Source organism: Pithys albifrons, chromosome 16 (genome assembly GCF_047495875.1).
Source record: "Pithys albifrons albifrons isolate INPA30051 chromosome 16, PitAlb_v1, whole genome shotgun sequence".
NCBI lineage: Eukaryota > Metazoa > Chordata > Aves > Passeriformes > Thamnophilidae > Pithys > Pithys albifrons.
This window is the reverse complement of record NC_092473.1, coordinates 5,545,968-5,676,604: the sequence shown is the minus strand read 5'-3', so window position 1 is coordinate 5,676,604 and position 130,637 is coordinate 5,545,968. Positions and strand designations below refer to the sequence as shown.

The following is a 130,637-nucleotide window of genomic DNA, read 5'->3' as shown; positions in this document are numbered from 1 at the left end:
TGGCTGAATTGGACTTCATGTGAAATAGATGCTTTGTCTCTGTGGTGGGTTGCCCTTGGCCAGCTGCCAGACACTCACCCAGACACTCTTACTCTCCTCCTCAACAGGATGGGGGATGAAAATAAGATGGAAGTGTTCTTCAGATGAGATAAAGACAGGGAGATTGCTTACCCACTACAATCACAGGTAAACCAGACTCAACTGGGGGGAAATTAATTGAATTTATTGATAATTTTAATATATTTAGATGGTGAGAAACAAAGAGAAAAACCCCTACCCCAGATGCCATATATTTGGTATTTCTGAGTATAATGGTGGACATGTGGTCCTCTTAGTAAAGATTGTTCTTGCTTCATCTGAATCTACTGCAAAACTGTCTCTCACAAAGATCTTTCTCCACAACAAGAGCCCATCTATGATGCTTCTGCCAAGAATAGAGCATGATGCATTGGGTTTGCCTGGGAGACTCACATCACCAGTCCAAAACATGCTGTTTGCTCCTGGGCAAACAAAGTCTTAGTCAAGAAAGGGCTGCAGCAATGCAGGAAGCCCCTGACCTTGAGAGGTCAGGGTTGTGAAATAATTAGCAAAATAGTGTTGTACAGATGAGAAACTGCCAATGGGGAAAGGAAGAAGAGAAGGAACAGTTGTGCACTCCCTTTTTTCACCACAACATTGAAACTCTTGAAGTAGAGATTTTTGTTGCTAATGGATGAGTTGGTGTTACTGGATGCTCTTAATGGTGACAGCACATCACCTGCTTCTCATCCAGATGTGTCAGGATCAGGTACAGAGCTCTTGCTCAGATTTTCCTCACTGCCAGGAGTGGAGGCTCAGCACTTTGTACACTGCACACATGCATCATCAAAGTAGTTGTGTGCTCCCCTGACAAGAGCCACATCTCCAGGCTAAGCAAAAAATATGGAAGGACAGCTGACAGGAACTGTGGCTGATCCCAGTTTTGCCTTTCAGATCATTGTTCTTTCACAGGTTTCTTGTGTGATGTTGGGCAAGTTATTCACTTCTCTGTGTTCTCTCCACGTAAAGAAAAATAATAAACTGGTTGTAATAATTTTAATAGAAGTGATAAAATGCTTCTTTATTGAAACTGAAATGCTTTGTGGAGAGACATTATTTTGGCAACATTTTCTCAGGAAAGTCACAGAGCGTTCGTATAGTTACATGCTGTTCCTTGAGGAGTGAAAATGCTCTATAGAAAAAGAAAAGAGAAAAGCATCAAAACAGTAATATCTATGGGAACAACAAATGGAGTCAAGGATAGCTCTTTTATATTTCTATATATATTTTTATATGGTAGGTAATATCTGTTAAATGATGCTTGTGAAATAACCCTCCCGATACAAACCTCAGCAACAGGTCTGTGAACATGTGTATGAATATAAGGAAAAAAGTCATGGATGCCAAGAAGTGGACAAGTTTCTCCCAGTTTTCAAGTGAACTGCCTATAATGTGTGAGACTGGGGAAGGGGAAAGGCTCCCAAGAGCTGTGCCACAGGGGCTGTCTGTGTGGGATTGCCTCCCTGCCCTTCCTGCTCCTTCCCTGCTCCGTGGGGAACCAGGTGAATGGTTGGAATGGGATGGATTTTCTTTCATACATGGAAAAATTTGATAAGATATGTTAAAGATAGATTTGAGGATGCATATAAAATACATGCACATACCATATGTGGTTTCATATCAAATTAATATTTCTTTGTGCCAGAATATTACAAGATTATGTACTTTTTCTGAAATACTTGTTTTCTGAACTTCTACTAGTTGTTCTGGAGGGCACAGAGTTTAGACTCACCCACAGTTCCCCTGTTTGATGATGACATATAAAATGTTAATTTAGTAATTATGTATTGGTTTTGTTATGGAGATGGTAATCACTAGCCCTGAAATCCTTCACTCCTTGCTTTTCAGTCACTCTAACACTGCAATCAGAGACACAACCCTTAAGAAGGAAATCAATCTGTGGGACAAAGGGCTCATTTCTTTGGGGATGGGAGTCTTTTGTTTCTCTGAAGAGCAGAGGTAAAGAAGTGATGAAACCATGAGTGCATGCAAAAGGACTCACGCACAAGAAATCCTTCCTGTGATGCAGAATGGCTTAAGTGCTTAAATATTTAGAAAAGCTTGAATGTATTTAACCTACTGCCAAGTTGACACTTAAAGAATCTGACGTTGTTGAAGCTCTGAGGACTATTTTCAGGAGCGAGCTCTGGTTTGCCTGCTCCAAGTGGCACCCTGCATGCACCTGTTCTTCATCTTCCACCTTTATTGCAAATGAGATGAGGGGATGCAAAGGTCCTCTTGTCTCCTGTCACACCTGCTTTTGTCCCTGCTGTGGTCACCTGCCAACCCCACTGTGCTTCTTCAGCCTGTGGGGGAAGTGAGTGATTTTAAACTTTGGTTTACATGCGTATCATTGGCTTTCTTTTGCAATCTTAAATTACACTGTGTGCCCTAGGAGAGACAGTGTGGTACTTAGCAAAGGGCAAGATTGTATCAGTCCCCTTGAATCATTGTATATCATCTATGCTATCAGAGACAAACAACAGTGCAATAATCATTATGAATTATTTAATCAAGCTGATTGCTTTTTCTGTCATCACAAAAAAATAGCCTCTTGTTGCATGTAGAAGCTGTTCATAATTTGTGGTGGCTTCTCTCCTATTTTCGTTTACAGTCACTCATATGACAGCAAAACTGGATTCAAGATTTTTGTCCTTTTTCATTTTTTTTTTCTGTGTGTAGTTGGTAGCCCTAATTCTGACTGTGGATGTTGTAACTGTGGAGTTGAGTCTGGAAGGATCATTGTGTAAATTCTCACCTGGAGATTTCTGCATAGCTGTTGGTGGAGCCAGAGCCCTGCTGGGTAATGAGCCCTCCCTGGACCCATATGTAAGGCAGTATCCTGGGAAAGGTGCCCCAGTGTAAGCTCTGGGAGGTTTGGAGCTTGGCCCAGGACAGGACAGAGCACACAGTAGAGCAGAGAGCCCCTGCTAGGGCAGGATTTGCTCCTCCTTGCCAGGCCTTGTTCACCCACATGTGAGGTGCAATGGAGCACAGGGGAGGATTCTGTGGCTCTCAATTGACTTTAGGAGGGAGCCTCAGCCAACTTGCTCATGCTGTGCTCCTGACTTGCAGGTGGATGAAATTGGATGTGTTTTTCCCTTTGAAGGGTGATTATCTCTTTCTTGCTGTTTTGTGTTCTGGTCTAGCCCAGTTGACTGAAACCTCTGCTAAAGCATGACAAACTTAAAGTTGAATTGTGATAATTCACATTTTGATACAGGTTTTCTGCTGCTTGAAAACTAACATTGAATAAAGGTCTTCTCCTAATAAAGCTTGGAGAAAAATCTGAAACATTTTCCAGTTATAAAAAGTAGAGGCTTGTGTACACGATTCTTCCCCTCTTTACACAGCAGGTATTTGTTTGCAGTCAGAGGTATCCAGAACATGAAGGGTTTTGTAATACAAGAAATATCAGTGTCCGTGGATACCCTGCTATTTTCTGCCATAAATATTGTCTATCACAACTATAGTGCTGGTAGAGAAAATTCTTTCCCCAATTAAAATGCCAGTTTAGAATAGCTGAGCACAGCTCCTATTGACAGGGAACTTGCCTCTCCTGTTTGCTATCTGAATGCAACATATTTCTTAGAACACTGATTACACAAGAAGGATAAGAGTGACTCAAATATAAAACATCATTCTTTTCAGATAAGATCTGGGGATGAGTTGCTTTAACGTGCAAAGTAAATATTTGAGTGACACGTGGCACATAGAGCAGAAACCACTTCTATGCAATAGGTTCCACATGAAAAATTATCTCCAATATGACTAATTATACATAGGCTTTTTCTAGTAATTTGCTTATTGAAATGAGATGTAGCCGCATATCATGCAGGAATCTGAAAAATGACTGTACAGTCTGCAACTAATCTGGTCTGAGACTCCAGCCTGCTATAGCTGGATTGTGTGCTAAGCCACAGTAGGCACCATTCCTTAGTTTTATTAGTAAAAAAAGTCATGGTTCTTCCTTTCTCTTTTTCCTATTAATATAACAAATCTAAAAGCTCTGAACCTGATGTCAGGAAGACAGTTGTAGCATTCATGTAGTCTTACTCACTGATGATATTAAGTATAAAAAACCAGTTTAATTCAAAATTAGTCAAAGGAAAATGAGTGAATGTTTGCCTTGGTTTTCAAGGAATACTTTTTTTTTGAGATGTTAGAAAATGTCCACAAACCTAACTTGGTGTTTGATAATATTTTTATGATCACAATAATTGGACAATAATTTAAAAAATCAATGAGAACATTTTAAAACTGATGAATATTTCATATTTAAAGTATGTTGTTCATTTCTGCTGGTTTTGACAACCAAGGTTGTTAAAGGTTTTCAATGGGAGCATCTGTCCTGTTACATGAGATGTTCTCAACATTCACAACAAACTCTGCTTTTTTGCAAATATATCTGTGCTACCAGCAGAAATAGCTGTGCTTTCAGCCTGGCCCAGTTTGGCTTGGACAGGGCAGGCAGGGCTGCAGGGAGCCAGCTGGGAGCTGCAGGATCACTGCTGAGCTCCTCCTGCACGGCAGTGATGGACCCAGCGTGAAACACCACACCACAGAAATCCTGCTAGAGCAATGAAATTGCATCTAGTGGTTGTTATCACACCTTAACCACTGCTAGAGCCAGAACCATGAAGGATTAGACTCACAGACTGGAAAAAAATAGAGAGTTGTGAAATTTCATGCAGGGAGGACAAAGCCGCTCTGCTGACACAGGGGATTATACGCTTGGGCTGTGCTTGGCATGTCCGAGAGTTGTAAAATTTTCTGCTGGAATTAAAGGGCTTTCTGTCTTTTCGAGACAATGGGAATCAATAGGATTGCTATCTATGGGATACATATGACAACACTACCTTGTAGGTCATCATAATGATCTTGGAAGAAAGAGGAGTGGACCATTAGCCCTGAGGGTCATTTGGGAAGTTTGTTACCCACAGCCAAGGAATTAACTTCAGTGGTGAGGGCTGAGATGCTGGAAAGAGCTGATCACTAGAGGTGGCTTGCAAGTCAGAGATGTTTCTGGTGTAAGAAAGAGTGTATGGTCAGATACCTGAATTATTGTCTAATTACACACTTTTGAGCAGGCAGAATAAGTATTTCAGTTGTCCCTAGAAGTCTGCTTTAAGCATACAAGTGGATGATGTGAAAAGGAGGTTGAATGTGGTTTACACAGGCCAAAAGTATCTGTTCCTTTGCAAAGACTGTCCTGCCTTTGCCCAGGCTTTGCAGGGACTGGTTGCAGGTACCATATTTTGCAGCCCACAGGGAGCCCTGGCACACACAGGGCAGTCAGTGCACACCTGCCTGGTACCACAAGGGGAAAAGACATGAAGGCACAAATACAGACTCCCACTCTCTGATCCCTCTCATGAGTGAGGCTCCAGGTCCCTGAAGCCAGGAGGGGATTGAAAGCAAACAGAATGATCTGAAAATTATTTTTTTATCTTTCCAAGAGAATTAACTTTAATCTTGAATGCCTAAATCTTCCTTCAATTCCTTCACTTGAAAGAAGTGGTAGTTAGACCATCATATCCATAAGAAAAAAAGACAGAGAGAGCTCAGTACAGCTACTATCAGTTGAGGTGGGTTTATGGCTGAACTACTGACATAATCAAAGGCACAAATCCCAATCAGTTAACTGCTGGAAATGCTAAGCATTCTCAAAACTTCTATGCTGAGATTTTCTTGGAAGATTCAGCTGCTTGGTAAGTAGAGAATGACATTGTATAAGAGAATGTATTTTCCTTTCTTACTGTTCATCACATCTTTTTTTAGCCCTTTCCTTTGATTGAGCTTCCAGAGCACTTAACAAGAATCTGCCAGAAAAGAGGTTCCACTTAGGGAGAAGACCATTGCCTGTACTTCTGTGCTTGGCATGAAGGATAAAACAGCTTTTCTGTTTGACGGGAGAGTTGATGTAGATGGTCTTGGTCAAAGAGTAATTTATGCAATTACTTGCAAAGTATGACACTACAGTTGTATGAGATTTTGACCATAATATGTAGAAAGCAAAGTCCTAAGTTCGAAAGCTAAAATGCAGATTAGTGTTCCATTAATTAGTAGAACCAAAATTGTATTAAAATGGAAGAATCACACTGAAACTGTACAGATACCAAAACGCTTGGGGTGCAGGACATGGATTCCAAAAGAACAAACCCCTTATTGACTTTGGTCTGGCTTACAGGCTGCTGCCACCTGCAGTCTGCCATGCTCCACATCCCGGGGATTCAGGCATGGACAGAACACATCAGTCACATCTGTCACATCTGCTGCTTTTTGAAGCCTCAGGTTTAAATGCACTCATATTTGATATCCCAAAATAGCTCCTTCTAAGTAAAATTACAGAATTACTAACCCAAACAAAAGTAATAAAAACTCCACAGAAACAGAGAGCCATCTACTTAGATCTTGTACCATTCATTCCAAAAAATATACAAGGAGAACGAGTGCTGCCTATTAATGGTCACTCACAAGGTCTTTAATCCAGTATCTCATCTCTTATATGAAGATTACCATTTAAAAGCCATGAATCCTTTCCATCACTGAGTTCAAAGATCTGTGTGGGGACAGGATGAGGGAATTTTCTTCTTGGGGCCCGAACTCAGTCCTCTGTAATCCTGTTTTTTACCATTTAGGCACCTTTAAAGTTATTTTTAGACTTTGTTCCAGTGCCCTCTTGTATCTGAATGACCCTGTTGTTGAGCCTTGAGGTATCACAAGCTTACCAATTGAAATAATACCTTTCTACTTTATATGCAGTCTTTTTCTTGATGGAAACAAAAGACAGGACAGGTCATGGTAGAGGAAGTTTGTACCCTCCCTGAAACAATTCTCTGAAACTTGTCCAACAACGTTCAAATGTTTATCAGTCTGTGTCTGAAACTATGTCAAGAGGGACTTGTACAGAGTCAAAGGTGTGCAAAAGTAGTACAGGAGATCAGGGAGGGAATTATCCTGATATCAGCTGTAAGTTGTTAAGGTACTTACTGTACTCTAGAACTTGCTTAATGCTCTCCTGTCAGGCTGTGAAAACACATCCTCCCATTGGTGTATGACCCTTCTAAATTTGCAAGCCATTTTTGCTCAGTGGAGTAGTTTAAAGCCATTTTCTGCTATTTCAGGTTTCAGTCCTATATAACTGCTGAAATTCCACCCTTTTTATTGCAATCCTTATTCTGCAGGCCCTGTGAAAAAGCAAATATGTGCCCATAAGAGGTTCCTAGTTGTGATCACCATAGTCAAGTGAAAACCAGATTGATCCAGTCTCCTTTTTAAAATTATTTTTAGGCATAAAGAGACAAGTGTTCTGCCCCTGCATAGTGTGTACCCTTGTGGTGCTCGTCTAGCTGGGCTGTTGTGTCCTTCACTTGGATTGTAAAGTGTTCTGGCCTCGTGAGTGAGCAATGAAGCATCCCTTTATTTGGGGATAGTAAAATAATTGAAAACCAACCCCAAAGACCAGAAATTAGACACAGTGAAGAACTGGCCAGGCTGGTTAGTCCAATAGTGCAGGAACCATCCAGGCTCTCTGTGTGAGTCTGTGCATTTGTATAGGAAGAAAAACAGCATACAAAAGAATAACTTAAAGAAAGAGTTATCCTGCTCTAAACTCCTTGGATTTGTTTTTTTTTTTTTGGAAGATCCTTAAAATGTTGACTCCAGCAGATGGAGACAATGCCAGCAGAGCACAACGAAAGCTAATTGGTTTGACTGATTGTTGTTAGGAGGCACTATGGGAGAGATGATGACTTTGTGCCAGCACGGAGTGTCTTGAACATGCGCTGAGTATTTCAGTTGAGCAGTTTAGCTTAGTTTTGAAGTCCCCGAAGCCCTGTAATGCCATGTTTAAGTGGATTTGAGTATGTTAGTCTGAAAAAGAAGATTCAAATAACTCCTTCAGCATGAAACTCCAACATGAGTCAGCTGTATTTCACTAAGCACTGGTTTGAGGAGGATTTCATTGCTGTACATGAGATGCTCTGTTTGCTTCTCAGATATTTGGGCAGACAAGATGCCTGATGATTTTGTACTCAAGGATCAAGAGATACACTGGTGCTTCTAACCAAATGATTTCACTTTCAAAGCATAAGGAACTCATGCAAGTGACAGGTCAGAGAGCAGATTAATTTGAACACAGCATGCTTGTCTCAAGCAGCTTTGCTTGAAGGGGAAGTCTTCTCAAAAATAATAATTAAACAAGGGTAAGTTAGATTATGTGCATCTGAAAAAGTTTTGCACTGCTCTGATTCTCATTAACTCTTGCAAAATTACTGGTCAGAGGAATTTATTATAATTCATCTGTTTCTTGGTGCCTCTATCAATTAGGAATGTAACAAAGACTTTATGCAAGAAATTAAAAGATAGTAAAACCTTTCATGACTGAACCTGGTCTTTTTCCCTGACCCATTTGTCCCTGGCATGCAATTCATTTTGTTTCTCAGCAAATGGCCAAATCAGCCAGTAGCATTGCTGTGAAATACAGAGCTTTTCTGCAGAGCAAATGGAAGTATTTCTCTTGCTCTGCTGTTGGTTGAGTGCTGTTCTCAGTTGCTTATGGAAAAAGAGCCAATGGTTTCCTGGAGCAGTCAGACAGACCAGTGCACTGAGAAGCTCAGAAATACTATTTTTGTTTAACTTTCTTTCTTTTTTTTTTCCTGTCTGTCAGCTGTGACACTTTCCCATCTGCCCTTGCAATCTGTCTGTGGATTGTTGTAACAGCATTAATCAGCAGAATTGACAAAACCCAAATGACATGACTGACAGCAGAGAAAGACCCAGAGCTGCCTCATCGATGCTTTTGTATGGGCTGCCCAGTCACGTTCTGGCTGAGCCCATCGGGTCACTGCTCTGCTCTGAAATACCTCTGGGTGTTTCAACAGCTCTGTGAGGGAGGAGGCACCCGAGAGGTGCAGAACTGGAGAGTTCAGACTCTGATCCTCCCTCACTCTCTCCTACGGAGGGACTCTGCTGGAATGAGGTGTGTTCATGGCATGTCTGTCTCCTTGACATGCCGTTGCAGAGGAAATAATGAAATTGAAGCAACACATACTCAAACACACCAAGAACTGTGCAAAATGATATCCTGCCCAGCTGATCTGGAAGGATAGTTTACCCTGGCCAGCTGGCATCCTTTAAGAACAAAAGGCACTTTCTAAACAAAGTCAGGAAATGTTAATTTAAAACTCTTACACGTTGTCCTGACAAAGCCACTCATCAGGACCACGAAACAAAGGCTGGTGCAGGAGGAAAATGCAAGAATGAGTTTCAGCATTTCTGGGAACCCTGTGCCACCATCCTGTCCACCTTCTGAGCCAGCTTGGTGTGCCAGCCAGGAGCAGTACAGCCTTTCCAGCAAAAATCTGAAACCGGATTTAAAAGCATTTTTTGAGCAGTGTCATTATACTGTGATTTAGAGTCTGCAGCACCTAATCTGGTCCAGTCCTTGAAGTTAAGAAGGGGTTTAAGGCGTGGAACTGCAGCATCCTGGTCATTGAGGGATGGCTTGTGTCTGGAACAGACTACACTCGAAGACAAAGCTAAAAGGAAAAGGCAGTTTCTAATGATGATATAGGGTAGATAATGTGTTTAGCCTTAATTGTGTTTACGGTAAGTGGAGCTCTTGAGGGAAAACCAATATAAGCAATTTCTCAGTCAAGAATGGAGCCACCAGACAGACTGTTGTTTAAATAAAATTCGCAGCCTGCGAGTGAGTTTTAAATCTTTTAGAAGGTGGGAACATGGTATGTCATGGTTGCAGAGTAAATGTTTACCTGTTACGGTGATTGTGACTCCAAAAGACCCGACAACAGTGTCAGCATTGGCACAAAAGGAGATGTCCTGGCCTGGCAGCTTTCTGGTTACTTGGAAATCGCTGAGCTTTTGGCCCTGGGACAATTAATTTGCACTAACTGATAATATCTTCCTTTTCTGTGCTACCTTAAGAAATAGTCCATAGTAACTCAAATATTTCATATTCCAAACCCAGAAATTAAGAAATAGTCCATAGCTTGTCTGCAGACCACAGACTGGAGAATGCTGGTACATATAGCAAGATAAGAAGGCCAAAATTAATACCAAGATTGCTCCAATGCAAGAGCAATTTTGGGCTCTCTGAAAAAGAGCAGCCACGTAGTTAATTAGAAAGAGAAAAGGAGAGAGAGCGAAGCTGCCTTGTCAAAGGGACATTGCTCCTGTGCTCTCTGTCTTTTCACACCACAGAAAACACAGTTTTACTCTCTATGCCAAACAACTGGCTGCCTTCAGCACAGTATTTAAAGAGCAGAGAAATGTGCATAGCTTGAGAAGATGGAAAAAATTGCATCAGTCTGGCCCGGGATGTGAGGGGAGGGAGTCTTATTGTGTGATCAGCATGGCTGCTGCTCAGATAATGAGCTGTGAGCTGCGGGTTCAAACCCTTCTGCTGCTTAGTGCAACTCCCTCTGAGCTCTCTCTCATGACGGTGTGAAAAGCCGGCATACAGACTGCATCTATCTAAACTCTGCCAAGTTTAAATATCTTTATTTGCAAGTCTGCTTTGTCAAGGCATTTTCCTTTTTTATGAAAAGCACTCAAATAAATAGTTAAGATCTTGAAAATGTAATTAATGTCTGTTCTGAGGGTTTCTTGTTTGTTTGTGGTTTGTTTGGTTTTTTAAACAGTTATAGATTGTGAATATCTTCAAAAAAGAGTGAGATTGGAGACTGACCAGTTTCTTCAAACAAATAACTTGTCTAAGTCTTCACTGAACAATTTGGTACCTGGAGGCAGCAGAGTGGTAAGGCTGAAGGGCTGCTTTTGTCATTGCACAGCCAAAGTGAAAAATTGAAAGCAATTTCACTCTGACTCAGCCCAAACCAAAACATGGACTGAATTGAAAAATACAGATGGCACTAAATGGAACACTGTACTTGGCATAAAGCAGTTTTGTCATGATACAGAATTTAAGACATTCACAAACTAATAATAATAATTAAGCTGTCTAAGCCTGTTACTGAGGTGGTATTGCCAGAGGCTGTGGAATGATGGCATTGGTGGAATTGCAGCAGATTTAACATCAGAGTGGGGAATCACCTCATTGCTCACTGAATGAGTTCAGTGAGCACATCTTTCTGAGTCAGCCCGAAGATTTTATTTCTCTCTTGTCCATTGCAACATTATGTGTCTGGGCTAAGTATTGCACCACATATATAGATTTATATCATTAATAACAGTATCCTTCATACAGCAAATTCTAGTTGGTCAGTCTGGTATTTGAGGCTGTAGGTGGAGGATTAATGGAAAAACAAAAGTCTACAGTCCTGGAAAGGAGAAAATTTTAAAAGGAAACAAAGAGCAGTACTTCATTACTGTTGTCACCTAGATAAATCTCTGATACCTACAGAAACCCTAAAGAACAGGAGCTCTCTGCTTTCTTTGGTGCTTAGGAAGTGTGGTGTTGATTCCCCTGGTGAGAACACTCCTATTTGCTTCAGCAGAAACTGGAGTCACTCATGGGATCCTCTTAATCTGTAATTGAACCAAACAGAGAGTCATTCTGCAAAAAATCAGAGCTGGTAAGTGCTTTTACTTCATATGTATTTTGTTTTCCACAGGCTTGAGAATGAGAAACACATCTCAAAGCTGTTTGTTATTAATGCATACAAAACTGAGAATATATTGAGGTTATTGTTCTTGAACATTATTGTGCAGGAGTGCCTTTCTATAGACTTACTGTGCAATCTTTTCCAGAGTCAAAAGGTAATAAGAAATCAGCAGAAAGGAACTCAACACACAAAGTGGCTGCAAATGGAGAGAGATGGATGAGGTGGAAACTGGCCTGATGAACTGCTAGGAAGTGTTCAACTGATTTCCTTTTAAAAAAATAATGATTTCCTTTTAAAAACACAATTAGATTCAAACAACGTATCAGCAAATTTCTTATACTTTCCCACCAATTATTTTTTTGAGGAAATGTGGCTGAGGGAAGGAGAGTAAGTATAGAAAATTCCCTGATGAGAACACCCATATCTTGGCATTTTCCTTGTGAACTGCCATGATGTTGGCACAAAACAATTTTCAATATTCCCTGAAAAAATCAATGAAGATGTGACATTTCTGCACTGCAGTTCTCAGCTTCCTGAAGCTCATCATAAGTAGCAACCACAACTTCTTTTAGTCTTCCATCTTTGTATAAAGATCTTTCTTATAATTCCATTCTTTCTCTGTTTCATTCATGGGTGTTGTACAAATACAAAATCCCTCTATCCTTACATTTATCATACAAACAGGATTAATTTTTTAAAAGTTGCATTAATGCCTCCAAATTTTCTGAAAATAACAAGGAATTGTTGGACTGCATCAAATTCTTTGGTTTTGTGTTTGTTTGTTTTTGTTTGTTTGTTTGTTTTCAAAAATATAAAGCCAGGAATTAACTCACCTTGAATAACTTATGGAAACAAACACCTGGAATTGTCAGTTACAAAAGTAAAATAAATACTGTGATGGCTGCTCCTGCATGCCCAGTTCCCACTGCCAAAGGATTCCAGACTGTCCCTGCAGAGGGAATATTCACGAGCCTTTTCTCTGGGCTATGAGAAATAGCCCTTAGTTAAAAGGAAGGAAAGGCTAAAACTAAAAGAAGCAGATGTTGTGAGCACTTCTGTTTTGATCATCCTTTTACTCCTGCCCACTCCCCACCATGAGGGGAGGAGAAGCGAGACACTGGGGGCTCGAGCTGCCTGTGTGAGTGAAACCTGAGCTGAGGAAGAAGCAATTCTCTGCAACAATTCTCTCCCCAAACAGACAGAGGCAGGAAGTAGTGAAAATGGATGGCAAAAGGCTGGGAGCAAGGTAGCTGAGTATTTCCTGTTTGCTTTGTCTGTTTGAAACAAAAGGGCTGGAGAACATTTCCTCTTGATGATGAGACCAGGGTCATTGCTGGGAAATGTGGTGTGTCTAAGATCATCACAAGGACCTTTCTGGCTAATCAGAACCCAGAATAAGTGTAACCAGCCCACTCTGCTGCAAAATAATCTAGTAGATCATTGGTGCTGCTTCTGCACAAACAAAGTCACAGTAATATGGTGAAATTCGGTAAGAATTGGCCTTTGCAGGCACCAGTTCAAGTAACTGATTGATTTCCTGCAGGAGCCACAGCACCCTCACAGTTGTTACAGATCCTTCCCCCAGAAGGACTATGGGGAGCCTCGATGCACATTCATCTAATGGACATGGCATTGCCTGAAAATTTTAAATCTTATATACTTGTTAATGCAACATTTCCTCCCTTTATCCTTCAAATTTGTGCAGAGATATTGACCTGACCTTGGCTCCCTCCACACACACATTTTTTAGCGTTTTTTCTGATATTTCAGCTTCTGATGAAGATTCAAAACCCGATGAACACTTTTTACTTATTTTTCTAATTGTCAAGGTCTTTGTCAGTGTTTGGTCTTGTACACAGACTTGCAGAAAGCATACTGAGTTCTTTGCATCAAGGATTGTTTATGTTTTTCTGCACCTTATGTGAATGTTTCTGTCAATATAATAAAATGGAGAATGAGCACATCTGCACCTGCACAGTCAACACGTGTGCACTCAACTAAATACTGACTTACAGCCTTCAATGGTTTGCTGTATTGGGAACCCCTATGTTTGGAAGGATTTCCTCCAAGGTGGTTGCAGCAGCAGTTTCAGTGGAGAAGTAAACAGTTGCACAAGAAAAGGGCTGCTTATTTCTCCCTGCATTTTCCATCCCTGTACACTAACACCTCCTTTTCTTATCAGGTATCTGATCTGTAAAAGTACTCTCTGAGAATTGTGCAATCATGTTTACTTTTATAAGCTCATCCTATTCACCTCTTTGCAAGATGCCATCAGTTGTCACTCTCCTGGACTTAACCCAAAGGACTGTACAATAGTCATCATTGTACAGCACTCTGAAATAAAGCACAGCCACATTTTTTCCTGGTCTCTATTCAGTTGTGCAGTAGAGAAATATGAAGTGCCATAGAAAGAACCTGTGAACATTGTGGAAAGTATAAACAAGTTTCTTTCATAAGGACAAGCTGCACTTAAAAAACCAACAGCATCATTCTTTACTGGGTGGGTATAATAAGCCAGATCAATGCTATTGCTGTGTAAGGACAGGTTTGTATCTTTGTATACATCATTCCCCTCTGCCTGCAAACCAGCATTCTCACTAAATCTCTTTCAAACAAATTTTGATTTCTGCTGTTTAGACATGAGTATTCATGATGCATCATCATCTAAGCATCAAATGCAGAGTATAAAACCCTTGGCCCAGAGGAAAACTGTGCTACTGAGCCCTCACAGTTAAATATCTATCCATAGGGCTGTAAGAGAAATTCCAGGGTAGAGAGCACTATTACCTGTTAACATTTCCATCCTCACGCATTGTTTTTGCTCTAGGTGCTGAATGCATTATGTGTCTTGCTTGGGTCTCCTTGGGAAACAACAGACATTTTATTATTGGCTTCAGTTAGAGCAAAATAATTTCCTAGAAACTATTCTCTGCAATGAAAGATGTCCTAAAACTCAACAATTCACCCAAGATCTGATGGAAGTGGGGTTTAGTCCATTCTCTTTGGATTGATTTGAATGTACATCTGGAATGTCTGTCTCTTGTGGATCTATGTGGTCTTCAGTCTTGATACAATTGCTTTTGCTGAGAATAGTCCAAATTTCATGAATGCAGTTGTGAAGGAATTACAGTATCATCTACTGATGTGGGGAATCTTCTAAATGAGTAGAGTCCAGTACTCAAGACCCTGCTCAGACAACTTGCACATTTGGGCCAACAAAGACCAGTTGAGAGACACCAAAGTATTGTCTTCCCTGGGAATTGCTTTATCTGGATGTTCCCACATTCAGCTACCAAATAAGGGGAAAAGCAGCAATCCTCCTCTGGCTATTGTTTTGCAGAGAGGAATGAGATAAATACTCAGTTCCTGAAGGGAGGGAGGTTAGGAACCCCAGTCAGAGGAGGAGCATTTGGCTGAAAGTACCTAAGTTCTTTTCAAAAGATTACTTCAGACACTGTTTTCTGACTTTCTGACTTTCTGTCACTTTTATTTCTTGTATTCCATCAGCCCACACATGTGCTTCTAAAACAAATGGTGTAACCCACTGCCTGGCCCAATCCAACCCCAGGCCTCCTTTCACATGCACCCACTGCATGTTTAGTGCCAGGTGTGTAAGCAGATATCTCTTAGAAGTTCTTCTGCTTGTGAGGAACTTATATCTGTCCACTGCCGTCCAAGAAAGAATTTTCCTTATTTCAACTTTGCAAAAGTTTCCATTTAATTTAATTCTAAGTAAAAAACTCCACCAACATGAAGTACATAAAGAAAAGGCTTTATAAAAGCCAATTTATCTCAAGGCAATCCTGCCCCTTTGATGGCTTCAGTATGTTTCTAAAGGAGCAGGGCAGAGAGTTCTGCCTTCCTTATTCATTTCCTAGCAAGTGTAGCTATTGACTGTTTGGTGTGAGAAGCCTCTACAAGTTTCCAGCACTGCCTGATTTCACTTTCTGAGACTCTTCAGACTAGTATCTAAAAAAAGAATTGATTAGGAGGATGAATGCCATGTCTGATCATTAAATATTTAAACCTGGTAAGCTTTCAAGAGTGGCAGGATTGCCAGCCTGTGAAAACACCCTTGTTTTGCCATATCTAACTTGCCATTGTCAGTTTTCACAAGATTTGAAGTAATGTGTACATAAGATTTAATATCCAGTGTTTTTTAAGAGAAAAAGAGAACAGAGAGAGTGCCTTTAATTGTGTCTTGCAGATTGAAACAAGTAATCATACTCAAGAAATGGAGCTGGGAGGATGCATTTCTCTCTCCCTGGTGTAGGAGTGAATATGCTAATGGCTCATTGCCCAAAATGAAACAAACACAAATATTCTAACACGTATATCACACTGATCACAAACACAGGAAACAGCATCCTGTTACATGGACTGTGACTGCAGCTTCTGCTCCAAACTTCTGGATACAGGAATGCACAGAATCCTCTAGATGCTAGGACATTGGAGCCTTGGATTTATCTCTCTCCATCATATGCTTTTCCATCTCTGCTTTCATGCACTTAGCAGTTCTAGCACCATGGGAAATTTTAATTAATCCTTTTTTCATGAAAAAAATTTCCACTTGTTGATTTTTTTTCTTGCTCTACAGGATGTTTCATTTACAAGTGTTATGGAAGAATCTAGCTGTCCAGTCAATTCACACTGCTGGTATGAGCCAGTCTTTTACCAAAAGGGATGAAAAGTTATTTGTACCAGTTTAATCACAGTTATAACAAACAATCAACTGACAATGAACAAAGGTCTTTGCAAGATGTGAAGTTTAAGCACAGATGTGATCTCTGTGTGTAGTTTGGGACCTAAACAGAATAGACAAACTGGGAGCAGAATGCTGCCTAACCTGAGAATGGACTGATAATGATAGAATAAGAAACATCTTACCATAAACTCTCCATGAAAATTGCCAGGCTTTGTGTTTAGCTCCTGACAGCTGCAGCTGTCATACATTCAGGGGATGCCACATGCTCAGTGTTGGTGGTTTTTCTCCAGGCAGTTGCCATCTATCGAGTCAGGCCATAACAACAACCCAGCCCACATGTGTGTGAAGATTGTTTTGCAGGTTCTTTTTCACAATAAAGATTTTTCTATGTGTTCATTTGGACAGAGCATCATTTCTGCTTTCTTTCTTCCCTGCCCCCCCCCCCACACCCCCCATAATTAGCTATCAGCATGTCACCATTATGAATTATGTGATCCTTATCATCATTATTCATCACTGTGAATTACGAACATTATCATCCAGTGTGTGGTAAAACAAATGTATTTAAATGACTACAGATAACACAACGTGATATATATACATTTTTGTCAAAGAGTGGCTTAGCAGTCTGACTAGTTAACCTGTTGCCATCTTTTGATCATGACATCTGTTAGAACTAGTAAAATACAACTCAGTTTGGTCTTTGTTCCAGTTTAAAGTTGGAAAGGTCTATAAAGGTCATAGTAACATGTTCACTGAGCAGCTGTTTTTATATTTTATATTCAAAAAACTAGTTTCCTAATCCAGTGCTATGTACGAGTGAGGCATGATTTGTTAGTGTCTGTGGTGACATGCTGCAGTTTGTGTACTGGGAAGGATCACCACTCTGCAGTGCCTGTGATTGCTTTATGCATTGCACTAATAGATTAACCCCTTAGTAACACACTGTACTTAGAAAGGAAACTTCAGCTGTGACCTGCACCTTGTCTTCAAACGTTAATGCCCTTTGCCTATCAGTTCCTGGCCTGACTCTCCAGCAGGCATAATGCAAAACTTGGCACCTGTGGAGCTCACCTGTGGATCCCAGTAAAGGACAGAAATGAAGCTTCTTGACATCTGCTGGCAAGTTCGCAGCAAACAAGCCTGATTGGGAATGAAATGATGAGTCTGCCAGGGATCAACTGGAAGTAAAGGTGAAGCTTTCAGGGAGGGCAGGGGCTGAGGTGGTGCCAGGATGAGTGTCCATGAAGCATCTGGGCAAGCAGAGTGGCCAGTGAGGCTACTGGTGATAATGATAAGAGCAAATACAAACAACAGGAGTAAGGGATAGAAGATTGCAGCTGAAGAGGAAGCAGTTTTATTCCTGACAGGTAGTCAGTAGTCACAAACTAAAAAGCAAGTGACAGAGAAATAGTTCTTCTTCAAGGCCTTTTTTCCCACTAGAATGGGTTTGGGTTGTTTATAAGGAAGCCCATTACATGTGAGGCAAAAACACCAAGAAGACAAGACATATGGTCTTGAAACATCCCACTTTCCCTGGAGCTCACCTTGCTGAAAAGCTCAGCTTTTCTGTGTTTCTACTTGAGCACAGTCTATATATGTTATTTTTCCTGAAGCAAAAATAATTTATCCTCTTGACTGTGAAAACAAGTGATCTGAAAAACTGAGAGCTGAGTATTAGATGATTGCATCAGGACCAACAGAGAGACAACCTGACTGACCTTAAAGCCTTTGGTAGCTGTAACTTCTGTCTGATTTAATGCACTAAAAGATTCCTCTGCTCATGATAAACATAAATCTTTCTTTAGACCGAATGGAACCTGAAAACATGCTAACCAAGAGGAAAAATAATCTGCAGTGACTAGATGGAGTATGCCTCCTGCCAAGCTGTTCTCTGATGACTTCTGCACTGGTATGAAGTCCCTTGCTTCCTAATAAAGAACCTGGAACTGGTTTAGTGTAAGAAGAGGAAGAAGGAAAATAAGATATGCCTGCTCAAGGGAAGCTCAGGTAAGCTCTCACTGTTTCAGTAGCCAGATGAAATAGTCAACAGGCCAAACCCGGAGTTAAGCAATACCTGCTTGGTAGGATTTTGCTACACCTTCCAGGAGTACAAAATGGGAGGTGATAACAACCTGGAGCTGACCTACTTCTTGCCCATGACAGGGTGTCCCAGGTTTGGCTGTGAGGCTCAGGAACTAGTAACTCACCCTGCACTGAGTGCTCTGAATTTGATAACTAAGTTTGGGAGCTAAATCGTCCCCCAAAAGAAAGGTGGAAAGATTTTGACTAAGTTGTTGTTGACAATGTTGTGCTACTTTTAGCACACTGTGTTGTTGATGACTACATGGCAATTTAGGGCTTTGTTTTTATTATTTTAAATCTCTGTAAAGTATTTGCAAGGTTATTTGTACCTTTAGTTAGCATTAACTGAATTCTAAGCCCTAACCACAGAGGAAAATTCTTTCTTTTATGACCATTTTTCCCCCCTATATCTTGCTGGTAAGATTTATCTGAGAACAGCAGAGATGTCCTCAGTTCCTACGCTCTGCAAACTGAACAGATCTCATCTGAAGCATGATTCAAAATTACAGATGATTAAGATAGTGAGAGCACACAACAACTTGTCAAATGCCTGATATAAAAAACCTGATCTTGTAAAACAGAGTGAGTGTATCCTATTATATAGTAAACAGCTTTAAGTGAAAGGCAGATCACAGTCTTTTGGCACACTGGTATTGCATTGCTCTATTTCCAGTCGGCATTGCCACTGGAGATGAGAACATAAAGTGCAATACTCTGGACTGAAGCATGCTTAATATGTCACATATTCAGGAGTTAAGAGTATTTTTTTCTCCTATTATTGTCTGCTATAGTGTGATTGCTCTAATCTTTAAGAGCCTGCTTTTAATTTCCAGGCATTCCAGTTCATTCATGTCCAGCCTACACTCTTTGTGTTTGTGCCAACCATATTTTTTAGAATAAGTAGTTCCAAGAAACAGTCCAGAATCCAGAACTGAATAGCTCTTGTGGAGCTATCCTAGACTAAATCATGCCTTTATAATACAGGTGGGTAGTATTTGCCCTATGTCTACTACTAGCACCCACTAATTATCTAAGAGCTGTTCAAGCCACCTCATCCTTGCTGCTGCACAGGGACGAATATCACCCACCATTACTAATGAATCACATTAACTGATACATTTTCCCCCTACACACTCCTTTCCTTCACTCAAATTGTATAAGTAATTGCACTTTGAATACTTTAAATGAATGAAAAGTGGTATAATGATGCTATGCTATCAAGAAATCCTGTTTTTTCCCGTGTCAGGACTGCTGAGGGGAGTGCTCAGTCCCTGCAACAGCCCAGAGCTGTGTCTGAGTAAGCAGGAGAGTCAGGAGAGCCCTGCAGCTCTGGACCACCTGCTGCCCTCTTCCTAACTGTGAGGTGTCCCTTGCTGGCCCAACCCAACAGCACTCTCCTTTGGGGAGGTTGCCAGCCCTGCCTGCATCCTGGGAAGGAGCTGCACTGCTGCCTGCCACTGCAGACCAGGGACAGAGAGAACAAGGTAGGCACGTGGGCTGGAAATGATTAACTGATACTTAGTAACTGTACTGAGACGAAAAAAGGAGAGGGAGGCAACTTGGAGTTTAGGGGGAAGCTGGAGCTTCTCCTGTCTCTGGCAGCTGCTGAAAAGAGCAGCAGGCGAAATCCCATTATCTAACTGTGGTGTCTCAGGGAACTCATGCACACTCACATGGAGGGTCTGTCAAATCCACCATCTAATATTGAAAACCACTCTCATGACTATGGGCATCCATTGCCATGTATCTCCCATGGGCTGTGCTTTTCTGCTTGGGAAGAAGAGAGAGAGGGGAAAAGAAGAGGGATGACTCAGGAGTACTGAACCTTTGAGGAACGCACAGCTGTAATCCCAGGCTGTGTGGCCGGCAGACTGCTCTGAACAGTGCTTTGTTATGGAGTGCTTACCCTTCATCCTCCTCCACCTCGAAAAAAGCAGTTTTGTCACACAAAGCAAAAGAGAAAAGATTTCCAGGAATAAATGTTTAATTTTAGTTCTAATTAATATTTTAAGCAAGAGAAGTCGTCAGTCCTGTAACTGTATCTTACAAACAGGTAAGATCTTGTGTGGACTAGAGGTAAGATACTTTGGAAGACAATGATGTGGTTGACATAGGCAGCTGGTTGGTGCATGTTCTGAGACCTCTTCTGGGTGTCCTGTCTCAGATGAAACACACTGTGTTATGGGAATTCTGTTTATTTTTCCTGCAAAACCTGCAAAAATCTGTGTGTGGCAGTTTTACCACAAATTGTACACTGCTGTTTCTTTTGTGATTATGCTTGTCTAAAAGACTGTATACTTCTGTCTGCTATAAACCTTACCTCTGTAACGGTATATGGACATGCTTTGTCTGGTATCAGAAGTGGAAAAGTACCAGGAGGAAACCAGGAAGTATTCAGTTCCTAAGCTGTCTTTGTAAGACCATCCTCTGAAATACTGTGGTTTATTATCAGCTAGGAAAATTGTGCTCAGATGAAAGCACTGCTAAAACTCTGGTGGCTGAATCCTGGATGAAGATACCACTCTCCACTCTGAGATCTTTCAGTGATTCTTGTGCTCCCAGTAAAACCTGCAACCATTTACTTAGAGCTTGCCCTCATTGCTGTCCCGGACTGCATCAGTGGTGCTGCTGCAGCTGCCACTTCAGGCCCTGTGTGACAACTCTGGTTCATGCAGGAGATGCCAAACACATCCAAAGGATGCTACTACAGAGCACATGTGTGGGCTTTCTCAGCTGTGCTTACCACAGCTCCGTTCATCATCCTCATCGCAAAATTCGGAAAAATTTACCAGGATTCTTCTTCTATAACTGAAGAGCAATCTGTTTTACTGATCTCTCTAGCCACGTCATCCCTTCTTTAACACCATTTCCACATCCCTATTGTGATTTTACTTTTGGATAGAGCCTGCCTCGGGGCCGAGCGTGGTGGTCTCAGTGATTGTGACAGGCGGAGTGGAACTGGAAACCAGACAGCGCAGCTCTCGGGCTCGCCAAACGCACCTGCGGGCGCCAAGTCGCGGCGCTGTCGGCCGGGCCAGGTGTCCCCGAGCAGCCGGGGCTGGCGGGGCGGGGCGGAGCGGGGCGGCCGCCCGGCCCACCCGCGTTATGGCCGGGGCGGGGAGCGGCAGGGCCGGGCCAGAGCCAGCACAGCCCGGCCCTGCCCTGCGCGGGGCCACCGCCAGCCCGGACGGACCAGGTGAGCGGGGTCGGGGGCGAGCGGCGCTTCCCCGGGGGGCGAGCGGGGAAGGGAAGGTGCGCTGGCTCCGCACCGGGGGCTGGATCCTGCCGGGAGTGCCCGGCGCTGCTTTCCGCTCCTTTATTTTGGATTTATTTCGCTTTAGACATTAGGGCTAGTATGCTTTGGGTTTGGGTGTTTGTTTTTGGTGGTTTGTTTGTTTTTTTTGTTTTGTTTTTAATACGTTTACTTTTTTGTTGCACTTTGGAACTGCAGATGTGACATTGTTACTCTCGGAATCGCTTATTTTGTAAACACGAGAAAGACAAAGCACTCTAAATAAGAAGCTTTCTCCCAACGAGGAAGGAAAAGGTCTCAGAGCACTGGTTGCTGTAGAGGGACCCTGCGGAACTCGCAGAGCCTTGTTAAAGGGTGTTGCTGTGGCGCGAACTGTTTGCTCTTACAGTCAGCGCCTGTGTTCAGTAAAACTGGGGAGAGTAACCCTCATTTCGTGTTCTCCCTGCATGTCCGATGTGTATGCATGCCACTTCTTGCCCTTGCAGAGAAGCCTCTGATGCTGATTTTTTGGATCTGTTCCTCTGGATTTTGCTTTTAAGGAGTGTATTTGAAATTCTTTTATGACACTGTTTTTGCTGGAACTGCCGAGTTACTTCTAAGAAATGTTTGAAAACGTTTCGTGGTGCTGGATTTGATCTCTTAGAGTCTGAGAAAACTTTAAGGCTGCTTTGATGTGATCCTCCTGATCATCCTTTTTTGGTGAGGTTGAGAGAGTTTTTTGATTGCTGTTCGTAACCTTTACCTTCTGGCTATTATATTATCTTCGGCAAACATAATTGCTTTCCTTCGCTTGATTATTAATAATGGAAGATAGCAAGGCCTGTTAATGCAGCTGCAGAGGGCTTGGACTTTCATAAATACACCTTGGTATCTCCATTAAATCTAAGAAGGTTTAACTAACATGTAAGGAAGTTTAAAAAAGAAAAAGCATACATGAAGACTGTGTGTTTGCAGAAAAAAACGTGTATGCCAAAGAAATTGTAGGAAAGATAAGCTTGTTCTCAGGCAATGGGTATAGTTTGGCATGCTGGATGAGGGTATAAAAGGAGAGAAAACACACTTCTTAAAGCAGTCCTTTGCAGGGGCAGAGCTGAGACTGGAGCTCATCCCATGGTCCTATGTATGTCATACCGATGTGAGACAGAACCAAGTGTTGGTTGTGGTGCTTCCCTGTCCCTCCTGTGTCCTGGGTACCTGCTTCTGTCTACAACTACCCTTTCCACTGCCCTGAGCTTCTGTCAGTGTGGTTTGCCCATGGTTGTAAATATTTTGATCAGCATCATCCTCTCCTTTACTTACATAGTTATAAACACAGAAATATTGACATGCATGTAATGTGAAAGTCTCCAGATAAGGCCAGGTAATGCTGGGTTCTGTCTCCTATGGCTGTTGCTTCCTGGATAGTGCTGTGCTTTGGGTGAATTCAGGCTTTATATATACTCGAAGGATGAGACACACCATCAACATGAATGTATTTACTGCAGGTAGAGCTGCCTTACAACAACTGCCAGACCGTGTTAGAGCACTACACAAAATGTAGTCTTGGGATGAAACGTGTGTGTTCTCTCTAGGGGATAGAAACCATCAGACAGTGGCCAAGGTTGTCCTTGGTTGCCTGGCAGTGGCAGAAGTAAAGAAATTATTCTATTTCACCCCAGGCAGGATGTGGGGTGCAGAAGCAGTTGGGGCCTGCTGTTGTGGCTAGGATTCTTCAGGGTGAAAGCTGTTACTGGTTGCACCTTTTTTTTTTATTTTTGTCTCAAGTTTCTATCAGGAACAATTTTTGGATTGCTGAGCATGGAGTAGACTCGGCAAGGATTGATCGTAATTGCCTGAAACTTGAAAAGAAACTGTTGAGGATAATCATTAGCAAAATTTAATGATATTGTAACTGTTCATGTTTATGTCGATATTCTGGATGTTGGTGGTTAATGTACCCCTTCTCTGGGAAGTTTCAGGCAAGAAGTAAGGAGAGGAATTGAGCATGTAAAGTGCAAACCCCATCAACTCCTCATAAGAGGATCGAGTCGGTGCAAGGGAGGATCCCATTCATCCCTTTCCTGGGGCTGGGAACTTCCTTTTCCTGGGGGATAATGGATAGTGGGATGGGAACAGCACTGCACAGCAGAGGTGTGGCAGCCTTTGAAGAGGAAAGAAAGGATTTAAAGCTTGTTCTCCTGTCTGCACAACAGTTTTAAAAACTGAAATCCTGCTTTTTTGGCAACAGGTTGATGTGAAGAACCAAACAAAAAGAAACAGCTGAAACACTAGACAAAGGAGGTGATTTGCATGACGTGTCACTCGGCAGTATAGTTCAGATAAAATAAAACATAAAGTGTTCTACTGACTAACTGCTTTGCCTTTTCTCTCAGGGCAGGGTAGAGGCAGTTGTTCTGCTTCCTTCTCTCACTCTAATACTGTCTTTTCCTCACGTCCGAGGCAGTCCCCTGATCAGATCAGTAACCTCCCTTCCTCCTCCTCCGTTCGCTGATCGCTCGTTTCCGCTCCCCGCCCCCTGTCCGGGTGGTCTCGGGGGCTTGCAGGGGGTCACTCAGCCTGGGGGAAGCAGCCCCTGCCTTGCACTGCTCTCGGTTCTGCAATTGTGTTCCTCTGAGCAGACCTCAGCCGGCCGAGTAGCGCTTTCAGGATTTGCCTTTGAGCCTCTTCTCCTTTTTCATGACGCGTGTGGCTGTAACCTGCGTGATGATAACCCATGTTACCAGGAAAGCACTGGAGGAGGCAGCGAGGGGTGTCAGTACAGACAGGGAGGTTGGGCTGCTGGAGCATCGCTTCTCGCAGTCTCCCCTTCCTGAGAATCAACAGCTGCCTCTCGAATTTTGTAAACAAGCAGAAGCGAGATCATTTTTGCGGGAAGATTTTAGCTAGTTGCTAAGAAAAAAAAAAAGACAGGAGCAGAAGGTGCAGATTCGGGATCGTTCTGTCATGAGGTTGCACCTCGGAGCACCATCCCCGCCTTGGTGGCAGCCGGGAGAGGAACTGAACTGACGCTTCCTTTGTCTCTTCATTGTGCAGAATGACACTCAGTTTTAGTTTCTGCCAGTTCCGGGGCATGTGAAGTACACTAAAGTGGTGCTTCTATTGTTTGCTGGCCCTGAGGAAAGCTGTGAAATACCATGGGAGTCAAGTCTCATCTACTCAGGGTTGGCTGTAGGGCCTGAGGGTAAATGGGGCGAGGGCGCAGCCCCGGGAGCCTGACCTGCCGCTTATGGACACGGCTTCAACAGCCTGCAAAGCCCCTCCCACTCCAGCTAAAGCAGCTTCATCTGCGTCGTTCCTCCGAGGCTCCAATCCTACTGATTGATTTCGGAGGTTTGCTGGGGTTTTTTCGCCGTTGGTTTGCACAGCAGCTTTTTTTCATTGGGTCGATTTCAAATATAGATATATAACAAAGTAACCTAGGAAATGCTTTTTAAATAATGATTATCTTGGGGGTAATGACACTTGCATTAAGAGGTTCTTGCATTATTGATGCAATTTGGAAACTGAAGAGTAGTCTAGAGGAAATGAACAGTAAAATTCTGACCCATCATTTGTGGTGTGGGTGTTCCACTTCCCTGGAATTCTGTATTTCTGCAGGGAGGAGCTGGAGATAGGCTGAAGGTCTCAACAGATGTTTAAACACTAGGATGTTTCAAGGGCAGCAATTATGTATTTGGCCTTTGGGTCCTTGCAGGTTGTTTGGGCAATAATCATTTGGTGGCCTGTGCACCCACATCCAGCACTAGCAGTCTGGGAAGGAAAACCTGGGGGTGAGCTGCAGCCTCCCTTTGAGAGGTTATCAGATAGTGGAGGGATGGAGGCACAGAGAAAACAAAACAACCTGCGTTTAAATCCCTGGGGTGGTTTCAGCTGCAGGGAAGGGCTCTATTACAGTTTTCTGGAAAAAGCAAGTAAGGCTGTGCATGCTGCGTTCCATGGCTGTGTTCCTTACCCCGATGGCTCTGTGCCTGATCTGATCACAGACTCCTTTGTGTGGGACGAAGGAAAATGGAGAACCTTGACCTGATAGTTTCTCTTGAATATTAAACCATGTTGGTCCTTTGCCATGCCTCATGAGCAGCATATGACTTGGGAAGTGGCGGGGCATTAAGAGCTAAGGCTGATCCCAAGAAGGAAAGCAAAGTACATGTTGGTGCTACTCAGAGGAGTAGGAGCCTCTAGCAATGAGTCTCTGTCCTACTCAGCTGTGTGTAGCAAGCTCCATGTCACATCAGTGGTGGTGTATTTGTCCCATGGTGGAGGACAGACTGCCAGATGGTGTGGAGTCACAGCTGCCTGCTGCAATTGCAGACTTTAATGGCTAACAGTAAAAACAAAATAAAAGATTTCTGAGAATTGGAGTGTGAACCTCTGCTTCCAAAAGGCTGTTTATATAGTTGACTGTTGGGATAAGGAGGCTTGTAGCCAATTCAGCACCTGATGTTCACCTTGCCTTCCCATTGCTGGTTTTGGCCAGAGTGGGAGGGATGGTGTATTCTGTCACGGCATCTCTACCATGGGGAGTCATGCTGTGTTCCTTCAAGCACAACTGTGCATCTTAAAACATTTCCAGGAGCACTGCTTTTCCCAAGCTTTCAAATGCTTTGCCACTTGCCATTTAAGAAACTATCCAGAAAACTGTGTCCAGGAAATAAACATTTGATCTTGCCTGTCCTGTTGGGGAGGAATGTTTTTTGTATGTCAGTACTTGTTTAATGTTTGCTTTGTTTACATTGCACAGCCAGTCACGCTGATCGAGGCCCTCTGGCGATATGGACTATATTGTTTTATGAGCTCCTGCCTTGTCAGTGACTGGTGGCTTTCCCATCATGATATGATTTCAGAAGGCTGGTCAAAGACATTTCCTTGTTTTCAGTTACATAGGTTACTTGATTAAAATAAATCACAGTCATAACTGCAACTTCTTGACAATTACCTGAAAGGGTAAATGAAACTATCAAAAAGAAATATAAAAGAATTTCCTGTTTACAAATTTTATACCTGTTACTGGGATGCAAATACATCATTTAGATCTTCTCACCCAGCTCAGCAAGGCAATGCCTATCTGTTCAGTGGCATGTTGAGACCAGGAGCTCTGCTGACAGCAGCCAGGAAAGGCAAAATTTGCTCATCTGTAGAGGTTGTGGCTTTATTTCTTCCAATATTTGGAGAAAATCTAGCAGTGGGTATGATAAAATGTGGTGAGAGTCTTTTCATGGAGGCTCTTTGTGATGGAGACTGGTAGGAGGACTTCTTAAAATGATTTCAAGCTATTTCAAGTGGTGGGGTTTTCATTTTACTGGTAGAGGAGAGGCAAAATAGAGTGAATAATTGTATTGATGCTCTGCTTTATGGAAAATGTTTGAAAAGTGATCTTACATAGGTCTCAGTTTCTGAATATACTTGTTCTTTTTCCTATGCAAAAGGGCAGCTTTTCTCTGTCTCAGGAACAGTTTCCTAAAAGTTATTCTCGCCAATGTTTAGAATGCAAGTTCCAGAGTAGGAGTATCTTTATATATTTGTGCAGCTCCACTTTCTTCTGATATGTTATTTTTTACAATGTATTTTTTCTCCTCCCTGATACCAGATTTAGACTGAAAAGGTCTCTCCCTGGGGACGTGTGATGCACTGCAGTGTCTTTTATGCACAATAGTAGAGTCTTCAGGACAGAAACTCACTGCTGGACCCAGGCTAGGCTGAATCTGGCAGGGCAGCTGCCCAGGCACTGCCGGCAGCATCCCATGGTCATGGTGTCATCGTACTGCTGCCTGCACAGTCAGTTTTTCACGTGTTCACCTTTCTCACTCTTCCATCCCCCAGGTTTTCCAGGTAGACAAACCACATCTGAAAATCCTCCCAGAGGAATAAAATAAGAAAAAAGGTAGTGCTGAGCTATCTTGGCATTTATCACAGCCCGTGAGGGAAAAACTAGTTTTGCTGGACACTCACTAGACTGGTAGAGTTGGCGTCTGGGATCCTAATCAGATTTGTTCTTAAACATTTTTGTGTAGCTGCCTTGCCTCTTCCCTGGTGCAGATCCTGAGGAGGAGTGTGCTCTCTGGTACCCCACTGATGTGGCACTGTTTAGGCTGGGATCTCCTGGCCACCCAGACCAGGGTGAACCCACCAGATGTGCATGCCTCTGGTTTCCCAGTGCTGTGGCATGACTTGTTCTAGACTTAGGGCTGAGGCAGGCAGACATGCAGGCTTACTTAAGGATTCTTAGCTGTGTAACACCAGGTTTCACACAAAACACTGGCCTAGATAAAAGTAACAAAGGCATTGTTGCACATTTCCCTGCCTTTGTTTTCTTAGTCATCTCAAATTTGTCTTGGTAGTGGGTCTGATCCAGCTTCATAAGGTCATGTAACTATTAGCATGTGGCCAAGGAGGTAAATTGAATCAAAATGACCTTTCATGAAAACCCTCACTGCCATTTCTGTGTGTGATGTTTGCTCTGCTTGTGTGTCCCGTTCCCTCTGTGTTTGCAGTTAAGTAGATACAGCTCTTCGGGGTAGTGACTGCTCTAATACAATGCTTAGTACAATTTTCTATTAAACATGTGCTTCTATATTGATTTTTATTTTTATACCTGAAAAACATACATCCCTCAAGACTTGTCTGCTGTTTTTCAACTGTAACAGTTGATTTCTACCTTCCTTGAAAACTTGAGTCGCCTGTTCCCTTGCTTTGGTCTGTGTTGATTTTTGAGCATTAGCACAGCAGACGTAAATAGCAGCAACAGCGTCTGTGATTCTGGACAGCTCTGTCCTGTTCTGTGCCCTCCCAGCACATCACTGGAGCTGTGGCTCTCGAAATCACAACGCTCTAAATAGTTTTGTTGACGTGGAAGTAGGCACGAAATGAAGCCTCGCACACGTGCCTGTGCTGGCGCTGCGGTTTTGCAGGCATTAAAACACAATATGACTCCTTTTGCCATTTGACTGGCTGCGAACGCAGAGTGGATGTGCTGAGCAAGAAAGACTAGTTTGTGCACACATGATAATCAGGGAGAGCAATTAAACTCCCTGTAGGTCCATTTTCTCATTAGCTGACTATGAGTGATGTGTTGTCTGCAGTAGATTTGCTGGACTGTTGGTATTGTAAGTGTTTTAGAGGCTAAAAAGAATTTTTCTCCTAGAAGTCTAAAGTATATAATCAGTGATATTTTCCACACTTTCATCTGAGAGGATGTGATGGAGGATTTGTATAACATGTGGTGTCCAAAGGTTTTGGAGTGTTTATCAAAGTGGCTCCTGTCCCTGAAACCACTGTGCAGGCTGTGGGGTGTGCTCTGGCTGTATCACAGGTTTGGTTACATGTATGGGGATTACCTGTTCATCAGTGCAGGAGACCACACAGATCTCTCTAAAACAGCAGCTCACAGTGGGGATAGTTGTGCTGCCAGGATTGAACTGAGGAGAGGTCTGCAAGGTAAAGTGGCAGCACTTTCTGTTTTGTCAAGCAGTTTGGTTATGTATTCTCTGTTCTACAAGTAGTTCAGTTAGGCAAGAAAAAGCAAATCTATGCAATGTGTATATTTATATAGTTCTTATCCTATAGACTTTGGTTAAACAAATTAAGGCAATTTCAGCTTGAGAGCCAAAAACTAACCATTAGCTTTAGTATTGATGGAGCACTTGCCTTCTGGTGGAGACTGAATATGGCTTTGCTTGCAAGCAGCATTCATGAACGCTGAGTGTGGATTCAAATCCTTTGCCTGGGTCTCCTTTTCACCAAAAGCAGAATGAACTGCTTGCAGGGAGATGTTCTAGTTTTGGGGCAGGCACAGTGCCAGCGGGTGTGCCACCTCTTGCCTGTTGCTGGATTTGATCAGGGAAGCCAGGCTGGCTGTCCTCAGCCTGCTGAACCCCTGCAGCTCCCTCTGGGTTTGTATCCAGAGGTGTGAACATGGCTGGTCCTCACCCTGCTGCTGCAAAGGAGGTTTTCTTTGCTTTTTAATGGAATTCAAGAGCATTTCTTTGTTGCTTAGCAGAAAATGAGAATTTTCTTTGCTTCTGTGTCAGATACAGAGCATGTTCTGTTTCTTAAATTATTTCAGTAAATTGTATATCTTTTGGTCACTAATTGATACTGATGCGTGTTCCTAATGATGTCTCAATCACAAACCTTTTGTGTGATATCTAATTGAAATATACTCAAGTAATTAGAGTGGGATGTTTAAAAATATGCATAGGAAATGTCAGGCAGTGTGACTGTGCACTGAGATAGCCAGAAAATAAATCTGACCTGATAAAAAAGTGTCTGTGATAAGTGGGTGCCTCACAGTACTGGCGTGAGGATCTGATTCTGACCCTGCCATCTTCATCTTGCTGTAATACTGGCAGATGAAATATTTTCAGAGGATAATTTTTTCTTTGCAAATACATGTATGCCTCATAAATTTCCATGGTTATAGATCTCTCAGTAATGTGAAATGTTTTCCCCTATTGAAAATGTTGATTAGGGGAGGAAACACAGTGAACTAATTGTTCTGAGTAACACTTGAGCCACATAAATATTTCAGAGGATTTCTGTAGCCTTAAAAGGCTCGAAGTGGCACATGAACAAACTTACCCATAATTGTGCCTGAAGTTTTGTGATGTGAGAGGAGGCTGAAAAAGGGAGAACTTTTCAAAAGTGCCTGGGGATTTACATATGTATAACTTCTTTGTAGTAGTATGACACTGTATAAGCCCATTTGCCTTGTAGATGAGACTTAAGATGCTTAGACACAAGACACATGTGAGATTTCTCATGTTTTGGTATAAATATTTTCTGCCAATATGAAATAAATCCTGGGATAAATTCACAGGGGATGTGGCAGCATGAAAGTTATGGCAGAGGGGGAGCTTCAGTCTTGAAAAACTCTGAAGAAGGAGCTGAGTGGCAGAGCTCGAGAACCAGTGCTGAAAAGGACAGAAAGTTCCCTGTTCAACCATAGATTGTACTTCATCTGGGAAATACATCACCTTACTGTGTGACTGGGCATGTTTGGCAAGAATAGGATGAGATGTATGAAGTGTTGCCTCAGCTGTCCAAGAACAGAGTTCCCAGCCTTGGCTAGTGGAAGGGTGACAAAGGCAGCTGGAGCCTGGAGTGGTCAGTACAATGGTTCTGTGCTGGGGACCATAAAACATTGAATAGATAATATCTGGTTTCTGGCTCAAGCCAGCTAGCTTGTTGACAAGCTAAATTTTTAGAGATATTTGATACTAGTAGAGTTCATTGTCTAAGAAGGAGTAAGGGCAGCGATTCAGGTGACAAATCGGGGAGTGATTTAGGAATACTAAGATGCATTTTTAAAAGGCATGAGGTTTTTTGTTTGTACTTGGAAATTTAGAGGGGAGGAGGAAAGAACACCAGAGGCAACTTGTAACTCCTCTTGCTCTCTACTTCATTTATGTTACTTGTATTAGAAAATTTAAGGTTTGATTTATGAATAAGCCTGCACCATTTCTTGTGTTCTCCTCTGAGCTAATGTTTTTTCCCATCTTTTTCTTTTGCTTGTTATGCCCTTCCCTTTCCTTTTCTTACCTTACTTGTTATACTTTTACTGATTTGCGTTTTGATTCTCACTGTCCTTTCATAAATTTTTTTGCAAAAACAGCTACTCCATGCTGCCCACTAAAAGGAGTGGGGGTTTTTCATAGGCAGTTAAACTGTGGAACTCCTTGTCACAGGGTACTGAGTGGGCTAAAAGATTATGTGAGCTCAGGGAGATCCTGCAAAAACTCATAGGCGGTTAATAAATACTACTATGTGACTTTTAGGTTGTCAGTTCTTTAAACCAGGATGCTGGAAATATGTTGAGGGTAAGCACCACTGTGTATTCACCTTGTACTTAACTCTGACCTAGGCAGCTCCAACTGGTTAGCACTGTTGGACTGAGCAAAGTTATCCTGATGTTCCTCTAATTCACTGCAAGAGTCCTCTGTGATGCCCCTTCATGCTTCCCTGTCCCTTTAATCCAGCCCATCTGGTACATGTGAAGACTGTCATATCCGGGGAAACCAACACTTGCTACTGGAGGTGATGTGTTGTGTACTTGGTTCCAGGGAAGGGGCACTTGGATTGGAGCAGGGCTTTGGGATTTGGCACATGTGCCTGTGCTCTGGGTTCTGGCAGTGCAGGGGTTGCTGGCAGTGACTTTGCAAGCAGCTGAGCAGTGCTGTGACACGGTGCCACCGCTGGTACAGAAACAACCCGGTTTGTAAGCTGACAGTTCACACAGAAAGCAATTGGCAGACTGAAAGCAAGACAAGATGCTGGGTGTCACCCCCAGGCTGGTGCTGTCTCACTGACTGCAGCTGTGCCATGGGCTGGCTCGGGTCTGGGCTCTCAGCTGCACATGGAGGGATGTCACAGCTCATGCCACCATGGGTCTCTCACCTGGTCCCACCATGTTTGTCTGGTGAGAGGCTGTGGTGTCCTGCCCTGGCAGGGGCAGGTGTGCAGGTCTGGCTCCCAAACTTGCTTTGGTCGCAGTGTATCCTGTGGTTTGGTGTGAACAAGGAAATGAAGCTGTGCACACAGTCTGTAGACTCACCATGAGTTTACATTTCAGTAGAGGTTGCACCTCCACTATACAGCATGTCCTGGTGCTGGAGATGCCTCTGCTTCTCCCCAGGAGTGGGGCTCGGTGCCCAGAACAGGCTGATGCAGCTCTGGTGCACAGCATAGCTTGGACTCTTCTAGCCCTCAGCCTTGGTGATGCCATGGGCCCACTCTGCCCAGTGCTGCAGACTTTTCCCCCACTGACTTTTCCCCCTGCTGTGACACCACTTTTCCTTGCTGATTCTATGCCCTTCTTGTGCTGTTCTTGTGGCCTGGATAGCTTGGCCACGGTGGGTGCTTGTGAGAATCTCACTTTTCCTGCTCTCCCTTCCTTGTAGGCTTCTTGGTTTGTGCTGGAGATAACCAAAGCAATAACAGGCACTTGAATACTTGATGGCATTAGCCAATACTGTATATGCAGAGGAACTCAATCACTGGGCAACACTTGCACCTGATTATCATGCACTAATTATCACCATCGTCTTCATCCTTTCCTGGGAACAGCTTCCAGAGGAGGATGCTTGTCTGGAACCTCTCATTGCCTGCCCAGGCTTGCCATGACCTGGGGAGAGTTTTCTATCTCTTGTAATGTTCCTTGAAAAAAAAGAAAAAAGAGTTGGAAAAGTGAGATTTTGTAAGCAGACTGAAGTCTTGGACTCTGTGAAACAGTGTGAGGGGAGGTGTGCTGGTCTTGGGACAGCTTTGTGCCATTCCCAGCCTTGTCCCGAGGAAGTTACTTTACCACTGAGTGCTGGTATGTTTTGCTCCCACTGAAGTCTTTTTTACAAGAGGTAGGATGAAACATGGTCCTTTTCATGTGATTGTGCACCCTCTGCCTTTGGACAAACCCCAGTGAGTGCTGTCCCCTGGCAGCTGACACACTACAGCCCAGTACAGACTCCTGTGTTCCCTGAAAAGGGAAGGACCCTGGTTAGCTCATTCTGGGCAATTGGGAGCAATAAGTTTATGCATCAATCATGGCAAATACTGGATTTCCAGTGAAAGGGGATCTTGATTCCTGTGTTTGCTAGAATAAGCCACAGGGTATTGCCATATATTCTTCAGTATAACTATAAACCTGTTGAGACAGGTACCTAATGTATCCACATAGTTCCATAACCTGAACCTTTTGTTGTTGCTGTAAGTGTACCTGTCCTCTTGCATGAACAGTGGAAAATACTGGACTGTAGGAAGTCCTCATTTTTTCGATGTACTATACAGTCTGCTGATGACTTAGTTTCCCTCTCACCCCTTACAGTGCAGGGCGGGTTTGTGCTGCTTGGGCAGCATTTCCTTCAAACACAGCATGCAGCTCACTAGAGTACCAGAAGGGCACCCACAGCATTTGGGTGCAAGGTGTTCACTGCTGAGACTGCTTGGAAATAGCTGCTGCTGTGTAAACTCATCCTGTTTTAATCCAAAGTAATTTGGATACACTGACAAGCAATAGGAATTTTCCTTGTTGTATTTTGCTTACATTATAATTAGGCTTTTACTGGACATGGTTGGGCAATGTCCTGGTCTCCATTAACCTCCAAATCACTCCAATATGTGGGCACTCCCCTGCAGCCTCCAAGAGCGTAATGTTTATACCACAAGTCCTCCGTGTTGACATGTCATATGCATGTTGCAACCTCTCTGAGTTTCAACGTTAATTGAAATACCAGTATTAATTGTGGAAAGTTAGTCATGCAAACTAAGCTGGAAAGGGAAGCTCTTGGAACCCACTGTTTTGTAACTATGTGTTTTGTAAGAGCTTAACTCGGTGACGCAGGAGGAGTGCTGGGATGCTCAGCAGTGCTGGAATCCTGTGTGCACTGGGGTCCAAGGGCCAGAAAGTGCTTTGGAAAGGAACTGAAGGTAGGAGCAGTGATGTGCTTGGTGCTTGGGTATCTTGGAGATGTGCCAGGGAGGTGCTGTAGTGTTGGGACACCCTTGGGAGCCAAGTGCCCACAGTTCCTCACCTTGAACAGGGCTAGATAATGCAGGGAGTGGAGGGTCCCAGTGCCTTCATACTCAATAGATGAGAGCAAGGGACCATGTTTTTTCTCCTCTTGAGAAAAATTTGGAGGTGTCAGCAGAAGACCAGGTGAAGCTGAGGAGTTTATCTGCATGGCTTCCTTAGAGAAGGAAAGAAATGCAATTGAGTGGAACAAATTTGGAAACCAGGACATTTGAAAGTGAGTCACTTAAAAAGAGTTTCTGGTATTGTTTCTAAATCCAGAAAAAGCCCAGAAAACAATCAAAATTTCAGATGTCCACATTCCTTTTAGAAGTCAAAATGAAAGACCTAACTAGGAGCAAAACCCATCTGAAGGCAGCTGCTCCTGTGGTACTGGAACCTTGCTCTCTCTTTGAGGAAAGACCTCGTTTTCCAGGCAAGTGTAATTAGTGCTGTCCTGTTCATTGACCATAGTGGTACCTTCTGAAAGCAGCTTCTCCAGGCAGGGTTGTTTCCAGGCTAAGGAGGCCAGAAGGAAGATTTTCTCCTTGCTGGAACACTGAAGCCTTCAGAGCAGTTTTCCTTCAGCATGAGCTCTGTGCCTGCTCACTGGAGCAGTCTGTTGTGTCAAAAGGAAATCGTTGATAGACAGATTTCATGGAGTCTGTCACCCTGCCATAGCCATTTGGACTTCTTTTTCCAGGAAGTGACATTAATTAAAAATGAGACAGGATTTCTGTGATAATGTTGAGCTGGTCAGAATGGATAACTTCCCCCAAACTGCTATTTTAAGGGTATTTTTAGAGGTATGGAGTAGACTTAAATAAAAATAGGTTGTATACATACATAGAGAAATTATGATGCCGCTGATATACCCTCAAGCAAATAACTGCAGTAGGGGTTTTTGTTACATTTCATGGAGAACTTAAAAAATTCCTTCTGCATGTATTGTGCTCTTTGTAGTTGACTTGTTACAGATGCTTTGTAGGTCACTTGTTACAGATGACATTTGGGGTCTCTTTCAGTACACATTGGTCAATCATTCTGAAAAAAGTGTGGTAAAAAAAAGATATTTTTGCTTTGAAGTGTTAAATGAGTCTATTATTTTCATGATGCTTCTGTGGTTTATTTTATTCATATCTTAATTTAGTGCATTCCTAAACAAACAAAAAAAATCATATTGGGAAAAGATAAATAATGCATGTTGAAATACAGGAAGGTTGAAGGGTAATGTGTCAAGTGGTTGGAGTTTCCTAAAGAGCCTGAAAATATCACCACCTTACGTCATTGTACGTTCATTCTGTAAATACCCCCAGGCAAAAGTTTTGCTGGCTCAAGCAGAAGAGAGATACTGCCTGTACTGTCCCTCGTCTTTAGTGTAGTGGGAATCTCATGCTGCTCAGCTTTCTGTGTCTCTGGTTTGCTGCTGTGAAGTACTGGCTGCCTTCATCAGGCACAGTAGGAGGCCCCCAAGGAGCTCAGGGCAGGGTGCACCTTTAGTGGTCTCTGGGGTTCATGCTGGTAGGCAGCTGTCTGAGTCCCAGGGTCAGTTCAGAACCCAGGATAGCATCTGGAAAGCATCCTTGCAGACAGCCAGTAATTGCATTTGGAAGGCAAAGCATTGATGAAGAGGAAGGCTGGGAGAGCTGGGGCCTGGGTTTGGGTTTGGTGTGAGTGTTTGCTGTAGGCTTCCCATGTCAACACTGCTCAGCCTGCGAGTGCCTCCAGCTGCGCCTGCAAGTGGGGAGAGCATCTGCTCCTTTGGAAGGACTGCCAAGGGTAAAGAGTTACTCCTCATATGAGCAACATGAAGAAGTGGCCACACCAGCACAAACTGAAATAACCAAACTCCACCTTTGCCTTTGACAAGGTTCAAATGAAGTGCTGGGAGCTGCTGACATCCTGCTGTACATGCACCATAAAACTTGGCCATTCAGTCTCCAATCCTGTTCATTGTGTTTCATTTTTGCAATTTTCAGAGGAGCCCAAGAGGCAAAGGGATGTGTCAGTGCCCTCACCCCTGCAGTGATACAACACAGTGCCAATACAGACCTTAGCTGAGCTGCAGGAGAGCCACAGGCTTCCTATTGCTGCTGCTCTGCATCCCCTCCTCTCCGAGCTGTCCTCGCTTGCTGTGGCGGCTGTGAAGTCAAGCGTGGCTGCTGCTGGCTGCCTCCAGCTGTGTGCATTTGTGTCAGCTCTCACCCAGCTCTGATCATGGTTTAGGGCTCGTGTAATAGAAATTATGAGAGTCCAGGCTATTCATCTACCTTGGCCGTGGGCAGAGAACAAAAAGGGTATTTGTACAGTGAAATGGTACTGAATGTTCTACATCACTGTTTTATTTTATGTTTACAGAGCAGAGGGCACAAGATAATATAAATGGGAACAATAACATATGTTAGCACACTTCTAACTCCATTTAGCCTTCTTTATTTGTAAATATTTTTGTGATTCATCTGTGTTTTAAAAAAAGGAGGGAAAATTCTGCTGCCCTCTACCTTTGTTTGAGGAAGGGGACTGGCAATACCTTGTGGCTGTATTGCAGTGGATGAGTGAATACTCTGCATTTTGTCACCTGACAAGATGGTTTATATTTAGATGAGGAGAGAAAATGTGTGATTCTGAAAGCTGTGTTTTCACTTATGCAGAGACCAGACTATGTGTGCTGAGTTATCAGAATGAGGTTTTAATTGTTTGCTCTTAGTTTTCTGTGATTTGTTAGGGCTATAGACCTGCTTTGTCAAACATGCATTCCTTGAAAGCAAAGCACCCAAAGGAGAGGCCTTTAGAAAGCCAAGGAGACTTCCTCTGTACCAACCAGCAGAGGAGGCCTCTTTGGAGGAAGTTTGGAAAATTCCAACTTGTTGGTGTTATCATCTTGGTCTGTGCTGAACACTGTGCTGTGACACTGGGCAGGACATTAGCTCATGGGTGACAAATGCCATCCATATTTGAAATGACTTCCATAAAGCTGGGGGTTTGTTCTCAGCTGAGTTGTCACTCTTCAGAACAGTGTGAAAAGCTCAAGCTTGTAAAGGAGGGAACATGACTATCCACTTTCTATCTTCTCAGCACCCTGCGTAATTAAAGACAAAAGGCTTTGTTCCCTGGTGACTTCATTCTTAAGAGGCCTTTTTAATTTTAGTCTTCAGTTTCAGGAAGAAATAATATGAATTTGTCATTGACAAGAAGGCTGCAACTCTCAAATGTCATGTGAAGGATCCACTCCATAATTCATGGGGTGGGGAGTGTGGGTGTCAAAAGGAGAGGGTGCATAATGGATGTGAGAGATTTCAGTTCAATTAAACCATTGGTCTTAAAAGCAGCTTTTCTTGCCTTCATGATATTTTCTTGACCCAGATGGCCACATTTTTTTGCTAACTCATCCAGATAACTAGATATTTTTAGTCTTCTTAAGTAAGAGTGTAGTGGGTTATTGGTTATTTTTGTACATCTTATTCCCTTTCCAGTGTGGATGGGGACTTGCATGGTAATAATAGAGCAGTGCTGATTGATGCCTCTTATTTTTTTCACTGCTGCACCTGTAAGTCATGCTTATGTCTGCATAGAAGTGCTGCTGTTTCTTTTCTTTCTCTTTCCATGGATTCTGTAGGTTCTGCTTGCTGTGTGATGAGACATGTCTTCCTGTTGGTGTGCTGAGAAGGGGATCTTCTCCCTTCTCTGCTGTAGGACCTGAATAAGAGCAAACCTGAGACTGCTGGGGGTCTGACTGCAGATGTGGACTATTGGACTACTGGCCTGCCAGTTCCTGGAGATTTTTAGCAGACTCAGACCTACCAAAGGGGATTGCTGGCTCTGCTGGATTGCTTCAGGTGGGAGGGTTCAATGCCTTATGGGCAGCCAGGCCTCCCAGCTTTGTCTGCATTCCTGTCCTTGGCAGAGTGAATTAGCTGTCTGACTCAGTCTGAACTGAATTAAGGAGCACTTACATGAGTCTCTTCTTGCCGTCAAGCTGAAGGTGTTATGAGCTGGCAGAGCTGTGCTAATAGGTGACTGCACCAGGAAACCAACCTCCAGCAGTGCAGCTTTGTCTCAGTGTTTCCTCTTCAAGTGATTCTTCCTTGTAAGGTGTGGTTGTGTGCAGATGCAGGAGGCCCCTCTGCACTGTCAGTGGTCAAACCTCACCCACCTGGGAGCTGCATGGGGCACATCAATGCCTAGTGCTGGGGCTGAGCTCTGCCTCAGGAGCCACTGCCTGTGGGTGAGGCAGGAGTGAGGAAGTGTTTGTTGTGGAGTAGTCTGTTTCCAGTGAAGCTTCATAGTACAGCTTACAAAAGCTGTGACATTTAAAAATAAATAAACTTTAAAAAATATGAACTCACTGTATCAGAGCAGGAACTTTCGGTGCAACTGTGTGTGTGTGTACGTCTGCAGGAAGTGAGTCATTCTTACCAAATCATCATCTGAAGAATTTGTGACTTTTATGACAATTCCCATTTTGGGCTAAGTTAGATCTGTTCCTCTCTCCAGGCTTTTCCCAGGCATCAGGAATGTCTTCTGAGCCGACTTCCTCAGCCTCGCAGCAGTCCCCTGCCTCTCCACCCTCGCCCGGGTCTCTCCACCTGCCCGAGAGCCGCAGGGTGAGGGACCGCTCCCCGTCGCCCATGCGGTACCTCATCCCCAGCCCGCTGCCCACCCGACGGACCAGGACGTTTTCTGCGTGAGTACTGGGAAATCTGCCTTTCGCAGACACAGCCAAACGATTGCCCTCAGGCAGAGCAATCAGCCCCGGCAGAGGTGAAGGGAGTTGAAGGGATCAGGGTTGTTTATATCTGGAAGATGCTTTGGTGTGTTACTGTTATCCCTTCTCCAATAAATTCAGATGCAACTAGACTTTTAGTCCAAATCTCCTGTAGTTTTTCAATGCTCTGTTTTGGTAACAGATGTTCAAAGTCTCTTGCACTCTCTAAGACACCAGAATCTTCCATGGAAGAGAAACTACACTGAGGTTTTTCAAAACAGAGTTTTTTTCTGATCCTTTTCTTCACTTCAGACGTTGGGTTGTGGCTCTTAGGACCTTTTCCTGTTGGTGTTTCTTCATTAAATTCAGCCCTTCTTTTGTCCGAACCTCTCTTCTCACTGCCCCTGAAGCAACGGACCAGACATCACTGGAAGTTTTGGTTGTCTTATTTCTGACACCTATGCTGTCATCATCCAGGCTGCATTTTAGGGATGCTCCATTACTTTTCAGGGAAAAGTCCTTCCTTGTTTCCTTTTCCTATCCAGCTTTCACATATCCATCCTAAGATTGTTCAAATAGACCTGTGAAGGAACATGCTGGTTTTCAAGGTATGAACTCTCATCTCTGTCTCTAAGGGCCTCTTTAATGAGGTTTCCCATAAAATGAGATGAGGTTTGTTGCTTTTTGTACTTCTTTGAGGTGGTGATCCTCCAGCAGAGCTGGCTTCCCCTGAGCTTTCCTGTGGCCCTGTGGTGCTGTGCAGGCTCCTGGAAGTCCTGTCTGAAGGGGACTCCTCCACAGGACAGCAGCAGAGGATGGTGTTGCGAGGTCTGGACATTGCAAAGAATTCCCAGTGCCTGTGATGGGCCTCCCACTGAGGGGCTGACCTGCACAAGGCAATGTGAACTTCTTTGTTAACCTCAGAGCCTTTGAATGGGGGTCTGAGGGTATTCTGTGAAGCTGTGGCCAATCACTGCACTTCAGCCAGTCTTGCAGTTATTTCTGTGTAAGGGAGGTCTGACAGTGCAGCAAGACCTCAGCCCTGCAGTCAGCCTGTTTTGTGCTTCTTTATCTGGCTGGACTGCTTTTCCCTTTTTTCTTTTGCAGTGTTTTCTTCCAGAGTTATCCACGTGGATCTAAGTAATAATCTAAGTGGCGTTTCATATTATTACTTCTGCATTCAAAATGAGGCAAAAAGGAACAGTAGCAGCAGAAGAAAAGTTTATATATGGTCAGTTCCAAAAGCCTTCAAATGCTCTAAATTTTCTAATGGAAGTAGATTGCCGAAAGGAACATAATTGACTTAATAATTGGGGTTGCCCTTGAAAAGCAAGTCCAAGCTAGTTTGCCTCAGTGCTGTGTTAATAATGAACTCTTTGTAAGTCTTCTCAGCTGTTAATCCTAGTCTGGTTCTTATAAAATAAAAGAATTTCTTATTTAGCTTCCACAGTTCTCTAAGCATTAATTAATGTAGGAATCTTGCTGTATTTGTTTGCTCTAAAAATCAAAATCGCTCTGAATTTTTTTTTGTCCTCTTTAAACAAGGGAAGCTTTAGGTGAGCTCTGGCCCCACGGTTGTATAGAAAAGATGAATGTGACAGACAGGAACTTATTATTCAGTGGGATTATTTAATTTTGGTTCACTGGAAGTGTGGGGCCTCCTCCCTCACAGTGCTTTATCTCCTTGAAAGATGCAATTGAACTTTAATGGCTTGTTTAGGACAGTGAGTGCTTTTCTGTGAACAAGCATTTGTGAGGTCAGGTGCTTCAACAGCTTTATAGAGCTGGAAATGAAATGATTTAATGGAGATTTCTCTCTTTAGCACTTTTAACTATATTTTTTTCAGTGTTAGTTTGACTGAAGAAACGGAGCTTACCATTTTGTGAAAAATATTCAAAATAAAATATTCAAAATTCAGGAAAATTTAAACATTTGGGAAAGTGATGTTGACGTTGCCATGATGCTTGTAACCAAATGGCAACACAGTCACTTACTGAGTTTGAAAAATTGTACCAAAATGGTCCTCTAATGTGGAAGCAACCTACTGGATACTCATGGCATGGGAAGGTCCTGATCTAGTGACTCCTCAGTGTAAACTCCATAGGACATGTAAAACAGTTGTCTTCATTAATGGAAGTGTTTAAGTTTGGATCCCTGGAGGTTCCACTTGGTGTATGTGATGGGGAAAAGGATTTAATCACACAATTTTCAGGGTAGGTCTTTCTTCATGCAAGTTACTTTTCTTGCTGGCAATGAGTCATCCTAAAACTTCATCTGCAAATCTGTCTCAATTTAAAATACAGGTCCTGTGACAGTGGAAGAGGAGTTCAGTCTGGAGTCTTGGTGTTACACACACCAGTTAGGCTTCACAGCCAGCTGGGAGTCCTTTGGAGGTGAAATATTGTCTCCTTTGGATCCTAGTCTGGCGGGATAACAATGGCCATGCATGCAGAAGGGGTGTGTGTGCACTTTTATACATGTTCTTATGCACTGCACTCTTGATACTACATACACACACTCACTGAAACTTGTGAGGGCACAGCACTCTGGGGCACACTGGCACTCCCAAACTCATGAAAGGTAAGAGAGGTATGTATACATTTAGTGTGGTGTTTGAAAGCAAATTTGGCACAGTGATAGAGCAGATGAGTTCAAGATGGCAACTGATGGATTACAGTGCAAGCAAACAGCATCATCATCTTTATGTCCCTTAGAAAGACCACAAGCAGAACACATGCAGTGTATGAAAATGAGTATTAAGCAGTTGCTGCAGAGGAGTTTGCTCACTGGGAGCATTTGGTCTGTTGTGCCCTTTTGCCTGTTTGTACCTGGCAGAGTGCTCAGTCTCTGTGCTCAGCAGTAACCTGCTCTTCCCGTGCTTTCTCCTGCAGAACCGTGAGGGCATCAGAGGGTCCCATCTACAAAGGTGTCTGTAAGTGCTTCTGTCGCTCCAAAGGCCACGGCTTCATCACCCCTGCGGATGGGGGACCTGACATCTTCGTGCACATCTCCGAGTAAGTTGTCTGGGTGGCCAAGGGGAAGCTGCAGCTTTGGTTTGCCAGAGTTACTGAATGCTTTTGACGCTTCAGATACAAGATTGGTTTATAATTTGACACCCTTACCCCAGCAAAGAAGGGTTATGCAGATGTCACTGGCAGCAATAGATTATGCTGTTCTTTTCCTGTATAAATCAATTGAGTTAAAAACTAGAAAATGATCCTGCCAAATCTCTTACAGTAAGCTGTGCAGTTTCACCCAGACCCAGAAACTTCCATTTTACCTGAAGTAAATAATTTATGCAGTACCTAGTTTTAATGTAAAGACACTGGAAATTCAATACTTTTACTTTGCAGTCAGTCCTTGTACCATTATTAAACTAAAGGTTAATTGCTTTTACTGTTGAGAACAGTCACACTGTATTACTTCCTTGAATTTATCTAGCTTTGGCTGTGAGCAATTTATAGATAAAGCTTACTCTGTTGAAGGGTTTATTAATATTTCTGCTTTTTTGCCTTGAACACAGAGAACCATCACCTCTGAATTCACCTTTTGATAAACTACACAGATAAAGTTTTGGAAGGCCCTCACTGAGAATTTTCTCCATTCTAAATCAGACTTTTTTAGTCTCTTTTCTAAGTATGCTGTAGAATTTAAGTATGATTTTGAGACTGTACACTGTACACATATTTTCAGTATATGGAAGGTACAATCTCCTCCAGGGTCCTGCTCTGTTTCTCTTCTTGTATATCCCATAATCGCATTAGCCCTCTTATCCCTAGTCTTTGCAGAGTTGCTTACCTGCTCTGACCTCATCATCCTCTGCAGTGTCAAAGTTTGGTGCAGCCTCAGATACAGCCTGGTGCAACCCTGACAGCAGTGTTTACATTCCTGGTTCCTGGATGTAGGACTTTGGGTTTGGCTGCAGTGCAGCACATCCCACTGGGACAGGCCCTGCCTGCACAGGGATCCAGGGCATGCTCCCTGACTGTCCTTGTCATTTATTGCTGGGCTCATCTGCAAGGTTCAGTGGGCAACTTTTGTATTTGTTTCTAGATTGAGATGTTGACCAGTGTTAGGGCTGAATCTGGCCTCTGAGGGCATGTATTAAGATTACTTGATGTTTGTTCTCCAATAACATTGTTAGATCTCTCACCAGTTTTATTCTGCCTATTGTTGACAGTACTGAAGCTGTATAATCCTTATTTGTTGTTCAGAGTGGTTATCTGGTGATAAGTCAACAAAAGTCTTGCCAAACTTACTTTGGCCCAGCTGTCTTTCCTGCTTGTGTGTGCAGCACACGTCTTTGGAGGAGCACACTGGCCTTCCTCCAGGTTTCTGAAACAATATTGCACGATGAGGGAGCCAAAGCTCTCTAGGGTTCGTGGGTGCAAATGGGCTGAGTGGTCTGACTTATGTGTTCAGCCCAAGGAAATGTCATTTAATACCTTCTTTTTCTGTTGTCTAATGCAAATGCACGATTTCTCCTCATTTCCTGAATGACTTAAAAATAGCATTTCCTATGTCACAATTAAAAAATTTAACTGTGAATGTCTAGTCTGACCTATACAGTTACTGATCAGCAGGGTTTAGTTAATACAGCTCTCTTACAGAAACATGGATTTTCAACCTTCTAATGAATTCCTTTTAAAGAACTGTCTATTTTCAGTCCTAGGTTGTTTTTTTTTTCTCTGTGCATTTTCTCTTCCAATTAGTTTGGTCAAATTTTCTTCAGTTATATGAAATTAACCTTTATAAAACTCTGGAGATAGCTTTTTGTTTGTCTATACAAAATGTGAACTGATCTTTCAGGTGTTCCCCAGTTTCCATCTTATGGCCCATTATATTTTTCTCTCCAGGCCCAAATGCAGAATTTGATTTTGGGTACACTAAGTGTTCCTACCCTCAATCCCCTTCCACTCAGCTTTAATTCTTAGAAACTCCACTTACAGCTTTTCTGTTTGACTGATTAAGACTCCCATATGTCTCCTATGCTGACATTATGAAAATAATTTAGTCTGCTGTGATTTTTGGTGATCTGTGCAAGAGGGCCCCCTCTCACAGGAGTCCCTTCTCGTGGGCTGTGCTGGTTGGCGTATTGATCCCATATGCTCTCAAAATGCTTTGACTGTGAGCCATCAATAAGCTATATTTGAGTAACTGTGCCCTGACTGTGGTGTGCACCCTCCCCTTTCTTCCACCCACTCCATCTGTCCTAAAGCACTATTGAACAAGTCACCAAGGTTGTAAAAGTTTATGGGCAACCACACTTCTTGATGTATTTTCAGCGTGTTTGTTTTGCTGACGCAGAGAGGTTCTGTGCTTGCTGTAGCCTCACCCCATCGTGCCCTCAGACCAAGCCTGTGCGGGAAAGCTGGAGCAGATAGAGGCTGAGAGGGGGAGAGCTGCTATGTGGACAGGGTGGTGGGCTCTGGCCCCTCAGGTACAGCCTTCAGCCTGAGCTTTGGCATCCCCATGCCCTCCCCACCAAACCAGGCTGCCTCTCTTCATTTTCAGTTGTGTTCACGCCAATCCAATGCTCATATGGGTGAGGAACAGTCTCCCTGTGCTGTGCTACATCTGCTGTAGTCTTTCTGCAGTGCAAGAGCTGTCTTTAAGTTTACTGTAGATGAGAAGGTTGGAGGGTACCTCCTTTACCTTGTCCACTGCTGGAAGGCACCTGTACCTTTCTGGCCAGGTGCTTTACCCAGCACACAATTCGAGGGCTGGAGATCCACTGCCTCCCCTGGCAATCTCCTCCTGTCATTAACAGACCTGGCTCTTAGTGGTTTCTGATGTTTAACTGACATCCTGGTTTTCAATATGGCCCTTCACTTCTCCTTCCTTCTCCACAGCAAGTAAATGATGCCTTTCTTCTTCAAGCCTATTTATGTGTTCAGAGACTGTTTTCATGCCCTTTCAGAAACATTTTAGCAAGATTAGTTCATATGGATTTGGTAGGACTAAAGTGTTTTGTGGTTTTTGTAACTTCTCTAGGTCAGTTCTGCTCTTTGAAGTCAAGATTTTTTCTATTGAACCAGCACTGGGCCACTGTTTTAAATGTTTCATATGTAGGTACCATTTCAAAGCTTCAGTTCCAAAAATAGGTGATGCTTCTCCCTCAACCTGTTAGTGAAAAGTGCTATCATTGAAATACTGAAGGTTTCAGCACATTGTGTTCTTTAATTACTCTGAGTATATCTGAGTTGTTAGAAACAGCTTTTAGTGCTGGAGGGTGATGGTATCACTGTCTTAATTCTGATGCAAGGCAGCACTGGAAGGACAAATTAGTGATGCCTTTCATTTCAGTTTATTTCACAGTGAATAAGAAAGATTGCTCTTTATTAATGGGAATTGCTTTTTGCAGCAGATTCTGCAACCAGCACTGTGGCTCAGGGGACTCCAAGGACTCTGTGTAGTGTTTTGAGATCCTCCTTATATTAATAAACTGATTATTTTCTACATATTGTACTCAGTTTAACGTGAATGTGAGGGATGTCAGTCTGTTCACTGTCTCAGTGTAGTATAGGCATCTACTTGAGAAAGAATCCACTTTCATTTCACCTGAATCAGTTCTTCCTGAAAGCCAGGATTTCGGGAACATGGATAAAACAGTTATGCCAGTTTGGATTCAGCAAGACAGGCTGTTCCTCTGTGTTCATCACCAAGCTGTGATGATTAGTGAAGGTTTTGAGCACTGGGCACAGCTGCCTATCTTGCAGATTAATATGATTGTAAACATAAACACATTGAGGAATTATTTTCTTTCCTAAGCTCTGGGGAGCTGTCAGGTTATACTTCGGTGAAAATGTCTTCCATAAGATAGGATGTCTGTTTCCTGTAAGTTTGTATTTATTTTTATAGATAATAACACTTAGAATGGCATTTCCATTTCTATAAGTAAGCATTAGCCCAAAAAGAAGGTCAAATATATGTGAATTTCAAAAGCTTAACTTGGTGTCTTGCACAGATGCTGAAACTAGAAATTTTGCAGAGTTTAAGGTGAATGTGGACATGCTTTATGAGTGGAACTTGCAGCAAAGCTGCTCTACTGTATTGGACTTGAGGTGTGGGTAGGAATACAGAATCACAGAATTGTTAGGGTGGGAAGGGACCTCTGGAGATCATCCAGTCCAACTCCTCTGCCAAGGCAGGGTCACCTGGAGCAGATGATAGAGGAGCACATCCAGGGGTGTTTGGAATGTCTCCAGAGAGGGAAGACTCCACAACCTTCCTGGGCAGCATAAAGGAATTCTTCCTTATGTTGTGGTGCAGCTTCTTGTGTTTTAGTTTATGGCCATTGCCAGAGCAGCCTGGAATTCTCTGGAAATGCCAACATGGGTAGGTGGAGGCATTTCCTTCCAAGCCATCCTTATGCAGCTGGTAGAGGCATGGTGGCAGCTCTGGTGACAGTCATCACACCTTCCTGGCAGTGTTTGTGGCATCTTCTTTGGTTGATCTGTGGGTAAAGCACCTGCAGTTCCCCAACTGCAACCCCCCTGGCACTTGAGATGGACAGAGGAGATCCAGCACACACACGCACCTGAGCGGCCGTTCCTGCCTGGCACTGAGGAGGCTGTCACACCCCTGCCACCCAGCCAGAGGTGCCAGCCACAGGCTCACTGCCACCTTCTGCATCACATGCACAGAGTCCTGCTTCCTTGTGCTCACTGAGGACAGTCCTTAAGCTGGTACAAACAGCTCTAGCAGGAAAATATCATGGTGCTCTGAGATGAGATTTTGCTTTTCTCAGATTCATACTTCACTCTTCTCCAGAACAAATACAAAATGTGCTTGCTGTAGTGAATGTAAAACCCTAGCTGGCAAGTGTGGAGATGAAGGAGGTGCTGAGATAGTATTTCCAGATACATATTCCAGGTATTGGAAAGCAGAAAGCAAGGCAAATTCATTAGCCTGGAGTGAAGTTTTTTAAAAGCCTTCAATTACATTTTTAATAGTGACACATGCAGTTAATACTTTCATTTCCAATAGCCTGTAAGGTGATCCACTCTCACCAAAGTGATGGTGGTACAGCATCAATGCTGAGAACTGTATTCTGCTGTATCTCACCTCCTTGGCTCATGTTCCACAGCAGGAGTAAGTCAGCTCTCACAGATACACACTGACATGTAACAGCTCTGGAGGACCCAGTCTGACTCTTGCCGTTCTACCTGTAGGTGCGAGATGTTTCCAGAGAGCAGACAGGGAATCCTTGCAGTGCTGGCTGTTGAGCTCCCCTGCCTTATGCTGGGAGTTCACATCAGCTTTCCTTCCAAACAGGGGTCCTGAGGGCATGGAGTGAGGGGATGGGGCAAGTGGGGTGGGGGTACCTGTGGCAGCAGATCAAACACTGTGCATTACAGCACTGCACAGAGCACTCCCAGCCTTCTGCTTCTCCAGTCTATTTGGGAGCAGGCACATGATGGATACTTATTTTCTCTCCAGGCTTTTGCATTTGGCTTGGATTTGGCCTGAAGCCTGTGTGTGTGCAAGGACAAGGCAAGGAGGTGGTTCGCCAAAGAGCAGTGAGGGATGAGTGACCACACTCTTGCTTTTTTTAAAAGATTTTATTTTGCAAAAACAGCAGATGTAATTAAACAGAGAAACCGTGCAGTGTTTGTGGGTTTTCTGCAGTTTGCCAGCACTTGGCTCTGAATGGGAAAATGCTGCATTGCAGAGAGGCCTCCAGGCTGCCCTTCAGGCTGGATTCCTGACCCCATGTGTAATGATGGCTTTGGAGAACTGATGCTCTACTTCCCCCAGGATGCTGACACACAGCACCCCTGGGTCCCTGGAGAGATCTTGAGTCTTTGCTTGTGCACTGTGGGAGATTATTGTGCCTGCAGTGCCTGTACCTCAGGAGTGCTGAACAGGCATGGGCTCCCAGGTGGGGATACAGTCCCATTTTGCTGTTGCCTCTCAGTTCCTGGCTCTGCTGGAGCTGTACTGTCAGCTGTGCTATCAGCTACATCTTCCTGCAGGGAGGACCCAGCTTTGTCCCTGCTGCTGCCCTGCTGGACCCAGGAGCTGGCTTTGAGCCCTTTGTGTCTGTGGAGAGACCATCTTTTTCATGCTTCTTTGTTTCTTCTGATTTTCTGCCAGATCACTATGTTTAATATAAAGCATTAATGCTGCATCTCATCTCTGTGGAGCTGCTCTTCTGGTGGACTGTAGCAGTATGTGTTGGAAATTAACTGGTAACTTTAAAGGATCTGTGAGCTGATTCTGAGCTGAGAGAACAAACTTTACTGGCCTCTCTGCCTTTTCTGTGAACTGGCAACAAAACAGTTTCTACTGACTGGAACTGACTGGGGCTGCTGGGAAGCCTAATCTGAGCTTTCTGATTTCCTCCAAATACTGAAAGCACTTGATGACTTCCCTGCTTTGGACTGCACACTTCCTTCCTGACGTGCTCCCTTTCTGGTGCCTTGGTGCATCTACTGAAGTGTCTGAAATAAGTAGATTATCTGGGGTGAGAAGGAGAGGCAACAGAATTCCAGATCTTTCTTGAAAGTGGTTTGGAAATTAATAAAACATGGTAATATTTTTCTTAAGGTTTCCCCATCCCCCCAGTTGGCTGGGGAAACTCACCTTGCAGTGGTGCATGCAGAGAGCCAGCTTTCTATAGTTGTTATTGTAGCTAAAGCTTCTGAGAATCTTGAGCTACGTGATACAAAGTCTCATAGGTCAAAGCCAAGACTTGGACTCCACCTGCCAGGCGATGGGTCCTGCAGGCTGTGGCCACCCGAGGATGGAGGTGGTTTGTGGTTAGTGAGCGTGGAATATAAATGCCCTGGGCTTTGGTTTCCTGATGCAAACAGTAGGTGTGATTGTGACAGGATCCAAGCTGCATTCTTGTTGGAACAGGCATCTTCTGTAGCTCTGACTGAGCCCACACAGACAACCTTGGAAAGCTCTGCCTGTTGTGATCACCAGTTTCTTCCTCATGGAGTGTGCTGTGCTGCTTGGTGTTGAATCAGCTGCTGAAAGTAGATACAGAGCCATAACTATCCCTGAGCATGGATTCAAACACCATGACTACTGATCTCAGTAGAAAACTGGGCAAGAGGATGATGCATCCACTGTACCGGGAGGGAAGTGCAGCTTCTGGACCAGACAAGGCATCTCCTGGGAAGTCCTCTCTGCAATGGCACAGAGAACAGGGAAATCCATTAGAAGAGACCTTGGACATTAACAGCTGGGATTCTTCAGTGGTTGAACCTCTTTGCACTTGTCTGTCCCAATTACAGGTGTGACTGGTGGGGAGATGCAGTCCTGCTTCTGCTTTGCCTGTCATACAGCTCGATAAGGTCATCCCTGACTCTGCTGACGGATGCTGGAGCTGTCGGCTTGCTCTGGGACTGCATGGGAGGGCATTTGGGGATAGTAACTCATAGTAGTTCATTACTCTCTCATGTCCTGCTCTTAAAGAAAAATACGGTATTCCTGTGAGGTGTGTTGAGGTGTTAAGTGAACTTCAAGAAGCCCACAAGATAATTGATCCACGGGAAGTGCTACAGTGTGATCCGTGGCAGGCTTGGTGATCAGCAAGGCTCAGAATTCACTGAAAACTCTTGTTCAGAAATGTTTCCATGTGACTTAGTCTTTGTCCCAAGAGGTTTAGCTAGAGCCCTGGAATATGAATAGCAGCTGTGAGAAGGAAGAACTAGAACATTCCATATTTAGGTAATTTCCTAATAACCTCCCAGTTTCCTAAAAATAGTGCAGGATAAAATGCTCCACCATACCAGACTGGCGCTGAGCTGGGAAATGGGAGTTGCTGGATAATCCAAAACTCACTCTATTGTGTCTCACTCTGACAGTAACATCAGGAAGGCACTTCCTATTTTTAGCTTGAAGTAGTTCCAGTGTTTTAAAATTTCTGGATACATAGGTACACTGATATCTTGAATAGCTGTGAAAATCTCCACCCTCCTCTAGATCAACATTTAATATATATTTAACATAGGATAAAAGTAAAAAATACAGTTCTAAAAATATTTAATCAACATATAACATCAACAAAGTCTATGTTTAACTTCCTTTACCGAATTATCCAGGTAACTTACATTGTTTATAGAGTGTCTGTTGTAGGCTGAATCTGTTCCAAGAACTCTATTTACTTTCTCTGATCTTTTCCTGTTAGATTCCTGCCCTGTTCTGAGGTAATTGTTTCCTGGTGGAGGATCTTCCCTTACCTTTGAGCAGGGCCTCCAGTGCCACCATCTCATCACCTCTCAAGTTCCTTTATACTGTTCTTTCCTAACACTACCATATGGGCTGCACAGTCTGGATGTTGTTTATTTCTGCTTTTAAACATCAAGGAGCAATAGCAACGGTGGAGTAAGTCTGTGTCTATCCCAGAAGCAGCATTTGATGGGCAAACACTGTGCAGGGAACACTGTTCCCTAATGTTTCTTCAGCCTGCAGACTGGGACCTTTGTCCTCTTGCTTTTCATGTGCACTGGGGACAAGGAGTTAATAATTTCATATTTCTTAGGCACCAAGAATAAGTGATGATCTGAACACGGCAGGACAGAAAAAACATCTGGTCTCTGGGGGAAAAGTTTAAAGACCAAAAGTAGAAAATGAAATTGGAGATGTTTGTGTGGCCACAACCTTTTTTACACAGCTGTGTAAAGGACTTGATTGAGTAGGGTCTCCTCAACAGACGAGGAAAGACTACAGATTAGGGGATCAGAAGATGACATGTTGGGGTCAGATGAGGTTTTATCACAAGCTTCAGTCTCTTCTAGTGTCAGCTTGGATAAGGAAAGAAACCATGAGAAGATCTGATGCTGTCAGCATAATGCTCAGCCCTGCAAGAAGTGCTTTGTGGTGGAGAAAAGCATGCCTTTCTGGGTAATGCTTAGTGCTGTGTGGATTTTGGGGCTAATCTGATCTATTTAGTAGAAGAAACAGGCGTATTTAACATCATGATTCAGCATAAGAAATGCGAGTCAACAAATAATTTGGTTTTTTCCTTTGCAGACCAGGGGCTACATGGACAGTGCGTGAAATAGTCACCTAACAGGTGCTGAGGGATGCAGGGGCTTTCAGTGATGGCCAAGTGTGTCCTGCAGTCTGGGCTGGGCCCTTTGCTTTTCGTCTCCCTGGCTGCAGCGTGCTGTACTTTAGCATAGCAGTCCTATGTGTGTTCTGATTCATTTGGTCTTAATTTCTTGGAAAAACAGAATCACTTTAGTGACCAGTACATCTGCAACACCTTTCTTACTAGAAGCCATCCAGATACATAGTCAGGTTTCAATTTTTAAACCAAACATACCCCAACAAAACACCCATCTCTTTTAGTGCTCAAGCAGTACTTCTTCCTAACATGATTTTGAAGATTCAAGTAATACCTAATTTATTGCCATTTTTCATGAACTTTAAGCCTTCCTTTGTATATTGGTGCTTCAGGAGGCTCTGAATCCACTTGCCTTTTCCATTAACCATACCTACCTACTTTTGCAGATTTCAAATATTTATTTTGATAACTGTGGCTCATCCTGTTTCACAGGAGCTTTTAAAGAACATGTAAGGTTCCTGTTGTTGTTTTTTTCTTTTTTTTAAACCAAAACTTTTCAGCCAAACATGTGATCCCTTCCTGGGCAGAGCATCCGTTTCATTTGATGCCTGCACAGTGGTGATCTCACTGCTTGCTGTGTGTGTTCCTGCCCTGTGCAGCAGCCAGAGGCAGTACCATGGCTCTGGAGTGGCTGCAATGCCAAGAGGAGATGTTGCTTTAGTTCCTGCCCCGCGTATCTGCTTTGCCTGTGCTCCTGGAACCCTTTCTGCAGCAGGTCCTGGTGCTTGAGGCCACATGAACATACATGTGTCATTGTGGCTTGTTCCAGTGGCTCAGCTGTACCTGAGTCAATGTAGCCTTTCTGCTTCAGCTCCTGGTGTCTGCTTTCATTACATCCATCTGGGAATGTTCCTGCTTGTTGTGTTTTGCTCGTCCTGTGTTCCCTTGTAGAGATAAAATTCCTGTGCTGTGTTGCCTTCCATGGAAAGGTGCTGCCTTGCTCAGACTGACGTCCTTGGGTTGTCAACATAGGTTGCGTTGTGAGTTTCTGCTCATGGCAATGTGTTTTTAGCTCTGTGGCAACAATATTTTTGGCAACAAGAGGTTTGAGTAGGCAAGGTGACAGATTTTTTTTTTATGTGCCATTCCTAATTTCACTCGTGGTTTGACCCCTCTCCTGTGTCACTTCTCTGGACTTTGTGTCCCCTTGTCAGGTTCTGTACTTGCTGGTGCTTCATCATCCTTGCTTGAAATCCTTGCTACTGTTTCAAAGACAGGGTAAACTGCAGGGTATTTGGTGCCAAATTCCTTTGGCAGTGCCTAACAAACTTTGCTCCTGAAAGGAAAGTAAGAATTGGGTGTGCAGTCCCTTCACACCTGATGGAATCTTAAACCTGTTGGATATGGGGAAAGTGGGATATAAATGAAGCAGTAGCTGGAGAGGAACAGCTGCAGCAAGAGTCAGATGTGGGAGCTTGAATGTAGTGTGATACAGGCCTGAGCTGACAGGTTGGTCTGGAGACTTTGCAAGTAAATAAAGGTCAGTTGGATCAGCCTGCGTGGGTTGGAAAGGGCTGTCAGGTCTGATGAAGGAGGCTTTATCTGGATTTTTCTGTAAATATTTTTTCTGCCTTCAATTTACTCTTGTTTTCCCGGGCACTGTTCTGAAGAGTTCAGCTTAGGACATGCCCTCTTGGGTCTGATTCCTGCAGTCACAGGCAGCTCTGAAGCAGAGGTTTAGTCAGGAGAGATAAGGTCTGAAGGAAACGCATTTCAAGCCACAGGCCTTGGGACTGCCTTTAACTCCTCATAGAAGGTTCTAGATCCATATCCAGATACAGGAGCATTTTCAATATCATGTTGACACAATCAAACAATGACTTTTTTCTTTATAAATTTCCCATGGGAGAATTTTGATTTATGGGTGGGTTTTAGCTTCCCTTGTACATGCCCAGTAACCCATCCTGTCCCTGAGTACAGGCTGCTTCTGCTCCAGCACAGCCTGGCACCAGCTCCCTGAGCAGCACTCACAAGGCACAAATCAGAGGGGAGCAGAAGCTGAGCCACCCTTCAAAGGGTTGGGAAGAGGCAGTGCAGTGCAGGAGGTGAAGCTGAAGAAGTTTTGCAGAGCTGTGGGGAGAAGCAAACTCTGATGTGAACTCACAAGGCCAGTGAATTTACCTCCTATCAGTCCTGCCAGTCTTTCCTGCAATAGAAATGCCCTAACAATAATGGGCCATGAGATGAGAGTGGATATGAAGGGCACTGTTAAAATCTGAGATCTCTGCTATTAACAGAAATACGTGGGGTAAAATTCCTGGGTGGTGTGACCATGCTCCCAGAGAAGGCAAATAACAAACCCAGTGGTGTGTGACAAACTTCTGACCTAGACAACTTTTTATTTTTCTTTCACTGAATCCAAATCTTACCTCCAGTTAATAGGAATTCATAAGCAAATGACACTGATTGGAAATCTGGTAGAATTCCTTATTAGTGTGTATCTGTTCCTAAATACAGATGCTGCTGAGAAACACTGAAAAATTTCAAACAACAAGAAAGCTAGATCGTAGATTGTGAGAGAAGGGGAACCTGAGCGTGGGCTCATGTAGGTATATTTAAAGAAAGGTGAAGTAGCTTTGTTTGTACTGTCACTCATGGCAGTACAGGTTGGAGGAATCTCTGCTGGTCTTCACTGGCACTGCTGGGATTTTTATTACAATGCTCTGATGTGGAGCACAGGAGTGGAGGTGAGAAAGGCTGTTAAGACTCTGCAGTTCTGTTTCATCAACACATCGTTCTGAACAGAAGGTGACAGCCCATTAGCCATCTCCCGCTGGTTTCGGATAAGGATTCACGTGCAGTTACAATGCACAGTGTGAGTCCACCAGCATCCCATGGCATCACACTGGTGGAGGGATAGGTAGGAGTGAGCAACTCCTGGAACTCTTCCTGAGTGCTGCTTGAGTGCAGTGTAACACGTCAGGGTGGCACAACACTCTTTCCTCACAGCTAGTAATTTTGAAATACATGACACCATAGCTCACTTGCATGCTTTTTGTTGTTTTTATTTTTATACCACAAACTGTTACAGTGAAGTGACCTAAAGGTAAAGTCTTGCTGTTACATAATGCAATCCTTTTTAAAAAAAAAGAAAAAAAGGGTGAAAAAACCCCAAACCCAAGCTTCAAAAGCTTAAGTGAGAGGGAAGGGAGGGGAAAAAAGATCAACTTTCTATAGTTTAAAAACCGTTCCACCAAACAGTGTGAGCACTGCCCTCTAGTGCTGCCTGTGTGTGAGGTGTTGGTGCACAGTTCACAGCATTGCTGCCCAAGCCTGGGCTAGCCCAACAGTTCCTTAAAGCATATTAGAGTGAGGGTTTCTGTGGGTTTTGTTTTTATTTTGCATCTTTTTGTTGTTTTTGTAGGAGGGAGGTGGCGTTTATAGTATTTTCATAGGTTTTTGCTGCAAGGCAACCACTATCAACCTCAGACTTTTGTGGATGACAGGCTCTATAAAAAAACCCTGAAGTATTTCTTCGGTTCTGAGATAACTACTGATAAAAATTTAAATAAGCTGCAAAAGAGTAAGAGTGTTTGTGTGATTCACGTCTAACTGAAGCTTCCCCCCACAGCATCGAAGGCGAGTACGTTCCTGTGGCAGGCGACGAGGTCACCTACAAGATGTGCACCATCCCCCCGAAGAACGAGAAGCTGCAGGCAGTGGAGGTGGTGATCACCCACCTCGCCCCTGGCACCAAGCACGAGACCTGGTCAGGGCATGTCGTCAGCCCCTGAGGTGCCCCAGGGCTGCCCACGCTGCCCGTGTGGTCACTGCTCAACAACTGCCTGCAGGGGACCTGTCCTAACAATAGTCTACATGTTGTGCGGGAGGAAATACTGCGTTGTCAATAAAGCAGAAGCAGGCCAAAATTACCATTTTTATAGCTGGCCTGATTGAAAAAAAAAGGCAATTCAAATGCTAATGAAAAAAATCTAGCGTAATGTGTTTACAAAAAATGTATTTCAAGAGACCTAGTTTGTGTGTGGGGTGGAGGAGGGGAGGTTTGGTTTTTCTTTTCTTTTGTGAACCGATTCCAGGAAATGCCCAGGGGAAGTGGGGAGAGGTTTGAAGGAGAGCTCTTCTAGTGCAGAGGGCTGGAGCAGAGCACAACTCTGAGACCGGCGCCTTGTGTGAGCCCTGTGATCCCTTGGGCTGCTCTTCCATAGGGTTACAGTGCACTTATTGCTGGTAACAGTGCCTGAATGCCTTGCCTTGAGAGAGAGACAGGTGGTCATTGCTGCAAGTTGTTTTCCTCATGGAAGGAAGTTCACAAACAGCAGCAGCCACAGGATGGAAATTCTCCATGTAGTGGTTAAGCTCCAGTGCACCATTTGCAAATGGTGTGGCTGCACAGGTGTGGAAACTGTATGTGGTTTGGTTGTGAATTTACTTAGATGCCTTGATGGTTGTTTAGCAACAGATTTTATAGGCCAGTATTAAAAACACCAACAAAAAGTTCCAACCCAAATTAAAAGAATTTGCTTCAAGGTAAGTGGTAGAAAGCTGTAGACTAGTGGATACTTCATAGCCTGTGACTGTCTGGCTTTAGACAAGGCTGAAGATGGCATTCTAGATTACATACAGTTGCCTCTCTGCCATGGTGTGCCACCAGGCAGGCAGGACAACTGCTCTTCTGAACAGCAAGTTGTGTGCTGCTCAGACGACCATGTGTAAAATATTGTGCAAGTTACTTAACAGGCTCAGCTGTTCTGGTGAAGTACATTCTGCATCTGTTTCTCTGGAAAACTTGCTTGGTAGGAGTGACAGCTTCACTCTTCATGTAGTTGTAGTGCAAGTAAGTTTGCTTTGTTCCTATTTTGCCTTCCACATATTTTTTTTCTCAAATGCATTTTTCTCTATTATGTTCCTAACAGTGGATTTTTATTGACTTTGCAAATAATAATTTAAAAAAATAATAAAAAAGATGGCACAACTCGTGTTAGTTGTGTGAAACTGTGTAACTTCAGCTGCCTATCTGCAGTTTTACCAATAGGTGCTTGCTGTCAGGACATGTCCAAGGCTCACAGCAGAGGGTCTGTCCTCAGGTGTGGAGGTCAGTAGCTGCTGTGCTGGCTTGTTTTACCTTAGCTGTACCTCTGTTACCTCTGTGTATGATAGCAACCAATCTGTAGTGGGGTTTGGAGTCTAGTTTTGTTTTTATGACCCATAAGACTTGGTAGTGGTGGATTTATCTCTGTCCAGCTTGTTGGAGTATCACACACTGCTTTCTTTACAATAAATGCAACCATTATGATGCTTTAACAAGTCTTCAGTCTGCTCCCTGGGGAGGTGGTGTTGAATGATCAGCATGAAAGGAGAGGAGAATGCAGGTGCCTACATATGCACACCTATACAGTGATATTTAAAAGCTTTACATAAGAATAGAAGACAAAATAGTTTTGATGCATGAGATATATTACAGCTCCCCCTTCCTTTTTCGTAAACTCTTTTGGAGATTTGGACTGGTGCACACAGATCATATTCATAGTCCCTTTTTTTACTGTGCAAGTATCACATAAACTTGGATTTGGAAAGATTCAAGTCACTCATTTCTGGGTACAAACAGGCACCATGCAACAGGTTCTGCTTTAGATATTTTATTTGTCAAAATGACAAATTGGAACAGTAATTTTTCATGATGAGATTTGATTCTTCTTTACTAAATCAGTGTTCATACACAAGATTACTTTCCTAATGCCAGATGAGAAAAGTAATATTAACAGTTACGTGGATTGTCAGGCATGGAATTGAATTTTAATAAAAACATAGTTCAGGTAATTTTCTTAGTGCTAAAATCTTTTTTACCTTCAATGTCTTAAAACAAAAATCAGAAAATGATCAGAAAGTGACAAATATATTTTGCTACTGTGTTTAAGTTATTTTGATTAAACTTTACAAATTTTTTATTTTAGATTTAAACAGGTGCAGAGTGTAGGCACTATGACCTGTCTGTGCCTTGGCACATCCACACTGAGGAGGTAACTTTGGCCCCAGCTGATCCAGCCCTTCCAGGGGTGGGAGACTTGAAGCAGCTTCTGACCACACACTGGAGGATTTGTGGGGTCAAGGACTTATGGCTCAGTTCATTCTTCCCAACCTTGGGAAGAATTAAACATGTCTCTTCTACTCCTCTTCCAGTTTTAGACAAGAAAATCACAAATGTCTTATAATTTGTGTTTTTAGAGCACAAGGTAGTATTTAAAAAAACGCCAACTCTAATAAAAATTTCATCTCTTAAAAAGCAGCCTCAAAAGAAAAAACTAGAGATAAAGCCTGGCAGGCCAGTTTTGAGACTATAAATCAACTAGAGGCAGTTATGCCTCCCTTCATGCCCTAAAATATAATTCATTAGTTATGGAAGTTTACTGATGGCTTAAAAAACCAAGAAAAAACATAAAACAACACAAACCCCACAACCAAACAAAAAGAAAACAAAGTAGTTGTGCGAAGGGGAACAGTGAGAGGATGGTGATAAATGTGCTCTGCTGTGTCCCTGCAGCAAGGAGTCTTCATTTCCCTTCAGTAATGACTGACCTGCAAAGCATCTCCTATTCATGAACAGTTACAAAAAAAATACAGAATGTTTCAAGTTCTTAAGCTGTTTTAACCGTCTTGTAAGTGTGACTTCTGGAAATATTTTATTTAAAAAATAGCTCTTCACAGATCCTTCTTGTATCCTGGGGGGATGTGACGCTGTGGCCTTCTGTTCTGGAGTCTGTGAAAATTTCATAGTCATTCCCTCCCTGGAAGCAGAAGAGGATTTATTTAACCTAATGTATAGTCACAAAAAGGGACACATTAGGGAAAATACGGAAAGAAGGGACTTTTTCCAAGCACCTGCAGTGACAGGACACCTCACTGCAGAGACAAGGCCTAGGAAGCAACAGCAGTGCCACCTGCATGAGCAGAGCTCCCTGAAAGCCACAGCTTTGTGCACTGCAGGAAGCAGTTCCCACATTTCTGTTTGCTGTTTGCCACGCTGCTTTTGTGGTGTCAGCAGCAGCTCTTGGTACTTCAAGACTCCAAAAATGCTGCACTGCCACTTACAGGGTATAAAATGAACTGTCTGTAAAACTCCAGACCAGAGGGACAGGTGATTACTTTTACAGCTGATGTCAAGGGGGAAAAATCCTTTCATTTAAAGCTTGTTATTTTCTTATAAAATTTTATATTTAAAGTTTATAAATCTATAAAGTTCTTAGTAGCTTAGAGGTTTTAAACTCCAAGTTCTTATAAAACTAAGCCTTTCTTACAAAAGTTGGCCTGACTCTGTCCCTTGGCCACATTCAGACAGCTTTAAGTTCAGCCAAGTCCTTGTGCTCACCATTGCCCTCACAAGCTCTTGGCAGGTCTCTGCTCAGGAGTTCTAAAAGCCTCTGAACTGCCCTGCAGAGCTCTGCCCAGGGATGGGGAACAAGGAATATGTTCAATTCCCCAAGCTGGAGACAGAGTGGTGAGCAAAGGAACAGCAATAAATGAAATGGGAAATAAATATGTTTAATAAACACCAGCCAACAAGAAGCATCAATCTACACTAACCAAATGGGATAATCAGTTTCACACAGTCATGTCACGTAGGTTTTTAATAGAATTAAGGACGTTCAATTTCCAAACAGCCTCTGCTGTCTGTCAAGGACCCCATGTTCACTTCCACAAACAGAAGGAAAACCTTCCAGCTCTCCCCAGCAGTGCAGTCAGTTAAACATGGACATGTGTTTATATCCTGACTTCAGGTCTTGTCAGGAATAAGGTTATAAGAACCTACAGTCCTTGTGGTTTAAAACAGCAGCTCTGAAATAAATACAACAAACTAATATACTCACTGGCATAGTCTTGTCTCCAAAGAAATAAACAGTCTTGTATCCATCGTTGGCAACAATTCCTAAGCAGTATCTCTTATCCCAGCCATCTGGGAACACATCGATGCTTATCTGCCCTCCTAGGATAGAGATAACCAAGCAGACTTGTTTGACTGTAAGAACACATTTCTGAGGGGAAAGGAAGTGAAAAAATCCTAAACTGGTAAGATTTTAGGTAGAGGAAGCTTTGCAGAAGCCACAGAAATGAGACTATCAAGTCTTGCAAGTACAGCAAGTGTTTTATAGGGTATCAGTTATTACAGTCGTGATTTAGAGATGATTATGTATCCATTAAACACACATGGAAGTGTTATTGTGTTCCTAAACACTCACTGCTCTCAAAGTGAGCCTTTTAAAAAATACATTTAACCTCTTTAATTTTAGAAAGAAAGAACACAAATGAAAGCAGCCATTGGTCTGTGTACAGCCATAAAGACTTTCCAAGGTTTTTAGCACATCCTAACAAGACAACAACTGTTCCAGTTCTGAATCCCTGGGCTTCACCAATACCTAAAAGCATGATTCCCAGTTTTAGCAGGTGTCCAGAAGGTATTTACAACATGCTTCAAGAGAGCTATGTTTCAGTTCATTTCTGCCACAGCACTAGTGGCAACCATACTTTATAATTCTGAAAAATAATAAAAGGCAGGAATACAGTAATATATTAGAGGGGGGAAAAAAGCAAGAAACACATGGAATATTAATTTCCCCTTATTATAATTTCTCTTTAAGCTTGCACTTGCTTTTGGATTCTTTCCTTCCTCCCACACAATGCAGTTAGAGCTGAAGAACCAAGGGCAACTGAATACCACTGATGGAACAGTTCTGACTGATTCACAGAAACAAGTCTGACTAAATAGAACCATGTAATATGTTTCAAAATGAGCAGAATCAGTCATACAACTGACATTAAAGGACAATGAACTGATGACAAGCAATGAAGTTCTCTTTGTTGATGGATTTCAATTAAAATGTCTCAGTGAAAGCTTAAGAGGAGTAAGAGGCTCAGTCTTGCCTGCACCCACCCCCAGAGAGAACTGTCACACAATGAGATGGGATATGTCATACCCATAAGACAATATGACTTAAATGTAATATAAACTAATTGATATTTTAAATTACATTCTTTTAATGTATTACCTATAGAAAATGTGAGACCTTTGCCTGCAAATTCTCTTCGCAAATCAGCCACAAATTTCTCTCTTATGTGCTCCTTCTGTTAAGAAAAAACAAAACAAATCCAAACATCAGTCACATGCTGTGTTAATTCATCAAGATAATCCCCAAAAACATCTCAAAAATACCCAAAGGTCTGAGTAGCAGGACTGTGATACAGCCACGTTCTATTATGACTAGCAGCATGCTAAAAACCTTCCCACTTTAATCTGTTACCAACTTGTAAAAAAGCAAAAGAGAAAAAATTCACATGCATGTGGTGATATTTGCTTCTCCATCTGAAAATCTTAGTATACTACACAAAGGTGCTTTAACTCCCAGAAGAATTCCATTTTACAAGAGAGAAGACTAAGGCATAGAAGAGTCTAAAAAACATACTACTCTCCTGAGGCCATACACTCCAAAAAGGGTGTTCTCAGAATGCTTTGGTCTTACATATCCTTCAGCATCCACTAACTGAGTCACAAATAAAAGTCTGCTTTGGGGAATTAGGTTTCAATTTTTTATTGAGTCAGAAAGAGTCATTATGGTGTAGCAGGAAACAGAACTCTGGTGGCTCAGATTCGTTCCAGCCTTGCACGTTTAGCCATGTAAAAAGGAGGATAAATGGTGAATAGTTTGACCTCAGCTTTTAAATTCTGCTTCAAAAGGCTTTGCAGAGAACAAGTAAAGGAATAGTTTTATTGACTTGAATGGATACAGGCTGGTACAATACAGAGCTCACCAAGCAATGGTTTTACCTAGGACAAGGTTTTTCAGGATCTCCATATCTACAGATAGGATATTCAGTACTCTGGATACTGCATTACAAGAAACATGAGCCAAACCACCCCCTTCTGCAAGTAATCATTGTTAACTACAGCAACAGAAAAACTATTTCCTGAGGCCTGAATGAAGAAGTTCGTTAAACCACATGGAAAGGATTAAAATGAAAAAAAAAACTGCACAAAGTATAAAAGTTTTTTAAAAATCATAACCTGGCTGTAACTGCCTCCTCCAGGAGAGCTGGGTATTTTTCAAGAGCTGTAACTCACTTTATCGAGTTCATAGAACTCAAGTCGTTCTTCCTGGCTGCAGCTCCTTCCAATGGGGGACACATTTAACATCCCATTCCGGAACTCAATGAAAGTACCTCTGGAAAAGAATTGATTAATAAGGCAGAAAATAGATGGAAAACTTGATCAAAACAGTAAATATCATAATGAATGTCCATTTAATACTGAAGACAGTGGGAATCAGCTGTCTCCTTCAGCCTCTCATTGTATGCATAAACCTCCCATGTAGGAACCAGCACCTCTGGCACCAGGGAGTATTTTGGACTTTTATTTGAATCTGGCAACCTCAACATTATCCTTTCTGACTTTTAAAAGTATGATTTGGTTTCAAAAGTGTGACTGGAGCATCCCATCAACCCAATCCTCAGAGCCTCAGACAGGCCAGGCTGTCAGTTTGGGGTGAAGGTACAAAACTGACAATCTAGGCCGTGTCCAGCCCTGCCTCCCACGGTGCATTTTAGGGCCTGGAGCAGCTGCAGCTCAACTGTCACACAGAGCTGGTCTTGCTGCACACTTCTCAGCTCTGGAAAACATTATGCTGCTGAATTCCAAACACATCAAGGAAACACTCCTACTTCAAAACTGAACCTTTCCCCCTCTTATATAAAAATGCTGATTCGGTATTTCAAATTCTGTGCTCCAGCTGGGAGCTTGTCATTGTATGCATGGATCGAGCTATTCCACACACACAGTGTTCCCAAACCCACAAATTACTCATTTTTTGCTGAGCAGCCTGAGGTGAGCTTTACATCCTGATGTTCAGCACTAACATGGAGAACATGGCCACACTGAGATTTGTGTGCACATACCTCTTCTTTGGCAGTTTAATCTTTGCAATGTAACTCAGGCAGTAGTTGATTAGATCTTGAAGTATGTCCTCGCCCAGGTGACCCTGAATGCTCTAACAAAATAAACACCACTCAACCAAGGATCCAGAATTTGAGATTCTAAAAGCAAGTCACATGGAAGACACAGACATTGGATAATCAGGCATGGTTAATACCACAGAGAAACAAACATGCCTTCAATCAGTAACTCTGTTGATCCACACAAAGAATTAACTCAAAGTGCTCATTTTTATTTTTACTTTTTTATTTTTTAATCATAACAGCAAATTGACCTTTAATATGCTCCCTACTGGCACCTAGTTTAAAGGGAAACAGTGGGCCAGAGGCAGCAGCCCTAAACAAAAAGCTGCAGTTAATGTTTGCTGTAGCCAAGCATGGAGAAATGGAACTTGTTCCTGCAGTAAATTGGAACCACTGCTCAAGGCAGCAATTCCAGCCAGGGTCTCTTTTAAATGTTTAATCTCTATTACTTATGTTGAACATTACAGGCCAAATGAATGATCCATTAACACGAGTAACACATGAAAACAGCAGCAATTTTGGCCTTTGTTAGAAGGGTGATTACAAAGGACTGCACTGTGGCAACAAAGCAAAATCTTTAGAAAATCTTCAGAAAATTTCCCTTTCCCACTACTGGAAATTTCACCCTTACCTGCTTGCTCAAGAATTTCCCATCCTTGTATGCTACAAGACCATTTTCTGGAAACACGTAGTCAAATTTTTCAACCACTGCAAGCAAAAAAAAAAATCAGTAACTTATCATTTTTTCCCATGCAGGTTTTTCTTACATGTTAAATAGGTTAAAATACAACAACGATTAGATCACTAGATTAATGCACACCTCAAATCACATGAAGTCACTCAGTTAAGTTGCCTGTGTTTTTGCTCAAAGGCTCTTTCTCTCCTGAAAATATGTTTCTTTGCCTTCAATGTAAGGAAGTGACCGAACACCTCAAGTGTTGCAAAAAGCCTGGCACACAGCCTGGCCAGAGAGCAGGTCAAAGACTGTCCTTTTACATTTGTTTCCTCAATACTACTGATCTTCAGAAGTGTGAGAGTTGTGAGACTGTACTACAACACAAAATGATACACCTTAGTGGAGACACTGGGAAGCCAAACACAATCTGAGTTATCTGGGCGTTACAGAAGGCTGTCAGTGGCATGAATTAAGTAACACCACTAAAGACAGTGTTTTATACAGAAAAGGAGTTGCCTGTTGTGGCACTAAGGTGAGAGTCCTTGTAGCACAACCCTGATAAAAAAAAGGGTTTTGTTGCCAGCATTAAGGTGCAAAAAGAACAAACTCAGCGTGCTCACAGCTGAGCTGCCTACCCACGTATGTCACACACAATGCCACAGTAAAGCAGCAATGGCAAAATGCCCTCCCAGGGCTCTGCCAGGATTTCACCATTACTAACGACCCATTAAAACGATACCAAGATACACCTGCAAGCGGAAACAGCCTGAGTGCAACACGACATCACCAAGCAAAGCAGGGGAGGAGAGGGACGACCGGGGCTCAGCCTACATTTATTAACCCTCCCCACGGCCCTTACCGTCCTCGCCCAGCTGCTCGCGGATCTTGGCGAAGTCGGAGCCTCCCACCACTCCCACCTTCACCCGCTGCCGCAGGCGCTGCAGGAACGCGGCCATGTCCGGGGCGATCCTCTGCGGGCCCAGCAACAAACACCGCCGTCAGTGCCCGCCCCGTGCCCACCCAAGCTATGCCATAACCGCGGGTACTTAGCAAAAAGGCAGGGTTTTCCCGGAGGATTTTGTTGTTCCCCCCAGGCGGCACGGTGAGCTCGCCCGCGGCGTGTGCCACGTCCCGCTGCCCGCGGGCTCGCCCTGCGCGGCCCCCGCCGCTCCCCCGGCGCCCGCCCGTGCCCCGCAGCCCCGCCCCGCACTCGCCTGGCGCGGGGCCGTGAGGGTCCCGTCCACGTCGAACAGACACAGCGCCGAGGGCGGTGGAGCCATCGCGGGGCTCGGACGGGCCGGGCCGGGCCGGACTGTCCCTCCCGGCGGGCCCCGCGCGGGCGGAAGCGGCGGCGCAGCCGCGCTGGGCGGCGGAACATGGCGGTGAGGGCGGGCTGGGCGCCGGGAGCCCTTCCCTTCGCATTCCCCTTCCCATTCCCATTCCCATTCCCCTTCCCTCCCCATTCACTCTTCCTTTCCCTCTCCTTCCCTTTCCCCCTTCCCCCGTGCCCGTCGCTGCCCGCTCGATGTCGCGTCCCTGCACAGACTCCGCTCGTGTCACCCCGCGGCGAGGACCCTCCTTTCATCCTCTGCCCTGCATGTCCGCAGGGTCTGGGCTCTTCCTCTGGTCCCTCTCTCGGTGTAGCGCGCTTTCCCCTCCCCTCTGCCGTGCTTACTCTGCTTTTTTTCCCCTATTTCCCTGAAATTGCTGTTTAAGTGGTTATTTAGCGATTTCGCCGCTGGTAGCCCTGGTTCTCTGATCCTCCTTGCTTTGAGTGCCTTGATGCTGCTCAGACACCAAAACCAAGCAGCGAGAGATGACATAGGGACCCTTTGCTACGCTAACTGGTTATCTAAGGTTATCCAAAGTTATCCCTCTTCCTCTGCACGGGGGGATGTGAGCACGAACACCAGTTCCTGATAGAACGCTGGTTTAAGGTTACTCTGAGTAGGGGCTTGTGCTTTACTGTCTGCGGGACTGACTCGGAGCTCGATGTGATTCGGGTCTAAAGAGGGCTCAGAATGGTGACCTGTGGGAACCTTTCCTTCCAGGCTTGGCTCTGCACTGTCAGGACTAAAGTCTGCATGGCACCAGCTCTTGGGAGATGTCTGCAGAAGGAGCTCTGGACAAGGTCGTGGAGAAGGGGAGGTGCTCACACGCCCTGGAGTTTTGGAACATGGCAGTGTTTGCAGTCACAAAAACAGCCAGTCACTGGTGTTGACAATTCTTTCAGGAGACAGCGAGACTCTGTGTGCCTGTCCCATTCGGCCGCTGCTGCTGTGCTCCAACAGAAGGCTGTGGATGGGAGGGCAGAGGAGTTCAAGCTGGTCTACAGGTTTCCAGGGATAAAGTACTGCAGGGTCCTGTCCAGGCTGAAGCTGTTGCAGACTGCCACCACCGCGGTCATGCTGCCTCCCATCTGGTACCTCTACCTGCAGGACCAGGTGTCTCAGAATATCCTCTTGTACACAACTGGCCTCGTGGCCTTTGCTGGTGCAATGTTGTATGGCATGAGCTACTTTTTCAGAAGAATTATTGGATTAATCTACTTGAGTGAAAGTGGCCAAACTGTCAGAGTGGCCCACTTGACATTTTGGGGAAGACGGAATGACATTTACTGTCCCATAGAGACAGTGGTGACTTTGGATGAAGTTGGAGACAGCAAGGAGGAACCGCTTGTCCAGTTCAAACGGTATAATAGTACAGATATTTTATATTTTACAATTAAGTATGGCAAGATTGTAGACAGAGAGAAATTTACTCAAATATTTGGAGAACTTGTGTGATACAGCAGCTCATTTCAGTGATTTCTGTGTTGCGTGTTCATTTTGCTTATTGTCATGTGAGGTTTAATTAGTTTACCAGCCTGACACCCCTGTCCTTTTCCTGTGCAAAGCCTGCTTTAAGTGCACACAGTGTAGAAAGTTGCAGTAATAAAGAACAATCCACTGGATTAAATGTCTTTTCAGCTTATGGTTTGGGGAGTGTCTGTTCCATGTTGGATTCAGTGATGTGCATGTTGTGCTGTCACAGCAGCTCCAAGTCTGAAATGTCCTTGGAACATGCCCTAGGAGGCTGAATTACTGGTGCTGACCCCAGCTGTTTCAGTTGTTATGAAACAGGAAAAACTCTTGGAAGTGAAAAACAGGAGCTGCCAGAACACCCTCACTCCAAAATTAGTGCTTCTTTTAGCTGATTTCAGGTTGGTTGGGATGGCTCTGGAAATTAAAACTGGTCTTGTACATACATGTGATGAGTGATGGTGACAGACACAGACATGCTTATATGTTAATGAAATTGAGTTATGTGTAAATGAAACTGGGAAGGAGGTGTATAATGCTGTGGAAGGTGTATGGGGTCTCCTGGCAACATCCTCCAGGATGTGAATGTAGCTGGACAAAACAAGGGTGTGGGCTGCAAAAAGCACTGGCAGCTCAGCTGTAAGGGTAAGTTAAAGGCTGGGGCAGCATTTTGGGAGCCTCTTACAGAAAATGCTGCCCCATTGAATCACAATATTAAGGGGTTGGAATGGACCTTAAAGATCATCTCATCCCATCTCCTCCTAGATGGGACACCTCTCACTAGACCAGACTACTCAAGGGTTTATCCAGCCTGGTTTGAACACTGTCAAGGTTGGGGCATCCACAACCTCCCTGGGCAACCTGTTCAGTGTCTCACCACCTTACAGAAAAACAATATCTTTCCATTGGAATGGTAAAAGCCGCACCTGTGTCCATGAAGCACAGTGGTCTTACTCCATAGTATGATTCCTCTTTTTTCAAAACTTCAGTAGAAGGGAGGATTTTAAACCCAAGGGAGAACCAAACCTATCACCTGTAACACGTCTCTTGAATTGTCACAGGCAAGTTAACTCCTTACACCACTCTTCTAGCTGTTACCTCATTTGAAACTGCCAAATAAACTGACTCTCACCAATAATTTGGAGTGTTCTTTTCCCTGTTTCTTCCTCATGCAAATTGAAACCTATCTCTTGGTGGATTAGCAGATGCAGGTAAGTAAATTTGCCATTTAAGTGCACAGGCTAACCCTAAGTTACGGTTTGTTCATGTTGAACTTTTCCTAATGGGGTGGCACAGTAGTATCAAAAGAAAAAAAAATGTTTGTGGTGTAAACACCATGGGCAGCAAAAGACAGTGGGCTGTACATGTACACTGCTTTTTGGAGGCTTATCTTCATCAGAATGTCAGAATGTATTTAATATACACTAACAGTTCAGTTTAGGCATTTAGTAGGTATAAAATTAAAAGCTCTGGAGAAGTTCAATTATAAATATTTTATTTAAGAATATTGATTACACATGAGATGTCATTTGTTATGAATCTGTGTACAGTTACTAGTTACACCATGAAGTGTACTTAAGTATTTGTTTAAACATTTATTTGGCACTGTCCACAGTATGCTGTAAACAATATTAACTTTATATGCTTCAGCTGCAGTGCTTTCTATGTATTCTCTAATGATTTCATCAACATGTTGTACACAATTATACAGTTACTGAGTGTCAGTAAAAATTATAAAAACACCTAGAGTAGTCATAATAAAAGTGAAGATGTGGTAAGACTTCAAATTACTGGACCTTTGCTTCTGTAAAAGTACAAGACTTGCTAGAGACATTCACTACAACTACTGCACTGATATGTTGAACAAACTAATTCCCAAAATGCTGTCAAATACGGTTCTTGGTTTGACTTTCCTTTTGCTGATAATACAAGGACAGTGATGACAATGAGGTTTTGTTGAACACCAGTTTACTGGTCCTTAACCCAGATTTCTACAGCCTCTGTTCAAAAACCTGCTCAGGTTCTGCCCTGCTGGTACCAGAGTTCTGGTTTCTGCAGAGGTTTACAGAAATCTCACTGGGTTTCAGCTGGCAGTTGAGTTTCCCAACACCAGTAATCTAAAATGGGAAAACCATGGTTAACACTTCTCAAAGCAGGTAAGAAACCTTTCACATTTTGGTAGCTGTATTAAACATGTAAATCTTTTAACTGCTCTGTCTCTGATTATGTACTTAAAAATTGTGGTCAGGTCCTAAATAGGGTTATTGTAAAGTCCATTGTGGTCCCTGTTTTTTGGTGCACAACAGAAAGTTAAACTTGGTAAATAAAATCCAGATGCTTGCTCCAAGGAAAAGAAAAGAAAGGCACCAGATCTAGTTCAAGTCAGCCCTAAGCAAACAGTAAAGAGACATCCAAAATAATTCTCTGAAGAGAAACAAATTAATGAACTGTTGACACTTTTTTTGATCCTGTGGCTTTCTAGAAGATCTCTGAAGTACTAATGACTTAGAATATACTATTAGAACAAAAATAGAATTACTTTGCATTATAAATGTGCAGGTAGGACTTGGTCTTCACTGTAGTGGCTCTGATACCAGATAATGGCTAACATTAAGCATTTCTGCTGTTATTTTACAAAATACCTCAAGTATTCACGTAGAACTTGTAACAGATAAATTAATGGCTATTGTGTGTTCTGGGCAAATGGTAAAATAATCTGGAATCATTCTAGATTGCTGGCAGAAGTGGAAGTAATGTGCTTTGCATGGTTCTCTAATCTTTGTCAAATTACACACTTCAGGGTAGAGTCTTCTCTGTACAAATCTGCTTGTAAGAGAAGTCAAAAGTTTTAAAACTCATCCATGATATGGAAAACAGGACAAGTGCTTCAGTGCCACTTGCAGCGCTGAGGGCACCGGTGCCTCTGAAGCAGCACGTGCAGGCTGGGCACAGAGGGTGCCCTGGTCTGCCTGGTGTGGCAGATGTCTGTACTCAAGGGAAAAAAGCTGGAAGTTACTCTGCAAAACACTGTGCTTGGCAGTGGTGGAAAGCAGAGCTTTCCTTCAAACACTGATCTTATTCCAGCTGCCATTAAAGAATGGCACTTTCCCTATGGCAGGCACGTGGCTCAAGTTGGGGCCACTCTTGTTGCTGTTTCTGGACGCAAATCTACTGGGGTCACCTGTGAAAACGGGTCCTGCTCAGACAGTGGATAGTCAGGGCCATGGCTGTAGAGTGGAGTCTGCAATTGGCATGGCCCAGGCCAGGAGAGGGAGGCCCACAGGGAATGCACAGTGAGGGACAGCTGCGTGTACCTGCTGGTGACCAGTGCCAATGCTCTGCCTGGGGCGCGTGTGCATGGAGCAGCTTGCCTTGGGCAGGATCACACACAGAACACAAACCTCAGTTTATGACTTTACACTTATCTTGTAAGTTGAGAAGACATGAATTAATGCAAACTAATTTCATAACCAGCTGTTCAGTGTGAGGGAACTGCTTTTACTTGAAGTTTGCTAGGATGTCACTGAAAATGTTCAGAAAGAGGTGCGCGTGGTGATCCTTGAAGATCAGTGTGGGACGAAAACGAATGGATCTGTCTCCACAGCCTCCCAGAACAACACCTGAAACAAGATACAGCGTGTGGTCAGTGGTGTGAAGGACCTCAAGCTTCACAAGAATTTAGAACACTGAGTGCCTGTAGCTGTTCCACAAAACACTTGGAGTACTGGGACTAATCTCAAAAGCAATGGGAAGACTCCACCCAGTGCACAGCTCAGCTCTACTGGTTAAGTGTCTTGTTGCCATAACAAGACACAGGAGGTTTTCTTGCAATTTTGTTTTTAAACTACTTCATTTTTAATCACAAAATAAAAAATTTCAGTGCCAGCAAACCTCTTCTTACCGTGTTTTAAATGCATGGTACTTTTTTTACCCCAAATTCAGTTATTTCAAAGGTCGATGTGCAACAATGAGCTGGGCTTACCCTGCCTTGAATCAGAGCCTTGGTCTACCATGAAACAAACTGCTTGCCTTCTCTTCCTGCTGTCTTAGTTTCCAAGAACAAACCATGGTGTCTTTTTCACTCTAAAATGTTGGTTTTACCACAGTATTCATAAAATTCATAGTTCTTCTCCCTGCATTTTCCTGAGTGACATTAACTTTCTTCTAACTTTCCTGATCTGTCTCTAGAAGGAAGCCTTGCCCAGGGACACCCTAAGGTCACTGCAGAGAATATGAGATTGATTTCAAAAAAACTATTGCCCTACACAGATCTCTTCCAGTAACACCAGACCTATAGGGACTGGTAAATGTATACACGGACTCGTCTGAGGTCTTTGGGAAAACAAGTATTTCCAGAAAGTCTAATTACAGTTTTGTTTGTAATTTCCCTTCTGTCCTCTGATACTGTAGTACACACACACCATATGAAAAAGGAAAATTCAGTAGCATTACTTATGCTGCTGTTTGTCACGTGAAGCTCATCCACACACACCAACTTTCTTACCTTTATTTCTGGCTATTGTAATTAACTTATTTCTAGTTGCATCATTTGGAGTGTCAAACGAGCAGAATGTTCCTCTTCCTCTCACTCTGCTGATGAGATGAGGGTAACGAGCCTGCAAAGAGAGGTGAGATGTGCCTGTGGCAGGTGTTGGAACAGAGGGCACCTGGTGGCAAGCTCAGCTCTGCCAGGTGGAAGCCCTGCTGCCTCCTGGCTCTGCTGGAGCAGAGGGAGTGCAGGGGCTGGATTGCTCACACAGCCTCATGTCCTGCTCAGCTGAGCCTGCAGAGCCCAGTGGCAGCAGGCTCGCTCCTCAGAAAGCACATAAATGTCTGAGCAGGGAAAATGGATCTTCTCCCCTGAGCTAGGTCAAGTAAAATCTTCCTTGGAGCCTCCTGATGCAAGTGTAACACACCTTACATCTACAGTGAAAACCTGAGCGTAAATAATCTACACTGGGGCTAGAAATCAGCTCCTTATGCTGAAGTAAAAGACTAGCAAGTAATACCTGGATCACTTACTATGAATTACAATCCTCATCTTTGAGAAGAGTAACCTTTTTTTGGATAGGACTAGTTGTATTCTGGCCCTCCAAAGTATGAAGATTATAGTATTTTTCATTCTCCTTCCTGCTATGCCTTAAAGCTGTGGAGAGAGCAGAGACTGTGTTTGGGATTATCCTGTGTAAAATGCCTTTTGGAGGAGAGCACCTGCAAGCCTATCCTTAAATGTCTGATTTTCCTTCTCATATGAGGCTCCAAAGTCAAAGCTGTGAGGAGTTTCTCTTAGTCAAGGGAGGGAAAGCTACAATTTTCTTGTTTAAACAGCCCAGCAGAATTGAAACAAAATATGAAAGCACCTTCCTTTAAAAGAACTTTGGGATGATGAAATACCAGCTGCTTGTGGTAATGAAGTCTAGCAAAGTAATCCAACTAGCTGCAGTTCATATCTTCAGATGTTTTGGGGGTCACCCTCTATTCTGAATTAAGAACCCAACATTCTTAAGTTAGTAAAATAAGGTTTACTTCAATTCCAGATGGGACACAGTTATTATTCAGGCTTGCACTGAAGTACAACCAGTAAGCTGTGCTTATGGTCTAGTCCCAGCTGGAGTTCCTCAGTCCAGGTGTTTAAACTGGACGAGGTCAGATCCTGTCTCATCAACAGATTTCTCTTGCTTATCCACAATCCTTCCAGAGGTTTACCTGCAAATCCAGCAGCCCAGTCAGCAGTGCTTTCCCAGCATGGGTTGCATTGTTTAGAAGGTCTTCTGTTTTAATCACCTTAATGACTTCAGCAAGCATAAGGTTCTTGGACGGATCTCCAAGCCAGGTATTAAAAATCCGGTAGGGCTTGGGAGAGGGTAGAAAAAGAATTGTGGAACATGTTAACAGGCAAATCACGACAGTAAAGAAAAGCAAGGCACCACACTGGCAATGCAGATATCTGGTGTATGAAAAGCCATGCACTAATCTCATCAACCCCCTTTTTTTGTTGTTGTAAGAGCAAAATCCCACTGCCCTGCTGAGCTGAAGCACAGGATGACTACTTCATGCTTCACATTTAATGCATTCTGTCTTGCTGTTCTGTTATCTCATTGAAACACAGCTATAGATGACATGAAAATCAGCATCATCTATCGAGGCTTTACATAAAGCTGTATGTTCTCCCCCTTAATTTTACTTTTTTTTTTAATTTATTGCATCTATAATGTCATTAATGTGAAGAGGAAATCCTGCTGACAGATTCTGCAGTGCTGACATACAAGTTCTGAAAGTCTGAAGTTGCCCTACAGGAAAAGGTGTCAGTTTGTGGTTGGATTTTGTACTGAAGATTAGTTCCATTAGGCTAAACCCTCTTCTCAACTCCCCCTGCCAGCTTTCTGACCTTGGTGACTGACAACAATGGAATAAAAATGAGAAACTGATGATGACAGCTGTTGTGTGAGCACACAGCAAGTATTTGTGAAACAGCAGCTCCACACTGCTGAGCCTGCATTGCTGAAGAAAACCTCGTCCCTTCCATGGGTGTTACAGTCACTCCTCAGTGGGTCACCAACCCAGAGTTCAAGTTTCACTGAGTATCTTACAGCGTTTGGCCTGAACTCTTCTTTGTGGAAAAATCCTCCTGTCATCATCTTCTTACTGAATGTTACCACATCAGCTGGGTCATCCAGGCCCCAGTGTTCGTGTGCCCAGAATTTCCCTGTGCAGCCACCTCCCGTCTGCACCTCGTCCACCAGGAAGGCACAGCCGTGCTGTGGAGAGAGGGGAGGAGCAGCAATGTGAGCCCTCGTTTAGGAAACAGGAATACCTCCCTTAGTGAACAAATACAAGCCAATGACATGCAACATCCCTCCTTCCTCTCCTTTCACTGCTCCAACTCCCCTCCTCAATCCCTCCACCAATGTCACTCACTGTGCTTCACAATTAAAACCTCAGCAGTTTTTTTCAGGAATGCACTAGAAATTCATTTTCTACCTAAACTCACAAAGTACATGTTTTTATATAGTTTTGAACATTTCTAAAGGGTGCCTGAAAACATCTGGAAGGAGCACAAGTGGTATTTTCAAAACCCCTGAGGGACACAGAGTGTCATTTCTAGGAGCTTTGTTTTAAATAAGAAGTCTCTGCCCTGACTCTAAGTTGGTCATTTGTGGCACAAAGGCAATACCAGCAGCATGAGCTCTTCAGCTGAGGGGCCTGAAGAGCTGCCTGTCAGACAACTCTGCTGAAAGAGATACTCATGTGAGCTGGCAACAAACCTTCTCAACAAACTGGCATTGTCATTTAAAGAACACTACTGCAAAATTCACAATTAATTCATCAAAGTAATTTCTCTCTCACCTTGAAATTAGGAGATAATTTATTGGACTAAGGAAACTATTAAGTGTGCATCAAATGGAAGAGACATGGAGTTGCTTGTATCTGACTACATACACATAACTGACTGCTCCTAAGGAGGCCTGTGAAGCTCTCCAAGTCCCTGGGGCAGGGGCAAGGACTCTGGAGACACCCACAAGTATTTGCATGTTTAGCTACCACTGAATGACCAATGAAATGTTTTATTACCTTTCTGGCAATATCTCGTAGTTTTCTGAAGAAGTCATCTGAAGCATGATTGTCCCCCCCCTCCGACTGTATTGGTTCTACAATGATTCCAGCCACAATCTTCTTCTTTTTCCTGTACTTTACAATCAGGTCTTCCACCTGTAGATCAAACAGTTACGACATATTCTCCTTCCAGCACATTCACACGTTTCCTCCCAGCAAGATTCAACCTCAGCAACAGAACTTCAACTTTTCATAGACATTCCTGGCTATAAAGGTGTCAGGAAACACAAGCAATTACAAATAATTCCTCCAGGATTTAACACATTCCTCTTATTTCTGAATAACACTTAAGTTTAAATCATGTCCTAAACACACTGTAACTAATTTCACATTTATCTACAGTGGTGTGAAAGCTCTAGCCAGGTTCTGCTGGCAGTGTGGCGGCCACCACTGCCATTGGCTGTGCCACTGCTGTCATTCCACCTAAGCAATATGAAAGGAGACAGATTTTGTGTCACAAATAAAAACTCTGCTAATGTATTACACAAGGTCATCTGGAAAATTTACTTTTTCCAGTCACCCACTTCAGATACATTAAAATTAATCAGATGAAATAGTGCAGAAATCCTGTTGCTGATAAGGGAATTAAAGAGAAATCTCATTAACCTTGTAGTGCCAGTTGCTACATTTAGTAGTGTATTTGTACTTGAAATACCCCTCACAGCTTTCAGGGCCCACAGCCCATGCAGGCTGTGAAAAGTAAGCCAAGAGAAAGACTTCTAAGAGAGAATTCAGCCTTTGGTTGGTTGGTTGTTTTTTTTGTTTTGTTTTGTTTTGTTGGGGTTTTTTTGGTTGGTTAGTTTCTTTGGGGTTTTTTTCCATTTTTTGGGAGTTTGTTGGTTTTTTTTTTTCTTTTTGGTGTGCTTTTTTCAGTTGGCTTTTTTTTTTTAAAGCTATCATGGAGCAACCACAGGGAAGTCATTTGCTATGCTTTCTGTTTTCTCTGGAGTGAGGCAGGTTTGGATAACAGGTCTGCTGGATCCATCTCTGCAGAGCCTGTTCCACACCCCCCAGCCCTCCCCAGCTGTGACATTCCACACTCTGCACCAGTGCACTTCCTTGCTCCCCACTTCTGTCTCTCAAGAGTGAGCCCTCGGAAGCAGCAGATTCTGCATCTCAATAGGGAATCCTGTGCTTCTGGTGCCTGGAGATGGTTCTCCTCCCTTGAACTCTGTTCTGCACAGCTTTCCCTTGTCTCAGGCTAGGGAAGGCAGGGAGTCCCTGCAGCCACAGGAAAGATTAGAGCTTTATGCCAGAACTTGCCATGGGAAAGCTGAAAAGCCTGGAATCCTGTTAGAGGTTCTCTTTGAGGAGAGAGTTATGCTCTCTCTCAGTCCATGGTCCTTTGGCAAGATCTGGCAGACAAGTTCACTGTGGTACAAGGACCTTGTCCTGCATGTGAGATTTCTGGTGTCACTGGTGCAGCCCCAGTGGGCTGGCTGTTCTGCAAGGCAGGACAAACATCTGACTGTAAACAACACTGAATGCTGCTTTAATCACAGGCTGTTCCAATCCCTGAAAACATTCTTTTAGTGAAAAGCACTAATCCTATCAACACTATTCATTATTTCAAATCAAAACCAACAGAAAACTGCCAGAGAATTTTTTACCTCCTCTAAACAACGGGCTTCTTCCTGTTGATTCTCTTTCACAAAATCTTCCAGGGGATACTTTAACCTTGGAAATGGAGCAATAGGCCAGTCCAGTGATGGAATGTCCAGTTTGTGAATTGCTTTAGAGTGAGTTGTAGCTAAGCAACCTAAACCCAGAGAAGCAAAAATTAAAATAATACCGAAGAATAATACAGGAAAAAAGCTACCAAGAGGTGAAAAATTGCCTGACACCAGGACAGTAGAATTACCTTAATAGCTCTTTTTGTTTTATTTTCTGGAATACTGGGTAATTGATTTAGTCAGGGTTAAGTGGATTGCTCTAGCTTTTAAGCATCAGTTTCCCATGTACTGTTCCAGAAGAACAGTAGAACCTCTGTCAGTCTAAACAGGTTGCTCAGATGAGCTGGATTTCACCTGTCCAAAGACAACTGCTCACAAAGCTCACAGAAACGGCACTCTGAGGTAACATGCTTAGAAGAGGGATTGAGCTGATATAAAATGGTAAAAATGAGTGACATCATGTTTGTATATTGTGGAGATTTTACCCCAGGAGTTAGATTTTCATGAGTATTAACAGGAAACTCTGGATTCAGAATGAAAATAAAAGACCTTCTAAAAAAATTCCTACTGTCACTCAAACACTCTGTTTCAGTACTGGTGGGGCTTCCAAGATGAATATTTACAAACCTACAGATTCTCCACTGGTACTGTGTGCCTGAGGGAAACCCACTTCTCCAAAAGCATAGTGAGCTGATGGTCAGTGCAGGGGCTGAGGAGCGAGGGGAGGGACAAGGCACAGCTTACCCAGGGTCCTGCCGTGGAAGCCGCCCATGAAGGAGAGCATGGCATAGTCGGGGCAGCCGGGGGGCTGCAAGCAGAGCACACAGGGGGGTCAGCAAGGGGCTCATGCCCCCCAACACACCCCCAGGCCACAGTATCTTGGGATGGCCAAGCCTGAGCTGAGCCCCTCAGGGCAGCTCCTCAGTGCACCCTGACCCGGCTCCTCCTCAGCCCCCCAGATCATTACAAATACATTGGTCACCCCCTAAAAACTGCCCAACCTCCCAGACGCCCTCATTAATACTAAGGAAACCTTGGCATTCTATCCCTGCACAGATGGGCTCACACAGGGCTGAGCATCCAGCACAATCAGCCCCTTCTTGCACATGTGTATGGGGTGGATGTGCCCAGGAGTGGCATCAGGGCTGTGGGGGTCAGTAAGGAGAGCCTGGGGCTGCCCCATGCTGGCCCCCCCTGCATGACTTGCTGATGTTTGTCAGAAGCAGTTTATATTTCACCATTTCCTCAATTTACAAAACCCACTTCACAGTTAGCAAAGCTAATTTTTCCTCCCAATCTTCCCTTGCAAACCCAAGCCAATGGTATATCTGGAGGTGTGGTAAAGAACAAATGTTACCTGGTTAATCATACAGGATTCCAGTTCTTCTTTTGTGACATTATTGTGGCCCCTCTCCTTGTTCTGCAAAAAACCCAAACAACCCAACAAGAGTTCTCCTGTAGTTATTTGTAACCAACAGCATTTATGGCCAAACCACAAATTAGGAATGCTGATATTTCAGATTGGAGCCAAGGAAGACCCTGACTGTGGCTCTAACATACTAACTGCAATCTGTATTTTCTTTCTTTTTCCTTTCCTTTATAATTTCTAAAGTTGTGACAATAAAAAACAAAGCTTAGGTGAACACTTTTTAATAAAGATTGTATACCAGGTTGGCTATAAAGAGGAAGACAACCTCCAAGCCTTACTTATTTTTACAATGACAGTTCTGATGATGAATAACTCATTTTTACAAATAAACCTACAAAAAATCTTAATATTTTACTCACTCTGTACCACATGAATATTGCTTTAAAGGCATTTTCATTAGAGCAGGATCCACAAGACATGGTCATCACCTGTGACAGGCCCTTGGGAGCCACCTGTCAAGGAAGACAGAAAATTACTCCAAAATATTGAGCACAAATATAGTGCAAAGTGATAATAATAGTGATCAGTCCTCAACATCATGAACTTCAGTATAGTGGGAGACCAACCATGTCTAGGGGGAGGAAAGTCAATTTTAACAGCAGCTGAAAGGGCTCAATTCAGTTTCAGTCTCAAGGACCTTCAAATTTAAATCAAGACAGAGAAGCCACTTATCTCACTATCTCCTATCAGTCAATGGAGGTAAGTGAAAATGTGTCTTCTCATCAGTTCTTGAACCCAGAATGGAAGAGGCTGCATCTGTGCAGAGCTGACATGTGATGTTCTCACACTCAGTTGTCAAGTCAGGGAAAAAGGTTTGACCTCATTCCTTGCAGTGGGAAGCAGATGGATTAACAGCTAATCTGTAATGCTCCCTATTAAAATCCACAATATCCCTTGATATGTCCACGTCCCTGAATACAGAACATGGTAACTCATCACTGTTATCTCAAACTTACTGATAGCAAAGACTCCTTCAGTTTTTCTGTGAAGTTCTCTGGAGGTAAAATCCCTAGGGCAGGTCTGTTGATAAAAGTGCTCTAAAAAGACAAAGGAAGAGGAATTCTTAGATCCTGCTATCACAGGAAAAACATGTTGATATCAAAGCAGCTATCATTTATTCTAATTACAAATACCAGGCAGAAATTTGTATCATGGCACATGGAACTTTAAACCAGGGACTAATACTCATACTTTAGAATACGTTTTTCTGTCTAATCGTTACTACTCTTTTCTTGCAGGACACCTTAGGAAAGGTGCATGATAACTCATACTGCCATTTCCTCTTCAATATTGCCACTTTAGTTGCTCAGTCTCCCTTTTTGCCACACACAGGAAATATGCTTTAAAACTTTATTACTTGTTTTCAGTTGGAGCAGCTAAATTCAGTTAGTATAGCAGCATTTCATCCTTACTGAGCTTCAAGACAGACCCTTTTGGAACACTGTGGTTATAAAACATCCTCCAGATACTACTGCAGTGGGACTTGGGAGAACAAGACAATGGTAAACTTAAAGAATAGGGGCTACATCTGAGAAAGGTAACAAACATCCATGCAAGGGTCAGCAACACAGCACTCCAATAAATAGATTTCTGACAAAAAACCCTGTTCCCAAAGACATGCTGTCTGCCTTCCAGATTCCTCTGGCATGGACATAATGCTGAAATAGTCTTCGTGGTTGCAATGGGATCTCTCCTAAGAGTGGGAGAACATAGCCTGCCAGGAAACTACCTGGCTAAACTCACATCTGTTTCCCATGATCCTTTACTCCAACCACTGCCTTGCCCTGTCTGTCAGCAGAGCTGAATCTGCATTGCTGCAAGAGCCCTGGTCATCACAGACCTGACTACAGGCACACAGCCTTCCCAGAGCATGTGGAGGTTACTGAGGGGGTGGAGCCAGGCTCCAGGCTCTTCGGTGGAAGAGGAGAAGCCATGGGCATAAATCAAGCCATGGGAGGTACCAATTTGGACATAAGGAAAAGGATTTTCATCAAGAGAACAGTCAATGGACCTGCTGCCCAAAGAGGTGGTGCAGTCTCCCTTCATGGAGGTTTTCCAGATCCCAGATAAAGCCCTGAGTACCCTGGTCTCATCTCACAGCCAACCCTCTTGGAGCAGAAGGTTAGGTTGGGCAAGACACCACCTGAGGTCCCTTTCAACTGCAGTGTTTTGTGAACAGGCCAAATCAGGATTCACACCTTTAGGAAAAGTAATTTTGGTGTCAGTGCAGCAGCTGGTGGGAAAGCCGATCCTGCTGCCCACACTGGAGTTTCTAAGGAGCAGCTCTGGAAAAAGCCCCTCAGTCTCCCCAGTCCACTAATAGAGATAAATGTCACATTTATGCAATTAATTTCACTTAAACGTCATGGATTAAAATTGATTCATCACTGCTCTTAGTCTTTGTAGGTAATCTTATTTGATTCACACCATGCTACTTTTTATTTTAAATTAAATTTTCTCAGAAAAGGACAAGCTCAATAAATTTGCCAACTGCAAAGCAACATTATTTGCCCTTCTTTTTATTTGTTGTTTTTCTTGTTGAAGAAGCAATCATTGACATTAAAGGCTGAGCTTTGATAGCTTAAGTCTTAATGGGTCTCCAGAGGGGACAAACTGACTCTCCCAAAACATTGATATTTTCAGTGCAGCCCAAGCTTGCACATTTATTGGCATCCTTCAATGTAAGAACTTGTTTGTTCAGGTGTGTGAACCACAGCAAGAGGTATAACTGGTCACACTGTACCTGAAGGATATTTCATCAGGATTATTAGGGAAACCCAAGTATCCCACAAGATATAACAGTGTATCAGCTAGGACTTTGCAAGTTGTTCATTTGTTACTTCCAAACGACTCCAGCTTAAAAGCAAACCTAAGCAAGGATGTTACTGACAGATTAACACAGAAGTTTTTGTTTAGTAGCTGTGAGAAATCTTACTTGATTTTTGTCTCAGTTTAAATTTTCAAATGAAGTTAGAGATGCAAGACCATGAATTTGTTGTGAATTTGATTATGGGCTGTCACAGTCATTTGACAACATTTGCCATTACACAGAAAAATGTATTTTTCTTTTGTAGTTAATGAGATACTCAGAACTGAGAAAAATAGAACATTGACATCAAGTTGCTGTGGGCTCAGATGAACAGATGCATATTCTTTTCTTCTTAGCTGGCTATAAAGAGGGTACATGGAGCACTACAGAGAAACCAAACAGAAAGTCCCTCCAGGAGAACACCGAACCCATTGCCAGCATTAACCAAGGACCCTCCCTCAGTGTGTATCACTCAAAGAAGTCCCTTCCCCACAAAGCTGGTGTGTTACCTGCAGTTGGCCCCAGCACACACTCTGCAGCGAGGCTGGCACGAGCTCTGCTCTCCACAGTCTCTGCCCTTGGCACTGCAAACCTGACATCCTGCCCATGCTGTGCCCAGGTAGAGCCTGCCAGAGATCCTGAGTGCAGCCAGGCACAGGCCCACTGGCTCCCTGCCTCCTTCCTCACTGAGCCAGTCAGGTCTCAGAAATCAGGATGGAGTACCAAGGACATCTCTGGTGCTTGGACATGGGAGAGGGGGGTCCTGGTTGTGCCACTCATGTTGGGCTTTGCAGGAGTTCCTCTCACTGCAGGCTTGGAGCTGGCAGCCTGTTACTTGCTCTTCCCCAGTGGGCACATCTGCAACTGCCACCAAGCAACAGGGCCTTTTGGTTTTGTTTTTTGTTCGTTTTGTGGTTTTGTTGGGGTTTCTTGTTGTTGTTTTGCTTATTTTTTAAATCTGGCTTTGCCTACTGTTGCATTATAAGGAAGATATTATTCTCAGAAACAATTTTTATGAGTTAATGTAACTATTTAGAAATATTAGTTGTTCTGAAATATCCAGATCTGCCTTTGATAACGTCAGCATTTCTAGTCCTGGTGGTTTTGGTTTCTTGTTTTTGTTTTGTTTTGTTTATTTAAACTTGAAGTATTTAAGTTCTGGGGGAGGCAGAATTTTTCATCCTGAAGAAATGAACCCTCCAGAAAGAAAATCAGCTCAGGGAACCAAAATGATGGCTCAGGATTCACACTGAGTGTAATGAGAAGGGGATCAGTCATTACCCTCACTGTTTAAAAAGAAACTAAACTTCCCACACAATTCTAGATGGAGGGCATCACATTCAAAAAACTATATTCTCTCTCAAGGTCTTAAAGGCTCAAACATTTTCACTCAGAACATTATGAAAATGGTTAATTGGAAACACTAAGATTTAACTATGATTTAAAACTGGCTGCAAACATATCAAGTGCTTTCATCACCCAAATGTTTTCTTCTTGTGAAGTTTTCCAGAGGTTTTTGTGTCTTCTTAAACACTACCAAGCTCTTTCCATCTAGTGAGAAATACAGCAAGCAGATCCTATCATACATTAAATTGAATCATTAGCATTCACTATCAGTTTAAGAAAAAATGAGAAAACCCACAACAAGGAGGGAGAGGACCCCTGCAAGCACTTAATCTTTTAATTCACTTACCAGGTTCTGTGGCTGCTGCAAAAGCTTTATCAGAGAGGGATGGCTGTAACCTAATTAATAAGAATAAAGAAAGAAAACAGTTATTTCCATCTGGTTTCAATAAACTAATGCAAAGCATAGCTTAGAGAATAACCTTAACTTAATGCTTGACTGTTTCTGTGTAACTTGTATATTTTTAAACTACTAATAATAGAACTTCTTTTGAAGGAGGACAAACTTCCTGTTATCTGGAACTTCGGTACAAATTTTGTGTCAGGAGATTTCAAAACATATTTTAGTACTGAATATTAAAAGTCAATACAAAAATAAATGCAACAATGATCTTTTGCCTGATAGGGCCTGGTTGAAGTGTCATAGTTTTTACCAAGTACTGCAGGACTGACACTATTAACTGCTTGTTCACTCTCCTTTTGAGGTTCCCATGTGGTGTTGGTCACTGCAGTACAATGTCTGAATCTCTCTTCCTCAGTGAGGAGCAGAGATCACTTCCTGCCTGTGCAGCCCCTCCAGTCCCCGTTCCTGACAGTCACCACCATTTACCTGTGTTGCAAGAGCATTCCCAGTTCCTCCACCCCAAAGCAGCTGCTACTGCTCTTGAACTCAGTCAACCTGACCTGCCAGGGCTCTTGCTGAGCATGGACCACAGGCCACAGTCAGAAACAGCTCCTGACACCGACCACGAGGGAACCTCCTTGTGCAGTGTCCATTTGCAGTGGCTGCTGCTACACCTGTGGTCTCTCAGCAATTGTCACCCTCCTTGAGTGTCACACTGATTATTCTGGCACAAAAGAGCTTCACACCTCCCCTCCCATGCTTTTTAACTGGTTGGACTTTTCCTCACTATAAAATCAACTTAGAAGCACATATTTATGTGTTTCTTCATACCCCTTTATTCTTCCCTCCCATGCAGTTCTCGTCTTTGGCAGCCGATCATAAGGAACAGACAGGCTAAAATCCATATTTTAACCATTTCCCAAAGAAAGCTTACATAGCAATGGTAATTTCAGTGCATTCTAAAGCTCTAACAAACTATCAGCAGGGGCTGTTTGTCCCTCAGGGTGCAGGGCTGCCTGCCCAGCACAGCAGTGCAGCTCTCAGGGCTGGTTCCACTGCTGAGGTATGTATGCAGTGAGCACATGCTGTGGCAGACCCAGTGCAGAGAAGCCCTGGGAGTCCAGCAGGATTTTTCCAGAGTCTTGACAGAACTCCTTGACACCTGTGGCAGTTGGATGGCACTTGTCACCACTCTCCTCTGCAACACTCTCTGAACACTCTCTGTTGAGGTGCTGTTGACACGGGTTTGAGGTGTGCACGCATTGGCCTCACTGCGATCCAGGTCTTCAGGGATAAACACACTCATGTTTACTTGCAGGCTGGGAGACACAGATTCCACCCCTCATATGCAGATGTTTTTGCATGATCATCTCCATCCTTCCAGCAGGAAGAGTCTGTCTGCACAGACAGCCAAACACTTGAACCTCATGGACTAAAAAGCACCTGAATCCCTAACCTGCCACATCCCATTAGTTATTCCAAGACACCTTTCTGGAGATCTTTCCTTCTCAGTCATAGATTTACATATCTCAGCTGTGCATCACCACAAAAAACCTGTTTGACCAATTGCTGTCTCCTGCTAAACAAAGAGATTCTGTACTTTTCACTTTCTCTCATAACCAACTTTTTTTTTCCAAATAAGTTTGTCAAAGTAAGGAAAACAGGAAGAAAAAAGATGCAACAATTTGTCCTTTTTACTCAGAAATGAACATAGTAAGATTGCTTCAGTTGTAACACAACAAAGGTGATTAATTTATACCCACTGACATTCTATGAGATAACTTGATTGCTTACAGGTAAAACCAATTTATTCAATGTAAATAAACCAACCAAACAAAAAACTCCAAAAAACAAACATTCAAAGAAGCCCAGAAAATTTAATTTTAAGCCTTATTTCTCCTGCATAAAATGCCATCACCAGAGATTAACATCGTATTTCATATTTCCCTGTAGAAACAGTTTGAAACCTCATCTTCCCTACTGCTCAAGAAGTCATACTACTCTAATTTTGATACAAAAGCTTATCGTGTCTCTGAATCCTCATTCCAGTGGAATGACAACAACCCTGACTATGCTGTCTGAGCAATGGAGCATTAGACCACTGCATTAACAAATCAATTATAAATTCAGTTTTGAATATTTTAGCTGATAACAAGGAAATATCCAGATTGTTTTAGCTGCATGTCATGCTGCTAAATCTGTTAAAATTATTATGAAGATAATACAAGCAGTTATTTGGGACACCAACAACTAAATCTGCATGGCATCTGCTATCATGGGAAGAGTTGTTTGTCTGCGGGGAATGGCCCAGTTTAAAGTTGTGTCCCTGAGAGCCTGAGCTGTGGCTACCACTGAGAGCACCTTTGAAAGTGGATCTAATGTTTTAGAAATCCCCAAACCTTACAGAGTTTTGTTATAAATAGCTGCTACCGCTTAGGAAACTCAAACATCAACTCTGGTATTGTGTGTAAGAACATGAAATCCTATTGCTGGTGTTAGGATAAATGAAGATCTTTTTATCTTCTCTTATGTAATAAAAACTCCAGCCTTCTATTGCTCATGACTTACCCTTTCCTACACACAAAGGATCTCTGTCCTGTTCACTTCAGGCTGAGTAGCCTGGAGTTGCTCCTAATATTCCCTATTCCGCTTGTGCCTCCTCAAACAGGCCCCAGTGAAAGAAGGGAGAATCCTTAGTGTCCAGCTGCTATTGAAAGAGTAGGAGTGTGGAAAGATGCTGAACTGGAATGTGGGTTTACAGTTATAAACTAACACCAGGAGAACTAATAGGGTGAATAACCATTCTATAACTATGATACACAAGTCAAATGGCTCTGGGCTGGGATGGCAAACAGACAGTAACTTGTTTCATTGCCATGACCAGCACAAAGCTTTGGAGGAATCACAGTGACTGAGCTGGCTCTAAGAGAAGGGCACCTGCTCCATCCCTCTTGTTGTGTGTCTGGATCAATGTGACAGAACGTACATGTCCTCCAGGCTCATGAAGGCACCTGTCTGCAAAAGGAGAAAAAACTAGAGGCTGCTAAAATGGTGAGATGGAGAAAGCTTCAATAACCATTTGCACTGAGCAGCAGGCTGCTGTCAGTAATATCAAACTACATCTGTCTGCATCTCCCCAAACAAAACAGGCCTTCCCAGCACTGAAAAACACATTGTTTCACTTGTTTTTCCAGGGCATTTGCTGGTAAACATGTCAATTAGCATCCCCTCTTGAATTTGGCTCCATGGGGGTTCTAACTCTAGTAGTCAGATTAGACACAGGTTTAAAAGACTATGGTGTGCTACAGCTGCCCAAAAAAGTGTGGTAAAAACTGTTTTAATTTTTGTTTTTCGGCAAGAAACAGCCCAGAGCATCTTTGCCTAGAGACTTTTTATACTTTAATTCTTATCTCTCCACACAGGCACTTATTACCTCTCAACCTCTGCTGATAAATATATTATAGTGTAGCAGATCATTATTAAATCTCGGGTAGTCGTGACAGATTCATAAAAGGTTTTATTGAATTTACTTTCAGAGAGATAAGCACAGATGACTAGCAAGCACCTCGTGATCTTATTTTGGTCTCCTGGTCCAGGCCCTACCTCTGTCACCAAGAGGGACATTATTAGCAACCTGGTCTGCTTCAGACAGTGTTGTCATTCAGTACAACTTAAACATGTAAATTAATGCTGTGTGTTAGATTTAGGTCAGCCTGTAAGTATTACATTTCCATTTACTCCCTGTTACTACACATCATTGTGCCATTATCTGAGGTCTATGGAGGACTGTGCTATAGTTCCTTCAGGACTGAGGAACATGCCCCTAGAACAAAAAAGCAGCTTGTCCTCAAGAAAGCACTGCCACATGTGAAGGAGGAACTAGATGCCCCAGGTGAGGGTCAGTTACAGGCACTGGAGTCTTGTATCTATGTCAGCAGTTTCAGTCAACCAGACAAAGTAAACTGCAGAAGCCCCTGCCAATTTAGAAAGTATTTCCCCTCTAATACTTTAATATTTTATACACAAAAGTATAGTAAAAGAGGTATGCTTGCACCATCAAGCACCAGAAGGTCAGAAAGCCTGTCTGTACAACTTTAATTTCATTCTGGAGGAAGTATTGACTTTCCTTTGACTACATGACTGAGCACTAGTTTGTACAAATCAGTATTTCTCATGTGAAGAATGGGAAATCATGAACACTTCATGCATCTCCTTTCCTAGAAACCTAAAATCCAATGCCATTGGAATACAAGCATTATGCCTCTCTCTCTCACCCTTATTTCCACGTGAGCAGTGACAAAGTTACTTCAGTTCAGCTTCTAAAAGATACAAAATAGCCACAACTTGGTTTAGGGAAATCGGCTACAGACATGAAGGGTCCTGAAAGGATTAAACATTTATTGAGTGCTACTTGAGAGCAAAAACATTGCCTGCAAAGGAGACTGGGATAAGTCATAACCCATTGCAGCCACAGGGTCTTAGATGCCAAAAATTTGGTAACAACCTGAACATGACCAAGTTCTGTTTCCCAGGAAAGGAAGGCTGTAGGGAGGATTTTGAGTCATCACAGGTACTATACCTAGCACAACATCTACCTTTTCAATTACCCCAGCACTTCTCTTTTTGCTTCTGCAGAAGGGTATTTTTAAGCAACTGAGAGGAGCCATGGATGAGGAACAAGCAAACTGAACTGAACTTCTACTGAAACCTCTGTTCCTTGCAGCTGGGGCTCACATCTTTGCCTTGCTGCTGCTGGAAATGCTTCAAAAAGAAATCAGCTGACTTTCCCAAGCACTTGCCAAGCCCCGTGTCTGGTTCCTCAGCCCAGCTGACCTGACACCTTTAACTTTCACTCAGCACCACAGCTCAGTGTTGGGGCTTGTTTCATCCTGTGCAGCCCAGATGGCCCACTCGTTTTTTTCACTTACTTTGAGACTAAAATGTTAACTAGAGCGTATAATTCAAATTTTAAATGTTTAAGTTATGCTTGTTAATGTTAAAAAAAATAACATACAGAATCACAAAGTGCACAAATCCAAACTATCAAAGACAACTTGAATTGTGGAACTTGCATATTCAAAGTCAGATTAATACTTGAGCTTCTTCCAGGCACTACGATGTACTTCAGATGAGCTTTAAGCATTGAATTTGTAGTTTCTTCAGCTACTCAAAACCACCACTACACAATACACAGCAGTGTGGTGTCTCTGATCACAACAAGGCGCATATTATGTCAGCTCTGCTTTTTTCAATTAATGAACCAACTTCTCTGGCAGTGCATGAGATAAGAAAATAACAGCTTGAAGACAAAGCAAAACATTTTGGTACAACTACAGTCTCCTACCTATTGGGATGGATGAAATCTGAGAGTAGAGATCCAGCATGCGATTGCCATCTACGTCTACCAGGTAGTTCCCTCGGCTCTCTTCATAATTGCAGAAGAAGTGCACAGCTTCTGCATTCTTCAGGGTAAAAACAAACAGTGCTTTCAAAAGCAGCAGTGTGTAGGAAGGTGCAGCTAATGGTTATACAGCAAAATCTGATAAAAATATCTAATGCTAGAATAAAAAGACATGGCAATTAACTGTAGGTTATTTATAGAGAGGACTGTTAAAAGGGCAAGTCTGCACTTTTCCTACACAAATGAAGCACAGATTTTGAGGTGATGCTAATCTTAGGAAGTCAATATATACTTAGGCTGATGTACTTTTAAACTCAGGCTCAAATATACCTTGTTTTCACAGGGTACTTTGTAACAACTCAAAAGCTTTTCTTTAAACAGATATAGTTTAAACACATATGCTGAAAGAAAAGTCACTGATGCTTAAAAAAAAGACTCTGCAATATTCAAAATATACAAAAAAGATTTTATTCAAATGTACAGATATATCATACTGTACTCAGCATGGAAACCCAGAGTCAGTGTTTCCCCTTCTTTTTTGGTACAAACATACAAACCAGGATTTTAAAACAAGATCTGAAATCACAGTAGTAACACCCCCCAGAATGCAGAAAACTTGACAAATTACCTGAATGCCATTCAGCTTCTTCATTAATTCCTGTAGAAAAGCAAATGTCAAAGAGTCTTAGGTATGTAATTAGCAAACACTGAAGGAGAATATGCTTCTTTTTTATGATCCCATAAGTCATATGTAAACCCTGCAGTCCTGTGTAATCCAGGCAACTCTACTTGCCACAGGAGCTTTCATGGTGCCTCTTGCAAATATTACAGTGAAAACTATGAACTGTGGCATGCACAGCTAAACGGGCTGCAAACACAATTTAACTGTAAATCTCCAAAGAGGGAAAGCTGCCTCTTCTATATTGATCAACTGAACTGAGAAAACAAGAGAGAAATCAGAAAATACGAGAAGCCAGAGCCACACAGAAAAGATACTGGCACATTGGCTCTAGAAAGACAGCTCCTTTCTATTAAAAACAACAAAAACCCCCACAAACCCCACCACATGCATAAATATTGACTCTGCCAGAGTAAAACAATATCCAGCAAACTGAAACTTCATTTCAAAACCAAAGTCTTATTTCAGCAGGAACACAAGTGACCAAGCCCGATGGGATGTTTTATCAAACTGATGCTCTTTTGCTTTGAATTACAACATATGGGAAGTTGGCAGTTGAGATTCAGATCCATCTCTCAGAGAGAGACATTTCATTCACAAGCTTTTTATTCTCAGCCTCCTGATAAAAGTGGGTGTAGAGTTATTAATTGATGTTTCTTCATATCTGATTTAAGGTTTGAAATGAAATCTGTTTTCTAGGAAGTTAGACACAGCTAAAGAAAAAAACAACAAACCAAGTTACTATACTTTGGGAACTTACTCTAGATCGTGGTCCAGGAACTTCTGTCTTCATTAGAGGTCCATCATAATCAAAATCCACATCAATTTTAGCTGCAGCTTGACTGATATACCTGTGTCCTGTAAGAAATAATGAAAACCTGAGTAGAGACCATATTTTTTGTGCTCTTCTCTCAGAAGATACACCCACACCTTACCTGACTGAGAACACTTGACAGATGAGATCAATTACATTGTGCTGTCTGAAGTGAACTAAATATCTCATCTTTGACAAGTGTTAAAATAAAACTAATACCAATGAGGTGGCTTTAAAAAAAAATCAAGGGAAATTACAAGGCAACCCTAGAGAAACAGAGGCAAATCCTGCTGCAAAGCACTGGAGGACTGAGAGCACATCTGTTTCCACCTCTGTTGCTGAGTCTGTCCATTATGCCTTGTGCAAGCCTTTGCCATGAATTCCCCACTCCCATGCAGAGATCGTTTGGTTGGCTACCAAGAATAGCAAAAAAAGCCTTGATGGAGTCCACAAGAAAAATCCAGTGTGACATTCTGCAATACTCAAAGCACACTGGGAAAGATTTGTCTCACGAAAGTAAATGCCTGTGTCTCACATGAAACCTGCATTTTGCAATGCAGCTCTGAAATCTCAGTCCAGATCAGTGACAATTTTCCCTCTCATCTTTTCTCTGAGCTTGTGATTTATCCACATATGTAATCAGGCAATCTTAATAAACTTGACACCTTAATGAAACCAACAGGCAATAATCTCCTGTGCTTCATCAAAAACAAGTTCTGCTTGCCTTTCTGAAGTAACTGTTTCAAAACACAGGGTTTAGGCAAATTCATATGACAGAGACAGCTCTGGTAAGCATGTATTCCAAATATGTCCATACTCCATTCAAGGGATTACAGGATAAAATGGGGATTGTACTTCTGCAAAAAAGAAAGTACAGACTCCAAAGCTCTACCAAGGTGACCAGCAAGAGACTATGAGCTTGCTCTGCACAATGTGATTATGTGTGGAACTAAACCAACATTCTTGGCAATTACATTTTTGTCATGGAGCACCTACAAGTCTCTGTCCAGCACAACATCAACAACAAATTGATTTTAATACACTTAACTTCAGGATATCACACTTGGATCCAAAAGATAAGGGCATAACTTATTTTAGTCTGTGGCAGGCATTTTTAAGCTGGTGCAATTTAGATGGCCCAAAATGAAGATCCTTAGCATTCCCTGTCACCAGTGGAAAGCCCAGCTCAGCTCAAAGCCTGGCTCACCACTGGAAGTCACCAGCTCTTGCTGGGGCACTTGGAGCAGCAGGGTCTGCAGTTCTCACTTACCAGCACTGAGCTGTGCCAGGGCAGTGCTGCCAGATTCTAAACCAATAAAATGCACCCCAAATTGGCTGAGGTCCAGGCAGGGAGATGCCCAGGCAGGCAGGGCCAGCACTCAGGCACAAGGGAAGCCCTGGGGTGCAGCACTACCTCCAGGAGCCCAGGCAGCACCAGCCCCTCTGCACTTCCATCCATAACCACCTCTCATTGCCAGAGCCCTGTTTCAGAAATGTACTAAAAACGTTTTGTGTTTGGAAATAACAGTTGTCAAATAAACCAAATACTTATCAAGGAAAAGAGAAGGTATCCTATGATACTGCTCAGTGGTGCTCTGAATGCAGCCGCTCAGCCAGAATTTCCAACAGCGATTTGAGATGTTTGCCTCAGTTTGTGTCAGCCCAAGCTGAGATATCTCAAGCAAGTCTGATTTTGAGAAACTACCTGCAAAATCACAGCCCTATGAAAGCATCTCTAACTAAGCACTTAAAAGTCACTGCTCATATTGGGAAAACCTAGTCTGCAAAGATGATTATTCTCCCCAGCTTTAATTTGGAGTCCTTATATCTGAGATGTGTCAGTGCCTCTCTGCAAAGCTATTAATAGGTTTTGTTACAGCAACACCATTTTTGTGTCATTCTGCTTAGCATTCATGTAAATTGGAGACTGCATGGCAACTGCTCCACTGAGGGGAAAAAGCTACTGCATATAAGAGATAAAAATATGGACAATTCGTAGCCAATAAAGCTGCAGGTTTAGTAGACACACTATGAAATCTAAAAGAGGAAAAGACACCAAACTAACCCTTTTGTGCCCCAGTCCTTTTCTGATGGAGGTCACAGCAAACCAGCTGCACACATTTCAGCCTCTCCTGTTCTCTCCCTCCTCCCAAGCTCTGGGTGCTATTTCATATGACCAAGGAGAATGCACCAAGAGGCACAGAACATACAGGATATTTTGGGAGTCAGCAATAGCAGGAAAGATATGGAAACCCAGCACCACATTGAAATCATTTGACACAACTGCAAATATAAGACATGTTAACTGTAACCTGCATGCACAGTCCTCCTCATCCTTATCTTCCTCCTCCCCAGCCCTGCCTGGTGCTCTGCTGCCAGAGACCTTTGCCACCACATCCCCTCCATCCACCTCCCAGGATTCTCCCATCCAGAGCACACCACCTTCCTTAGTCTTTTCAACTGATTTCTCACAAAAAAGCACTTGTTTTGACAATGATCAAGGATTTCTCTCCTGCAAACACCCAAGCCACTTCTGTAAGCACACAAAGTGCCTGACTGCCAGGCTCTAAACCCCAGGGCAACAGTCCTGGCCATCACCTGGGAGAGGTGGATGACATTTCCCCTCTTCTGCTTCCCTGAAGGGCAAGCTATGAAATAACAGATGAGGATTCTAAATTAAACACAAATTCAATTACTCCTCTAAGCAAGTTTTGTTGTGGATATTGCAAAGGGCACAATCTCCCCTACAAAAACAATCTATTCACAGGGAGTGTGAGTTGGAGAATGTCAGGGAGGTGAGTTGGAGAATATTTTTCTCTTGCCCTAACTTGTTTAACAGCACAAGTCAAGAGGAGGTTTCTTCCATCAACCAGGCTGTGTAACAGAGACCCAAACAGGTCAGCCTGCTTTGTAGATCATCACCATAATCTTTTAGCTACTGCTTATGCCACAGACTTTTGCATGGCTATGTTAAACCAACTATCTGCTAAGGGTACATATGAGTGAGCAAAACTGAACAGCACTTTGCAGTGCAGTGCTGCACTATGTCACATATAGCAAAACCTATATAGCAAAACCGGTCAAGTGAGACTAAAACATACAGGTCTTCCTAGAATAAGAGTTGATTCAAAGATAATTTTTATCAAATTAGTAATGTTGGTCCATTTGTGAGAGGCTACTTTTTTAAAGAAAGGCTTCAGAAGCAGCTTATCCAAACCACAATCATTTTCAATAAGTCTGCGAACCAGATCCACCTAAAACCCAAGCAATACAGGAGACAGGTTTCCCTGCACTTGCTTCTTATCTCCTAAAGCACACAACATGTCATCAGGCTCTACAGGCAAGTGATTTCTAGGCTGATTCACTGATAGAAATTTCATTTCCAATACTTGTTTTCAGGAGACCACAGAATGTCTCTCTCCAGTATAATGGCAGCTGTACCGATTTATGGATCTTACACTTGCCAAAGTGTCCTTCCACTTCCTGGCTCAGGCAAAACACTGTGGCTGGAATGTCAAGGAACAGCTTGCCATAAGCATAATAAAAATTCCCTGTGTCACCAGATCAAAGGATTTTGAAAAGTGGTGTGTTTTTCTTTTCCTTAGGTACAAGATGAAGAGTATAGGCTAGAACAAAACAAAAAAACAAAAACCCCACAACATACTAACAAAGCCTTTGACAGCAAAAGCTAAAACCGAAGTGGAGTCAATCCTCAAACTTTTTATTTTTTTAATGAAGCTCTCCTCCCTTTGGAAATATAATAAATGATTGGCACAAACTCACACAATTCCTAGCAAGGTCAATAGATTTATTTGAAACAGCCCACTTCACTGCTCATCAGATATGCACACTTGTTCACAGGGTTGGTTAAAAATAAACAACTCAAATTTTAAGAATGCAAGGACATGGTTCCCCTGCTTGCCCCATTTTAACTTTTTTTTTTCTTCTCCTACTCCTATTGAATTAAATTGGGACTTGGATCAGAAATTGCAATGAGTGTAACTGGCTGGTCCCTTCCGAGCTCAGCCTGTGCAAGTCACAATATTCACACGTACAGAGCTCTCCTCAGCTAAGGGCACCTCAACAGGACAAACACAAACTCTCACTGCCACATGGCCCAAGACTGGCAGCCTAATGCTTCCTCGCTGCTCAGGGACCTGTCCAAAGGCCTGTGATAACAAAAGGAAAGGAAGCACAGCAGTTTTGACTAGCGAAGGACTCAGCTGAACGCTGCAGTTTACTGAGCAGAGGTAATGGCCCCAGCACTGCTCCCCTTCAGACAGCCCATTTCATCACAGCCTCACAGCCTGCCCTTATTCTACAGGCAAAACTGGGACCTCAGGCTGCTCAAAAAAGGCACCAACTTCAGAGGCCTGCTGAAAGACAGACTGGCCACCCCTGTGAGAGGACTCCCAGGTTTTGGCATCCCTCGCTCTGGATCCCCTGCAACGCTTTGTCCTCCAGGCCCTGAGTAACAGCAGGGTGCAGGTCCTGCCTCTTGCTTCCCAGTGCCCAAGGCCTTGTACACAGCATAGCTCCAGGACATGGCTTGCTGTCCTTGCAAAGGCTTTTCCAAGCACTTGGACATGGTGATGGATGGCAGCATCAATACCTGCTTTGTTTTGCCTGGAGGAGGATTTCAGGCCATGCTCTGTCTCTCTTGCTTTCCCCCAGCCCAAGCATCAGTATCACAGTCTCCTAATGATGCAAGTAAATGCAAATAAATCGGGTCACTCACTGAAGTGTTTCGTACCCCGGGAAACTGCAGTGGGCTCCACTCAACTGGCATTTCTGTCTTGAAGGGACGCAGTGTACTATGTAACTTAGTCCAAATTTTTCCTTTTTTTTCTCTTTTTAATAGAAACTTACCCTGCAACACAAACCCAGAAGATACTCTGTAACTCACGCTATTCCAGCTTGATACTTAGGGCACATCAGGTATAGGTTTTGATCGCTGCACTTTACCTCTCTAAAAGACAGCTGAGACAGATGAAAACTGAGATTGTTACTATGTCCAAGCAAGGCATTTTCAGGAATTGAGCATTCCTGTGGCAGATTCTTCAGTGAACTAGTAACATTAACTTTGTCATGACTTTCTGTTGAGATCTGATCAAACTTTTACGGAAAAAAAAATGTTTCTTTTGTTATATTGTCTTTAAGAACAGGAGCAAATAACATGACCTCAGCTCTCATCTTAAAAAGTGTGTACAGATAACAGGCACCAACCAGGTGCCCTCTGAAGGACAATTAAGAAAACTCTTAAATTACATTTAGCTAACATGACCAAGAACAGCACACTTTTTTCCCCTCATAAACAAAGCTGTCTCTTCTCATCATGGTAAAAGTCAAAACGCTTAGGTACTGTTAATCAATTTAATTAATGGAGACCATATCAGCTGAACAACTGGCAGAGACTCTTCTGCCCATCCCATTTAAAGAGATTGGGTACAATAAGGTAAATTCTACTTTTTTTGCTTCTTGTAGACTTCTCAAAGCCCTATGTAACACTCTCTGAACATTTGAGTAACATCAGCAAAATTATCACATCCTTCCTTCTCATCTAACAGGATGTCCTCATTTGCTAGCACACAGAAAAGCTCATTTCCCAGCTTCTCCTCCCCACGCTGCCCCCAACACTCACCAAGTGTCTCACCCAGCAATTGTAACAAAGTACCACATTGCTACAGCAACATAATTAATGTAAGTGCACCCTGCTAATTTGGTGATGTTGGTAGTCATAGAACACCACTGCTGGCAGGTCTCTGCTAAGGACAAAAGCTGCAATCAATCAGCGCAGGGCCAGAAGGAGCTTAAACCTCTGACGTGTTTGACCACAAATAATACTCACATAAACACAGTTCCTGAGTGTACAGCTGGATATTACCTGGGAGAAACTCCAGTGGAGCCACTGAAATTATATTGGTGTAATTAACAGAAGGGACTATCTCAAGGGAAGAGAAAGAAGAGAGGTGAAAATGCATGCTGGCACACCAGATCTCTCAAATGCAAGTGTCTCGCTGTGCAGGGGTGCAGAGGGGAAGCTCTGCAGAGTCCCCAAGGTGGCACATTCCAAGTGCCATAGCCCTGCTGCCCCATGCAAGTGCAGACAGGCACTTTATGCCTTTAGCTTTCCCTCCATGGTGTCTGTCAAACCATTTTCCAGACAGAACTTTTAGAGCATGGAGGCCCTGACAGCCAAAAGTAGGAGGACTGTGATTTCCCCCGAGTCCTCTTTTAGGTGTTACAAGTAGAATCTGTTACTAACAGATCTTGAAAGGGAATGGCAAAAGGCCAGGCTAGCTAGAGATGTTTGGGAAACGAGCATTGCTATTGCATAACATTGTGAAAACTGAGATTGCTATTTACAGAGTGCTTACACTGTAAAATCAGAAGCTCTTCTACAGGAGATTGTCTGTGTTTCAGTACTCCCACATACACACTGGAGATTTTATTGGAACAAGGCTCTCCAAAAATGAAAAAATCCAATTCCATACAGGCCGCAAAGAAGTGGAAGCTCCTGTAAAAAAAGAGTATGAACAACTCCCCATCATAGCAGAATCCCAAGTCAACTCCTCAGCAGAGTTACAGGAGCATCCACTTGCTGGTCTTCTTTCAGTTCTTGTGATCTGAACCTCTCAGCACAACAGACCAGAGTAAGAGCTACAAGAGCTCATGAAGACACCTCTGGAGATGAACAACCAAGGGGGGAAAACAGCCAGCATTTCCACAGCCACCTTTTGTGGCACAGAAGGAACAGAGAAACAAGACAGGAATATCAAAGGCCTCACATTCACTCAAGGAACTGAGAACGGAGGTACAAACCTGGACTCTGCCTTGCAGCAGAGCCTCCTTCCAACAACAGGTTTTTATATGAACATTTTTATATATCTCAGCCTTTTGTGAAAGGATTTGATCAGACTGAAAAGTAAAGGTTCCATAGTCCAGCAGGAGAGGCTGCACTGCAGAGTCATCAAGGGTCAGTTTCCAGGACATGAGCTGAAGGTGACCTCAAACTGACCTCTACAATCCAGAGAGGGGGACTGTTCTCTGCTTCTCCCACACACCCCTCACACAAAACCAGGCTGTTCTCTTGGACTAGCTAGGGAGGCTCCTAATGTACAAACTGAATAAAAAAAGTAATAAGTCTTAGCAAGGATTAATACTGGAGACAAAAGTGGGACTGAGAATAAATCTTTCTCATTGCTTTCCAGCCTCTTTGTGATAACTGTGATGGGGACCAGTCAATAACATCTCTCAGACTTTACTGCAGCACACCTGTGTCATAAACATTATTATCCTCTGCAGAGACAGAAATCAGGTTTAGAGAGGTGAGGTACAGCCTCAATAAGTGCTAGCCCACTTAGAGCAGAGTGCAGAGAATCTGGAGGAGAAAAACTGGACCTACAAGTAGAGACTGAAACAGTATATAGACCATCTGAGAGAAACGTATGAAGTCTTGGGAGAGGCCATAGTTATCAAATAAATAAAGGGCAGCTGCAAAGAAAAATAAACATTCCAGCCTCCAGGTCATTTGAGGGCAGGACAAACAGTAAAGATTTGATTTTTTTCCTGTTTTGAAACTTAGGCTAAATATTAGAAAAAAAGTTTTAAAGGTAAGGTCCTTTCAGCAGGAGGCATATTGCCTGGAGAGGCTGCAGAAGCTGCAGAACAGATCAGCATCCTAGAAGAGCGTGGGTATGCACTAATGCAAACTGATGCTACCTTCAGGCAGCAGCCTGACCTTTTGGCATCCTTTCCAAAGCAAGATTCAAAAATGAATTCAACACTTTGAATAATCACAGGAGACTGAACTAGACTTCTGGAGTCCCAGCCTGTCCTCATAGCTTTGGTACTGCCTTACCAGCTAACAACCAACTGCATCTTCATCTGCCTCCAAAGCACGGAACCAGAACAGCTTTTCTGCTACAGTGATCCAGCTGATAAAAACTGAGCTGGCACAAATGGAATAAATATTTAAATTCACAATACCAGTTTTGATCAACTTGCAGCATACCAGGCTGACAGGAGCAACACCACTCAATTCAGGTAAGATGTTACACCAAGGTACATCACATTTCTCCACCTCTCCCAGATCTGCCTGGCTGATACCTATAGACAGCATTATGCAGGAGTCTTTGTAACAAAAGATTAGGCTAGTTACTCATTCTGTTGTCATTCTGCCACCCTTCAAATTCTACTGAACTTTATCTTCCAGGGCAAACTATCAAGCAGATGAAATAGATAAGGAAAGGAAAACAAAACCCTACCTAATTAAGGCTTACTTTTAAGGGAGGCATAAGGACTCCAAATACTTACAGGCTTCACATTTTTGGGTAAGATTTAAGTTGCATATTACTTTTATATGTTTAGCTTAGCTTTTGCATTTTGATCAACATATATGATTCCATTTTCCCTTTCCAGTTTGCTTGTCAGGGGTTAGCACAGTGTGAGTAATGAGAACACTACAACCAGTGGTAAAGTAAAAAAATTTCTCCAACTGGAGAAAGAGTCAAGGATGACAAAAATCTCTTTGTGTCAATAAATTTATTGCAGATTGAAAATTAACAGGATTATTTGCTTAATGCACACACACAATTGAAATATGATAGCCTACAGACACAAAAGCTTCTTCCAAGAGGCAATCTATTCCCTCCTCTCCACCTCCATCGTCCCCTTGTAAACCCTGTCATTTCAGTACCCACACCTACACACAAAAAAAAGATCAGTCCAAATGGCACCACAGGATTTTTGTGGGTGTAATGTACAAACCTCTTTTTTAGTCTGTACAGCTCTGAACTTGAGTGCTCTAAATATCTTGGAGGCAAGCACTCTGGAGTAGAGAGCTGCTGGATGTCACATCCTCAGCACTTCCCTAAAAGCCAACAGAACCCAGGGGCACTGCAACCTGAGCTGGGGCTCACCAGGAAAATGGCCTGAAGCTCCAGTTTTTGCTACAGGAGTCAGAGCCTCCTGCCCAGAATGTCACAGGACACAGTTCCTTCTGGTGATGGGTTCTCCTCTTGCTCCATCTTTCCTAATCTCTAGTCACATACACAAGCCACAGGTCTGTTACACAATCTGCAGCCAATGCCCCCTATTATTTCCTTCAGTATTTTAGTAGGCTTTCCCACTTAGAAGTTTCCTGAAAGCAAGGATGGACTAAAGGAGCCCAGAGTAGCTTTCCTTTCTTATTGAAGATGTATCCCAGCTCATTGCAGTGGTGAGAAAGGAAGTGAGTTAGTGCACCACTGACCTCCCTTATCTTTGTGCTTGGGAAGCAGCACAGAAGTGTGCAAGACACTGGGAGGGACAGGGAGCATTAAGTTTTGCTGAGATGACAGATTAGCTCGAAAGACTGACAACTAATGAGGCCTGGTTGCTGCAAGCACTTTCCATTGCCCACAATCGACCAAATGATCCCTGCTCTTGCCCAGTGTGGATGATCAGTGCGTCACTCCCATAAATAGAAGTGTGTCCTGCACTGATACACTGACCTAATATTTTCTAATAGTTACAAGACCAGACTTTGTGTTCCTCAGTCAAAGGTCAGTTGTTCCCCAAGGTGTGTTATTTACAAGGAAATCAATGATGTTTAAGTTCCTGAGCAAATGGAAGTGTGTGGTTGCCTGGCAGTGGTGGAAGGAGCACAGCGGCACTGCAGAAGCAGAGCGGGAGGACAGGAGAAACACTATTATTTACTGGGTCACAGAAAAAGCCACTCAGCCATTCTGTATTCAGTGTAACAGCACATGAAATAGATGCCAGATCTTAAGACTCCACACTGCTTTGTCTACTAAAGTCAACAGAAATTTAGTTTTTCTATCTATTTCACAGAGATTGCAGGTTTAATATACACATACAGACACTAAATTATAAGCTGGGGCCAAGCAGAACTTGCCGTTTGCTCAGGAGGAAGTATTTTGATGCTGTGTGGCAGGCTTTAATTTCACAGTAGAGCTCACTCCAGGCAGAAACACAACCCCAGTGAGGGCCACCTCTTCATGCCAGTCACATAAAACCTCTCCACAAGGGAAGACAGGCAGGGTCATGCCACAAATCACAAAGGAAAAAACAGCTCATTTTGATGGATAATTGTTTCCTTTCTGCACCATGTAGAGTCAAAAAGTAAAAGGAGAGTTCCAAAGGCTGAACAGCTTTACTTCAAGTAGCAGCTTTACAGTGCAAATTATTAACTTAATAAGGGAAAAAAAATCAAGCAAATCCACAGCACCTTTGTGGCCCACTTTGGACGACAACTGCATCATGATCTAAGATGCAGAACATCACATTCTTCAAGCTTTGACAGACTCAATACCCTGGGACAAACCCCAGCAATGTTCCAACTGGAATTTTGTCCACCACTGTAAAGTGAACGTTTACCAAATACAAACCAGGAAAATACAAACAAACACTTACCAAACACAAGCAGTCTGGAGTTTTGCTGCAAGCAACAGGTCAGCTGTCGACTCAGCAACATTGATGCCATTTTATCTTTTCTTTACTCAGAAGGACTCAATCTTGGGAGATTTCTTTTCAGTTTATGTTCTGAAAAAAAAAGAAAAAACTTAGTCATGTTCTTAGGTGCAGCCACTATTACTGTGCTTTTCATTTCAATTCTCCATTTCATTAATTTCAGTCCAAAGACACCGAGAGCAGGCTGTGATGGATTAATGCTGACATTCAGAGCAGTCTCAGGACTGAGTTCCACGTCTGATGCTTAGCTTGGTCTTGGTGAGGGAAATGACTTCTAGGCTAAAGCTGGATCTCCTTGCTTCAGAAGGGCCAGGGGTAAAGATCAATACCTATTTTCCCTTGCACTTCCTCTCTATTTTCTCTATGTATGTACACTGTGCTGAACTTTTAAAAAATTGTTTCCACTCAGTCTCTCAAGCCAAAGCTGGTTTTTTGATTCGATTTAAGTTTATGAGAAAAATCTCACCTAATACAAAAGACAGCAGGACAAGCACTAGGAAATAAAAGAAAATCAATCCCCTGAAAAACCAGTTTTTACCAATTAATCACATCTCTGTGAAGAAAGACTGTGAGAGCTGGGATTGTTCAGCCTGAAGAAGGCTCAGGTTGCATCCCATCGATGTGTAATGAACACCTGATGGGAGGGAGTAAAGAAGGAGCCAGGGTCTTCTCAGCGGTGTCCAGTGACGGGATAAGAGGCAATGGACACAAAATGAAATACTGTGAGCTCCATCTAAACACAGGAAAACCCTGGGCAGGTGGCCCAGAGAGGGCATGAAATCACTATGCTTGGAGATATTCATAACCCAACTGGACATGGTCCACAGCAACTTGCTTTAGGTGTCACTGCTTGAGCAGAGGGCAGGACCTGATGACCCCCTCTGCTTCCTTTCAGCCTCAACTATTCTGTGATCCTACCTCAGCTGGTTATGTACAAATGACCTTGGAAAGTCAAGTAGGACGAATGATAACATGACTCCCTTTTCACTCTGGATTACCTCTGCAGAAAGCCTGGCTGGAACTCATAAACAGACAAAACAGGTCATTGAATTATTATCCAGGATACAGGTTAAATTCAAACTCTACACTTACCAGCATGGCTCCCTATGTTCTCTGTAGGACACTAGAGCCCTTTGCCTGGCATTTTCCCCTTGCTGGATTTCCCTCTGCCCCCACTTGTTGCAGACCATCTAGCAGCAGTGGACCAAGGCTTGCAGTTCAAACAAAGTGTCACAATTATCCACAAACCTCCTGGAAAGAACTCTATTTCCCACATACACTGAGAGTGGAGCTGATCTTCCAGCAGAAGGAGATCACAGCTTACTGCTTGCAACAGTTCTGGGCCATCAATAAAACATGCCAGCAGATGTTCATGGCTAGATGCAGCGAAGAAGTTGATCTATTGCTCCCATGATAGGAAGTATCTCTTAGCCAGCACTAAAATATCAGAAATTTAATTTCTGTATTGTCTTTAGGGAAGATACTACTTATTTTCCTTCACATTTGAGCTTTTTAAAAATAGATAAAAGAAAAAAAATTCTTGCCTACATAATTTTATGGACCTATTAATACTTAAGTACAAAGCCCATTCCCTTTGCCTTCCCAGATAATTGACGTAGCACTTGGTTTCACTTAGTTTGCTCTGAGTTCAAGTTAAAATTCAAGGTATTTTGAAATGTGCCAAGGTGAGCATACACTTGCACAACACTTGTGCACATGTTGGAAAAGCTAGATTAGCTTCCTAAGGCTTTGGGTCAGAAGTATAGAGGGAACTAGTTAATTTTTTTCAGAGTAACTTCACTTATAAGACAAGATTAACTCATTATTTCATTCTCTCCCCCCCCCACCCCCCCTCCTTTCTTTAGTTGTGCTAACTTTTGCACAAATGGAGCAGTGTAAATGTACTTAGCAACCTACCAAGGTTCATGTCATTGTTCTTATTCCCTTCAGTCATCCCCCATGGGGATTGTGCTGCCCACTGTCCAACCTTCCTTTTCACAAACATGAGAAGTCTCTTCATGTACAAATCAAACAAACCATTCTACAGAGTTGTGCCCACCAGTGTCCAGGTTTCCCTTCAGCAGTACCTCCTCTTCCTTCCCCAGGTGAACCATGACCATATCTTTGTTCCCAGAATTTTATTTATATTTTACTTTCATTTACTGTTGATCTTAAGTTCTTTAATAGTTAAACTACCGTATTCATTAGATGCTGAAAAATATAATTGGAAATGATAGTGGCTTTCTGACACACTCATAGAAAAAAATTATTGCAAGAGGCAGCTTAGCCCTAATTTTCCTTGACAGTTGTTATATAAAAAGTTTTACTGTTTTCCAGTCCAGAGTCAGAATAAATCATATGAGTATAAAACATGTGAGTATAACTAAACCCAGCATCTTTTCCATCTCCATTAAGCACACAAACTCTCACAGGGGATCAGCTGATCTGATTGGTATCTTTGTCTAAGCATGCATTATTTGGTTATCCCAATAACCAATTGAATTTTGCCTCCATAGCCCATCTCCTGATCAACTCCCACCGGCCCAGCCTGCTCCAGCACTGCAAGCAGCAGAGGCACAGTTTGCAAGCCAGCAGAAATCAGCCCTCCTGCACGTGTCAAAACTGCAGCAATGCCACGCTCCATCACCACTGCTGCTCCAGAGCCACTGTGGGCAGCTTCACATTCCTAAACATCCAGGCAAAAGACAGCCACAAACTTCAGATATCAGGCTGGAAAGGAGCTGTGAAGGACCTCAGACCTCAAAGATGGGAGACCCTTCCAGAAAAATATTCATAAGTCTTCACTAAATATTTTCTCTCTAATGGCAGCTATCTGAGCTGGAGAGGCCATTGGTACAGATGACTGTACAGAACAGCTATTCTGAAGTGAATGTTCGGAATTTTCCAAATATATTTGCATACATTTTGTATGTAATTTTGCATTACATAAACACATTCATTGGCAAAACAGTTTAAGTCACAGTCACGTTCTTCTAGTAAGAAGAATTATTTTCAGAGAAGCAGCTCAGTCCAGTTTATCAAGAACACAAAACACAAGGATATGTGGATTTTTAAATGCACCCTGTGAAACTGGATTATTTTCTTAAACAGCAGCTGTTAAATTTCTGTACTGAGTGATTATTTCTGACAGATAAAACTAGTTACTCGGAATGGCAACCATCATTCAGCAGCAGCCCACTGTGAACATATAAAGATGTATTGTTTCTGTGAGTGAACAAGATTTGTGTTTCTTCAGGGGAAACCCTGGAAAAATTAAAAAAAAAAGAGGGGCTTGATCCAGATACAAGAGCGAAAAGATGCAGACTAGGAGGTTGTGCAGCAATCTTGCTCTCTAGCAGAGAAACTAATGCAGCATGAAGTCCATGTTTGAGGCTGCAGCTTGCAAAAGCAAACAGAAACAAGGAGAAGTCAGCTCTGCAAGTTTGCATCTCTTTCTTGAAACTCATGCCAAAGACACAGAAGCTTGTTTGAAATTCATGGGGGCACATTCATCTGTTCCTCAGCTGCTCCAAACCCATTTAACCAGGAACAATTAAGTGGTTTGGAAACAACAGCACAAGCTGCACAGGGCATTTACCACACAAGGCTTCACAAAGTAGATTTGGGGAGCAGGGAGCTAAAGGCAAATTCATTCCTTTTTCTATCGTTTTCCTTTGCTTGACTTTCTAGGATGCACAGCAAGGGTATAATCGTGCTATATGCTAGTTGTGAAATGTAGCACATCTCTAGCCATCTCCTAGTCCACTTTGCTTGGATCTACGTGGACGTGAACCCAGCCCAAGGCATTGTGAGCTGTGCAGAGGCTGCAGCAGCCCCTGTCACGGAGCTCTGCTGTCCCACAGTGGTGTCTGACACGTCCCCTCTCTCGGGATCCCATGGCAGCAGCAGCACCCTGCATGAAGGCAAACACACCCTTTCCACACCCAGCCTGCCCTGGCATCCCCGAGGTGAGCTGGCACAGATGGTTTGCAAGGAGGGTGTCTCTTGAAGAGGCAAGTAGGCTCTTCAGTTCACAGCTCAGCGTGCTTTGACACTGCACGTTCTGCAGTGGAAGAAACGGTGGAAGAAACTGCAAACTAGGAGGCCAAATAATCTGTGATTCCTGTGACTAAAACAAAAGGACAGTGTTGAAAGTTCCGGCAGTACTCAGATAACTGTACTGCAATTGTTAAAGGGGGGGAAGTCTCCTGCTTTGCAGTGTCCATGAATAAGAAACTTTACTGACTTAGGTGACACTGAGTATTTTACTTCTAAAAACAGCTCAAAGAGATCCCAGAGTCTGACACAGCCCCACAGTTTCACAAGAAATGTGAGTGAGATGGAAGACAGTCGAGGCTGTCATTCATTAAACATAATCATGTCCCTCCTTAGTCTGCATTTGAGGAAGAATGGGGCAATGTAATGTCATCATGGTATCTGCATAGAAAGATCCATGTACACAGCACTCACTGTTTGAAAATGCACCACTCCACCCTCCTTTGGAGGGGGGGGGGGTGAGGACTGTCCACATCCAACACATCAAAGCAGGAAAAAACCGAATGAGTTCACCAGTTGCTATTGACAGAGCACAGGGTGATGTTAGAAATCCTGACTTACTGCTTTAGCCAATTAAAAGTAGTAAACAACAATGTAAATAAAGAGGCCTGACAGCATGATGATTCATTTAACTGAAATTCTCTTCTGTCCCACGAGCAGAGTTAAGAGTTCAATATAGACTATACAGTTGTGAAAGCCTGAGTGCACACAATAAAATACAACAGGTCCTCTTACTTCACCAGGATTTTTTCCCAAGGTATACTTCTGAAACAAACTTGAATTAGCTTGTAACAGCACTTGGAGGAGAAGTTTGTGAGAATAACACAAAAAATTTCTAGTTATAGCTAGACCAAAGGTATCTCAAATCATCATGGAAATAGAAAAGTCCTGTTAAGAGGGAGTTGCAAGAAAATTGACATCTACTGTTCATATAAGGCTGGCATTAGATTTAGCCATCTAGTATCTATACAAACCCAGCACAAACAAGAGCTGAAACTGACTTTCAGAAAGAGCAGAACCTGGCACCATTCTCACGAGAGGGAACAGAAAAGAGAAGGAAGTTGCTCTTCCCCCACCTTGGTCAACCTAAGGCCGCAGCCTGGCGAGCCTGTGACTGCAGAGCACAGCTCACCAAGGCACTTCCCACCCAGGAACAGCAGCAATGAAACCCTGCAGAGACCCACAAATGGAAACACATATCTACCACCAAAATGGATTTTGCAAAAGAAACACTTCACAAGCTGACAGGCTGCTTATGCCTCTAATAATCTTAATGGCTTTGTGTAGAACAGGATGTAATTGGAAATTCCATGATTGTACTTAAGTTGTCAAGGACACAGTTGTCATAGTTACAAGTAAAGCTCAAGTGTCGGTTATTCAGGGTTGCCTGTTTATTTATCCACACCAACAGGACTGGACACTCCCACCAGTCTTCAGAACAATAGAAATAGGGAGACTGGTTTTGTTCTTCAAGTGTTGACAAAACAGTAAATATTGCATATGAAAGCATAACAAACTGGGGCTTTTTGCACATCTCCCTTCTGTCACTCCACATGTAGCTGGCATTCCAGTCAGTCTGCTCTGAACACGGGAGCAAAAGCCCAAAACAAGATGCACTGCATGAGATGAAAACCTCACGCCTACAGCTTGTTAGTACTGTCCAGTATCCATCACAACACAGCAATCCCTACCTGCCTCCTGGGACCTACAATCAGGTCAGTGCTGAATCAACAGCAAAGCCAGAACGCAAATCTTTAGTCCTACCATGAAGTTTTAAAACTTATTTACAGTCAGAAGTATCATTATGCTCACGTGTCCAGCTTCTCCTCCTCATGTGTCCTCTAGGCAGGGTTTGGTGGTTGGACATGAATATGTTTTTCTTTTTCCTTAAAAACCCCCAAATAACATAAAAATATTTCCTTCTCTCCAACAAATACTGGGCCAAGGAAAGACTCCTGATCCATAAACCAATGAATATGAACAGGTAGGCATGCTCTGATTGTGGTACAGTAGGATTCAGGTGACCCACTAAACTTTTGAGCAGCTCATTTGTGTTTCACGAACTAGAGGAACAGCTAAGGTGCAATGAGCTCGGCCTACAACTTTGCTGTGAAAGAAATACATTGTCTCAGGAAAAGAAAAAACGGGTTTGAAAAAGCATCTGTTAGAAATCAGGCAAGTTCCAGATGCAAAGCCAAAAATACCTACATAAATAGCATTATGGTACACAAATACTGGTAGAAAACAAACACAACTAAACTTAGGCTAGCTGAAAAATTCTAAATTTGTTTTAGCAATTTCTAATTCCCCCTGAAAAAACCTGCACTTTGATATTTCAGTGAACTTGACTGCTGAGCTACACATGAGATCCTCTCTTCAAGCCTGCATATTTTGAATCCATTATTATAAATGCAGATGGCAAAAGTATACCCAAACCATGCCTGCTCATTTCTATGCATTTCCCACACCAAAACACCCCAGTTCTCAGTGGGTTAAACAAATTATGGGACAGCCATGCTTCTCAGATTAGTTGCTCCACAAATGTTCTGTAGTTTTGAAAAAAACATGAAAGTATTGCAAAATACCCTCAAATGGAATTCCCAAGGAAATTCAGTTATATTTCTTGTAGGATTTGATTCCTTGTAAGATTTAATTCCTCAGCATCCTACTGCTGCCTCCTCAGAGGTCAGGAAAACAGATAAATAGCATCAAATAAAAGCACAATTTATTCTTCTGTGTCCTAAAGCATAAAATAGCTCACTTGGAGGCAGCCTGCACCAAACCAAGAGAAACATCTTAAGCAGGAGCGAGTGCTCTGGTTTCTCAAGGTGACCCCCCATTTCAGCTGAGGACACAGGAAAGCAGATGCATGCAGATTTCTTTTAAGGGGGTCGAGCAAACAAACCGGAATAGCTACCCATTGTATCCATGACAGGGACACCACAATGCCACACATGCCTGCACACACACAGAGACACCCATTCCCCTTTGCACAGAGTGTCCAGAGGCCGGACTCTGTGCCCACCCCGACCGCACACGGGCACACAGCAGAGGCACTTACAGCACTTGGATGCGAACTCCCCGCAGCCAGCTCTGCTTGGTAGTGCTGCTCCCTCCTTCAGCTCAGTGCAGGCGGCTGTCGGCTCCACTCGTGAGGAATGCCATCGCTGCCAGCCCTGCCAGCGCCCGTATGCGACTGCCAGCAGCGAGGACGGGCATCACCCAGAGGAAGCCCAGAGCTGCAGCCCTGCAGCGTAGCTGCGGGGGATGCCCCACTTAATGAAGGTTAATGACACCGGCTCCTGCTCAGCCAAAGCCAGCAGAGAGGAGCACCCGACCCGTCTAAAAACGAGAGCATCTGGCTCTGGCATGTGAATGTAGCCCATCAGCTCGGACCCCTGGGAGTCTGAGCGCACCTGAAAGCCTCCTTGTCAGGTTTCCAATAACTAGACTGCCTTAACGTTTGAAATGGCTCCTTAGTTTTCAGCAATCGTGGAAGTTGAAGAACACGTTTTGTCCCTAAACCCCCACATTTTATTCTAGTTTCTAAACATCCCGAGGGTGACACCTGGGGCACACAACTGCCACAAAATAACCTTGGTTTGGTTCATTCCTTTCAGGTCGTGCACAGGCAGCACGACAAGCGGCACACATCCCAGTGCCACCTCCTGCTGCACATTAATGGAGATGGGAATGGGGAGATGCAGATACCCGCAGAGAACACCAGCAGCCTCCCTTCATGCCCCAGGACACAGGGAAAGCGAGCACAGGGTGCCATGGCCCAGGCTGGGTTGCCATGGTACTGGGGGGCAAGAGAGAAGATGAGCCAGAGTGCAGAAAAAGGCTGAGCCGCTTCAGATTTAAATCCCTGTGACAGCGTTTCGTCCGAGCCACTGCGCGGTTGCTGTGGCAACCGACGAGTGAAAAATTGCAGAGGAAATCTGTAATTATTACAAGCGAGCTGGTGACTTACCCACTTCAGTAATCAGGGCATTAGAAGGGCTCGAGAAGAGAAGGGGGAGCTCTGTGCCCCCGAATAGGCAGGGCTGCACTGCAGCTGGGAGCCAGGCACGAGAACTGAGCTGTGGGTCCTGCATTAGGCTCTGTCTGCCACAGACTCCAGCTGTGGGATGTGACATTTGGCAGGATGCTTTCCTAAGCACAGGGTCTGGAGCCTGCTTGAGGGGCTGCGACTGGAGCTCCTGCATGCCTGTGCTGCAAGCGGGGAGATGAGAGAGCAGCCAGAGTGAGCCCCAGACTTGTGCTGCCTTGTTCAGCACAAGCAGAGTCAGGCACAAGAAAGGATCTAAGACAGGCAGAGGCAAGGACAGATATCAGAAGCAAGCGACAAAGACAGAAGATGCAACACCTACAGGAAGCAGGTAAGGCCCCTGGCAACTCAGTGACTCCACTTTGTGCTGTTCTTACAGAAACACACTCTTCTTCGCCTTCTCCCAGAGCAGTAACAGCAGCAGTATTTGTTCAGTTGAGGTGGATGTTGTGATGATTACTGCACTAACACAGGAATCAGGAGGGAGAGAAAGTCGTTCAGGCAGACCAAACACACTCTGCAATCTCTCCTGACACAGGTAATTTACACACCAACAGATGCAGTGCCAGCACTCACACAACCCTTTCAACATCTGTTGCAGGAGTACAAGGTTTAAAGTCGTTCTCTAGAGCTTTTCTTCATGAAATGGACAACTGATCACCATTTAGACAAACTGCTAAGGAAAATGCTGCTGACATCAACAAGGAAGAGAATGAGATGTGGCTAATCCTGTTCTAGTTCCCTTCTTCACTGTAAGACTGTAGCCTGGGATCCCATGTCAGTACTAGCAAATACCAAGAAAGGAGCCCAGATCCCATACTACTCCTAAATTACAAGCTTTTGATTTTATCCAAAATAAGGACTGAAGCTGATTGTGCACCTTGTTTATAGTTTAAAATGTTATTAATTACATACACAAACTGTAAATGACATACTTAAACTGGCCTATACTGCTTACCAGACATTAGAACAAACTCTAAACTTGCAGAAACTGCAATAATCCTATTCAGACAGATGCTTAATGCAGGGTCACATCACAAAGCAGAGGGGGAAGGACTGAGGAAAGCTGTGGGTACTTACACCTACCATGTATAAAACATTGGATTCGACAGCAATGCCTTGTATCAGTGATTTATTACTACACTTATTCAGTGAATAAGCAGGATTACAGCTCCTAAGGATGCACTCTGGAGAGACCAAGGTACTCTGGAGAGACAAGAGACAAAGAAATTCTTCCACCTCTGCTGAGTGCTGCTTTAGATGTGAGGCTAAACTCATGAAATAAAACTATGCTGGATGAAAAGGACTCCTTACAGCTAAGTGCTAACAATTTATATGGCAACATCACCTAGAGACTCCAGCGAGCATTTTGCCCCATCATGCTAAGCCATGTCACACCCAACTGCTTGGAAAGTCAACCTCCAGAGAGGCAGTAATTCAGTTGGAGACGTTTATGTTACGTGTAGTGGATTTTTTTTGCTTTAACCCTTACATCAAATGGCTGGACACCAAACTGTCACTTCCTAGGCAGAGTCTGATCTTTTTTAGCCCCTCTGCTCCCAGCACAGCCCTTCTGTATCCATAATTACACTGCCTGGAAGGCTGGATGCACAAAGAGGATGACAATGACTGTGCAAGTTCTGTTGCAGAGCAAAAAACTTTTAAGTCCCATATCAGTGATTTGAAGCAACTATAGCTACTAAAAACTTATTTAAAATGTATTTAAAAATGTGCAGTTCACAAAACTGTGGACTGTAACAAAAACCCCCATGAACTTCCACTTGATTTAATCAAGAGAACATTAGTAATGAGATCTAGTTGAACAGTCTGTCATCAGGAAGGATGTGGCCAACCACCCACAGTAAGTACACTTTCTGCACTGATATGTGGTTGGCAAAGGAAGACCCATTGCACAATCTTTCACTGTTAGAAAGTAATCTCCAGCTTCAACAGAACCAAAGGCATGACTTTCCACTGTTAGATATATTTTTCTTTATCAACACTACATACATCCTTCTGAAATACATTATGGTGCTACAAGGCAAAATGGGGATAAGATTCTGGCCAGTCTGGTCCACAAGACCAAGTAAAAGCACAAGGTTAGTATAAAGGATATTTGTTTTAATGGAAAATGTTGAAAGGTTTAGCTATGTTATCAACTTCTGCATTTCACTGCAAATGATGGCAAATTCCTCCAGAAGCAACTCTACAGCCCTCCTTAATCCCTGCCTCACACTCTAGAAAGCATATGCTACAACTTGTTTGGAAAAACAAAACATTTCAAGCAACACAGCTACAGTACTTGAGAAAAATTCAGTATCCAGAAATAGCAGCTCCAGGGTAGAGACAAGATGTCAAAATCCTAAATGTCATGTACTCCTGCAAGAAATCAGAACAAAACACATTAGTATCATAAAGTAGAGGGCAAGGCATGCCAGGATACTCAGCACCAAGTCCTAGTCTTCCTTCAAAAAACAGAATTGCCACAAGACTCAACAGCAGGGTCTCATGACACCAAACATGCACAAAGAGAAAAGTAACATCCCTCTTAAGGGCTTGTCATGTTTGACGAGGGAATAAAGCACAGACTGGACTGTCAGATCAAGTTGCACATGCTGTAAGCAGTAATTAATAGGTTCACTTTAAAATATATTAAAAAATATTTCAATGCAATTGGAAGGAAACAAAGTAAGACTGTGTAACTGTTGATCCCAAGTTAATGATAAAAATCTGAGCAAACGATTTGCAGGCAGAAGGATAAGAATGTTATTTGACCAAAGAGGATTGCCATGAAGCACAAAACAGAAAATAAAAGGGACAACTGGGATTGCTTAGCTTTGCAGGAGACTCAGCACACTGAAGATTTTCCCACCTGTGGCTGGTCAGAAGGCTGCTTCCTACCCTAGCATATGCAATGACACTACACTCAGTGTACAGAGGCAGTTTTTCTTTTGTGAAAGAAGCAAAAAGCCTCATGAACACAGCAGAATTCACCACAATCAATACCACTGACTCCAGGGAATTAATGTGGTGGGTAGATGCTCAGCTTAAGGAAGTCAGAGGTTGTGTGTGTGCAAGGGCACAGCTGAACTGCACCTGCACTACTGCCTAACCACTAACTAGTGTAACTCACAGGGAGAGGGGGATCAATCCCTCTGTTCTTCAGATGTCAATGCTTTAATTCCCATTAAACATGAGAATTTCACATTCAGAAGAAGGAAAGGGATACAAGATTCAAGCACAATTATGAAATTCCACAGTTCAAAAGTCCTATTGTTGCCTGTTCATTTAGGCAATAGGTAAAAAAGAACACCAGTTGGGCAGTTTTCAAAACAGTTTAGAAAACACAGATACGTACACAGTGTTAAAAACACTCTGTGACTAAATTCCCTAGTATGTCTAGAAAATTATTTTTGGGCTCCAGATGGAGAAAGAAACTAGTGCCAATCTGATTCAGCAACATACATATTTCTCAAGTGGTCCCTCTTACTTCACTCGGCCCATTCACAAAACCAGAGCTGTGAATGAGCCAAAGCACTCTGTTGAATTAAAAGCAAGGTAGAAAAGCTGGTAACTGGAAGACTCCCTCAAGGTTACCAAAACCTGAAAGTTACCCACTAGGGAAAACTCCACAAGGATGCTGCATAAACTGTGCCTATTTACTCTCTCTATATTGCCTGTTTGATAAAACTAATTACAACATTTCACATAAGTACTAAATATCTGAACGCAAATTTAAGGAGATAAATTGGATGTTAGTAAGTGTGCTAATGGCTAATCTCACTGGTAAAGTCTCTTCAAGGTGCATCTGTATTGCACCCTCCACTCTCATGGTAACACTGACACCCATGTAAGGGACTGAGCACTGTTCGTTCAGTCTGGAACATACAAGCCATAAATTACATCAAAGTGAAGATTCTGTGAGCCTCATTTAGGCAGTTAAAAAGTGTTGGCCAGTTTTGGGAAGGCTCCTAGATCTGGACAAATCTTTGTAAAAGTCCCACCATGAGTTGGGCAAGTCCAGATTAGCAGCTGGCATCAGAAAACAGGGACCTGGAACCAAGAAACTGTTGAGGGAATCCTTGTGTAACTGATGCTCAGAAAGGCTGCAAAAATTGAGAGTGGGAACAGAAATCCAGGATATTATGCCAGCTGGTTCTGGAATCACAGAAGATACCCACTAATTCCATTTTCATAAAGAAGATGCCCCCTGGACTGGAACTAGACACATTAAAAGCAGGAATGGAATAAAACTGATATTTAAAGATTTGGGAGAGAACCTATTCTGGAATATCCTCTTGCACTCACACTCTAAGCATGTTTTGAAACCTTGTGAGAAGTACCCAAAGCCAGTGTCCATGTGACCACCCACTGGTGTTAGTGCCACACACCTTATCTCCTGCACCAGCTTTTCAGAACAGTTCTGTGCTGGTTCTATCCATTTCCAGCACCCAAGAGAGCCACTGGACATCCTGCAGCACTGCAAATATCCCAGGAAGCACATCCATAGGTGCTGCAAGGAAACATCACTCAGCTCTAAAGATGTGAAGTAACAACTGAGCTGGCAATACGACCAGCCTTAGTATGGTGGGACAGACTGGAGATGACCAAAAAATGCTGGAACAAGTGCAGAGAAAAGCATTTAATGTAAGCTGTGCAGTGGCAGTGTTACAAATATATTTGTAAATCTAACTGTGGAAGTAGTTATGCTAAGGTTTACGGGGTTTAACTGGGCCTGTGGTGAGGTAACTTGAAACAGTAGTGGGGGCCCAGAAACTATTGGGAACTTGCTAGGAACAGCAGGACAATAATTAAAGCGATTAGTGAAGTAAATAGAACCTGAGGAAGAAAACAAACTGTTGCTTAAAGATAAGATTAGAATCAACATATGTAAGGGGTTTGGTGATGGGGGCCTAATTAACCAGAATCCTGTGCTAGACGAGCGTGGTAGATTTTTAACCCTTGGAGACGGACATCAATTGTATACATATAACCTATGTAACTGATTTATGAACGAGACCGTGTGTCTTTGTGCACGTACAACGCTGTAGAAAAAGTATAAAAGCTGTCTTCAAGAACGGCTCATTGGAATCCTGGCTTAGGACAGTAGTCCCCAGGTTTCCCGGGCCCAGCAAATAAAGCACCGCATAAACTGATACTCTGTCGGTTTGTGTTTCTGTGAACGGGCAACAGTTTTCTGGCGCCCAAACGTGGGGCTCCGAGGGTTGCTGGGGCGGTTCGCGTCCTGATCCACTCCAAGCCGGCACCGAGCAGTTTCCTCGGGGAGTCATCAGTTCGTGCCCGGCCCCGCGCCCGTCGGACAACTACATAGAGGTGAGCCCGAAGGTGCTTTATTTTGAAAGGGGGGTGGCTTTATTCTGAATGGGGGTGGTAAGATTGGTTTGTTGGTATTGGAAGCCTGGGCACCGGCCGTAAGACACGTACATAGAATTCGTGCAGGTCCGGTACTTGCCATTCGGTAGCGACTAGAATTGGCAAGTTGGGGATATAGGTTGGTGGTTAGTCGCAGCGTCGTACGTGTTTCTGTTGTCATTCGGGAGCTGTGGGATAATGTCTTCTAACGATAAGGATATTCCCGAGGATTCCCCCCTCGGGTGTTTGTTGAAGCACTGGAAAACGGGGAATTTTGAACAAACTATGAAGAAAAAGAACTTGATTGATTACTGTAATCATGTTTGGCCAGAATATGAAACGGGGGGAATGCAATGGCCGCGGAATGGTACAATGACTACGGAGATTATCGCCCCTTTGATGGGTTTCTTAAGGGAAAATGATAAATGGGATGAGATACCTTACTTAGATTTGTTTTATCATTTAAAAGGAAAAACTGAATGGTTAAAAGAATGTGGTATGCTGGTTTTGGAAACTATTAATAATGAATGTGTGGGTTGTAAAGAGCGAAAGTTGCGCTTTATTGAGCCCCCGGAGGAAGATGTGTCGCTGTTGGTCTCCCCTAGTGCACCTCCGTGTCCCTCTCTTGAAAGCCTTAAAATAGGAAAAGGAAAGACCTCTGCTCCCTCCTCTTCAGACGAAGAGTCGGAGCTAGATAATAGGGGTGATGTACAAAGAACCCCATTAACTGGACGCACACGCCGGGGAAGGCAAAAGGGGAAGGAGGGGGACGTGCGGCCTAAATTGATGGCACCTCTACGGGAGGCCGTGGGGGCAGATGGTGGAAGGGTTATAGTTAAGGTCCCGTTTTCACCTAGCGATTTGATGATTTGGAAACAGTCAGCCGGAGCTTATCGGGAGAATCCGGAGAAGGTTGCACGGGTAGTAAAAATGGTTATTAAGGCGCAAACACCAGACTGGAATGACCTCCAAGTTCTGTTAGATACTCTTATGGATTCTACTGAAAAGGAGATGGTGATGAAAGTTATGACTGACCGGGCTAGGGACATGATAAGGGCTCAGGTAACCCATAGTACGGTTAATGAGTTAGTGCCGAGGGATGACCCAGGATGGAATCCTAATACAGCCAGGGGATATGAGGCGCTTAAGGCATATCAGGAGTTGTTGGTTGAAGGAATTCGAGATGGCATTCCTAAAACAATGAATTGGTCGAAACTGTATTCGGTTCGGCAGGAGAAGGGAGAATCTCCGTCGGCATTTTTGGAGAGGTTGAAGGATACGGCTCGAAAATATACTAACTTGGATGTAGAATCAGAACCTGGTAAACTTCAGTTGGCTTTAATATTTATGGGACAGTCTCAGGAGGATATTAGGAAAAAGCTGCAAAAATTAGAAGGAGAAGAAATGCGGAACTTAGAAAAGCTGTTAGAGGTGGCATGGAAAGTATATAATAATAGGGAAAAGGAGACGACAAAGAAGCAGCAGGCAGGTATGTTGGCAGTATTGAAGCAAGCGACAGGGGGAAATACAGGAAATTTTAGGGGTCGGGGCCGGAGCCGAGGGCGAGGCGGACTTGGAAGGGGTGGCTTCGGCAATCAAGGGATGAATATGCGCGGGATGTTGGGACCTAATCAATGTGCCTTTTGTAAGGGATTTGGACATTGGAAGAACGAATGCCCGCTCAGCCAAGGAATGCAAATGGGTGGCAGTTCTTTGCCCGGGGTTAACTTGGTCAGTGCTGTGGGGAATGGAATGAATCCATTTGCGAATAATCCACAAAGTGTCGCTCAGGCACTGATGATGGGAAACACTCAAACTCAAAGCTGACTAGACCAGGATCTTAAGGTGGTCATGGAAATAGAGGGGGAGCCGGTAGAATTTAGGGTGGATACTGGGGCTAGTTATTCGGCAGTAAACGAATTACGGGGAGTTTTGAGTGAATCGAAAGTACTGGTTGTTGGGGTGTCTGGGGAAGTAGAGGAAAGGACATTCCTGCGGCCGCTTGATATTAAATTTGGGGGGAAGGAATTTGATCATCAATTTTTATATATGCCGAACAGCCCAGAGTCACTACTTGGAAGAGATTTGCTTTCGGTTTTACAAGCAAGAATAATATTTGATAAGGATAGGGTAAAATTGGAAATACCAGAAGAAAACTTAGCAAAAATGTTTATGATTAAGGAAGTAGAACCAGAGACGATACCAGAGGTGACAGAGCAGGCTGTGGCTCCGTGGGTTTGGGAGACGGGGATCCCTGGTAAATCGAAAGCGGCTGAGCCGGTAGTAGTAAAACTGAAGGAAGGAGCGCAACCGGTAAGGGTGAAACAATACCCAATAAGGCTTGAAGCAAGAAAGGGAATAGCTCCAATGACTGATCAGTTTGTGAAATTGGGAATATTAAGGGAATGTGAATCAGAATATAATACCCCTATTTTTCCAATAGTGAAGCCAAATGGAAAATACAGACTGGTGCAGGATTTAAGGGCAGTTAACGCAATCACTAAAGATATATATCCTGTGGTAGCTAATCCGTATACGCTGTTAACATCTGTCTCTGAGAAATTTCAGTGGTTTACGGTAATTGACTTGAAAGACGCCTTTTTCTGCATACCCTGGCACTTGAGAGTCAGCACATCTTTGCATTCGAATGGGAAAATCCAGACACGAGACAGAAGTGCCAACTGACTTGGACCAGACTGCCTCAAGGATTCAAATCGTCACCTACTATATTTGGTAATCAGCTAGCCAAAGAATTGGAAGAATGGAGAACTACTCAGGTAAAAGATTCACCTTTTTCATATGTAATTCTACAATACACAGACGATATATTCCTGGGAGCCACAGAACGAGAACTCTGTTGTAAACTGACTATTGATCTATTGAACATGTTGGGGCAAGCGGGATACCGAGTTTCTAGGGAAAAGGCACAGTTGGCAAAACAGAAAGTTATCTACCTGGGTTGTGAAATTTCCCAAGGGGTACTAGATTGGGAACGAACCGCATAAAAGCAATCTGTGACATTCCAGTGCCTCGTAATCACCATGAGTTAAGATCTTTCCTAGGAATGACTGGATGGTGCCGGCTGTGGATCCCTAACTATGGACTAATGGCTAAACCATTGTATGAGGCTGTAAAGAAGCAGGTGTTTACCTGGGAGCCAGCAGAAGAAAAAGCGTTTCAAAAATTGAAACAAGCCCTTAAGGAAGCGCCGGCCTTGGGACTGCCCGACCTGACCAAGGATTTTCAATTATATGTGCATGAGAAACAGCAGCTGGCGTTGGGAGTCCTCACCCAGAAACTGGGGTCGTGGAAGAGGCCGGTGGGGTATTTCTCTAAACAGCTGGACGCAGTGAGTAGTGGTTGGCCGGGGTGCTTGAGGGCGGTAGCAGCTACCGTGATACTGATACAGGAAGCTCGCAAATTGACTTTGGGAAAACATATGACAGTCTATGTGCCCCACATGGTGATTACTGTGTTGGAACAAAAGGGGGGACATTGGCTCTCCTCAAGTCGTATGCTCCAATATCAGGCCCTGCTAAGGGAGCAGGACGATATCGAATTAAAACTAACCAACCACCTTAACCCGGCAGAATTTTTGATGTCTACTCAGGAGGAAGGGAAATTGGAGCACGACTGTGTCGAAATGATTGAACAGGTTTATGCCAGTCGCAAGGACTTAAAAGATGAACCATTACCGGACCCTGACTGGGAACTATTCACAGACGGATCCAGCTTTGTGGAAAACGGCACCAGGTATGCTGGATATGCAGTGGTCACCCTGCGACAGACAGTGGAAGCAAAAGCACTACCACCGGGTACCTCAGCGCAAAAAGCTGAAATTTGGGCTTTGGTGCGAGCTCTAATTTTAAGCCAAGGGAAAAAGGTGAACATTTGGACCGATTCTAAGTATGCCTTTGGAGTAGTGCATGTGCATGGAGCCCTGTGGAAAGAGCGTGGACTGCTTAATTCACAGGGGTCTTCAATAAAACATCGGGAAGAAATCCTCCAGTTGTTGGAAGCAATTTATAAGCCTACCGCAGTAGCAATCATGCATGTTAAAGGGCATCAAAACGATTCGGGGAAAGAATTTCAAGGTAATTAACAAGCAGACCAGGTGGCACGCCAGGTTGCCCGGGAAGTATGGACTCAGATGGCGTTATTACCAACCCGGGAAAACCCCGCTGCATCTTATATGGAGACAGTGCCTCATTATTCTCCAGAGGACGAGAAACTTGCACAAATGATGTGTGCACGGAAGAATATCAAAGGATGGTATGTAACCCCTGTTGGTCAAGTGATACTGCCGGTAAAAATCATGAAGCAGGTGCTTGAAGTGGAACACAATAAGTGCCATTGGGGTGCAGAGGCGTTAGTAAAATTTTTAAGGAAAGAAATATTCTCAAACCAGATGTTAACATTAGCAAAGAGGATCAATGCCATGTGTGCGGTATGTATTAAAAACAATCCAGTGGTAAGGAAACAGGTAAAAATGGGGATAATTAAAGTGGGGCCACAGCCTGGGGATTATTGGCAGGTGGATTTTTCTGAGTTTCCTAAAGCCCAACATTTTAAACATTTGTTGGTTTATGTGTGTACCTTTTCAGGATGGCCAGAGGCTTTTCCCTGCAGAACTAATCGGGCAAAGGAGGTGGTTAAAACGTTGTTAAAGGAGATTATTCCGAGGTTTGGAGTGCCTTTAGGAATTTCATCAGATAGGGGACCCCACTTTGTGGCTGGGATTGTTCAGGATCTTTCCAGAGTTTTGGGAATTTCCTGGGATTTACATACCCCTTGGAGGCCTCAGTCTAGCGGACAGGTAGAACGGATGAATCAAACATTGAAAAATCAAATTACAAAAATTTGCCAAGAAGCAGAAATAAAATGGCCGCAGGCATTGCCTTTAGCTCTGCTAAGAATCAGAATTAAACCCAGGGAAAGGGTGGGAGTTAGCCCATATGAGATTTTGTATGGGAAACCCTATCATGCTGCTACATATCAGGGGGACCCTCATTTAACTGGGGATCAAATGTTGCTTAATTATGTTTTGGCTCTGAATAAAACTCTTACAGCAATCAGAGGGATGTTGCAGTGGAATCGGCCTTTACCCCTGGAGAATCCAGCACACGATATTCTTCCGGGTGACCAGGTGTATGTGCGAAAGTGGTCTGAGGAGCCGTTGAAGGAGAGATGGGACGGACCTCACCAAGTGATCATGACTACATATACCGCCGTCAAGGTTCAAGGGATCGACAACTGGATCCATTACACCAGGGTGAAAAAGGTTCCTCTGAAATGGACAGTAGAACCACTGTCACCCACCCGATTAATATTGCGAAGTCAGCCCTGATATTATGGTGGTGGATTGTTCCAGTGGGAGGGGTGGTAACGGTTGAAGTTCCAAGATCTTATGTAACTGTACGTGAAGGGAACGCTGTCAATCTAACTTGTTTATTTATTTGCGATCAGAGAGTTGGTTTCCGAGAAATTAAAGCTGGATGGAAGGCTTGATGGGATGGGGCCGATGACGATCAAGAATTGACTTCAAAATTGACTTGGGATGAAAGGATGCGAAGGGGCACTTCTATCATGCATATACCGAAAGCTACAAAAATGTGGACGGGACACTATACATGTACAAAAACAGTTCAAAGTAGTAGGGACCAGGGAAATGTAGAGTTACGGGTGATAGGTTCCTCTGATCAGGAACCTGTCACTGACTCCCCGAATTCAGGGGTAGGTTGGGAAAAGGAATATGGACATCGTGAAAACTTAGTGATAGGTCTAATTAGAGATTTTGGTTTGATACAAAATGTATCTCAGATTACCTCCTGTTTACCTATGCCCCGGACTGCAAGTGATCCTATTCCGTGGGGGGTAATCCCCGTAACTGTTATGCCATTATCAGGCAAGAATTTTTCATGGACATGTCATAAAGTATTTGGAAAAGTACCTCGACCAGAATCGAAAGGGGCTGATATATGTTTGACTAAACGGGTAATGACAGAAACAGAGTGCAAAAAGAAACCTACGTATTATGTATGGCAAAGGGACACAGGTAGATGTTATATCGAACCCCCTTTTGATGAACCCTGTGATCACGCCCGTACTGGGGCACCACGACAAAATATAAAATGGGGAAAACAACAATATACTATAGAATGCCGGAATGTTACTCATGATGTTGATATCTGGAAAAAATGGAAAACTACTTGGGGTTCTAGTGTCTTGGAGCATTATAGCTATATTGGCAAGGTGCAGTGGTGTATACAGTGGACAGGAACAGAAGATCAGTCACACCTAAAGGTTTTTACCACTGAAACCTCTTCCAGGTATTTTCATACGCAGCTAGAAGAATGGAATTGTACCCAAGTATTTACATGTGACACTCCGGAGGATCAGATAGGACTTGTTCCCGTAAAAATGGTATTGAAGTGGGGATGTGAGTGTAGAAGATATAAACATTATATTACTATAGAACAGGAAGAGAAGGCTGTTAATTGTAAATACTCAACTGTACATAGCCCGGGAAATTTAGTATGGGTACTAGGACACGGGCAGTGGACAACTCACTTGCCCTTAGATGGACTGATTACACAAATTACTTTAGGAATTCCTACATTATGCCCTTTTTGGAAGGAATCAAAATTAACTAAGGAAGAAAAACAACTACGAAGTAGACGAAGTGTGGATCAGGATTTGCAGGATTTAGGATTAGATAAAGAAGGTTGGCATGAACCCTCAGGGGGAGTTAAATTTGGGTGGGCTCTAGAATCTTTGTTTGCACCAGTTGCCTCCTATCGGAATAGGGAGATGTTGTTTAAATTAATGGGTCAAACTGAAAGATTGGCAGCGGTAACCAGGAAAGGATTCAAAGCTATAATTATCCAATTGCAGGCTACTTCTAGGGTGACTTTACAGAATAGAATGGCTTTGGACATGATACTTCTCAAAGAACACGGTGTTTGTGGGTATTTGCATGGTAGAAATGAGCACTGCTGTATACACATCCCTAATGTTACTCAAGATGTCGAGAATGACATTCGTCAATTGGGACAAATCGAAAATAAGGTACGTGAGGTAAAAGAAGAAGCAGAACATAACTGGATTGGACAAATCTTTAGTTCCCTAGGAATCCAGGTCTCTGGTTGGCTCTCCTCGATTATACAGTATGCAATATCAATCGTAATAATTGTTGTGGCACTTTTAATTGTTTATAGGTGTCTTTTAGGAATGATTCTAAAAGAAGGTCAGCACACACGCCAAGTGATCAAGGCTGTCACTCGGAAAGAAATGATTATACCGGGAGCTTTGAATCCTAATATGTCAGCTCCTCCGCCCTATTCGGAGGCAACTATTTGAATGATTGAGCATCCTTGCGAAAAAGAAGCTCGAAGGATGCTCAAAAGGGGGGAGTTGTTACAAATATATTTGTAAATCTAACTGTGGAAGTAGTTATGCTAAGGTTTACGGGGTTTAACTGGGCCTGTGGTGAGGTAACTTGAAACAGTAGTGGGGGCCCAGAAACTATTGGGAACTTGCTAGGAACAGCAGGACAATAATTAAAGCGATTAGTGAAGTAAATAGAACCTGAGGAAGAAAACAAACTGTTGCTTAAAGATAAGATTAGAATCAACATATGTAAGGGGTTTGGTGATGGGGGCCTAATTAACCAGAATCCTGTGCTAGACGAGCGTGGTAGATTTTTAACCCTTGGAGACGGACATCAATTGTATACATATAACCTATGTAACTGATTTATGAACGAGACCGTGTGTCTTTGTGCACGTACAACGCTGTAGAAAAAGTATAAAAGCTGTCTTCAAGAACGGCTCATTGGAATCCTGGCTTAGGACAGTAGTCCCCAGGTTTCCCGGGCCCAGCAAATAAAGCACCGCATAAACTGATACTCTGTCGGTTTGTGTTTCTGTGAACGGGCAACAGCAGCAGCTCCCCTCCCTTTTGGCACTGTCAACAAGCCTGCCTCTGTAATGACAATACTGCCACAAGGGCACTAATAAACACTAAGAATGGCTGCACTATTAAAAGGAGATCGAGGATAGTCTATTGCTGGTGTAATTTTAAGCAGCTTCCCCAAGTTACTCCAGGATGAATACAATCAGTATGGAATAAGTAGCTAGTAGTTAAGTTAAACAGCTTGTTTATTTATTTAACAAAAGCCCCTTTGGGAAATGTTTAGCTTCCTAAGGGTAGCTTATGAAGTAAGCAGCACTAGCACAAGGGCAGAGCCAGTGCTTCCCTTCAGAGCACTGCCCTCACTGATACTTAACATCTCAAGAGAGGAGGGTCATAGAAGTTCAGAAAAATGGCAAAATTTTTCTTCTCCTTCATAAAATTAGTTTTGCCAAATGGATGCAACTGCAGGATTTATCAGTAGTCAGATAATTCTTTACAGAAGATACAACATCATGTGCTTTGTCAGCCTTTAGAACACAGTGCCATGTAGTACCTTAAGTTGTCCCTTTTCCCTCTTTGCTGTTAACGAGTGACAGTAGCTGACACATAATCAGAGGCTGGAGTTTCGCAACAGATGAGAAGGATGTGGCTGCAAGCCTGCAAATTTTGCTTACCAGCCAGAGCAGAGGATCAGTTATGCAAGGCTGCATGTGGATTTTGACCAGATGTAACAAACAGTCCCTTTCTCCTCTCTTTTCCATTTGGAACAATAAAACTGGAGCTGTGAGCCATTTCCTATCATTTATCAGATCACTCTGGAAGCTGATTTCTCTGCCTATTTTCTGAAAAAAAATAAAAAAATAAAAATTACACTTTATGCAAGCATTGCATCCAGAAATAACGTATGGTGTGACACCACCAACCTTAGGTTTGTAGGGGTAGTAGCACCTTTTTGGCCTGTTTTCTGAAGAACTCCACTTTCATCTAGCTCTCCTGCTACCTGCATGGCTCAGTCTCCCACCCATACCAGAGGGATTCCTAATTTGGAGAAGAAACATCACCAAACCCTTCAGTGTCCAGTCACAAATTCAGCTCAGAGAAAACAGAGTGAACCAGTGAAACAACTGAGCAGTGTGAGGAAGGAGAGCTCCATCCAGAGTAGCCACTACACTTGACCCGCTGTTGAAACATCACCTATCCATGGAACCCAAGTTCATCATCAGTCCTACCATTTTGAATGAACAAAGTCCCAACACACCAAAATCTACAGAGAAGCAAAACAACAAACTCGAAACTCATACACAAGCTGGTAACGATTCAATGTTTTATGAATAAAGTATCAACAGGAAACTTACAGCCTGCATCAGAAGAGGTGTTTTCCAATCACCTTCTTGGCCAAAAAAATCATTATTGATGAGAAATTAAGTAAGTAGTTACTGGTCTCCTGTTACTGCTAAAAGGAACTGGAATTTTGGACTTTGTTATTGAAAGGAAAAAAGGACAAGATTTGTCAGCTATCATTACTGTGACACAGATTGTTGATAGAATCAGTAAAGTCCTTCCCAGTAAAAGGCCCCATAACATCATGAATCCAGCCCCTAGCACTGTTTGCCATTGTCTTCATTTGCCTCTATTATTCCCTTTGTAACACTAACAAGCCCTTCTTCAGTTTTCCTTCAGCTGTTTTTCACAGCAGCCACGGCAGAAGCATCACATTACAGCAGCTCCAACAGCCCCTTACAATACCCAGAGCCCAAACCATGCAACAAATGGAACATTTTCACCCCTGTAACTCATTACCTGGTAAAACCACCCTGAAAACAAGGAGTATGGAATTCATTTGAGCCCAGCTCATCCTCTGCTTTCCTACCTCCACCAGCCCATTCTGATTGTGTAATCCTAATTCTCTCTCCAGGAAGCTGCATTGCAGCAATAGCTGTGGAACAAAAAACAAGGTTGCTTTATACTGGAGCTGAGAGGAGAGAACACAGCAGTGAATGTAGCACAGTCCACAGAGGTAAAGCACATCCCTCACACCTGCAGCATGGTCCACAGAGGTAAAGCACATCCCTCATACCTGCAGCATGGTCCACAGAGGTAAAGCACATCCCTCACACCTGCAGCATGGTCCACAGAGGTAAAGCACATCCCTCATACCTGCAGCATGGTCCACAGAGGTAAACTCCATCTCTCACACCTGCAGCATGGTCCATAAAGAACATCCCTCACACCTGCCATTGGGAACTGTTGCTGTCCTCGTGCTCAGCTTTGCCTGAAGTGATGCTGTGTTAAGGACGGAGAAGTTGTGGTCTCCAGCACCCTGGGGCAAGATTAAGCTCTGACCTGCTGCCATGAAGCATCTTACACCTGAAACCTGTCCCATTATGCCAGAGCAGTTTGGTTTGGCTTCTAACAGCTTTTTCACCTGCCACGTTCTCTCATTCCCACTGAGGCCATCGTTTATATAACCAGATTTATACAATGAGCTATTAAAAATGCTTCAATACAAACTTTCTCCCTCCATCCTACTCCCAGTGTCCTAATTTTTTGGGGTGTACATCACAAGACTAGTATCAGGCAAGCACCTTGTGAAAAATGTGCCATTCATGACAGACGAGGAAAGAGACATGACAGGGAGGAACAAGATGGTTCGTTCCCATTATTTGACATCTGACATGAAGGAAGCCTGACAGATTGGGAGGAAACAATACAAACAGAAAATAGGACTGCTAATAGCTTACACTAAGATTATTTAAAATACTCAATTTTCCTGTTATTTATGTTACTTATTCACATTTTTGCATTATTGCCAGACCAATCAAAACATATGACTTGATTTCAGTTGTTTGTTGTCAAGGGGTGCTGCCAAGAACCTCCACACACTCTATCTTTCGCTAAGAGAGGAAGTCAAAATTGGCATGCTGTGGTGATTTTCATAGTCTAATCAAGATTGAGCTTGATAAGTTACAAAATGAGGGATATGATTATTTCCTTTCTCTGTAACCCAATTTTTCCCCCTGTTTTCCTCAGTGGCTTCTCTAAGCCTATGTTCTCACAGAAAGAAAAACTGCTGCAAGGGCAAGAGGTGACATCTCTTGTGAAAAAATCTGTAGGGCTGTTCATATGCTGAGGAGGAAAGACAAAGAGGAAGAGTTGATTTAATATCAAGATTACAGCCAACAAAGCTAACATAAAATCATCCAGCACTGGGGTACAGATTTCCATAAAGAACTGGCTGCCTGGTGCTGTGCCCAGTATGAGGCTTACAGATGGAAACTGGGTACTTTAAAATTGAGCCAAACATCAAAAATAGGACACCATGAAAACATCATCACTAATTTATGTCTTCTCCCAACACCCATGTTCTGTTCTGTGAAAAACCAGTGGTGAAACCAAGGTTACAAGGACATGGGAGTTAAAAAAAAAGCCATGAAAAACTCCAATATCCCAACAAACAACTAGAAAGCAAACCTTGTGTCATCCACACTCTTTGGTTACACTTTTCCATTTTTCCCATAAACATACCACAGTGCTTTCTACCTGTGTAGCCCAGCCTGAGCTGGAGGAGGCAGGACAGCACCTCTCCTCACTCCTTCCCTCAGTTTACCCTGTCCCTCTTCCAGCTTCCCTTTCCATATGAGCAGGTGCTCCACCCAGCAATATGTTCTGCTATGTCTCCTACAGATCCATAATGGCCTTCTGGACAAGAGCTTTTGTTTTTAGAGCTGACAGGTAGGACTAAGAGTCCTTAAAACAGACTTGAGACACCATAAAAACAAGGGCTGGAAAGCTGTGTGGGAAGACTGGTAGAGAGTACATCATGCTGACACTGCAGGCAGGCAAAAGACTTCAGGAGAGAAAATCTGGTGCTCATGACATGCAGATGGCAGAAGAGATGAATGGAAATCTGAGAGACACGTTGATCCTGATACCAGTATCCATGCTCCCAAACATGGCTGATACAGCTGAGAAAGCGGCACCATCAGTGGGGAACAGAGAGCAGATCTTGACACTGGAACCTGAATCCAAATCTCTCTGCTCACCCTGCAGAAAGCATCCTAAGGGAGTCAGCACAGAATAGCAATGTGCTATAAACCAAAGGCAGCACGTGCAGGTTTCTCCCAAAAGAGAAGTCTCCTGCTGAGGCAAAGGAACAGCTTCCTGCCTGGAAGGCCACATCTCAGTGGTGCACTCCCAGTACAGCTGCCCTTGTGTGGAGGCTCCCAGCACCATCCCATGCCTGCCAGGCTGGGCTAGGAAAGGCTACATTGTCACATATCAAAAAGGCCAAGGTAAAATTGGATTCCACTAGTGTGTTCAGCAGGTTCCAGGTAAGGATTGCTCAGTCTCTTTGCTGTTATGCAGTCAGTTTTCAAGGTACTTGAACTATGCCAGGTTTCAAATTTCAGGCCTTTTGAGGACAGTGCTAAAACATTCCTAAGTGAAACAGAATTCTATATGGGTACCATAGTTGCAAAGTAATGTATTTTCATTTGTAAAATTAAAACTGTGCTTTCTTTGGAGATGGCAAGGGAAATTCCTTCTGGAATAAGGAATATTTCAGAGTTTCTCATATGGAAAGCTGGAGACAGGTTTAGAAGTTGTTTTACTCTCAGAATTACAGCCATGCAGCTAAACTAGTAAGTTTAGCACTTCATCCTGTCACCTGGACTGTACTTGAGACATAGTGACTTTTTACATGAATTCATTAGCCAGATGCAGTGCTACCCCCAGAAACACCATCAGAATTAGATTTTACTGTTTAAACTACCACAAGAATCACACGAAGGCAAACACTCCCTGCCAATGCCAAGTTGTGTTTCAGTAAAATCATAAAACCTAAATGGGAAACTCACCAAGTCTGAAGCTTTACTGCCTTTAAGTGCCTTACACCTTGTCACAGAGAAGTATATAGTACACTGCCCTTCAGCCAGAGCCCCAAATAAGAGTTTGATACAATATAAGCGCTCATCTATACAAATATTTCCATTAAAACTGAGAAAGATTCACCAAAATAATGGCAGAAGACAATACAAAGGGGAATGGCTTAAATCTGAAAACTACAGTCACATTTCTTTTAGCTGTCAGTGTTATCTTACTAAAGGCAGTACTTTTAGTTGAGTGGCTTTAGTGCTTTCTCACATCAACCAGGACAGTGCAGCTTTACTACTTTATAAAAGTTAAGTTCATCACCAGGGCAGACCTGTATCCTTGCCACTCAGAAAATGTTCTCTCTGCTGCAAGTAGATGCACCTCCACTGGACAAGAGACAACCTTTTCCTCCAACACGTAAGCTCATTCCTACCTCATTCTTCTGCTAAATTTCTAGTACTGGCTAACTGTGAAAAATGAATAGTAAAATATTTTGGAAAAGGAAAGACAATCAATCTAATACAAGGATGCAGTAGAGAATCCTACTCCCACAGATCAGAAGAGAGCCTGAAAGCCACAGAAATACTCTCTGTTTTATACACTTTGTATGCTTTGGAAAATCCCCAGAATACTGTTATTTTTGCCCAAACACCATACGGCTAAGAAAATATCACTTTCTCTGTTTTCCTGGCCCATAACCATCGTTTCAGTCAACGGGACTGTGATCTGATAAAGCAGATCTCAAAATTCAGAAACCAAGAGGGGACAGAGATAGATGGCTTTTGAGCCATAGAGCAGTGGCTGGGAGAATTATCTGCTTTTAGTTGGTAGCAGTTCTGACCCCCAAGGCAACCTCTTCTGTACATAAAGAAATTTGAAAGCAGATCAGTCTGGAACAAGAATAGAGTGTTTTCAGCCTCTGGAAAAATAAATCTGTTATGTAAGTTTTAAAGCATATCCATCCCACAGGCCCACAGTGATAATTATCTGTGTGGTGGACTTCTGGTCTTTTAGATTTAGTGCTCCTGATGTGTCATTTCTGCATTACTTACCTTTACTTTCACAACTCCCTACATATCAGTACCAGCTGCTTTCCTTCTAAAGAAATCCAGCCCTTTTCTATTACTTACTCTTTGCAATGGCATGAGAGACCTCATTATTACATTCCAACTTGTCATTATGCCTGAGAAACTCTTAAGAGCTTTTAAAGAACTATAACAGAAGAGCAGGCACTACCAGAAAAACCTGCTTGAACAAAAATGGTGCAGAGAGATGAACAAGTTGCAATATACAAGGAAGAATAAAATGGTCTTTGAAAATAGTAAAGAGGAGAAATGCCTCACATAAAATCTGAGAATTACTCCATCAAGACCTATTCCTTTCTCCTCCCTCTTGCAATGGCAAGGCCAAGGACAAAGGAGATTCATCCAAGTTTAAAGAGTCCCCACTTGATTTAAAGTTTCTGGTATACAGCCAATCCAGTAACATTTGTATCTTTACCACAGAAATACAACTTTGAATGCTGTACTGTTCATACAGTACATTCATGTATCACCACTCAACAGCCCTTTCCTGAGACACTTTCACAAGCTGTCTTCATTTGGATAAGGAAGGAAGGGAATTTAATTTATACTTGAAACAGTCAAAAAATTTCTAAAGCATTTCTGGAATGGACTCTCAATCCTAGAAGTCATAAATTGAAGCTAGGAAGCCAAAAACCAGATCCAATTTGTTTTAGACCATCTGTGATATCTTCCCAGTTCTGTGAACACTAATGTTATATTCATTGAAAGTACTAAGGTAAACAGTAGTAGAGGTACAAGTCATGAGGTAACCTGAGCTGCTTTAATCCAGATCCAGCAATCAGAGCACAAGCCTGGAGGAACACTCTGCAGCTCCGAGGGCAGGAGCTGTCCCTGTCCCACGAGGCAGGGCCATGGTCTGTGCAGCTGCACCTGCACACACAGGCAGCTGTTGCTGGACTGATGCCCACTACACCTGTGGGGGACACAAGGCATGGTAAAAACTGCTCTCAAGCTTTGCTGTTAAACACCACACAGGGCAAGGAGACACATCACCTCTGAGCTGCTGGCAGGGGCAGCGAGAGCTGGTTTGGGTGTACATACACACGGCTGGCGAGCATCTGAATTCCTGTCTGCTTCTGAAATCATCCGGATCAGGATGTTCTCCTTTTCCAATAACAGCACAGCTGCCAGCAGGACACCTCCTGATTTGCTTGGCGTTTATTTGCATGCTGTGCTTGCTTACTGCCTCCTGGGCAAAAATATCCAATTTTATCCACTTATTTCAGTTTATTTTGTATCTGAATGCACAAGACATCTCACTGTACAGTATGCCTCTAAGGCTGTTATTCCTCAGAAGACTAAAGGTCTAATAAAAGACTAATAAAACAGTTTTATTGCATTTTTCCAAACACATTTTACAAGTGGTCAGCTCATCTAATAACACTGTACACTTACAGACTCAGGTCTCCTTTATCTGCAGATGTCTGCACCACTGTCTTCTGCACTCCAGATTGTTCAAGAGGTACAACACAGGCACAACTGCAGACACAGAAGACCTGAACACTGATTCTGAGTCCAAAAGGCTACACAGCAGGTAACTTGCAATAACAGCTTTCTTTCCCTGTATCTATGTCAGTTTGCCCACCTGTACAGTCAGCCCAGTAATGCTTATCTCATTCAGAAGTCCTTTAAACACTAAGGATGAGAAACACTATAATATCCAGGTAGTATCCTTTTGCTGTGCTTCAGTTTGGTGAGCTATGATCTGGCACTTGGATCCCTGACCTCCAAGGCTGTATTTGTTACTCCAGGCAGAGAAGACAAACTGCATCCCAGACACAATTCGCCCAATACTCACATTACAGGAAAAACAATTACAGTAAAGACTCCCCCAAACCAATGCAACAAGAATGGCAAAAATGCCAATCCAATCTATAACACAATAACTGGATTGTAATAGGATATAATAAGTAATTTTCTTACTGTAGAGCTTCCAGAAGGTAATCCTTTTATACCAATTGGTACACCAGTTGATTTTCAAAAGTCCTTGCCTCAAACTAGAGGAGCAAAGACCCTTTTAAGAGCCCATAACCATCATCCATGCCTTTGAACTGCAGGGCAAAATCCACAACCATTCATTACTGATTACAAAATTACTTGGAAATCTCCCATAGCAGTTCAGTTTCTCTGTGCATCATTCACTCCATTTCATGAACACAGAAGAGGAATCAGAGAGGCAAAAGCCAAGCTAGGCAAAGGCAAAGCTCTGGCTGAACAGCTACTTTAAGCACAAATGAAGGGAAGGGCGGTGAAATCAGGGATGATGTCTCAAGGCAAAGCCTGAGGCACTGCCTTAGGTTTCGCCACACAAGCACCAGCGTTCAGGAGACTGAAAGGACCCGCTGAACCTCAGCTGGAGTGCAGCACCGGGCCTTTACCAACACCATTACTCAGCTGCCTGCAGCATCTCAGCAAGGGGAGAGCTGCACGCAAAGTCAGCCCCGTTCTCCCCGCGTACGCAGCTGTTTTCTTACGGGTTTTTGTTGCCCTCGCGTTCCCTTTTTCCCCCCTTTCCCCGCAGCGGGTCCGTGCCGGCACCCACCCCCGTGCCGAGGGTGTCGCTGCCCGGGCTCAGAGCATCGCGAACCCGCCCCGCGATGCGGCCGAACGCACGGGCAACTACAACCCCTTCGCGCACCACGGACCGCCGCGTCCAGCGGGTCCAGCACCGCGTTCCGGCCCGGCAGGGCAGGGACTGCCGAGCAGCCACCGGCCTCAGCGGCGCCGCCCGCACCTATCACCCGCCCAGCGGGAGCCCCTGCGGCCTGGGGACCTCGAGGGACCGGCATCAGCGCGGATCTGCCCCGGCAACGCGGGATGGAGACGGCGGGAGAGGGAGGGGCCCAGGGGGAGCTCCGCCGCGCCGGGAGCGCAGGCAGTCCGCTTTCCCGAGCGCCCGGGCCGCGGCCCCGCGCGGTTCCGCCGCTCACCGAGAGATGCGGGGCTGCTGCGTGTCCTGCGGCGGCCGCGCTCCGCGGCGCTGGGACGCGCTGGGATGGGCTGGGACAGGCTGGGATGGGTTTCGGATGGGCTGGGATGTCCCCGCCGCCACCGCCGCTCGGCCCCGCGCGCCGCAGCCAATCAGCGCCGCCGTCCGCGGCCCCGCGCGCCGCGTGGCCAATGGGAGAGCGCGGCTGCGGCTCGGCCCTGGCGGGCCGGGGCGGGGCGGGCCGGGGCGGGGCGGGACCGGGGCGGGCTGAAAGGAGCGCCGAGGGCACGGCGGGGACAGGGCGAGCCCCGCGGTGGGACAGGGCCAGACCCGTAGTGGGAGAGGGCGAGCCCCGCTCTGGGTCAGAGCCAGACCCGTTGTGTGAGAGGGCGAGCCCCGCTGTGGGACAGGGCCAGACCCGCTGTGGGACGAGCAGCTCATTAACCGTCAGCTGCCAGCCCTGCCCCGCTTCCTCCAGCCCCCCGGGCCATGGCGCATCCAAGAGAAGGGCCGGGTTTCCTCACCGTGACGGGAAGCAGTAGCTGTGCTCTTGCAGCTCCAAACAGACCCACTGTCCTCTCCTTAATGTCTCATGTTTACCTGCTGCCGCTTGGGACACTTAATTTAGCAAGCACAGCAACAGGGAAAGTAATTTTGGCTTTTAGCTCTCATTGGAAATTCAAATTAAATCTAGTATGATGTCAAATCTTCATCGATATTTAAGCCTGACCAAGGACAAACATGTTTTTCTTGCGGGCAGGAGGGGCTCGAAGCAGCTCGATGCAGTGACACATCCTCCTCCCCAGCCCCATGTGCAGCCCTACCACTGACACAGCCCAGAACTGTGTGGGATCGGGTCTACAGCAGGACTGATGCATCAGTAAGGTCCTAGACAGGATTCAATCCTCAAGGAGACACCAGCAATCAACTCTCTGCAGTGCAGGAGTGGGATTGCTCCCCAGTATGAAGCTTTGGCAATACTTTTCCTACAAGCAACAATGAGCTCTTCTGCTCAGTCATTGCTTAGTTCAGCTACAGCTACATCTGCTATTTGCAGACACAAAACTATGCTTGAATCTCCTACCAATAATGAATATTATTATTTATCTGGTCCACAACAGAACCTATTGCAAGTCCTACCTGGACTCTCTCTCACAGAATCCTAGGTCTCATTCACAGTCTTGGTTTTCTCTGACCATCCAAAGCTGTTCTTTTTTCTGCAAAAACAAATTTGCTGATGATGTTACAGCACCTTTCTGTCCCTGAATACATCACTCGAGGCTGGGCCATCTATGCCTCTTTATTTCCACTTATTCTGCAAAGAACCCTTGCATCTGTCAGTTTATTACAGTAAGAAAGATTTAATGGTCCAAAACTGCAAGAGAGGTGGCAGTTTAGCCATTACAATGGCAGTAAGCCATCTGTGTCAGAAAGGACAACAAAGCTCTAGAAGAGATTACTGGAAAAAACACAGAATCTCCACCATGAGAGCCTTTGCTAAGAAGCAAGATGAACACTCATCAAGATTCTCAGATGAATATGATTCTGTTTTGAGGGGAAAACAGAGCAGATAATTTCTTGGTGTCCCTTCTGATCAGACTACAGTGTAAACCTGCTACTGATATCCCACAGAACTAAATAGGGCCCTTTCAGAGCTATAAATTTTATATTTCTCATGGTATCTTCTGTTCAACTCCCTGTTAACTTTCTTATCTAATCCATTATATGTATTTTTACTCATCTTCGAAGCAGGAGTTACGTTACTTTTTAATAATTGTTAACATCTTATACTATCTGAGTATTGCCTTTGAATATTTGCTCAAGCAGCTTAGAGAATACTCACCTTACTGAAGAAGCAAGTGATATTCCATTACATCTCCTCTTCCTGACACCACTGGGGCTGACTAAAGCAAGTAATGTGTTAACACACACATATAGATGTAGATATTTTGTTACTGCCTTTAAGTGCTGGTATTATTAAAGAAATTCCATGTGCCATCTGCTGGGAGAAACCTTCTCAGAGGCAATGTGCTGTACTGACACAGCTGACTGCCCTGCTGGCAGACTGAAGAGGCTGTTATTTTTCAAGAGGAACCTTTTTTCTGTTAATGCACCACCTTCCAGATGCACAGGACACACAAAAAGTCAGGGTCAGGATGAGTGAAACGAGCAGGGTGAAGTCTGTAAGAGAACACAACCACAACATATGACAGCCTGGCAGCAAGAATTAGCTCATTTTCAAATTCTCCTACTTGACTAGAACCTCAAAAGTTTTTAGGTTAT

At 43.4% G+C, this 130,637-nt stretch overlaps 4 protein-coding genes across 8 annotated transcripts; 2 read left to right on the top strand and 2 right to left on the bottom strand.

Annotated features, from left to right (window-relative positions):
• Positions 1 to 21,539: 21,539 nt before the first annotated feature.
• CARHSP1 (calcium regulated heat stable protein 1) lies at positions 21,540 to 56,264 on the top strand. Its single transcript, XM_071570689.1, has 4 exons — positions 21,540 to 21,652; positions 38,703 to 38,892; positions 41,806 to 41,928; positions 54,571 to 56,264. Exons 1-4 carry the CDS (start codon positions 21,562 to 21,564, stop codon positions 54,731 to 54,733), a joined length of 567 nt encoding a protein of 188 aa, XP_071426790.1. The 5' UTR covers positions 21,540 to 21,561; the 3' UTR covers positions 54,734 to 56,264.
• Positions 56,265 to 56,580: 316 nt separating this feature from the next.
• On the bottom strand, positions 56,581 to 63,981 carry PMM2 (phosphomannomutase 2). Its single transcript, XM_071570687.1, has 8 exons — positions 63,849 to 63,981; positions 63,494 to 63,605; positions 62,590 to 62,666; positions 61,899 to 61,990; positions 61,069 to 61,168; positions 59,999 to 60,074; positions 58,823 to 58,938; positions 56,581 to 57,742 (listed from the first exon to the last, which is right to left on the bottom strand). The coding sequence occupies exons 1-8, from the start codon at positions 63,912 to 63,914 to the stop codon at positions 57,638 to 57,640; spliced, it is 744 nt and encodes a 247-aa protein (XP_071426788.1). The 5' UTR covers positions 63,915 to 63,981; the 3' UTR covers positions 56,581 to 57,637.
• Positions 63,962 to 66,584, top strand: TMEM186 (transmembrane protein 186). The gene is made up of 2 exons (XM_071570688.1): positions 63,962 to 64,016; positions 64,686 to 66,584. The coding sequence occupies exons 1-2, from the start codon at positions 64,011 to 64,013 to the stop codon at positions 65,418 to 65,420; spliced, it is 741 nt and encodes a 246-aa protein (XP_071426789.1). The 5' UTR covers positions 63,962 to 64,010; the 3' UTR covers positions 65,421 to 66,584.
• A 325-nt stretch (positions 66,585 to 66,909) lies between these two features.
• ABAT (4-aminobutyrate aminotransferase) lies at positions 66,910 to 128,464 on the bottom strand. 5 transcript variants are annotated; one of them, XM_071570783.1, is made up of 17 exons: positions 128,356 to 128,462; positions 120,143 to 120,310; positions 98,018 to 98,146; positions 87,548 to 87,645; positions 86,737 to 86,766; positions 86,052 to 86,169; positions 80,654 to 80,703; positions 77,108 to 77,188; positions 76,511 to 76,603; positions 76,080 to 76,142; positions 75,467 to 75,530; positions 74,660 to 74,808; positions 73,008 to 73,145; positions 72,026 to 72,193; positions 71,142 to 71,288; positions 69,940 to 70,051; positions 66,910 to 69,055 (listed from the first exon to the last, which is right to left on the bottom strand). In XM_071570783.1, exons 3-17 carry the CDS (start codon positions 98,085 to 98,087, stop codon positions 68,934 to 68,936), a joined length of 1,503 nt encoding a protein of 500 aa, XP_071426884.1. In that variant the 5' UTR covers positions 98,088 to 98,146; positions 120,143 to 120,310; positions 128,356 to 128,462; the 3' UTR covers positions 66,910 to 68,933. The 5 variants fall into 5 exon arrangements, with proteins under 5 accessions (XP_071426884.1, XP_071426882.1, XP_071426886.1 ...); XM_071570781.1 differs by lacking the exon at positions 120,143 to 120,310 and having other exon boundaries at positions 128,356 to 128,464; XM_071570785.1 differs by lacking the exons at positions 120,143 to 120,310; positions 128,356 to 128,462 and adding an exon at positions 127,349 to 127,459.
• Positions 128,465 to 130,637: the final 2,173 nt, after the last annotated feature.

Excerpts from the sequence above, each read along its gene's own strand:
- CARHSP1 (XM_071570689.1), top strand. The coding sequence starts at position 21,562 with ATGGCCGGGGCGGGGAGCGGCAGGGCCGGGCCAGAGCCAGCACAGCCC. Across the intron at positions 21,653-38,702 it reads CGCCAGCCCGGACGGACCAG|GCTTTTCCCAGGCATCAGGA; the intron begins GTGAGCGGGGTC and ends TCCTCTCTCCAG. Across the intron at positions 41,929-54,570 it reads ATCTTCGTGCACATCTCCGA|CATCGAAGGCGAGTACGTTC; the intron begins GTAAGTTGTCTG and ends TTCCCCCCACAG.
- PMM2 (XM_071570687.1), bottom strand. The coding sequence starts at position 63,914 with ATGGCTCCACCGCCCTCGGCGCTGTGTCTGTTCGACGTGGACGGGACC. Across the intron at positions 63,606-63,848 it reads CCCTCACGGCCCCGCGCCAG|AGGATCGCCCCGGACATGGC; the intron begins GCGAGTGCGGGG and ends CTGGGCCCGCAG. Across the intron at positions 62,667-63,493 it reads CGAGCAGCTGGGCGAGGACG|TGGTTGAAAAATTTGACTAC; the intron begins GTAAGGGCCGTG and ends TTTTGCTTGCAG.
- ABAT (XM_071570781.1), bottom strand. The coding sequence starts at position 98,087 with ATGGCATCAATGTTGCTGAGTCGACAGCTGACCTGTTGCTTGCAGCAA. Across the intron at positions 87,646-98,017 it reads CTCCAGACTGCTTGTGTTTG|GACACAGGTATATCAGTCAA; the intron begins GTAAGTGTTTGT and ends TATTTCTTACAG. Across the intron at positions 71,289-72,025 it reads AAGAGTTCAGGCCAAACGCT|CCCTACCGGATTTTTAATAC; the intron begins GTAAGATACTCA and ends CCCTCTCCCAAG.